At 41.4% G+C, this 144179-nt stretch overlaps 1 protein-coding gene across 2 annotated transcripts; it reads left to right on the forward strand.

The window, feature by feature from the left end:
* The first annotated feature begins 28680 nt into the window (after window positions 1-28680).
* LOC307139820 (ethanolamine kinase 1-like) lies at window positions 28681-109432 on the forward strand. 2 transcript variants are annotated; one of them, XR_013818176.1, is made up of 9 exons: window positions 28681-29010; window positions 35192-35454; window positions 35645-35788; window positions 104750-104898; window positions 105499-105582; window positions 105664-105827; window positions 108037-108110; window positions 108610-109142; window positions 109299-109432. XR_013818176.1 is itself a non-coding variant. In XM_079838930.1 (8 exons), the coding sequence occupies exons 1-8, from the start codon at window positions 28864-28866 to the stop codon at window positions 108677-108679; spliced, it is 1095 nt and encodes a 364-aa protein (XP_079695056.1). In that variant the 5' UTR covers window positions 28681-28863; the 3' UTR covers window positions 108680-109432. The 2 variants fall into 2 exon arrangements, 1 of the variants encoding a protein (XP_079695056.1); XM_079838930.1 differs by having other exon boundaries at window positions 108610-109432.
* Window positions 109433-144179: the final 34747 nt, after the last annotated feature.

Below are 144179 nucleotides of genomic sequence, written 5' to 3' on the forward strand. Positions count from 1 at the left end.
GAGAGGCTGGTTCCCTTAGCAGATTATCTCGGCGCATGGTTATGCCTCCGAATATATCAGCTTGGGGCCTGCGACTGTAGGAAGGGGCATACAGACTGCAGTCCGGTTACCTTCCCCTGAAGTTCAGTGGGGTGGTCTGGACGGCAGTGGTCCCTGGGCAGGTTCGGGTAATGGAACAGGAAGTTCACTCCCTGTTGGTAAGGAGGCCACAGAATGTGCTCCTCCGCCAGACAGGGAGTCCGGGTTCTACAGCCAGTACTTCATAGTTCCTAAGAGGGATGGCGAGTTGCATCCAACTTTAGACCGGAGGTACTTGAATCGTTCTCTGAGGAGATTCAGATTCAAGATGCTTAGCATTTCCTCCATTGTGATTCAGATCCAGTCTGAGGACTGGTCTGTCACGATGGGTCTGAAGAGGACGCATACTTCCCTGTATCCATCCTTCTGTGTCACAGGAAGTTCCTGAGGTTCGCTTTTTGGGGCAAAGCGTACCAATATCGGGTTCTTCCAGGCGGCCTGGTCTCTAAAATGAAGCTAGGCCACAGCATCACTGTGAAGCAGTTTAAGGCTGCTGGGGCTCATTGCGGCTGCGTCCAACAGAATATCTCTTGGCCTGCTGCATGAGACCCTTACAGTGGTATCAAGGGGTTTTCCTCGGGGGGGAAAACCATTCTGTATGATCAGGGTAACGCGCAGATGCCTTCGTTCCCTAGTCATATGGAAGAAACCTTGGTTTCTGTCCCAGGGGCCAGTGTTGGGAGCGTTCTGTTGCCGGTAATCCGTTTCAACAGGCGCCTCCCTCACTGGCTGGGACGTGGTTATGGGAAGTAAACCAGGTGGCTTTCCTTGAGGGGAAATCCATTCTGTATGATCAGGGTAACGCGCAGATGCCTTCGTCCCCTAGTCATATGGAAGAAACCTTGGTTTCTGTCCCAAGGGCCAGTGTTGGGAGCGTTCTGTTGCCGGGAATCCGTTTCAACAGATGCCTCCCTCACTGGCTGTGACATGGTCATGGCGGCCGCTTTGCGAGAGGTCTGTGGGAGACCAGGCATTTCTCCTGGCACATCTACTGCCTGGAAATGCTGGCGGTCTACAAAGCTCTGAGGAGCTTTTTCCCGGACCTCCGCGGCCACCATGTACTGATACGGAGGTAAACCAGGTGGCTTTCCTTGAGGGGAAATCCATTCTGTATGATCAGGGTAACGCGCAGTGGCCTTCGTTCCCTAGTCATATGGAAGAAACCTTGGTTTCTGTCCCAAGGGCCAGTGTTGGGAGCGTCCTGTTGCCGGAAATCCGTTTCAACAGACGCCTCCCTCACTGGTTGGGGCACGGCAGGGGGGTTTGAGGTTGCGCCCTCTTTGCAGACTGGCGCATCACATCCTCCTGTGGTCCCAAGGGAAACTGTTGTCCATCAGGGCAATGTATGTCCCGGGGGTCCAAAATCAGGGAGCAGACATCCTGTCGAGGCAGGGGCTGAGGCCCGGGGAGTGGCGACTCCACCCAGAGGTGGTGGAGGCCATATGCAAGAGGTTCGGCCCAGTGGAAGTGGATCTGTTTGCGTCTCGAGAGACGTCCCACTGTCCACTGTGGTTTTCCCTCACGCATCCAGCTCCGCTGGGGCTGGATGCCATGGTGCAGACGTGGCCGAGGCTGCGTCTGTACGCATTTCCCCCGATTGCTCTGCTCCCGGGAGTCCTGGAAAGGGTCCGTCGACAGGGGGTCAGTCTACTTCTGGTAGCACCCCGTTGGCCGACTCGAGTTTGGTTCTCGGATATCATAGCTCTGCTAGCAGGTCAGCCGTGGGAGATTCCTCTGAGGAGGGATCTCCTATCTCAGGCGGCGGGTACGATATTTTACCCCCGCCCGGAGATTTGGAACCTGTGGGTCTGGCCCCTGAGGGGACCAGGTTCATAGAGGCTGGCCTATCGGCAGACGTGATAGAGACCTTACTCAGCTCCAGGGCTCCGTCTACGAGGAGACTGTACAGCTTCAAGTGGAATGTATTTTCCACTTGGTGCAGAGAACGTGAGGTGGACCCAGTTAACTGCCCAGTGGCTTCAGTGCTGGAGTTCCTCCAAGATCGTTTCTATGCAGGGCTTACCCCGTCCACACTCAAGGTGTACGTGGCTGCCATTGCGGCTTTCCACACTCCTTTGGGTGATGGGCCTCTGGGTAGGCACCAGCTGGTTGTACAATTCCTCCGTGGGGCTCGGAGGATGAGGCCTGCGGCTCGGTCCAGAGTTCCAACCTGGGACCTGGCAGTGGTTCTCGAAGGATTGGCTGAGGCCCCCTTCGAACCATTGGAGTCGGCTGGACCAAAGGATCTGACCCTTAAGGTGGCTTTTCTCCTTGCCATTACCTCTCTCAGGAGAGTGGGAGATCTCCAGGCCTTGGCGGTAACGCCGACCTGCCTGGAGTTTGCCCCGGGAGGAGTAAAAGCCATCTTACACCCTAGGCCGGGCTACGTGCCTAAGGTGCCATCAAGGGTGGTCAGGTCATTGGTCCTGCAGGCATTTCATCCTCCGCCTCATGTGACGGCGGAAGAGGGGAGACTTCACCTACTCTGCCCGGTTAGGGCGCTCAGAGTTTATTTGGCGAAGTCTGCACAGTGGAGGAGATCACAACAACTGTTGGTGTGTTTTGGCTCACCTAAGAAGGGATTGCCTGCGTCTACTCAGACAATCAGTAATTGGATTGTCCAGGCGATTACCATGGCCTATCAGGTGCGCAGTTTGCCTTCACCTGTGGCCGTGAGGGCTCATTCCACCAGAGGCATGGCCTCTTCGGTGGCCCTTCTTTCTGGGGTCCCCTTGCAGGATATCTGCGAGGCGGCCGGGTGGGCTACCCCACACACTTTTATCAGGTTTTATAGCCTGGATCTCCCTACGACGCCTGGTGCTAGGGTGCTCCAGTCCTAGCTGTGCCCGGTTTCCGGCTTCACACTAGGGCAGGCGCTACCCTTCGGTGTGGCCTAGTGGGTACTCGTTCCCCAAAGCGTCGTCCCGATGCAGTGCGAGTTCCCTCGAAAGGGAACTGCTCGGGTTATGTATATAACCCTTGTTCCCTGAGAAGGGGAACGAGCACTGCATCCCGACGCCACACCTCGGCGCGCCTGGAGCGCATGCTTCAGAGCAATTACTACCGCCATTACGTTCCAGCTCCCCTTTTATACTTCCGGGTATGCCGTCACAATGACGTCATCACGCACGCCAATCGGATTGGCCTAGTTGGCATTCTGGTTTCAGATTCGCTGATGCTAAGGGAGCATCCCCAAAGCGTCGTCCCGATGCAGTGCTCGTTCCCCTTCTCAGGGAACAAGGGTTATATACATAACCCGAGCAGTTTCCTTGCCACTGTTGCTTCTGGCTTGGCGTGCTCAGTTGGGGACACTAAATTTTTCAACTAAACATCGAAATAAATAAATCGAATTAATAAACTATATTAATCATCTAATTATTGATCTAAAGCCCACACTGTCACTGTATGATAATTGAAATGAACTGATGACATCAGCGTTTTCTCCAGAATGACTATACAGCTGAATAAATTATGCTGCATTATTTTCCTGTTTAACACTGTAAAGCTGCTTTGAAACAATCTACATTGTTAAAAGCGCTATATAAATAAAATTGACTTGACTTGAAACACCAGGCTCCCGAAATCTTTTAAAACTTACTGAAGAGTTAAAAGACTAACCTGGGCATCATTGAGCATGCAAAATTACTATGAGACGGAAATCTGTTAGTGTTGTGCAAAAGCAGAAAACAGTGTGACAAGGCTTTAGGATTAAAATCATGGGGAAGATGGGAGGAGAGAAAGAGGGTGAAAGGAGTGATATATGGGAGTACCAGTAGAAATGTCTGAAGTAGGGAGAAAGAATAACATTATGGGTGTAAAAGGGATTCAAGTTAAGCGATTGCCATTTGTTAGAAACAGGGTGAAAAGGGATAGCCTATCGGTACTATTGCATTTTCAAGAAGACATTTTACCGTCTAGAGTAAAGGTTGGGTTTTTGAGCTATATTGTAAGAGAATATGTAGCACCATCTATCAGATGTTATAAATGTCAACGGTATGGACACGTAGCAGCGATCTGTAAAGGAAAACAAAGATGTGGGAAATGCGCAGGTGAACATCAGTATGGAGAATGATAAACTGAAATGCTGTATAGCCCCGGGTATACTTCACTTTCCACGCCCGGACGCGTCACGCGTGCAGCCCTGTCGGCGCGTCTTTCAAAGTATACTACACCACGGATGCGCGCGGATGATCGCGTTTGACACATGCGCAGTACTTTTTTTTTCTTCTATGCTCTACCAGACATCGGAGGGCAGCACTGAGTCCTCTCATCAACAGGACCTTCGCTGGGCATGATCGGCGAAGAACTGTAATTTATCCACCATTGCAACATAGTTTGGAAGAAACACTGAAGAATCAAAAATGATGGAGAAGGATATGCTTCTAAGTTTACTCGTCTTGGAAGAAGAAATTAAGAAGAAGAAGAGAAGACGATGGTGTGTGCGGCCGCTGAACCAGAAGAGACTTGTGGATGGGGAATTTAGCACTTTGGTGCAAGAGATGCAGAGGATGGACACCGAAAAGCATTTTCAGTATTTTCAAATGTCGGCTTTCATGTTTGACGATTTGTTACATCGAATCGCTCCCAATCTTCAACACATTGAGCTCCAGTTGGTGCAGTGGAAAGGTTAGCAGTGACATTGCGTTTCTTGGCTACAGGGTCCTCACTTCATAGCATAGCAGCAAGCTACACACTGGGCAGCCGGACTGTCTAAAATCATTCCTGAGGTGTGCCAGGCTATTTGGAAGTGTCTCCAGCCAGAGTATGTTGCGGTCCCATCGCAGGAACAGTGGGTGGACATTGCACAGGACTTCTGGTGAATTTGGAACTTTCCTTTTTGTGTTGGTGCCGTGGATGGTAAGCATGTTCAAATCAGAGCCCCTCCAAACGCTGGTAGTGACTTTTTCAATTAAAAAGGCACATATTCAGTTGTATTAATGGCGGACACTACCGTTTTACAATGGTAGACATTGGAGCATATGGCCGTGAAAGCGATGGTGGCATCTTCAAAGAGAGCGAGTTTGGATCGAAAGTCCTTGATGGAACCCTGGGCTTGCCACCTCCAGCTGCTCTGGCACAGACATTTTGAGCCCCTACGCCTCTCCCACTACACGTGAATCTGATGCGACCTTATCCTGGTAAGTTTTGGTAAAACAAACATTTTGAAATATGAACATAATGACATGTATGTGATGTTTTAAATGAAAAACTCAGTTTTTATTGTTATCCAGCCTCACCCTGGAATAGCAGGTGTACAATTACCGCCATTGCTGAGCAAGAAGAATAATTGAGAATGCTTTTGGCATATTGCCGTCTCGGTGGAGGGTCCAATAGATTGCAGTGTAACGAACACTGTGCACATTGTGAAGGCCTGTGTGGCTTTGCACAATTTCTTGGCACACAAAGATGCTGCAAATCCCTGCAACTCCAGGTACATTCCCCTAAACAACACAGACAGCACCAACACAAACAGAGATGTAATTCTGGGGGAGTGGAGACGGATCATGGATGGCGACAACAACCTTCAAGATTCAAGGCACCTCTCTGCTGCTCGAGCAACACGAGCCGCACTTCTGACGAGGAAGAACCTGGCAACCTTCTTTCAGACACCCCAAGGCTCTCTGCCATGGCAGGACAGAGTCGTCAGAAGAGGACAGCTCAATGTTGAAGGACAGTAATCAAACAGAACGAAATGCCAAACACATTACAAAATGAGTCAAGAAATAAATAGCACAATGCGGACTGCTCAGTGACTAAAATGTTGTCTTAAGATAAAATCTGCACAGCATCGTACAAATATAAAGTATGCATATATTTATACAGTAGTCAACAACATATTCAAAGCACATTACAACATGAGACCAGAAGTAAATTTGCTAAATGTTGACTGCTCGGTGCCTAAAATATTGTCTTTACTATCTTTAATGTTCTTTTATATACATACACAATTGCCATCCTTCTGTACATATGAACACCCTGTAACAAATGAGACAAAAGCAGTTCTTTGTGTAAGTGTGCTTGTATTATTGTATAAATATTAAATCTGCAAAATATTTTACAAATAATTTAAAGTATCCAAATAATTATACACTAAATAAAAACTTTTTATAAAACTACGTACATAAACCAGAGCTTTCTGTAGTGCAAATGTTACGTGCAAACATGGCGATTCAGAACAGATATACATGTGTATCCATGCAAACAGTCATGTCACCTTTAAGCAAATTGGTTACATAAAACTATGTAATCATACAGTCTTTGCTTAAGGTGTGATATGTGCATATGTTGTGCATAGTAGAAACGTTAGTGCACAAGTAAAAAAACCAAACAGGTACAGTGTATTTTTATCAAGAGTCACAGTCCTCCTTCTGCCACTTAAACAAGACGTGCAAAATTTCCAAACACGCGTGGGCCATGCTTCTTGTGGACAGTTTGCTCAGCCTCTTCCCCACCATCTTGCCAAAGCACATATCTTCATCCTCAAGTTCCTTGCCCTCGTCGTACTTCTGCAATCTCGCCATTATGGCTTCTTGGACTGGAGTTAACTGCTCTCTTTTCATCTTCTTCGAGCCAAGAGGGGACGACTTAAATACGCATTATATATTTAAAACCATACATCACTACAATCTTCATGAGGTCTGGAGGATCTGCTGTGACCGTCTTTCTCCTTCTTCCTCATCTTTCTAGATCTTGAGATGGATCTAGTGATGCTCAATCTGCATTGTAAAAAGTGCTATATAAATAAAGTTGACTTGACTGCACGGGTCCGTATCGTAGAGGAGGAGTTCCCGGAGGGCTCCGGGTTAGGCAAGAAGTTGGCGAGGGAGGCAGCGGCCCGAGCGGCTCTGGAGAAGATCCAGAAAAGAGGAACACTGTCAGAGAGGGTGAGAGAAGCAATGAAACCACAGAAAGAGTGTGATGACAGCAGGGACGGATCTAGAAAATTATTTATAGGATGGCAAACGGGTGGCATGAGGTCTATGTAAGCAAGTTCACAGTACGGCTCCAGAGTGGACAGGAAGTGTTTGAGGAGGGCTCCAGGAGCAACAAGAGGGCAGCGAGGGAGTCAAGTCACTCATGTATATAGTGCTTTTTACAATATAGATTGTTTCAAGGAGAAGGAGATTCAACAAAGAGGGTGTAAATAAAAGTAGTCCGCGTCTGTGCTGTCCGCAGCGGTCCGTGTACGCATCCAAACTGGAGAATAACTGAGCCTTAAGGGGTTACTGTCACTTTAAGATCTGCACATGATGCGGAACTCATCTCATTTCCTCACAACTCTTTATGATCATTTAAGAGTTATTTAAGTAATTTAAGACTGCTCTTATGGGGATACTCGACAAACTCGATTCTGACACATTCTCTTTGTCTTGTTGCTCGAGTGGTTTAAAACCACCAGTGGCCTTTTGCAAAAATCCGGTTTAGGTTTTAACCCAGGTAAGTTTGTGGTTAGTTTGAGCAAACTCTGGTTTTTGGGGCTTATGACGGAGAATTGTTTTTTAGCAGTGTTCGTTGCCATGGTATCTTGCGCCACATGGCTAACCTGCTTGAGAGCAGGTTTTATTCTGGGTTAGAGATCACAAACCCAAACTGGACCAATCAGCAGTGAGTAAAGTGACATAAATATGACACCGTTTAATCTTTAGAGTTTGTAGCAATGGCGTCACCGTTTTCACCACATACTTCAAATTGAACTATATTGTATTTACTTATATTGTTTATTTTATGCTTATTGACAGGGATGTTTGATGGCTTGTTGGTTGGAGACAAGGGTTATGCTTGCCGGCGATTTTTAATGAGTCCAAGTCCCAAGTGCTTACAACAAGGTGACTGGTGTAGTTCAGAGTTTCAGCTCGTCCTATGATACGAGTCTCTTTCTGATTCAGTTTAATTTTCAGATGGAGCAGGAGTGACCCCTTTTTCCACTTCTGAAACTGCATAACATTACGTTTTATTTAAGCTTGAACAAAATTCTCTTCTCAACTTTATTAAAGTCAATGCATTACTTCAGTTTTAATCCAGATTTACTTCTCACCTCAAACGTCAGTGAATATTTATAGTGTGTGTGGTTTTTACAGACGTTCCTCCACAATAATTATGAGGACAGGAGGCAAACACAGAAAGTGGATCTGTGATCCAGCAGGTGTTGCACATGAGTTTTAATGTTTTAAAGAGATTTAACAACATGCGTGAATCCAGTGTGCCTGCTTCTTTCTCTATTTCTGTTCTGTTACGTGATAGAAAGTCCAAGGCTTTCTCAGGCCGTATGGCAAACCCATCTAATCTGCTGCCTGTTACTTATCAAACTAAGATTACTGTGGGGGAAAAAATTGAAATTAATACTGTTAAGTTAGCACTTTTAAACATCCGTTCACTTAAAAACAAATCATTTCTAGTCAACGACTTTATCCACAAACAACCTAGATTTTTTGCTTCTAAATGAAACGTGGCTAGAAGACAGCTACAGTCCTCAATGAAACAGCCCCTCCTAACTTTACTTTTATGAGTGTCTGCAGACCAGTCAGAAGGGGGGGGGGGGGGTCGCAGCTCTATTTAAAGATGTTTATCAATGTAAGCAAGTATCATTCGGTGATTATTTGTCTCTAGAATATCTGGGCATTGTGCTAAAAGGTGCACCACGCATCCTGCTTATCATTATTTATAGGCCTCCGAAATATTCTCCGGCCTTTATTGATGACTTTACAGAGCTGTTATCAGCAATCTCATCTGAGTATGACGGTTTTGCTATTGCTGGGGATTTTAACATTCACATTGACAATGCTGAATCCAGTACAACAAAAGATCTCATGACTGTTCTTAACACTTTTGATTTGACACAACATGTACACGGACCCACACATGATCGTGGACACACTCTAGATTTACTTATCAGTAAGGGGCTAAACATTTCATCGATAGTTATTAAGGATGTAGCACTGTCTGATCATTTCTGTATTTTCTTTGATATATCAATCTCTCCTGCCATTGAAACTAGATCTGTCTCTGTCAAAAAGAGATGCTTAAATAAGAACACTAGTGTGCTGTTTATGAAGGCTATATCTCTAACACCAAGCATATCTGCAGACTCTGTTGATTTTCTCCTTGACTCTTTTAACTCAAAAGTTAAGAGTGTAATTGATGATATTGCTCCTGTGAAAGTCAGAAAAAAGAGGGGCAAACAAAAAGCACCTTGGAGAAACTCAACAGCAGTGCAATTAATGAAAAGACAATGCAGGAAATCTGAACGCATGTGGCGAAAGACAAAACTTGTAGAAAACATTTATAAAAACTGGGTTAGTCTTCGTGCTTTCAATGTGGAACTAGGCAAAGCTAGACAGACCTTCTTTTCAAATATTATAAATAGAAACATAAACAACACACGCACTCTTTTTGCTACTGTTGAGAGACTAACAACCCCCCCGAGTCACATTCCCAGTGAAATGCTCTCAGACAGCAAATGCAGTGAGTTTGCTTTCTTCTTCTCCGAGAAAATCATTAATATCAGAAATGCGATCAGCACATCCTTGAGTTGCTCTGAGGTGAGTCAGATCAAACCACAACCTCAGAAAATTATTATGACTGATTTTGAAGCAATTGATGGTAAAATTTTAGAAGAAACGGTACAGCACCTTAAAACATCAACCTGCGCCCTTGACACACTCCCCACTTCTTTTTTCAAAAGTGTGTTTAACTGTTTAGAAGCAGATCTCCTAGAAGTGGTAAACTCCTCACTTCTTTCTGGGACTTTACCAAACTCCCTTAAAACTGCAGTAGTAAAGCCTCTCCTTAAAAAGAGAAATCTGAATAACTCCATATTGAGCAACTACAGACCAATCTCAAATCTCCCCTTCATTGGCAAGATCATTGAAAAAGTTGTTTTCAGTCAGCTGAACAAATTCTTGAACTCAAACGGATACTTTGACAATTTTCAATCTGGTTTCCGACCAAATCACAGCACAGAGACAGCGCTCATAAAGATTATAAATGATATTCGCCTCAATACAGATACAGGCAAAACGTCGATTCTGGTACTACTGGACCTCAGTGCCGCATTCGACACTGTTGACCACAACATACTTCTTGACAGGCTAGAAAATTGGGTTGGGCTTTCTGGAATGGTCCTCAAATGGTTCAGGTCATACTTAGAAGGGAGAGGTTATTATGTGAGTATAGGTGACCATAAGTCTGAGTGGACATCCATGACATGCGGAGTCCCACAAGGGTCAATTCTTGCACCACTCCTATTCAACCTGTATATGCTGCCACTCAGCCAAATAATGAAAAATAACAAAATGGCTTACCACAGCTATGCTGACGACACCCAGATCTACTTAGCCCTATCACCAAATGACTACAGCCCCATTGACTCTCTATGTAAATGCATTGATGAAGTTAACAGTTGGATGTGCCAAAACTTTCTTCAGTTAAACAAAGACAAAACTGAAATCACTACATTAGGAACCAAAGATGAAACTCTCAAGGTGAATGCATATATTGAGGCTAAAGGTCTAAAATCAAAAAATCAAGTCAGGAATCTTGGTGTGATTTTGGAGTTAGACCTGAGTTTCAGTAGTCATGTCAAAGCAATAACTAAATCAGCTTACTATCATCTGAAAAATATATCAAGAATTACAAGCTTTATTTCCAGGCAAGACTTAGAGAAACTCGTTCATGCTTTTATTACCAGCAGGGTGGATTATTGTAATGGTCTTCTCACTGGCCTTCCCAAAAAGACCATTAGAAAGCTGCAGCTCATACAGAACGCTGCTGCCAGGATACTGACCAGAACCAGAAAATATGACCATATCACACCAGTCCTCAGGTCTTTACACTGGCTTCCAGTTACATTTAGGATCGATTTTAAAGTACTATTACTTGTATATAAATCACTAAATGACCTAGGACCTCAATACATTGCAGATATGCTGATTAAATACAAACCCAACAGATCACTCAGATCATCAGGATCAAGTCAATTAGAAATACCAAGGGTTCACTCAAAGCAAGGAGAGTCTACGTTTAGCTATTATGCCAGCCGTAGCTGGAACCAGCTTCCTGAACAGATCAGATGTGCTCCAACAGTAGCCACTTTCAAATCCAGACTCAAAACACATCTGTTCAGCTGTGCATTTACTGAATGAGCACTGTGCCACTGTACGTCAGACTGATTGCACCTTATCTTATGCATTTACTCAATGAGCTCTGTGCTTTGTCCGAACTGCTTGCACTTTAATTATGTTTCATTTTAACCCTGTTTTATTTTTATTTTTTAATTATACTTTATCTTTATTTTTATTTCCTTTTAATTCCTATTATAACTATTATACTATATATATTTTTATTTTATTCACTTATAACTATTTTAACTTAATTTCTGTGTAAAGCACTTTGAATTGCCACGGTGTATGAAATGTGCTCTACAAATAAACTTGCCTTGCCTTGCCTAATGAGAACTACAGAGTAGAACAGGAGTTTATTTCAGTGTCATTGAAGACATGTTAATGTGAATGTTACTTGTGTCTCTTAAAGGCTGTTGAAGAGCTCAGAGTCAGATGGAAGCGTGTTCAGGATGGGATGGATCACATATAACCTGTATAAGGGCCACTACAATAATGATTCACATGAGCTAAACCTGTTGGCAAAGGCAAGCTTTTGTGTGTGTTACATGTATTATAATAAACATTCATTTTGATGGCCTAAAACATTTCATTTGTCTTCACATTTCTTCACTGAGCACAAAGATGTGTTTGCCCTTCAGAAAGCCATTGTGTGTGTAACCCTTGCATGTCACAGCCTGTTCTGTAAATGGGTATCTGATCAAATGATGTGCGTTTCTTTTACTGATTTGCAGTGGGATGAAATGGACAGACACCTGGGATCCAAACAATCATTCTTCCCAGAATAAGGATCATGTCCCTGTCCGTGTGTCTGTTTATTCTGATTTCATGAATGAATTGTGCTGCTTTTTCAGAAAACCTTTGCTTGGTCAAAAGTTGATGCTCCTGCTCTTGCTCAAGTTACTGTGTTTGTTCTGGTTTCTTAATTAAATCTACTTTTACTGCCTGGAACTGTTTCTTGGCTGATGTCTCAAACATCGAATATGACTTTTGACTTTAATAATATATAGTATATGAATAGTAATCCCAACAGGCAGAAATGTGAGGAGAGCTGCTCAATGATCTGGGATCAGTGTTGATCACAGTCACGCTGGAGTCTCTTATATTGGAAAACGTGTGTGATGAAAGTCTGAACTTCATCAAAACATCAAGATACACAGCTCTACTGAATCCACAAAAGAAACTAAGGAGAGCCCTCAAAATAATAGCATCTTTCAGACGCTTTTCTTTCATTCATCTTCTCTTTTTTCAAACACACATTGACTCTCATTCCTCCATCACACTCTCAGACTCTTTTCTTTTCCAGTCAGAAACAAGTGGAGCTTTTCTAACGTCTCTCACTGATGTCAAACACCTGCCCGCACTGATTAAGGACTGTTCCTCAGGTGCATGTGCCAAAATACATTTTTCTTTTTGTTTTAGTCTGAGGCCAAACTTTTCTTCATGTAGATTGTTAGCTCGACAAAAACTCACGAGCTAAAGGGTAAGAGACTCAAAATGGTTGTGTCAAAGGTTTCCCCCATAATGAGCCCAACATAGAGACCCAAACTGATAAAAACCCAACCCAACAAACAGCCCAGAAGAGACTGGAGCTGAAAGGAGGAAACATTATATTACCATACCGCAGGGAGGAAAATGAGAGAGAGATAGAGATCTGAGCAAGCGTCAGACAGACACTGACTCACCACAAGAGCTTTTCAAAGCTTCTGTACTCCAGTTCAGCTGTGATCAATGAGTCTTCCAGCATTCTGATTGGAGGAGGAGGATGAGTGGGAGGAGCAGAGAGTAATCAGGCCTTCAGTGAGGGATCAGCTCCTTTACTAACCCTCTCTCTCTCTCTCTCTCTCTCTCTCTCTCTCTCTCTCTCTCTCTCTCTCTCTCTCTCTCTCTCTCTCTCTCTCTCTCTCTCTCTCTCTCTCTCTCTCTCTCTCTCTCTCTCTCTCTCTCTCTCTCTCTCTCTCTCTCTCTCTCTCTCTCTCTCTCTCTCTCTCTCTCTGAACCCAATAAATCAATCAGTAAAAAATATATGAAAACATTTTATAATCAAGAAAATAATTAAGTAAATTAAATAAATACGAGATCAGAATATTTCTGACTTTAGTTTTGTCCACTGGCTGTTTACAACAACCTTGTCTGACTCCTCGTTTTTGGTAGAAAAATTATCTCTCTCTCTCTGAATTTCAGTTTTCAGGTTAAAGTCGATGAAACTGTGAATTTTCGTAGGCTGTGTTCAGACTGCTAGCTAAAGACTGGACAGTGAAAAACACAACATCAGTTGTATTTAACATATGGTTGAAGTGTGTTTGAAAGAGCAGCGCTTCAAACCCTTCAGGGGCTTAAAAACTATCCGTTCAACAGTCTCCTTCACCATAGCCGTTTGGCTTTTGGGTGAATATACACCACCGTGACCATCATTTGAGGGAATTCACCAGGCAAATAAGAAAGCAGTTCAATATTGTGGCCACACAAGTTCTCCCTTCAATGACTGAACTGCAGCTCTTGTTATTAATGTAGACACAAACGTCACCTCCTTGACTTTCACCTGGAATAATTCAAGTCAAAAGAGGAATAAACGTCCATGTTAAAGGATTAGTTCACTTTTAAATAAACTTTTGCTGATAATTTACTCACCCCCATGTCATCCAATATGTCCATGTCTTTCTTTCTGCAGTCGAAAAGAAATTACGTTTTTTTAATGAAAACTTTCCAGGAATTTTCTCCATATAATGGACTTCAATGGGCTCCAAACGGTTCAAGGTCCAAATGACAGTTTCAGTGCAGCTTCAAGGGCTTTAAACGATACCAGACGATGATTAACCCTCTGGAGTCTGAGCTGTTTTGGGGCCCTTTAGAAGTTTTGACATGCTCTGAAATTTGTGCATTTTTCAGTTGCTTATAAACACATTAATGGCAAAAGTGTAATTACACTGTATTCAGCACAAACTGGGCTACCAGAATATGTGAGCAACATGTATATACATGCTTGTATTTTTGAGAGAATAATGTTTATGCATAATTTTTGAAAAAAATAAAAAAATTAGTTTTAAAATGTAAGGCTTCAAAACACACAATAGATATGTGTTCACAAGCCCTTTGATTATTTGGTGAGTTTTTGCTTCAAAATGATGTGAGAATCATTGAGCCTACTCATTCATATAAAACAATATATTCATTTACATTTTGTAAAACACTTTTTCTTTACTCAGGCCTTATGCGAGTAGGCGTGAACGGCCCATGAATAATAATGTGATCACTCCTGAGAAACAAATACCTGCATAATAATGAGCTGCATAATTATGAGCTTTAGGTAGGCTTACTAGATTTTGGTTTACTAGATAAGTACAGTAACAGTACAAAAAAGTTTTCTGGGGGAAAAATCTAAATGTTTTTTACTTAAAGTTTTTACTTAAAGCAAGCTAAATTACCTGCCAAAAAAAGAAACAAGATTTCATTCAGAAATGTTTTTGAAAGAAGAGCTAAAAAAATATCATCAAATATCGTTTCGAGCTTCAGTCAGAAACACGTGAAATGCATGAGCCAGCGCTAAGGCTATTGTCTGCTATATTGGTATCAAATATACCAATATATTTATTATACCAGTCTGTTATATTATATCAAATAAATTAAAAACATTGATTAAAATTAAGATACAATTTATACAAAACGAAATTCAGTTTAAAGAAAGCAATTAACTTTCTAAAAAAACACAAAAAACTCAGACTTGAATTTACTCACTCAGTATTGGCTGAAGCCACTACTTTTAAACAAGAAAAATCCCTTGTGATTGGTTGGCAGATCACTGCAAACCAATCATTATTGGTCCCCCTGGCTCATTATAAATGTAAACCCCAATAATAATAATAATAAATATATAATTTATGTTGTAATAATTTATGTTTTATATTAATGTTATTGTGCTATGAACTACACTATTCATACCATCAAGGAATATATGGGAAAATTTGCCCGGACCGTGCCGTTTATTCAAAGAAAGAGCTTCATTTATAAACACACAACTATGTACAGTGCAGCAGTAATGTCTCTTATGTTGCCCTCCAAAAACGTCAAAAAGAAGTGCCCAACACATTCGGGAAACACAGGCGTATATGGTGAGTTGCCCTGTATTTCGGTATCGCCTCTAATCTGGATTGCAAAGTGGCACAGAGTTCGGCGAGCTCGGTGATCGCACAATCCATCCAGAAACCGCGTCAACAATGCCGTCTTCCTCATCAGATATGAGTTCAATGGTCGCGCACTTCCAGTCCATCTCATCCTCAGCCAGCACACTTCGTCTCGCTTCCAGCAACTGTAATACAATCCATAAAGACAATAAGCAACCTGAAAAATACTCACATTGACAAAAAACGGATCTAATATAATAAATCTTACCCTTTTTCTTCTTGATCGACTCCGAGCTAAACTCCTCGCAGTTTCCGCCTGCGATGTAAGTTCAGGTTGTTTGTATCTGAAGCTGCGGGGTGTCGATTCATAATACGTCTTACAGGCAGCTGGAAAACAATTACATGAGACTGGTATTAATAAAAACAGTCACAGTAAAATTAAACAAGGAATGAGAAAAACATTAGAAGTTATACTTACACACAATGTCGTCGTGATCAGCGGTTAAATCTGGACCTGCGGAAATCGCTCCAAGCAGATAAGAGCTCACGGCTTCGTTATGAGGTGAGGATAGTCTGTGTAAACAATGTGCAGTTTTAAGCTCGGATCTATTAACGCATCCATTTCCTTATACAGCTGAATAAAAGCATATTCTTTCAATCGTAACGTTACATTACCCATGCTCTGGTTCATAGCGCCTGCAGTTTGCCTCAGAGTTGTGAAGACGCCGGACAGCTGAAAATTAGTCGAAAAAGTTAGCTGCGTCCATGCAGAGGAGTTGAAGGGGAGCTGAAGGCGAGACGGCGTCCTGTCATTGTTGATCACGAAAAAGCAAAGCAGCAAAAACACAGGAAATGTATAAAAAGTGTAAAAAAAGTCCAAAACACGTCTGTTTAAAGCTCGTCTTCACGTTTTGTACGCGTCATGGCCATGACCTCGCACGTGATTGGAGGAGGGCGAGAAGCTCGTCGGGCTCCTCCAATCACATGCAAGGTCATTGTTATAAGGATGTTTTCCAGAATTAATGAAAACTCTGTATTCATAAATTTTCCTGGACAGAATGGAAAATGTATTACGGACCACATGCATTTACAGACTACAGTTCTCGCTCACAAATTTGATGGGATTAGGATTGATTGTCTTGATATTGTCAGTTTATGACAGTTTACAAAGAAGGGAGTCTAACAACAAACTGATTTTAAGAAATGTATTAAATTAACAAGAAAATGAAAGTGTGTGTGTGTGTGTGAGTGTGAGTGCGTGTGATTGTGTGTGTGTGTGTGTGTGAGAGAGAGAGAGATAGAGAATCACAAGAGTCCGGAAATCAGTCCACAGAGGGGCTTAATTTATCCTTATATTCTTCAACCTCATTGAGGTTTCTGACCACCAGCTCCAGAAAAACCTATTATATTTATTTTCACTTTATTTAAGTTAATGGGTGTGGCAAAAGTGCTTCAATTACATATAGGCATAACACCGTAACTTTTTAATTTGTGTGTATTTTTTTTTACACAACATTGGTTATTGCTAATGACATACAGAGTAATTAATCTACTCTGTTAGCCCGGACAAGTTGAATCTACTTTAAAAATTGGAGCAAACTGGTTGCCCTAAAAATTTAGTAATGTGAACTAAAACGAGTACATTTAACTTAAAATGTTTTAGTTAAAAAAATTCAGAACCCAGAAAAAACTCCCCCTGCTGCTATACTCTGATTTGCATTTGTGTAGCTCACAGCATGTTCATTTACATGTTAAAGCCTTCCCTAGAATTAAGGGGAGGGGGGTCATGGGGGGACAACTGGCAAGCAAGGCCTACGTCAATTTCCGTCAATTTACGGCAGTTTTCGGTGTTGCCTGCAAATTGCCGTGCACAGTCGTAAACCTGAAGTTTCACGGCAATCTACAGTGCCACATACTGACGAAAATCCCACTTTTCATGCAGTGACACATTAAGTGTTCAACACGGAGGAACCGGGCTTTAACAACAGCACAGACTGTGTGCATTGCCCAGAGATTTTTTGCGAGAGGCACTTTCCTTTACACTATTGGATATGCAGTGAACATGCTGTCTGAAAAAGTGCTGTCTGTGGTGCCATTCGCAAAGTTTACCTGGCGCTCAAGCTGTTTTTAGGGGGTTTTGTGGTATTTCCAAGCCACTTAAGACCCGAGGTTGTAAAGCAGAATTTATTTGCTATTGCAGGTACATTTATAATTGTTAATGACATGCAATCATGACCATGCCAATAAGTATGACTAACAGTATGTGTCCTTCAGGCTTCCCTAACGTGATTGGTGCCATAGACTGCACACACGTCCCCATCAAGGCCCCACCAGGCCCCAAAGAGGGGAATTTTGTGAACCGAAAGGGGGTTCACAGTGCAAATGTGCAGGTAAGTTACTATTACAATTTATAATATTATAATATTATTAATATATATTACTTTTTAAAAAAAAGGAATGGAATCAAAAAGCATGCAGTTGACTGACTAAAATCTCTTAGATGGTGTGGGACTCTATGTGCCATGTCACAAATGTGGAAGCAAAATGGCCAGGATCAGTGCATGACTCAAGACTTTTCAGAGAGTCACATTTATGCACATTATTTGAACGTGGTAAAAGAACATATACATTTCAAGCTCACAGTATTACACACACTTATGCTGAGCCTAACAGAACTGCATTGATCCATTATACAGGGGATTTTGATGGGATCCTGCTTGGAGACAGGGGCTATGCCTGCAGGCAGTATTTTATGATGCCCTTCCCTGAGCCAAACCCTGGACCACAAACCCGTTACAATGCAGCTCTAGCCAGGACAAGGGCACGCATTGAAATGACCTTTGGGCAACTAAAGGGAAAATTTCAGTGTCTGAAAAGTCTGAGCATGTGTTGCATGTGCCATATTGCATAACATTTCCACTATCAGCTGTGGTGGGGGTGCAGTCTGATGACCTCCAGCCAGTGCACTTGGACCAACCTAGTGGCAGAGCTGCACGGGACAGAATTGTGGAACACCATTTTTGAATGTAATAAAAGACAAGACAAATATGCTTAGTTCCTTGAGTTTTATTTAAATGATTCTTTATAAAGAAAAGCCAGCAAGTCATCTTTTGCCTGCAATAAGAGATAGTTATGTAAAGTCAGCAGTACTACTATGTGTGAAATAGTGTATTAGTACTTACTCTGAAGGTACTTTTTAAGCAAGTCTATCTCTAGTGCAATTTTTCTCTTTTTCAAGTTGTCGAGTTCAATTTCTCCTCTTAATTTCTCCTTTTTCAGCTCAAAATACTCAATTGTTTGTTTAAAATGCTGCTTATATAGGGAACGACTGTCACCCTGTGTAATTTTGTGAAAAAAAGGTCAAAACATGCCTTTATGCAACAAAAGTCAAAAGTAAAAGTACAACACTGTCCACCTCTGTATCAGTTCTTTGTGCAGACTGTTCTGTAGACCTTTCTCTAGGTGTGGACTCCTGCAACTCATTGCAGACAGAAATAATAGGTACACAAGTATATATACAAATTAGGGTAAAGTTGTTTATGCACTTACAGGTTCTTCCTCCAAAGGACAGTCCTCTGAGAGGGTTTCTTCACTGTCCTGTGCAATGGAAATAAATGGGTAATGCATAGTGTTGCACTTTCTTTCCTTTTGATGTAAAAGTTAGAAAAAGTACACAACTTACTACATATGCTTCAGCTCCACTTGCTTAGGAACAGGTAAAAGAGTAGTGTATTATCCAAAACTGCACAAAAGAGGGAAAAAATATAAATGATCAATAATTCATGGCAACATATTTTATATTAACTAAAAGTTTAGAAGTGTTCACTTTCACAAATGTTTGAAATGACTGTACCAGCCATTTGGATTATACTTCATGTAATGCAGCAACAAATCATTTTACAGTGTACTAAGAAAAATTAGCCTACCAGTAATGAAGGTGTTGCTGCTACTGGTACCTGGCTTTGGGTCTAAGGAAGAGCTGCCCCCAGGGATGCCCTCCACAATGGGTTGGTTTGAATTCAATCCAAGGGCCAGCTCTTGTGCTGGGGTATATTGTGGGGGTGCAGGACCACCACCGTTTTTTTTTCAGCCTTTTTCTTGGTGGCTGTTATAAACAGACAAGCACATCATTTAACAGTGGCTTTTAAAAAGAGGAAAAAGTGGCGTTTATTTATTTATTTTTTTATTGCAGTTTTAGGCATTACAGGGATTTTCAAAACATAAATAGAAAAGAACAAAGGGAAGGACACATGCAAGCAAAACATGAAACCTCCATCTGAATCCCTTATTTGTTTTCCTTGGAAGTCTGTTCATATGCATATCAATAAAAATAAATAATAATAAATAAATAAAATAAAATAAAATAAATAAATAAAAATGATAATAATGAATTAGTAATAGAATAGCAGCCAACCCAAAATTACCTCTACTCCTTCCAAGCTAAATTTTGAATTCCCAAGGATAGCATATGTTCCGCATCTACACCTAAGTATTTTAGAAAGGGGCCCCAGATCCTGTAGAATTTAAAGGGTTTTCCTCTTAGTGCAGTGGAAAAGGCTTCATTAGGAATAAAGCCCTTAACAATATTTATCCACTGAGCCACTGATGGGGTTATGTCAGTTATCCATTGTAACAAAATACTTTTGCGGGCACAAAATAATAATATTTGCAAGAGATGATCACCCTTAAAACCATGAGGGAGTTCCTCTGTAAGTCCCAGTAAACAGATCTTAGGCCCTAATTGAAAAGAACAGGAAAATATTTTACCCACTTCTAGACAAACCCCCGCCCAGAATTGCTGAACCTTAAAACATCCCCAGAAGCAGTGCATAAGGGTTCCCTCTGCGATCTTGCATTTATTGCATAGGCTGGATAAATTGGGATTCATTTTGTGTCTGCGAACCGGAGTGATATGTAATCTGTGCAGTATTTTAAACTGCATTTCCCAGGATGCATTGTCTGCTAAGTAATGTGTTACACATACCATTCCCCAGTCCGCTTTGTGTATTTCTACCCCAAGATCAGTTTCCCATAGTCTCCTGACTTTATCTGAATTATCCTTGTTTGAACTTGAGAGAATATTATAAAAGCGGCCAAGTACTGATCGAGAAGATGTGAGTTTATTAAGCTGTTCTTCTATTGTAGACAGACCAAGGCCACCTGGATGGTCCTTTAGCTTTTTTGATACAAAGCTTTGTATTTGGTTATATGTAAAGAAGTGCTTCCTATCGATATTATACTTTAAAACAATCTGATCAAAGGTCATCAACTTATTGTTTTCCAGTACATCACCTATAACACAAATCCCTTGTTTTTTCCAGAGTGCTAGCCCATCACTCAACCCAGGTGGGAAATCTGGATTATTGTGTATAGGTGTGTATGGTGAGAGGTGTGTAGCATATCCCTCTGTTTTGCGAGCCATCAGCCACACTTTAATCATGTTATTAAGAATAATGTTGCCTTTGATTAAAATAGACAATTTTGTAGATGACATGTATAATAAATTGCGAAGAGGGATAGAACCAATACCTGCCGCTTCTGCACTGACCCAGGTCGAGTTTGGGTCGTCTAGATGCCATTCTAGTATATATTTTAATTGAGCAGATAATTGATATAATTCAAATGAGGGAGCTGCCAACCCTCCAGATATACTAGGGAGAGAGAGAAAGCTATACCTGAGTCTAGGCCTTTTTTTCCGCCAAATAAAAGATATAATTGAACCGCGTAGCTGTCTTAGAGCTTTACCAGGAAGCAGAATGGGGAGCATCTGGAAGAGGTATAACATACGTGGTACTATGTTCATTTTGACAAGGTGGATACGCCCTATTAATGATAATGGTAAACTGCACCATCTATCCAGATCATTAATAATAGATTTAATAGTCGGGGTAAAATTTAATTTGTAAAGGCAGTCCAAATTAGGTGAAATCTTTATACCTAGATATGTCAGCCCAGAGGGAGACCACTTAAACGGCAAGGAGGTTTCCAAACTCAAAGAGTGAGTTTTGTTTAACGGCATAGCCTCCGATTTTGCAAAATGTATCCTATATCCAGAGAAGGCACCAAATTCAGAGATCCAATCAATTAATTTAGTAACAGATTTCTGTGGTGAGTCTAGATAAATTAAGACATCGTCTGCATAAAGTGAGATTTTATGGATCTTTTTCCCTAAAGCGATGCCTTTAATATCAGCGTCTTCTCTGATGGCAATCGCTAATGGCTCAATAGCCATTACAAATAATAATGGTGACAACGGACACCCCTGCCTAGTGCCTCGAGATAAGACAAATTTAGATGATCGGACACCGTTTGTGACAATAGAGGAAGTTGGGAGTGTATATAAAATCTTGACCCATTTAGCAAAAGTATCCCCCAAGCCAAAACGATCTAACACCGAAAATATATATGGCCACTCGACCCTATCGAATGCCTTCTCGGCATCTAATGAAATGACTACACCCCCCTTTGCGCAGAAATTTGAGTGGTTAATAATATTAAGTAACCGTCTAACATTATGGGATGACGATCTCCCCTTAACAAAGCCCGTCTGATCTATATTAATAATAGTCGGAAGCACCAGCTCGAGTCGAGTAGCTAATTTTTGCTAGAATTTTAAAATCTACATTAAGTAAAGAGATAGGGCGATAGGATCCACATTCTTCAGGTGGTTTGCCTTTCTTTAAATATCCGGTCTGTAAATATCCGTACCTTGTTTCCACAGAAAGTCAAACTTGCTTAGGAGCAAAACCTTTAGATCCCTTTTGAAAACTGTGGCGAGCAGCGAGGCCGAGGGACCGTGAGGGCGGGACGAGGCGGCGCTCATCAGAGAGGATGAGCGCCAGCTGCGAGCCGCAGCGATCTCGGCCCTTGCGGAGGAGTGAGGGAGTATAAAGGAGGAGCGACGACAGTGAGGGACGAGAGAGGACCAGGCCTGGACGTTTTTGTTATGTGCACGCTGCAGTCGTCCGCGAGGGGCTGCAGCCTTTTTGTTTTCGTTTTGTGTTTGTGTGTGTGTAGGCGGCAGTCGACCGTGAGGGGCTGTCGCCGCCATTTTATTTTGTGTTTATGTTTTATTAAATACTTTGATTGTTCGCCGGTTCCCGCCTCCTTCTTCCCGTACAAACAACGTTTTACTACAGTGGTGCCGAAGCCCGGGAGGAAGGAGGGACATGCTGTCGAGGAGCCCTCGCAGCTGAGGGGGATCGCGGTGCCGCGGAGTTCGGGCAGCGCGGAGGAGAGAAGTCCGCGAGCGGCTGCCCGAAGCGGTGGTGCTGGAGCGGATGAAGATCGGTGGGACGGAGAGCTCGCTGCCGCGCCCCTGGGTCGAGGTGGGGTGGCTGCCGTCCGCGAGGGGGCGAAGGAGTCCCCAGCGCTTGCCTGGAGCCGGAGCCTGCTGTCGTCCGCCGCATAGGGGAGGAGCAGGGAGCGCGGGATGGGGACTCGCTTCCGGCCGTCCTCAGAAGGAGGAGCCACCGCCGGCCGCCAGGGGGCGGAGGAGTCTCGGGTCGTCCACCGAGCGTCCAGTGCCACCGCATGGCACCGCGAAGAAGAGCCTCTCGGCTCGCTGAGGACCGAGCGGCAGTGTGTCTGGGAACCGGACCAGAATTTTTTTTTTTCTTTTCTCCTCTCTCCACTCTCTCGTCTCTGTCGCTCCTCATGCTCCCCGCTCCGTTCTCTCACCTCGCTGTTCTAACCCCCAGGTCCCGCGGCCGCCGTGATCGGCCCCCCCGGGGAGGGGGGGGGGGAGTAGAGCGCAGACTCGGGAGTGCCCCCCGGCCTGCGAAGGGCGTTGGGGGTATGTGGCGAGCAGCGAGGCCGAGGGACCGTGAGGGCGGGACGAGGCGGCGCTCATCAGAGAGGATGAGCGCCAGCTGCGAGCCGCAGCGATCTCGGCCCTTGCGGAGGAGTGAGGGAGTATAAAGGAGGAGCGACGACAGTGAGGGACGAGAGAGGACCATGCCTGGACGTTTTTGTTATGTGCACGCTGCAGTCGTCCGCGAGGGGCTGCAGCCTTTTTGTTTTCGTTTTGTGTTTGTGTGTGTGTAGGCGGCAGTCGACCGTGAGGGGCTGTCGCCGCCATTTTATTTTGTGTTTATGTTTTATTAAATACTTTGATTGTTCGCCGGTTCCCGCCTCCTTCTTCCCGTACAAACAACGTTTTACTACAAAAACGTTGATCCGGTTTTAAAGTCATTCAACAGCTTCGGGACGGGATGCGTCAGGTCGGTGGACAGGAGTAGAGGCAGGCAGATTAGACAGGAAATCCTCCACTTCACTCGGTTGTTTGAAAAACTTGGCGCCATCATACTGCACTCTAAGGACCGCCGGGTAAATCATCCCAAAGCCCACTCCCTTCTCGCGGAGACGTTTTTTAACTGCGCCGAATGCCTGTCTTTTCCTGATGATTGCAGCCGAAAAATCCTCGTAGATGGATATGGTATGTTGCTTGTACAGCAGCTTTCCGGCAGCTCGAGCAGCCTGTAGGATTCGGACTTTATCCTGAAAGTTGTGGAGCTTCAGGATCATGGCGCGGGGTCTCTCTCCTGAGATAGGTTGGCGCATAGAAATCCGGTGCGCGCGTTCTATTTTAATCTGGCCATGCTTAACGTCGATATTCAGCAAATTGGGTAGCCATGATTTGAGAAACAGAACGGGGTTGGTGCCTTCCTCGCCCTCGGGTAGGCCGATTATTCGGATGTTGCACCTCCTGCTTCTGTTTTCAAGTCATCTATTTTGTCAAGAGCTGCTTCAAGGGACGCCTTCATCTTGACCAGATCTGCGTTGTCTCTGGCAACGGTGTCTTCCATCGTTGATATGCGTGCTTCAGCTCCAGCGACGTGATCTTCAACCTCAGTAACATGCGCCGTCACCATGGAGAGCTTCTCCATCAATGGTCCAATTTTGTTTTCGAGGGGTGTTTGTCCACCCCCGCGAGTACTTCCGAAGTGATACGCTTAACTAGCGTGTCCATTTCGCCAACGTTTAGTGATACGTCCGCCATTTCAGGTGTATGCGCGGGAGTCGGTATTTTCGATTGTTTTCGTCTTCTGAGCGTATAATTTAGATTCAATCTTTTCTCTGACATCCCTTGCGTCAGCAACGCCTAGAATACCACTGACTGAGGAAGGCTTATAAGGCTGAAAAGGTTACAATTAAAGGGCTTCACAGCACCTCGGCAGAAACACAACTACTCCGCCATCTTGCGTCACGTGACTCTCAAAAGTGGCGTTTTAAAGTAAGGACAGTATAAGAAGTAAAGGCTACCATTTTGTAGAATATTCTTGTACTTCACTTTTACTTGTTCCCATGTTCTAGTGGGTCCCGTGGTGGCTCTGACATAAAAGAACAAAGTAAATATGAAATTATTGAAATGCAAAAATACATACTGTAGAAAGTGATAGAAACGTCTAACATGGACACCACTTACGCATTTAATTTGTCTGCTACTTTTTGCCAGCCCTCTCTCCTGACTTTTGCAGACTTTGACGTGTTCCCTGACGTTTTAATTAAACTTTCAAATTCGGTATAACCTTCCATTAAAAGCTCTTGTTCTGCTTTGGAGAAAAACTGGGTGCGTTCTTTAGCCATGCTGAACAGCCAATAACAGTGTTGCTGATCATTGTTTCTATTATCGATACATATCCCCTTTTAAACCAACGCATTAACGCGCAATTATCTCAAATAACTCAATCCAGCGATACTAATCATAAACAACAGGTGTGTTCAAAGAACCCAATTAGCCGGATCACTTGATGGCTGCTCTGTCCAGTCCTCTGGTCAGTGAGGAACCTGGGTGTGCTCTTTGATACCAATCTTTCGTTTGAAAGCCACGTTTCTAGCATCTGTAAAACTACATTCTACCATCTTAAAAATATATCTAAATTATGGCACATGCTCTCAATGCAAAATGCTGAACAGTTAGTTCATGCGTTCATGACCTCAAGGCTAGATTATTGTAATGCTCTACTGGGTGGTTGCCCTGTTCGCTTAATAAATAAACTCCAGCTGGTCCAAAACGCAGCAGCTTGAGTTCTTACTAGAACCAGGAAGTATGACCATATTAGCCCAGTTCTGTCAACACTGCACTGGCTGCCTGTAGACTTAAAAATTAAGCTTTTCCCCCGTGGTTTAATTCACAGGACCGGACACCAGTTATTTTGCCAAGAGATTTCTTTTTTATTATCTTAAGTGAGACATAGGAGAGGAAGACAATTTTCTGAGAGACGGTCTTCATTCCAGCTTCCTCTGTCTTCCTGGACACCCAGTTGGATTTTATAGGTTGCTTAAACAGTGAAATAATTGTTTACCAGAAAAACAGGTTGTTTACGCTATACCTCGTGCTTTCACGTGGCACAATATACCCTTGAACATATGCATAGAGCTTAAAGAGAACTTGTGACATGTCATATGCATTGGTAGGAAAACAACAACAATACTTCCTTACAGAAAACTTCAGTCACATGTGCATAATTGGAAAACTTATGCTACATATTCCTGTGTTCAAAATTATCTCCTCTCCATGTCTCTCACACTTCATGTGCTCAGACTTACTCTGACAAAATAATAACGCAATACAAATAATAATGAATAAAAATAATAATGAATGATACAATACAAATGATAATACATATTAGTAAAGAATAATACAGAAACTTATATTAAATAATAAAATCTTAGTCTTCACTGCCTATTAAACATCGCATACATTTTAAAATCTTGCTTATTAATTACAAAGCACTAAATGGTTTAGCTGCAGTACTTGAGCGAGCTCTTAACATATTATACTCCATCACGTCTACTGCGCTCTCTAAACTCTGGCCAGTTGATAATACCTAGAATATCGAAATCAACTGCAGGCGGTCGATCCTTTTCCTATTTAGCTCCGAAACTCTGGAACAGTCTTCCTAACATTGTTCGGGAAGCAGACACACTCTGTCAGTTTAAATCTAGACTAAAAACACATCTCTTTACTGTGGCATACACATAAAACACTTTTTCAATGAAATGATTGTTAGGCTGCATTAACTAGGTCAGCCGCAACCGGGAACACTTCCCATAACACCTGATGTACTCGTGACATCATCAGAAGAATGGCATCTACGCAAATGACATTCTCTCTGTTTATCCCGAGGTTTACTGCAGTCAGCCGGATCCGGGCCGTATTCAGTTCAGATGGTGGACCTGCGCCCAGACATGACCAACGCATGACCCTGAAGTGTCTGCAGAGACCATGTCAATTAGACTCCTCCTGAAATTGCCTCATCGACACGGCATCCTCAGTAAACCCGTCTCCGGCGTGCTGCCTCCGATCTTTCGAATATTCCGATCTATTATGACCTCTGACCTGTAAAGTTGCCAGAATAATAATCATACGCTGTTTGTTAATTGGCCAGAGGAGAACTGCCCCCCCCGACTGAGCCTGGTTTCTCCCAAGGTTTATTTTCCTCCATTCTGCTCCTGATGGGGTTTTGGTTTCCTTGCCACTGTTGCCTCTGGCTTGGCTTGCTCAGTTGGGGACACTAAATTTTCGATTAAATGTCCAAATAAATCTAATTATTAAACTAAATTAAATACATAAACTAAATTACTAATCTAATGCCCACATTGTCACTGTATGATAATTGAAATAATAATAATAATGATTGATATTGAAAGGTAAAAGTACTATCTAGCAAGGTCGATTTATTATAACAATTCATAATTGGATGTTAAGCAAGGAACACACCAAGCCGACACTGACCAACTAGTGGCGACGAAAGTAGACTGTGGAGTCGGCTCACATTGACCTGACACACCAAGCAGATGCTCAACATCCGACGGCCAAATAGCACATCCGTTCTGCGCCTGCGTAAGAGGAAATGCCTTTCCGTACCAACTGGTGGCAGTAGTCGGTTTTCGTTATTCAAAGCGGGAAACCGGAAGGGATATAAACAAAGCAGCTCAGAATCTTGCTCACCACAGACGGTCACTTCTGGGGTTTTTTCTTGTGCACTGGTTCGCTAGCAGAACAGCCAATCAGAACGATTAAATGGCCCGACGAACGACGACGCCGATACAAAATGTTGAATCAGCCAAAAAATTGCCGACGAGGACCAACTTCAGCCGACGGTGTGGAACACACAGCGAAAACTTAGCTGGATGACACATGAAAACTGCCTGTTCCGGGTTTTAGATTATAGATGTATATTAGATTAGAAATTATAGATAGGGAATAATGAACTATCGTGTTTTCATCTCTTATCTGCTTAATAGCACATTATTCTGAAGTGTTTAATAAAACTTTTATATTACTCCAAAACTGTTTAGGATTTTTAAAGTTATTAGATAAACAGTCTTTATAATAATTAGATTTAGCATTACGAATCATAGTTTTTAGGATCCTATAATATTCCGAGTCTTGGTTTATTCTAGTCTTGCAGAATTTAGCCCATGCAGGCATTGTGTCTGTCTAAAAGAATCGATAAGTTGACCTTTGATGTTTTCCATGGAGCCTGTTTATCTAGTAAACCTAGTAAATCCCAAGAATCCTGAACATTGGGTATCTATCCCAATCTATGGAAATAAAATCATTAATAAATAACTCTGAATTCCTCTTGTGTTGTCTGATTTTTATTATTCTAGGAGGTGATTTCAGAATTTAGATTTTCCATGTACAATAAATAATAGAGTGCTCACTAAAGCAGTCAGACAGGATAGCAGCTTTAACAGATCTATCAGGGCAATGTCTATCATAGATTGACTCATTGAGGTAACTCTAGTAGGTTCTTTAATTGCTCAATTCAAATTTTAAAATTATTTTTATCTTTAAACTTATCTAGCCAATTTTTATTAAAATCACCTATAATGCTAATTTCTTCAATAGTAGAAAACAACCCGTTAAATGATTCAACAGGTACAGAGGGTGGTCTATTTATACTTCCAATAGTGAAATATTTGTTCTGATGAAATATTATCTTAAGAAAAAGACCTTCAAAATATCTAGGTTCAGTTCATTCAGATATCAGATTAGAGGAGACCTACGTATATCGCTACACCACCCGTAGAGTTCCTGTCCGCTCCATAAAGAACATCGTTTACAAGTTTAAAATCGAACTACTCAACCCGTCTCTGACAAAGTCAGAATATTCTGATCTCTGGTCTACCCAAGTACGTATAAATGTTCACATTGGTAACACTTTACTGACATAATGTTTAATATCTGCTTACATGTTACATAGTGTAACGATTGCTACAAAACATGTAAAAAACAAACATGTACTTATAGTCAGAAGACTATCTATAGGGGGACCATCAAAATAAAAAGTTACCGGGTTAATAAGTAAACTCTTCACTAACTAAGCAATGAAGATGCCCAAAAGAACGTTGTACTTTGATAAACCAACAGATTTGCTGAGTCACTGAACACATAGAGGGTCCTGCAAGCCTGGCCGTGTCTCGATAAACGACTGAGATAAGATTATTACACTGACAAGCCTGAAAACAACGCTTCCTTAGCCTTCAATTGAACTGATTTGGGTTATCTGAGCTGTGAAGCTATTTCAAAAACAATGGAAATGACAAGGGATCCAAATGATGGGCGTCACGAGAGATTCCATGTGGACGTCTGCATTGATGGCTGCTCCCCTTGGCATGGGATAGCAGAACTCATCAAGAAACTGCGGCCAGAATGGAAACCAGAAGATGTTCAGATCAAGGTAAGTTCATTATCAAAGTTAAATAGACTGCATTTCACCTAAATTGACTGCTCAGTGTGAAGGGCCGTGCACTGGTACATGATTTCATTGGATATATATGTTCCCCTGTTTGAGCTAAGGGAAGACTCTTTTAGAGAGCACTATGACCCTGACTGAGCCCGTTTTCTTCTTCTTCTGTCATCTCATGGAGTTTTGACTTTGATGATTGGGTAATTAGTTCCCTAATGAGGTCAGGTGTGAGGGTTCACACTGATTTAAATTGTACCTTTCTGTGCTTGTTGTTTGACCTTTGACCCTTTGGATCCCTGGGAGCAGCAGTGTGCAGATTCTCGTTTACTTTGAGTTAAACGCTTCATTTGATCCAGCACCTGCAGAAAGTGTTTTGGATATGCACATAATTCCTCCTTGACCTCATGGGATCTTGCCATGGTCACCTTTGGCTTGCTCAGTTGGGGTTTAAATATTCAGCAAAACATAAAAACATGTTGAATGCAAGTAAAGTGTCTACTTTAATATTTCAAATAACCTGGTCAAGATAAGATGTCAAATATGGGGAAATAATGTTCCAAAGTATAAACTTATCATTCAGCATACTGTAATGGTCCGGACCTTTATTTTGGCCAAAATTAGCATTTTCAAACAAGTGTTGGCTGTGTTATATTAAAAGGACTAGGTCTTATATTTTTTATGTATTTTTTAAAGTATTTAAATAACCAGGGGACTTTTGTCCTGAAAATGCAGTTCGTAAGAGATCATTCAGTGTAACCACATCAAGAAGCCCTTCTGAAATCATATAAAACAGATCTGTGACATCATCAAAAGTCATTCCACAGTCTGTGACATCATCAAAAGTCATTCCACAGTCTGTGACATCATCAAAAGTCATTCCACAGTCTGTGACATCATCAAAAGGCACCCTGAAGACCATGTGGTGCTGCAGAAAAGTGAGTTTCTTTGCTCTTAAATATTTGATAATTCCACCTTTTCATGGTGTGGTGGCCTAAATTACAACACCACACATCATTCTATGAAATGCCAAAAAACACTTATATTGTTGTGAAAAATAGGTAGACGTTGTGAATAATTGTGATGAGCTCACTGATGTAGGTGACCAGCTGATGGCCTGCAATATAAGCTGAAGTAGAAGTTTCGTCATTCAGGGTCGTTTTCGCATCTTATTTATATTACAGATAAATAAGAATGTTAGCACAGACAAATATGTGCTAAACCTAATAAATATTAATATTTTAATGCATTTTTGTACTGTTTAATTTGTGTTATTGGTTTATTTTAGATGCCCACGAACAGAGGGAGTTGAAAGGCAGACCCGGGGTGGCACTCTTAAAGCCCATTCACACCAAGAACAATAACTATTATGATCATTATAATGCTAACTATATCAGCGTCCACATGATATCACGGTTCATTGTAAGCATGTACTGTAGTTTTGTCATCTGATACTTTAAATGCTGGAGCTCTTTAAAGTGGAATGGATTCTCAAAGTGATTTCACGATATTGTTTCTCTGTACTTTTATCGTTATAGTTGTGGTGTGGACTCTCCTAATCTTTTATACTTTGATTTGTTTTGAACCATATCTTTATCTTTATAGTTATCATCCTTGGTGTGAACAGACCTTTAGCGAGGAAAGGGAAAGGTATCCAGGATTGTGATTGTCAGGATAATAGCGCACCAGTGTTTCTGAACAGAGTTCCCCTTCACTACGGTCACAAGTTCAAAAGAGACCATTAAGAGGATCCTCCACCCAAAATACCCATCCTGAGAACGTCATTTATGTTGACAGACAAAAAGTATTCATAAATATAGCTGCAAGGAGTCACTTTTGGAGCAGAGCAAGTCGGAAACAGTGACAAGCTCAGCAAGTATGGCAGAGAGCATCAGAACAGTAGAATAACAAACTTATTATTTTTCAACATCTTCTTCTGCCGTCATTTACTCAGGAATATTATTAACTAATTGAATGATACAGACTCATACTAAAAACATTGCAATTATGGAACAATGGCAACATTATTTCCCTTTTTGGCAATGTCATTCAGAGTAACAAACCATGGTCATTCAGCGTAATGCAGATATTTATGTCAAAATGAAAATATTATTAGGAGGAATCGGCTTGGTCATCTGTAGCTCAACAAGCTCTGACGAACAGCGCCAATTTTGACTCATAAGTCCGGAGCATATTGCTCCAGAATGAAGGTCCTGATGTGGTGTTGGAGGAACGTTTTGATTGTGGAGGCATGTGCCCTGCTGTCCATGTTAAACAGCACAACATTAATGTCACCTGAGCACAAGATCATCATATGTGAGGGATTTCTGAAAGAAAGAAATTAAATTTTTAAATAGATTCAACGTTTTAATTTGTAATATTTCACAAAATTACAGTTTTTACTGTATTTTTAATTAAATGCATCCTTGGTGAGCAGAAGATACTTCTTTCCAAACAGTAGTAATTGTAATGTTTCCAAACGTTTTGCAGGTTCTGTATATCCTTAAATAAACAAAAAATAATCAGAGAGAATGTACATTAATGATTAATGGATGCATATTCTTAGCTTGGCTTTATATTTTCATTGCCTTTTATCACAGTTTAATTGCATTGTGTTCACTACAGTTTACAAATGTGTAACTCCCTCTCTAAAAAAAGATTAAGTAATAATATTCAAAAGTATGTATTGCATCAGTCAGAGGGTTAGAACAAAAGTTAAAATATAGCCATGCACTCCGGTCACAGGGTCTAAACAGATCACAGTCCAAACTGACCAGTGTTTGCCAGAGGTTCGAGTGTGTTAGTTCCTGTGTGTGGATCTCATGCGCACTAAAGACATTTTATTGGTTGGAACTGAATGCATGCCGACTGAAAACTACAAATGAAATAACATTACTTTGAGTGAAGCAGCTGATAAAATACACATGGAAAGGGGTTAAATGTTTCATGTTCCCAAACAGATGGAAGATTTGCCAACTGGTCAATTTACAATATATATATATATATATATATATATATATATATATATATATATATATATATATATATATATATATATATATATATATATAAATAAATGTTCTGCTGAGATCCGCTGCACTTCCTCGTTGGTTGGGATTACCGGGACCCCATGATTAAAGTGAATTAATAGTACTTAAATAATATATATCTTACTATTTATCCTAATGTCATGCTGTACAGTAGAAAGACTCGCTGGAAGCAGGACTTTAAATCCACTGAAGTTTTCACAAACAGAAGACTAGGGAAGCGCTGGAGAAAACATTATCATTTTGTGTCAATATGCTGAATTTTGGGGTAAAATCATACATATTGTATTGACAACTCAATTAAATATTTACCATCTTATATTCTGCCTAATTGGATTTTTTTAAATAAACACCAGCAGAAACTATAGAGCTGGGCGATATGAAACTATAACATTGATATAAGTCATCACCCGGATTTCGACCTTCCTATATTATATATTTATATAAAGCGTTCATTGGTAAATCTGCTTTATGTATTTCCCCGATGTTGAATCAGGCTCATATAAACGTCAGGAAACACGATTCCTGGCTGCACATCAGTATCCATGGATCCATGGATCTTTGCTAAGTTTTGTAAGGAACACTATCGAGTCCAACCTTTAATATAAAATGATATTCCTTCGTTTTACTCATGTTTTCACAGTTTCCCCTATTAAATCCATGTTCCGGCAGGAAAGTGACGTCAGTGCATCCCCTCTATGCACATGGAAAACAAGGGAGATAATCAGAACTAATTAACAACTAGAAGATTAACAAACTCAGTCATGAATAGAACAGAAAAACAGGTTGAAAAACTCAAAACGTCACACTAAAACGATTAAACTGATAAAATAATATAAATAACTGTATCATAAACCACTCCATTTTCTATATTGTAGGTGTGCACATTTCAGAAATAACCAAACTAATTATTTACACAAAATAATGAGAATATATTGTACATTCTTTCACTATTAACTATGACTTTTGCCTCAATAAACTCCTAATTACTGCTTATTAATATTTAAGGTATTTGTTAAATTTAGGTATTGGGATGGATTAGGGGATGAAGAATAATATCATGAAGAATAAAGCATTAATACGAGCTTTATGAGTATTAATAAACAGCCAAGATCCTAGTAACCCAACCCTCCTGTACTTCACGCACAGATGAGTGTTAGCCTGTCTAAGTAAACTCCTTTGTCCATGAGCGCAGAAAGATGCATTCTGCGCATGCACACTGTCTAGGGGACTTTGTTTTCAAGCACTCAAGCCATTCGCACATGCTCTCTTCTTCTTATCTTTCACCTGTTGTGGCGGTTAGCAAACCCCTTCTGGATTGGAGTGTGTATCGCCTGTGATGAATGTACTCTGAGTGTGAGCACGGACCGGGACGTACTGTTGACAAACTGCAAGACATTCAGTTAAGAGGAAGAAAAAAAACTATTCTCACATAAATTACGACATTTCTTCAGGAAGAACAACTTGGTCTGTGCACTTATTTTGGAAAAACAGAAGAAAACAGGAAAAAGGAGAATATTCCTTGACAGACATTGTACAACTTGAGCAACCTTTCTCTGTTAATACCATCTGCGCTGTGATTGGCTGGATTAGTTCCACCTTCTCATTGCATCAGGTGGTGATAATATCAACTGGTTTGAATATCTCACCTTGTTTGTGACTGCTCGAAATCGGTTGGGATCACGTCGCTGACCTGCTCATACTTAATGTGATCTGCGGCCGCACCAAGCACTGATTTGGCTGCGATCCGGGGGGTTTGTCGCAGACCTTGGAAATATGCCTGTGAAAGCAAGATCCAGCCAAAAGTCATGTAGTGTGAAAAAATATATATAGAACAGGGTCAAGTGTTGCCAAAAAACATCTTCAGCCGCTTATTGAAAATGGTATAAGACTCAGGTCATTCCACCAGCAGGGACAGTCCAGGTGAAGCTCATTCCACCAGCAGGGACAGTCCAGGTGAAGCTCATTCCACCAGCAGGGACAGTCCAGGTGAAGCTCATTCCACCAGCAGGGACAGTCCAGGTGAAGCTCATTCCACCAGCAGGGACAGTCCAGGTGAAGGTCCTTGAGAGTGAGTTTGAGCCTCTTTGAGATGCCACCACAAGGCTCCTTCACTTCCAGAACACAAGCTTCTGGAGGATACATCGTTCTGAAGTAATGAGTTCAGGGGTAGGGTGCAGAGCCAGTGGTGGTTCTGAAGGCAAACATCTGTGCCTTGAGTTAATGAGGAGAGGTGTGACGTGCGCTCTCCCACTCTATCTGCAGCATCTGGATCAGTCTCAGAGTCTGACTGATGCTGGAAGGAGAGAGCATTACAACAGTCCAGTCTGGATAGATCAAGAGCTTAGACGAGGAGTTGTGCAGCTCCGATAGGAAGGGCCTGATCCTCCTAATGTTCCATAAGGCAGATCTCCCTGTGGTCTGTGAAGGTTTCTGGCTGTCCTGGATGGAGTTATGGTTGATGAATCTAGCTGAATGGGAAAGTTGTGATGGAGTGTTCGGTTGGCCGGGACCACAAGCAGTTCTGTGGTGGTCCTTCATCCAGCAAGGCAGGCTGAGATGCCGTCAGATCATATGGTTGGAGTTGTGTCATCAGCATAGCAGATAGGAAAAACATGTTTCTTCTTAAGCGGTTGTTTCCTTAGTCGCATTTACACTGCAGTTCTTGATGCACAATTCCGATTTGGTGACCCGCTTACATCATCTTTTAAAAGCGACCCGTATCTGATATTTGCATTTACTCTATACACTGGCGAAACAGCCAGACAAGAGAGAGAAAAATCTGAATTGGGTCGCTTGAACCATGCAGTGTAAATGGGGCCTAAAGCCGCCTCTTTTCCCAGACTTCCTTTTCCTACTCGAATGATCTCCAGTTGATGTAATCCCAGCTGGAAGAATCCTATTGGCCTGTTGAGGGGTTTTCCAGCATCCGATCTGTAATGTTTTTAGCGGGTTTTGGTCGTGCTTTTGTTTGATTACCTTTGACTATATATGTCAAAACACAAGATACATTAAATTATACTATCAATTTCCAAAAAGCTCCAAAAGCGAATTAATTCATGTGATTGCTTTAATCACAAACAGACTGGAATTTAATTAGTATTTCTGTTCTTTTTTTATGAACCTAGGCTTTCACTGAGGGCATCACCAACCAGTTACTGGGCTGCTATGTGGGCTCCATGTCAGAAGATCCTGTTTTACTTGTGAGGGTTTATGGGCAGATGACGGAGCTTTTCATGGACCGAGATAAAGAGCTGGAGATGTTCCAGGTGCTACACAAACATGGCTGTGGCCCAGAACTGTACTGCAGCTTCACCAATGGCATCTGCTATGAGTTTATCAGAGGAGTTGTGCTGGACGACACACTGCTGAGACAGCCTTCGGTTTACAGGTCTGCAGACACTCACGGCTATGAGCTTGAGCATCATTGACCTCCACACACTGGAACTCTTAGAATAGATTTGAATTGTGTCCTTGCTAAAGTTACAAGCTGTTATGAGTTACCTAAAGTACCTTAGCTAGATTAAAGCTAATGTTTTCTCAATGTGATCAACTGAAATTACACTTTTCATTAACTTTAGATTGATTGCAACGGAAATGGGAAAAATCCATTCCATAAAGTCAGGAGAAATTGGGAAAAGTTCCCCTGTGACACCAGTCTTGTGGTCTAGATTGTCCAAGTTCCTGAACCTGGTCCAGAGTTCTGATGTTCCCAAACAGCAAAGGTAAGATGATATCAGTGTTATAAAACACACATACTGTATATAGCTGGACTGGTGATGTTAACAGAGACCCTAAAGCTCTGAAGAGTGTGTCCAAAAAATTTAAAGATTTTAAGTGAAGCTTTGTATCGATGCTTGATTCGTTCTATCAAAATCCCATGACCAATGACGTCCGAAGCTTGGTTTCACACACACCCACGTGACTGCTTCATACTCTGATTCTAAAAGCGCAACACGGGTTGTTAGAACGGTTGTATTGCGCTAGTTTATTGTTGCGAGACTTTGTCATGGTTCTGAAATGTGGAAACACTTTCATTTGAGTTCGCCCAATAAGGTTGATAATATATTTGGCTTTTGTTCTGCAGCCTTTATATACAGTATATAGCCTAAGACTTACTACATTAGAGACAATAGGCCTATCCTTAATTGTCATTTTTCTTTTTTAGATGAAGTGTTTGATTTGCTCCCAGCAGCTGGCCTATAATAATAATAATACATCATCCATGGCGAGGCATTTTCGTGCAAACCGTGACAGATCCTCTGTCCAAGTTATGGCGAACAAGCAGGGTGAAATATAGATATATATATAATTTATTTATTTTTTTAATCATTATATATATATTTGAGTGAAAGCCAGCCTTTTTTCCCCAACTTTGTTCATTTTCAAGTATTGGAAACATTAAGTGGTTAAAAATATTGTTATTGGCAATTATGTGAACCTATTAAATCTCTCTCTCTCTCTCTCTCTCTCTCTCTCTCTCTCTCTCTCTCTCACGTGGTGCATGTTGGGAGTTTGTGGGTGAGAGTGGTGCTGGGTGAGACCTAAGCTGTGTTTTTTTTCTACATAGTCTTTATTACGGGGATTTTGTTTTCTCTTATTTTCTGCATGGTTTAAAATTTAGTTTTTTGACTTAGTTTTTGCGGGTATTGCGCAGGGAGAGATGGCGTCTCATGAGGAGGTGCTGTCTTTGTCCTTGCGCAATGGCTTCAGGTGTGTGCCCGAGGATGGCGTCACAGTGGAAGACGTGCTTATTTCGGCTGGAGGGGAAGTGGGACACGAGAATATAGTGTCTGCTTCTCGTATGAATAAAGCAGTAGTAGTGTTTTTGAAAGAACACAATTTTGTCAATCGTTTAATCGAGAATGGTCTCGTTATAAATGAAAACTTTGTTCAGGTTACCCCGCTATACGCTCCGACAGTTAAAATCACGGTATCGAATGTTCCACCTTTCATTCCGGATGAAGCGTTGGAACGGGAATTAGTACGTTTTGGCAAATTTGCCAGTGGTTTTAAAACAATCACGTTAGGCTGTAAACACCCGTCTTTGAAACACGTCACATCTTTTAGAAGACAGGTGTTTATGTTTTTAGACTCCCCCGAAAACACGCTGGACGTTTCATTCCGAGTACGACACGAAGGCAAAACTTATATGGTGTACGCAAGCACTGGCAGTTTAAGGTGCTTTGATTGCGGCGATTTAGGGCATAAAAAGTTCGCATGCCCTCACAGAGAGCGCGCACCAGAGGATAGGCAAAGGCCCACTGTCTCAGGAGAGGGAGATGCGGTGGAGCTGAAGCGCGCTGCTCAAGAAGAACACGCAGGTCCGGCAGAGGTGAGCGTTTCTGGTGCGGCGCCGTCCGCTATTGAACTACATGATAATGCTGTGACAGATACTAATGTGCATGAAGGTCAGCAAAATGAAAATACTGCAAATACTGTTCGAAATATCAATGCTGAGGAGCAGCAAGATGATGGTGTGGAAATTGCAGGGCCAAGCAGGTGTGAGTCTGTTAGGTCGGCTATAAGGAAGAGAGAGTTGTGTTTGAGTAATAATGGTAGTGCAGTAGATGACGATGCGTCTGACGAAAATGTTTCTCTTCTTGATTATGAATGTGACTATGTGGATGTGAGGGCGATTCTCAAGATATGTCCATCAAAGATCCCTCTTTGTATACTTTAGATGAAATTAATGGGTTTCTTGATGAAACATTTGGGAAACAAGTCAACATTAAATAATTTTTTCCTGATGTTGGAAAATTTGAGAGGTCAGTGGCGGTTCTTCAAAAGACTGTAAATCTTGATCAGCTGAGTGAAAAGAAACGTTTTCGTCTAAAAAAACACGTTACAGTTATTAGAAAATGTAAAATGGTGGATAAAAAGAAGAGGCTAAAAGCATTTTTGTAAACGATTAGCCATGCATCACGCGGTGTTCTTCTCTTTTTTTCTTCTGGTTTCTTCTGCCGTTGTTTTTTTTCTTTCCTCCCTAAACTTATACATGGATCTTTTGAGGGTGGGTTCATTAAATATTAATGGAGGGAGGGATAGTCATAAACGAGGTTTGGTGTCTGAAATCATGAAAAATAAAAAGTTACATGTCATTTTATTGCAAGAAACACATAGTGATATGGATAACGAAATAGAGTGGGGAATGTGGTGGAAAGGTCAACATGTACTTAGCCATGGTACAAATCTGAGCGCTGGAGTTGCTCTTCTTTTTTTCTCCAAATATAAAAGCTAGCATTGAAAAAACTGAGGAATTTGTAAAAGGTCGCCTGGTTCTTGTCAAAACTATTATTGAAGGGATGACCATTTATTTTATAAATGTTTATGCACCAAATGTGGGAAATGAGCGATTACAGTTGTTTAGAATGCTATCTAATGTCCTAAAACAAGATTTTAGTGATGGAGACATCATCATTGGTGGGGACTGGAATTGTACAGAATGTTTTAATGTTGACCGTAATAATGTAGAGCCTCACATGCTTTCATCCAACTATTTGTCAAGATTGGTGAAAGAGGCCGAACTTTTAGACATGTGGAGAATCAAGCATCCGGTAGATAAACAATATACATGGATTAAAATTTCTGACAATAGAGTAAGTGCTGCTCGCTTAGACAGAATTTATGTTTCAAAAAATTTTAATAACAGGATTATTGATTGTTTTATTACTCCTGTAGGTTTTTCTGATCACCATCTGGTATATATTTCAGTAAACATGGCACAATTTCCAAGAAAATCTTCTTATTGGCATTTTAATGCTAAACTGTTACAGGATGCTTTATTTTCCGAACATTTTGTGGTTTTTTGGAATCATTGGAAGGGGAAGAAAAATGATTTTGAAAATTTAAAACAATGGTGGGAGGTTGGAAAAACTCAGATAAAACTATCCTGTCAACAGTACACTGCATATTGTACGACTATTCAACGAGAAACAGTGCAAGCTCTGGAAAGAGATATAGAGTCTATAGAGTCAGAAATGATAAGAAGACATGACCCAGTTTTTATTAACACCTTACAACAGAAAAAGAAAAAGCTAAGTTTTCATTTGAATGAGAGGGTGAAAGCAGCTTTGGTGAGGTCACGGTTTACATCAGTTACTGAGATGGATGCCCCAAGTGCCTATTTTTTTAATTTAGAGCGTTCAGTGGCACAGTCTAAGCAGATGACATGTTTACGTCTTCCAGATGGGAAGATTACAAATGACATTATAGAAATGCGTCGTCATGCTGTTGGTTTTTATTCTTCTCTATACAAAGCTGATCATTGTAACTCTAGTTGTGAAGCCCAACTTATGCATGAACTTCCTCAAATAGACTCTGTTTCTAAGACTGCTTTGGACACACAAATTACTTTTCAAGAGCTCACTATTGCTGTTGGACAGTTGAAATCCGGACGCTCTCCTGGAATTGATGGGTTGACTTCTGATTTTTATAAACATTTTTGGAAGTATATTGGAATGGACCTTTATGAAGTTTTCTGTGAAAGTTATAAAGATGGCACTTTACCTGCTTCATGTCAACGTGCTGTAGTGTCCCTATTACCTAAAAAGGGAGACTTGACTCTGTTAAAGAACTGGAGACCTGTTGCTTTATTAACAACAGAGTATAAAATCTTGTCTAAATGTTTGTCAAATAGGCTTAAGAAGTTTATACATTTGATAATTCATCAAGACCAAACCTATTGCATTCCGAAAAGATCTATAATGGATAATCTTTTTTTAGTGAGGGATACCTTGGATATCTGTAAAATGTTCAATGCAGAGGTTGGATTGATTGCTTTAGATCAAGAAAAGGCGTTTGATCGCGTTGATCATAACTATCTTTTTAATCTACTTGCTGCTTTTGGGTTTGGTCAGGATTTTATCAAATGGATACGTTTGTTGTACACTGGAGCTTCTTGTATGGTCAAGGTGGGGGGTGGCCTAAGTCGGCCTATTGTGGTTTCTAGGGGAATCAGACAAGGTTGTCCTCTATCAGGACAATTGTATAGCATTGCTATTGAGCCCTTACTTTCCAACATAAGAAAAACTCTAAATGGTTTGTTAATACCTACAATGCCTCAACATTTAAGAACTACTATTACTGCCTACGCTGATGATGTTACAGTGTTTGTCAATGACAATAATGATATAAAAGCTTTGTCTAGAGCACTTGAGCTGTATGAAGGGGCATCATCGGCTAAAGTAAACTGGGATAAGACTGAAGCTTTTTGGTCAGGTCAAAGAAATCTAGAAAATCTCCCACAACTACCAGGCAGTTTAAACTGGAATAGAGAAGGGCTGAAATTACTTGGTGTGTTTTTGGGATCAGAAGAGTTTCAGAAGAAAAAATGGGTGGGAGTTTTGGAGAGAGTGTGCACCCGATTGTCTAGATGGAACTGGTTGCTACCCCAGCTATCCTATAGGGGGAGAGTTCTAGTTGCCAATAACTTGATCGCTTCTGCGCTGTGGCATAAATTTATTGTGTTACAGCCTCCTGTTGGACTAGTTCAAGACATTCAAAGGATGCTGGTGAATTTTTTTTTGGTCAGGACAGCATTGGGTTCGATCAGCTGTTCTTTTTCTACCAGTTCAAGAAGGGGGGCAAGGTCTTGTGGACATCAGATCAAGAATCATGGCCTTTCGTCTGCAAGCTTCTCAGAGACTGCTGTATAATGGTGGCATTGCTTGGTCCAACACTGCAGTTGCACTCTTAAGGAAAGCAGGCAACATGGGACTTGACAAATATCTCTTTTTATTGAACTTTGTTAGAATAATGATGAAATTGATCCTTTTATTCCCAACATATATACAGGAATAAGGACTGATGTGAGGAGGTGTTACTCCCAATGTGTAACCAAGAATAATGCCAAATGTATAGAGGCCTATGTTAACCACACAATATGTTATGCATGGTTTTATGATGTAAGAAATGTATAGAAAAGAAAGATATAGAGGAGGTTTTATAAGGAACCTTTATGTTAGACTTTATAAGAGTCACAAGAAGAATAGAAATGGCAAAGTGAAGTGAAGAGTTGTTTATATGGCCGAGAAACTTTTATAAGAAGTTTTTATTTTTCACAACTTTTATGTATAAGCTGTTTATGAGGCCGAAAAGCCTGAAGGAGGTTTTTCTTATACAACTTTTATAAATGACTTTGTAAGCATGGAAAAACATGATAACATGATATTGTAAAAATGTCTTACTTTGGTTCATGGCAAGGATACAGACACATGGTTTTGTAAAAATGTTTTTATTTTGGTTTTATAGCAAAGACACGGAAGCAAAGACTTTTTGTGAAAATGTTTTTATTTTGGTTTTATAGTAAAGACATGGAAGTAAAGACTTTTTTGTGAGAATGTTTTTATTTTATTTTGTGATGAAGACACGAAAGCAAAGATGTTTTGTAAAAATGTTTTATCTTCATAATAGAGACACAAAGACAAAAACTTTGTAGAAAATGTTTTATTGGTTGATTGAAATGAACACACTGAACCATTGGTATAAAAGTTATTTATATACGTAAAAGACAAGCAAGCGAAGTGTAAACTGTATTAGCATGCAAGTATGTAATAAAGCATTTAAACAAAGGAGTAGGATTTTACCATAGGATGATGTCTTACAGACGAGACGCAGGAGGAGATGGAGGATCCAAGCCAAGAAACGGAGAATGAGGGAACACGAGGCATTATATACTGATATGTTGAAACAACTGAGGGAGTTAACAGTGGTCCAAAATCTTGGATTGGATGAGCTATGCCTATGTGACTGAATATGTAATGAAGAGGTGTGATGATGAAATGATATATTGATATATGATATTGAATATATGATATTGCCAGCAGCCATATCACCCTGTAGCCCAAGACTGGTTTCCCACTGAAGCTAAGCAGGGCTGAGCCTGGTCAGTACCTGGATGGGAGACCAACTGGGAAAACTAGGTTGCTGCTGGTAGAGGTGTTAGTGAGGCCAGCAGGGGGTGCTCACCCTGTGGTCTGTGTGGGTCCTAACACCCCAGTATAGTGATGGGGACACTATACTGTAACAAGCACCGTCCTTCGGATGAGACGTTAAACCGAGGTCCTGACTCTCTGTGGTCATTAAAAATCCCAGGATGCCCATCGATAAAGAGTAGGGGTGTAACCCCGGCATCCTGGCCAAATTTGCCCATTGGCCCCTGTCCATCATGGCCTCCTAATCATCCCCATATATATATACGATTGGCATCATCCCTCAGTCTCCTCTCCACCAATCAGCTGGTGTGTGGTGGGCTTACTGGCGCAAAATGGCTGCCGTCGCATCATCCAGGTGGATGCTGCACATTGGTGGTGGTTTGAGGAGATTCCCCCCTTCCATGTAAAGCGCTTTGAGTACCTTGAAAAGCGCTATAAAAATGTAATGAATTATTATTATTATTATATTAATTATATATAAGGTATCGTTTGCCATATGGAATCCAGAAGCTGAGACGACATGCTGCTTCTCCATTGCTTGATGATCCGAGCCTGACATCTGCTGGTGACTTTTGTGAACTGCCGCTTTTTGTTACTTAGGACTTTTTCTTTTTATAAACTTTTATTTGATTGTATGTAAAACCTTTTGTTAATAGAAAAATAAATCTACTTATAATTGATTTATAAAAGAAATCATTTGCCACGTCTCTGCTTTCTAAACGAGTTGATTTGAACCTGACACGGAGGGGGTCTGTTCTTCTAGAAAGTGAGTATAAATTTATATTTATGATCTAGTTAAGGATTCGACCTGCTTTACCTAGCCTGAGGTTGTAAACTAAAAATAGGTAGAAGGTGTGTGGGATCTAAATAGATTGTACACCGAATAACAACTTGAATGAATCAACTCTCACGGATTTGACTCCCTTCTACAGATCTGTGATGGAAGCATGGAAAGTTTTCTCTGTCTCAAGACCTGCTGGAATACATGCGGGTTTTTGGCTGATGGAAGAGCCATTGTTCCAGAACCCCTTCTTACCTTCTAGACACCTGTGTTCTGTTAATTTGTCATCACGGCTGATAGCTGTTGGATGTGTAAAACTTGGACACATTTTAAGCATCAGTTTGGAGATCTTGAGTGAGAGAACAGGCATAAAATCTGTTCGTTTTTTGAAACAAGTTATTGATGAAGTACTTGGAGAACTGAACTATGATCAGATACTTTTTATCAACAACTCTAACCATATCAAAGAGTGGATGGCTGGACGTGACTATGATTTTCCATCCTTGATGATAGCTGCTGACGTAAGGGGATGGCATGAGGAGGAAAATCTCATATTGTCTTTCAAAACTCCTCAGCTGGAAACTTTTGAGTCTGTGGGGAAAAAAGCTCTGTATGTGACTTGTGTGAAAGTGACCAATACACATCTTCTCTCCGGAGTAAAGTCATCTAAGTGGACTGATTTCTTTGGAGTAGATATCTCCCCCAAAGGTAGCTGGCGGTCACTGTATAAAAGTCCCATTGATAAACGGACTGGTGATTTACAATGGAGGATTGTACACAGTGCAATAGCTACGAACAGACATGTGGTGCACCTCAATCCGAATGTAGAGGTGGGTTGTGTATTTTGTTCTGATAACGAAACTATTTTTCATCTATTTGTGCAATGTGTACGGTTGGGTAATTTATTCTCCTTTTTATCTCAGTGGGTATCATCTTTAGGTGAAGATTTATCTCCTCAATTGTTTATTTTTGGGCCAAAGTATTTCGTCAGTCGTAAACATGTTTTGGTTTTGCTAAATTTTGTGTTTGGAACTGCCAAACTCACTATTTGGAAAACAAGGAAAAATAAGATGCTTGGGAAAGATACTTTAGATCCTTTGATGATGTTTAAGGGTTTGGTAGCATCAAGGCTTAGGATAGAATATGCATACTATAAATTGGTTGGGTGCTTACCAGTGTTTGTGAATACTTGGGCTATAAATGGAGTGTTATGCACAGTTAATGAAAATGATGATTTAATGTTGACTTTTTAAGTCATTTTTTTTTTTTTTTTTTTGTGTTTTTTCCATTTATTTATTTATTTTATTTTTGTGTTTTTTCGTAATTGAGACTTTGTAATGCAGATTGTTACTGGTAACACAGACTGGGTTTTACCTATGTTGTAAATAAAGGTGATTTTCAATCTCTCTCTCTCTCTCTCTCTCTCTCTCTCTCTCTCTCTCTCTCTCTCTCTCTCTCTCTCTCTCGGTGCATGCTGGGAGTTTAGGGAATGTGAGTGTCTCATGGGTGAGAGGAGCGTTTCTGGGGGTAGTTTTCGTTACTATTCTCGGTTTCTTTTTGTACACAAACACTTTTTCTTCTTCTTTAATTATAGGTTAGTTAAATTATATAGATTTTGGGGAAATCATTTTTGTCAGGTAAAAGTTTGTTGCCTCGGCGGAGGGCTGAGATGGAGGTTCCATCCATGTCGCTCCGCCATGGAGTCAGGTGCGTGCCTGACGCTAGTGTGACAGTCGAGGACGTGCTCGTGGCGATTGGAGAACAAACAGGGTTCGACAATATTGTGTCCGCTTCCAGAATGAATAAGGCCGTGGTGGTGTTTCTAAAGGATCAAAGTTTTGTGAGTAAAATCATCGTGAGCGGCGTTTGGGTAAGTGGAGCATTTGTTATTGTTTCACCTTTAGTATCGCAATCGACAAGAGTGAACATTTCAAATTGTCCACCGTATATACCTAATGCATGCATTGAAAATGAACTGCAGAGGTACGGGAAAATAGTAAGCGGAAGTACATTAATTCCACTCGGATGTAAAACGGAGGCTTTAAAACATGTGCTGTCTTTTAGGCGGCAGCTGTTTATGGTCTTAGAATCGCCGGTGCTAGACATCTCGTTTCGAGTTAAACACGAAGATAAATCGTATATGATCTATGCAAACACAAATCATTTGAAATGCTTCAAGTGTGGTAATATTGGCCATAAAAAAATGGAATGCCCTCATAAAACACAAGTTGAAGACGATATCAACAAAACAAATGAAAGTGAACAGGCGGCCGCTAGTGAAGCAGAGAATGCAGGTAAAAGTAAAGAAACAGAGTCGGATAATGAAATCGGCAAAGAACAGAGTGAATCGAGTAACTTTACTCATGAACAAAATGAATCTACTGAAGGCATAGGCCAAAAGGAATCGGGTGAAAAAAAATCTGGGAAAAAAAGGGGAAAAAATTATAATTGTGATGGGGGGAAAAAAAGAGAGCAATTGTGAAGAGGCAGGGACAAGTGATGCCAAAAAAACTAATCTTGAACGGTTGGATGATATCGTTGTAGACACTGTTGAGAATCGAGTCTATAGTATACCTCTGTCTCAGCTCTCTGAAAGCACTGATGTGACTGAAGAGATGGTTGATGATGATTGTCTTTCTGAAATGTCAGATATTCCTTCCAATTTTGACGAGGACCAGTTATATTCTGTCAAAGAGATTAACGATTTCCTTGATGAAACCTTTGGAAAAAAAGCAGAAGTAAAGGATTTTTTTCCTGATGTGAAAAAGTTTTTGGCTTCAGTGATCAGGAGACAAAAGACTGTCGGTTATGAAGAGTTAAGTAGAAGAAAAAGATTCAGATTGAAAAAATTGGTAACAAACCTGAGAAAAGAAAAAGTTCCTGAAAATTCTTTATAGGTTATTTATGAAGAAAGCACAAGTGGTGAATTATCTGTCTTTTTTTGTAATGTCCTCTATTTTTTTCCTTTTTCTGTCCTCTTTTTCTTTCATGGAGAGCCTTAGAATAGGATCAATTAATATTAACGGGGGAAGAGATGGCAAGAAAAGAGCATGTTTAAATGAATATATACAAAATAAGAACATTGATGTAATATTTGTACAAGAGACGCATAGCGATGTGAAGAATGAAGTGGATTGGGAAATGGAGTGGAGAAGTGATTTATATATGAGTCATGGTACAAATGTTAGTGGAGGAGTTGCTATATTATTTTCAAAGACGATTAATATAACCAATGTGTCTATTAATGAAATAGAAAGAGGGAGAATTTTGGCTGTTCAAGCAAATATAAATGGTTTTTGTTTTGTTTTTATTAATATTTATGCATCAAATACTGGAGCAGAGAGGATACGAATATTTAAAAAGTTATATGATGAATTTTTACAACAAAATTGTGATGAAGATTTTACTTTGGACAGAAATGGAGAAGAACCTCATCCCTCTTCTGCAAAATGTTTAAGAGATGTTCTCAGTAATTCTAATTTAGTTGATGTATGGAGACAGCAACACCCTACAGTTAAACAGTATACGTGGGTAAAGATTTCGCATGATCAAATTAGTACTGCCAGATTAGACCGTTTTTATGTTAATAAAAGTAAAAGTAACAGAATTTTAAAATCTACAATTTGTCCAAATGGGTTCTCTGATCACCATTTATGTTTAATTGAAATAAATGTAAGGAAGTCACAAAGTCATAGCTATTATTGGCATTTTAATATAAAATTGTTACAAGATGTGCTTTTTTGTGAAAAGTTTAATGTGTTTTGGTTGGAGTGGAAAAAACAAAGAAATAATTATGATGATATTGTCCAGTGGTGGGAAATAGGAAAAGCACAAATTAGAATATTCTGTCAAAATTACATATATAATACAAATGGTAAGATAAAAAAAACTGTTTTTGAATTAGAAAAAGAGATCAAACAGATTGAAAGTGAACTAATTGTTGGAGATGTTGTGACAGTTGGAAAGCTGGAAGAAAAAAAAAGCTTTAGCCTCTTTATTCCATGAGAAAGCAAAGGGGGCTTTAATTAGAGCTCGCTTTGCATTTTTGAGAGAAATGGATGCACCAAGCTCCTTCTTTTTTAATTTAGAGAAGAAAGAAAGAGAGAAAAAAATGATGTTACATTTGAAGGATGAAAATGGGAATGTGATTTCAGATCCAAATGAAATGAGAAAAATTGCTTTGGGTTTTTATAAGGACTTATTTGGAGAAGGACAATGTGATATCGGATGCATTGAGGAGTTACATAAAGACTTATTGAAACTTTCTGATGGACAAAGTAAACAACTTGACTCTGGCCTTCAATTAAAAGAACTGTCTGAAGCTGTTCAAAGACTTTCACCTGGAAAAACACCTGGTCTAGATGGACTTCCGGCAGAGTTCTATAAACATTTCTGGAACCTACTGAAAGACGATTTTTATGAAGTTTTTAATTATTGTTATCAACAACATGAATTGCCCACTAGTTGTAAGAGAGCTGTTTTATCTCTATTACCCAAAAAAGGTGATTTTGGTATGCTGAAAAATTGGAGACCTGTGGCTGTTTTATGTACAGATTACAAAATATTGGCAAAGTGTCTTTCTAATAGATTGAAACCTTTTTTAGAAAGTATGGTCAATGAATATCAAACATATTGCATCCCTAATAGAACAATAATGGACAATCTGTTTCTTGTAAGAGACATAATAGACATTGCAAATTTGAATGGTGAAAATGTTGGCATTTTTGCAATCGACCAAGAAAAAGCGTTTGATAGAGTTAGCCATTTTTATTTATTTAAAACGCTTGAAGCTTTTGGGGTTGGTCAGAGTTTCATTTCATGGATTAAGATGTTATACAATGATGCATCTGTAATGTTGAAAGTAGGGGGTGGGCTTAGTCGGCCTGTTCCAGTGTTGAGAGGAATTAGGCAAGGATGCCCGCTATCAGGGATGTTGTATTCATTGGCTATTGAACCCCTTCTTTGTAAGTTAAGGAAAACATTACAAGGGATTTCAGTTGAAAGGCCTATTAAGTTTGTTGCATATGCTGATGATGTTACAATTTTTATTAAGAATGAGAGAGATGTGTCTGGTTTAATAGAAACATTGGAAATGTATGAAAATGCATCAACAGCTAGAGTGAACTGGCAAAAGTGTGAAGGTTTTTATTGTGGACAAAGCAAAAATCCACCAGTGCTCCCAGGTGGTGTTAAGTGGAGTAAAGAAGGGTTCAAATGTTAGGGGTTTATTTTGGGACTGAAACATTTAAGAAGAAGAATTGGGAAGGAATGGTGGTGAAGATGTATAGCCGGTTGTCTAAGTGGTCATGGGTGCTACCACAGCTATCCTATAGGGGAAGCGTTTTGGTGACAAATAATCTAGCAGCTTCGGCACTGTGGTATAAAATTAATGTCTTGGACCCGCCAGATGACATCATTAATGAATTGCAAAAAAGATTAGTGGCTTTTTTTTGGACTGGACAACATTGGACTAAAGCTGCCATTCTTTTCTTACCAGTAAATGAAGGTGGACAAGGATTAATAGACATTAAAAGCAGAATTAAGACCTTCAGGCTGCAAGCAGCACAGAAGTTGCTATATTCGAATAGGTGCTGGACTGATACCGCAAAAGCCCTGTTACGCAAAGTCGATGTTTTTAAATATGATCTGCACTTGTTTTTAATTAATCCAACAGAAATGGACTTAAAAGACACTTCTACTTTTTATAAAACAATGCTGAAAACATGGACTTCAAACTTTCAAGTGAAAAGGAACTGGTCTGATTCTGAATTCTGGATAAACGAGGAGCCTCTTTTTAATAGTCCCTTACTTCAAGCTAAAGTGCTTCATTCAAAAAGCCTTCAGAAAACAATGGCAAGAGCTGGATGCACAAGGATAAAGGACTTAAAACATCATGACGAGAGGAAAAGTCCAGAGGAAATGGGTAATCTGACAGGAATCAAGTCCGTCAGATTTATGAAACATGTAATGGAGGAGATCTTATCATCTATCCCGTCTGTTTATCTTAAGAATTCAAGTGAAGAGAATTTGATCGAAGAGGAGGAAGAGAAAAAGAAGAAGTTTCCTGATCTTACTGTTTCAGCTTTGGTGGAAGAGGAACCACAAGAGGAATCAATCCTCACTTTTAAGACTCCGGAGTTGCATGTTTTCAAAGATGCTTCAAAGAGGAGTTTGTATTTGACCTGTGTAAAAGTCACTCACCAATCAGTTCTGAAAGACTGTAGAGAAACAAAGTGGACAGATGTGCTAGGGCCAAACTCTTCTCCTAGAAGATGCTGGAGGTCATTGTATAAGTCTCCCATTGAAAAACGAACTGCAGATCTACAATGGAGAATTATACATTGGGCAGTAGCTACGAACAGACACGTGGCACATATTGATCCCACTGTAGAAAAGAAATGTCCTTTTTGTAGTGTAGACGAATCAATTGATCATCTGTTTTTATATTGTTCTAGACTGAGAGGTGTTTTTCAGACATTAGAAAACTGGGTTGAAAAACTAGGTGAAGAGTTTAATGACCATGGGTTTATTTATGGACCGAATTATAAAGCTTCTGAAAAGAGAAGAATTAGCATAATTCATTTTTTAATAGCAGAAACCAAAATGGCAATTTGGGTAACAAGGAAAAAAATGATAAAAGAAGAAGTTTTTGTCGATCCAGAGAGAATGTTAAGAGGTTTTGTGTCTTCAAGGATCAGAGCAGAGTTTGTTTATTTTAAATTGACAAAAAATCTGGAAAGGTTTAAGGAAACATGGGGTTTAAGTGAAGTCTTGTGTACGATGGATCATGAGGAAAACCTAATTTTGAATTTTTAAATGGTGGTAGGTAATGGTTTTAAATATGTTGTGTTGTGTTTGTATGAGAAAGGTTTAATAATGTTATTAATTATTTATTTACTTATTTTTTTATTTTTCTTCTCTCTCGAGTGTCTTGAATATGTGATGTGATATATGTAAGTTGTTTGTGTTCAATTGTAAAAAAAAAAAAAAAAAAAAAAACCTTAAAGAGGAAGACATGGGAGAAAAACAAAAACAAGAGTTTATTTTGTTTTTGTATAAATAAAGAGATTCAAACGTCAAACGTCTCTCTCTCTCTCTCTCTCTCTCTCTCTCTCTCTCTCTCTCTCTCTCTCTCTCTGTGTGCATGTGCGGGCGTTTGTTGAGCTGAGTGAGTGAAGTGAGTGCGTGGTTTCATACTGTTTCTGTTTGAAAGTTTTTTGGAGTATATCTTTTCTAAGTTTGAGATTGTATAAAATAGGTTAGGTAGAGTCTTTTTTGGGTGAACGGAGAGCCGCTGTTATCCAGCGTTTGCTGGGTGGCAATGGCATCTTCAGAGCGCGTGGGTTTGGACCGGTTGTCGCTTAGACACGGTATCAAGCTCGCGCCTGTGTTTAATGTTTCGGTAGAACAATGTGCTTTGGCTGTAGGAGAAGTTGTCGGTTTTGACAGTATATTATCAGCGTCGCGAATGAACAGTGCTGTTGTTGTTTCTCTGGACACTATTGAAAAAGTAAACAGTGTTGTGCAGAATGGCGTTGTTATACAGGATACTTTCATTCCTGTAATGCCGCTGCTTCAACCGGCAAAAAAAGTTATTCTGTCCAACGTTCCCCCGTTCATTAAAGATGAACTCTTGCTTGCAGAGCTTTCAAGGCATGGCAAAGTAGTGTCCCAAATGAAAAAGATCCCGCTTGGCTGTAAATCACCGCTACTAAAGCATGTCGTTTGTTTTAGACGTCAGGTTTATATGGTTTTGAAGAACGATGCAGAGGAATTGAGTGTGGTTTTCAAATTTAGAATTGATGGACATGATTATGTGGTTTTTGCCACCTCTGATATTTTGAAATGTTTTCGATGTGGAAAAGAGGGCCACGTTAGGAATACTTGTACTGCGAATGTTAATGATGAAGAAATGATGGATAATGAAAGGATGGAGGATGGGAGTGCTGGAGCTGGGACAAGTGCTGCTTCTGGTAGGGAAGTTGAGCGTGTGGAGGATGGGAGAAGTGCTGAGAATGAGGAAACTTCGGGGATAGGTGCAAGAAATGTAGAAAATGAAACTGATGTGTCTCAGGAGGATGTATCTGCTGTAGCAGAAGCTATTGAGGCTGAAGACAGTTTGGATATGGTGAGGGAGGAAGCACTTTTTAAAACTCCCTCTATTAAAAGAAAAAGACCAAAGAAAAGCCCAAAGAAAATGGGCGCTGGTCAGGTGACAGTAGACTCAGAAAATAAAAATGATGACACTGAATGTAGCACACTTGAGGACTCTGATGGTGAGGCAACAGTTAGCATGAGTACACCAGAATGCCAAGGTGGTTACACTTTTGGAAAAATAAGATTATTCCTACAAAAAACGAAGAATATGAAAAATGTCCAGGTGGAGGAATATTTTCCTGACCGCAAAATGTTCATAGACTCTGTTGTAACAATGATGAGGGGTGATAGTGAGGATCATTTCACTTCTCAGGAAGTGTTCAGGTTGAAGAAATTTGTTTCTAAATTGAAACTGAAACAAAAAAATGAGGATGGTTTTGAAACTACATAAGATCTTTTGCTCGTTTAAGATAATGGTTGCCGCATATCTTTTTATATACATTCTAATGAGTGCGATAAGAATGGGCACTCTGAATCTGAATGGTGCAAGAGATATAAAGAAAAGGGCATTACTTTTTGAATTAATTCAACAGATAAGCTTGGATGTTATATTTGTTCAAGAAACTCACAGTGACAGTATAAATGAAACTGATTGGAAAAAGGAGTGGGATGGGGAAGTTGTGCTTACTCATATGAGTTCAGTAAGCGGAGGGGTGGCTGTTCTTTTTGCAAAACAATTCTTGCCTGTTTCATATGAATTGAAGCAGGTAATACCAGGTAGACTAATGCTTTTAAAAGCAAAATTTGAAAGATTTAATTTTGTTTTTCTGAATATATATGCTCCAACGAATGGGGCTGAAAGAGTTCTTTTTTTTAACAGTGTTAATAGTATCTTGCAGAACTGTGATTGTGATGATTATTTGTTTTTTGGGGGAGATTTTAATTGCACGGAGAATTATGTATTGGATCGGAATCATGTAGAGCCACATGCTGCTTCAGCTCGTGTGATATGTGAGCTGGTTGAGACTCATGGTTTATGTGATATTTGGCGGGGTCTTAATAATGATGTCAGACAGTACACATGGGCACATGCAAGAGGAAGTCTTATATCCCTAGCCCGAATCGATAGATTTTATTGTTATAAGCACCACTTTAATATAATGAAAAAATGTGTAATTGCTCCAGTAGGTTTTTCGGATCATTGCTTAGTTACATGTCAAGTTTTTATAGCGAATATAAAGGCTAGAAGTGCCTATTGGCATTTCAACATATCTTTGTTAAATGATAAACATTTTAGGGATGTTTTTTGTTTTTTTGGGATAATTTTAAAATAAGAAAACAGGAATTTGTAAATCTGCGGCAGTGGTGGGATGTTGGTAAGGTTAAAATAATGATGTTTTGTAAACAATACACTTTCAATGTTACCAGGGACATGACACGATCTATGAAAAAGTTAGAAAGTGAAATAGTTGAATTACAGGATTTGGCTGATGTTACCAAAGATCAGAGACATTTGGAGACTCTTAAATCCAAAAAATCTATTCTCATAGATCTATTAGGAATCAGGGCACAAGGAGCATTGGTTCGATCTCGGTTTTTAAATCTTTCACAAATGAATGCCCCATCTAAGTTCTTTTTCAGTCTTGAGCGAAAGAATGGTCAGAGTCGTTGCATTCACTGCTTATACTCCGAAAATGGGCAGGAGCTAACAGAACCCTCTGAGATAAGAGGGAGAGCAGTACGGTTCTATGCTGGACTGTACAGCAGCGAATATGCTGAGAATGATGGTCTGTCAGCTCAATTCTGCGAAGGTCTACCCAGTGTTTCAGAGAGCTCAAAAGCGGATCTGAAGAGGCCGCTGAGTGAGCAGGAGCTGTTCAATGCTCTGAAAGAAATGGAGGGGGGCAAAGCCCCTGGCATGGATGGACTCCCTGTGGAGTTTTACAGGGAGTTCTGGCCGGTTATGGGTAATGACCTGTTGGGTGTTCTCAATGAGAGCCTAACTGAGGGGCTGTTGCCCTTAAGCTGCAGAAGAGCAGTGATTACCTTACTGCCAAAAAAAGGAAATCTACAAGAAATAAAGAACTGGAGACCAGTGAGCTTGCTATGCTCTGACCTGAAAATATTTTCAAAAACTTTGGCTAATAGGCTGAAAAAGGTGATGGGGGAAGTCATTCATGTGGATCAAACATATTGTGTTCCAGAAAGGTCTATTTTAGATAATGTTTGCCTTATACGGGATATTTTAAATATTTGTAATCTTTCTAATACTGATTTGGGTCTTGTTGCTATTGATCAAGAGAAAGCATTTGACAGAGTCGAGCACAGATATCTCTGGAAAATTTTAGATGCTTTTGATTTTGGATTAGATTTTATTAAAATGATCAAAGTTATGTACCAGAACGTTGAAAGTGTTTTGAAAATCAATGGTGGTTTGAGTGCCCCTTTTAAGGTTTTTAGGGGTATTAGACAGGGTTGTGCACTATCGGGAATGTTATATTCTCTGGCTATTGAGCCTCTGTTGAATAAAGTGCGTTCAAAAATTGAAGGTTTTTCTTTTGGCAATGTACACCATCAGGTCTCAGCATATGCTGATGATATTGTAATTATGGTTAAAGGACAGCGAGATATTAGCCAAATGGCGGCTATTTTAAAAGATTTTGGAACCATCTCAGCTGCGAAAGTCAATTGGGATAAGAGTGAGGCATTGGTTTTAGGAAAATGGGATCAGGGTCTCCCAATTTTACCTGATAAATTAACTTGGAAAAGGGGAGGTTTTAAGTATCTGGGAGTGTATCTTGGGGATACAGTTATGCAGCAAAGAAACTGGGATGGAATGGTAGAGCAAATGGTGGGTAGATTGGCTAAATGGAAGTGGATTCATTCACAACTATCCTTTAGGGGAAGAGTGTTGATAGTGAATAATTTGGTAGCCTCAACACTCTGGCATAAGTTGTTTTGTGTAGATCCCCCCATAGGGCTATTATCTCGGCTGCAAAGAATTTTTGTGGATTTTTTTTGGGATCGCTTGCACTGGATTCCACAAGGTGTATGTTTTTTATCTAAAGATGAAGGTGGACAAGGTTTGGTGCATCTACCAAGCAGAATGGCAGCATTTCGTTTACAATTCATCCAGAGATTTTTAACAGGACCTGATGACTTGGTGTGGAGGAATGTGACCAAGGTTATTTTACAAAGAGTGGAGGGACTTGGACTTGATGTAGGACTCTTCTTTGTGGATTACAGGAAGCTGCACCTGAATGGCATATCTCCTTTTTACTGTGGACTTTTTAAAGCATGGGGACTCTTTACTTTTGAAAAAAAGGACAGTTTGGAATCGCTTTTTTGGCTTTTGGAGGAGCCTCTTGTCAAGGGGGCTCGTCTGGACTTGGCGGATGAAGTGCCGGGTCTCACTCAGACATTGTGTGCCTCTGGAACTGTGAAGCTGAGGCAAATTGTCAGGGTAGCTGGCCCTGACTTAAGTGACATTACAGCAGTAGCCCTTTTGCTGGGGTACAGGTCGGTTCGCCAGGCAGGAAAAGTAGTAGAGATGTGGAAGAAGAGGCTTACAGATGGGGAAATCGCACTGCTTTTGGACTGTGATGGAGGCTTTGAGGTTCCTGCTACAAAAGATCTTGTTCCAAACATCAGGATTACTCCAGACTTGAAGGGCATGTCAGGTCCATTGTTGGACCTTCACGAGTTACAAGATTTGGATTTGGATAAAGTGAAGGGGAAGGTTTTATATCAATGTTGTGTTAAAGTTTTTAATAGAGTTGTTTTAAATGGGAGAGTTGATACAGTCTGGAAGGAAAAATTGGGGATGGGTGAAAAAGCAAAACCATTTTGGAGAGTGTTTTATAAACCACCATTGATTGTTTTATGAACCACCAGAAAGAAGCATCGAACATCAGGGAAAACAGCTAGTGTGTGAGTTCTGTTTACATTTTCCTCATTTGATCTGTAGTTCAGCTGTTCTTTAGAACGCTGTCTGTTTGCTGTAGTTGGCTGTTTGTTGTAGTCTGGTTTGTTATTGTTTGACCTCGTGCGAACTAACGCGTTTCACTGGGCGTGGCCATAAGCCAGCGTGCTATATAGAGCGTTCATTGTTTACTTTGAGTCAGAGAGAAGCATCGAACATCAGGGAAAACAGCTAGTGTGTGAGTTCTGTTTACATTTTCCTCATTTGATCTGTAGTTCAGCTGTTCTTTAGAACGCTGTCTGTTTGCTGTAGTTGGCTGTTTGTTGTAGTCTGGTTTGTTATTGTTTGACCACGTGCGAACTAACGCGTTTCACTGGGCGTGGCCATAAGCCAGCGTCTTATATAGAGCGTTCATTGTTTACTTTGAGTCAGAGAGAAGCATCGAACATCAGGGAAAACAGCTAGTGTGTGAGTTCTGTTTACATTTTCCTCATTTGATCTGTAGTTCAGCTGTTCTTTAGAACGCTGTCTGTTTGCTGTAGTTGGCTGTTTGTTGTAGTCTGGTTTGTTATTGTTTGACCTCGTGCGAACTAACGCGTTTCACTGGGCGTGGCCATAAGCCAGCGTGCTATATAGAGCGTTCATTGTTTACTTTGAGTCAGAGAGAAGCATCGAACATCAGGGAAAACAGCTAGTGTGTGAGTTCTGTTTACATTTTCCTCATTTGATCTGTAGTTCAGCTGTTCTTTAGAACGCTGTCTGTTTGCTGTAGTTGGCTGTTTGTTGTAGTCTGGTTTGTTATTGTTTGACCTCGTGCGAACTAACGCGTTTCACTGGGAGTAGCCAGCTGTATTCAATAACGACATTTAATGCGAGTATAAATAGAGTAGTACTCCGCGACAGCGGAAGCGGCAGCCCTCGTGTGAAGCCCTCCTCGTGTGAAGACCGAAGAGTGTAAAGACCATTCGACTCTACTCTGCGCGACTCCACTCGAGCAAGGACACGACAAGGCACTTGAGTATAGCTATATATATATATACTTTGTCCACTTTTGTGTTTTTGCTTGCTTTCATCTGCTAATTTCTCTGACCCGTATTCACAATGTGCTTCCAAATCTCTACTATTATCACACACACCCGTAAATCACGCTCTGTACATTCTAGACGCCGTAATCCTACTAATCTGCGTAGTGTACCCATTTCCTCTGCTACATTAATGTCCATTCCAATTGGTCTCTGGAATTGCCAGTCTGCTGTAAACAAAGCAGACTTTATTTCATCTATTTCCACTCATTCACATCTCAGTCTCATGGCTCTGACTGAAACCTGGATCAAACCAGAAGACACTGCCACTCCTGCGGCCCTCTCAAATAATTTCTCTTTTTCACACACCTCTCGCCAGATTGGGAGGGGCGGAGGTACTGGTCTGCTCATCTCAAAGGATTGGAAATTTGAGCCCATCCCTTCTCTATCTGGCAACTGCTCATTTGAATCGCACTCAATCACTGTCACTCACCCTGCTAAAATCCATGTTGTAGTTATTTATCGTCCTCCAGGTCAACTGGGTAACTTCCTGGAGGAATTGGATATGTTACTCTCTCACTTCCCTGAGGATGGCACTCCTCTGGTACTGCTCGGTGACTTCAACATTCACCTTGATAAACCCCAGGCTGCAGACTTCACCACTCTTTTGACCTCATTTGATCTTAAGCGAGTATCTACTACAGCTACTCATAAATCAGGTAACCATCTTGATCTTATCAACACACGCTACTGCTCCACAGACGTCACTTTAGTTACTCCTTTACACACCTCAGATCACTTTCTCATCACTCTTAACCTCCTACTAACTCCTAACACAACACACACTCCTCCGCTGATTACCTTTCGGCGTAATCTACGCTCACTCTCTCCCTCCCGTCTATCCACTATGGTTTCCTCCTCACTCCCTCCACCTGCTCAGTTCTCAGCACTGGACACTAACAGTGCTACTGACACTCTTTGCTCCACTCTAACATCTTGCTTAGACAACTTCTGTCCCGTTTCATCCAGGCCAGCCCGCACCACCCCCTCTGCCCCCTGGCTGTCTGATGTTCTCCGCGAACATCGCTCTGGGCTCCGGGCGGCAGAGAGGAAGTGGCGCAAAACTAAAAACACTACTGACCTGACCCTGTATCAGTCTCTTCTCGCTTCTTTCTCTAGTAACGTCTCCACTGCTAAAACTACATACTATCACAACAAAATACACAACTGCTCTGACTCTCGTGCACTCTTCAGAACGTTCTCTTCGCTCCTCTGTCCTCCCCCACCCCCTCCTTCATCAACTCTTACAGCTGATGACTTTGCATCATTTTTCACACAAAAAACCTCCTCCATCAGCAGCCAATTCTCCGCACCACAAACCGACACGCACATCTCAACAACCATAACACATACACTCCCCTCTTTTTCTCTGCTCTCTGAAGCTGAAGTCTCCAAACTCATCCTTTCCAACCACCCCACTACCTGTCCGCTTGATCCTATCCCCACTCACCTCCATCAGGCCATTTCTTCTTCTGTTACTCCTGCACTCACTCACATTGTCAACACCTCTCTTCACACCGGGACCTTCCCCACAGCATTTAAGCAGGCTCGGGTAACCCCACTGCTTAAGAAACACTCTATGAACCCAGCACTTTTAGAAAACTACAGACCGGTATCCCTTCTGCCTTTCATTGCAAAGACACTCGAGCGAGTTGTTTTTAACCAGCTCTCTACGTTTCTTGAACAGAACAACCTCCTGGATATCAACCAATCAGGCTTCAAAAGCGGCCACTCAACTGAGACTGCCCTGCTCTCGGTTACGGAGGCACTGAGGCAGGCAAGAGCGGCCTCCAGATCCACAGTACTTATCTTACTGGATTTGTCTGCTGCTTTTGACACAGTTAACCACCAGATCCTCCTGTCAACTCTCATGAAGATGGGCATCTCAGGAACTGCTCTCCAGTGGCTCAAGTCTTACCTCTCAGGTAGGTCCTTCAGGGTGTCATGGAGAGGTGAAGTGTCTAAGTCACATCATCTAGCCACTGGAGTTCCACAGGGCTCAGTGCTTGGACCACTTCTCTTCTCCATCTACATGTCATCACTGGGATCGGTCATTCAGAAACATGGCTTTTCCTATCACTGCTATGCAGACGACACTCAACTCTACTTCTCATTTCAACCAGATGATCCCACGGTTGGTGTTCGTATTGCTGCCTGCCTAACAGACATTTCTGCCTGGATGAAGGAGCATCACCTGCAACTCAACCTTGCAAAGACTGAACTGCTTGTGGTCTCAGCCAACCCAGCACTTCATCACAATCTCTCCATTCAGCTAGGATCATCAACCATAACTCCGTCCAGGGCAGCCAGGAATCTTGGAGTTGTGATCGATGATCAGCTAAAATTCACTGACCACATTACTGCAACAACCCGGTCCTGCAGATTTGCATTATACAACATTAGGAAGATTAGAGCCTTCCTTTCTGAGCAGACCACACAACTACTGGTCCAAGCTCTTGTTCTCTCCAGACTGGACTACTGTAATGCTCTTCTAGCAGGCCTTCCGGCATGCACTATCAAACCCTTGCAACTGATCCAGAATGCTGCGGCGAGGGTGATCTTTAACGAGCCGAAGAGAGCGCACGTCACGCCTCTCTTCATCAGGCTCCACTGGCTACCAATAGCCGCTCGCATCAAATTCAAGGCACTGGTACTCGCCTTCAAAGCAACCACTGGCTCTGCACCAATTTACCTTAACTCGCTTGTTCAGACATACACACCCTCCAGGAGTTTGCGTTCTACCAGTGAACGACGCCTTGTGGTGCCATACCAAAGAGGCATGAAATCACTGTCACGGACCTTTTCCTGGACTGCCCCCACCTGGTGGAATGACCTGCCTATCTCAATTCGAGCAGCCGAGTCTGTAGCCATTTTCAAAAAACATCTAAAGACGCATCTCTTCCAGCAGCACCTGACCAATCGAGAATAGCACTTAACATTCTATTCATTTTTCTGTCTGTCTAATTTATTTAAAAAAAATAAAAAATAAAAAAAAAATCCTGTGTGTTCTGTGTTAGATTAACTGAGACTTGTTACAGCACTTGCATACTGTAGCCTCTGACTGTTGTAGTTGCTTCTATTGCTCTCATTTGTAAGTCGCTTTGGATAAAAGCGTCTGCTAAATGACTAAATGTAAATGTAAATGTAAATGATTAAGAAATCTGGAGATTTACAATGGCGAATCTTACACGGTGCTGTGGCAGTTAATGCTTTTATTTCTGTTATTAATCCGAGTGTCAGTGATCAGTGTGTGTTTTGTGGTTTAAGGGAAACAGTTTTTCATTGTTTTTTAGAATGCGAAAGACTGAAATCAATTTTTGATGTATTGAGTCAAGTGTTTTTAAAATTTGAAGAAAAATTCACACATGATGCTTTTATTTTTGGGGCAGGGTATAGCCAAAAGCAAAGAATAAAATGGCAGCTGATCAACTTTGTGGTTGGTCAAGCAAAACTTGCAATTTATGTGAGCAGGAAAAATAGAATAGAAAACAGGCCTGGTCAAGACATTATGTGTCTTTTTAAAGCTTATGTGAAGTCTAGAATTGCTGTTGATTTAAAGTATTATAATTTAATGAATGATATGACATCTTTTGAAATGCAGTGGTGCTATAAGAATATTTTCTGTGCTGTCATGGAGGGGGATTTATCTTTTTCTTTATTCTTGCATTGAGGTGTATAGTTTAAGATTCAATGTTAATGAATTTGTATAATTGATTGTGTGGAATAAAGTTTTAAAAAAAAAAATCAAAAAATCTCTCTCTCTCTCTCTCTCTCTCTCTCTCTCTCTCTCTGTGCGCATGTGCTGGGTGAGTGGGCGGAGCTTTGAGTGAGAGCGTGTGGCTGCTGCATGAGGTACGAGTGGTCTTTACTTATCTATCTTTTCTGTCTTTTTTGCTTATTTGTTTATTTTTATAGTTTGTTGGAGTTAGTTTAGTTTATTTAGTGTGTTCTTGTGGGATATAGAGGAGTGAGTATCGTGTTTAGCTGGGGCACACGCTCCCAGTTTTGGGGAGCATGGCTGCCTCAAGCAGCGGGAGTTTTAATTCATTGACAAGGCGTCATGGTGTGAAAGTAGATTCAACTGCTAGTGTAGAAGATTGTAGCCTAGCAGCGGGGGAAGAGATTGGACATGAGAATATACTGTCAGCATCCCGCATGAATGGCGCTGTTGTTGTTTTTGCGAAAACAGTTGATTTAGCAAACCAATTAGTACAAAATGGGATTGTAATTAAAGATATTTTTACACCAGTGCTTCCTTTGTCCACACCTTTCAAAAAAGTGACACTGTCGAATGTACCGCCCTTTATTCCTAATGAAGTACTGACTAGATTGCTTGCGCGTTATGGTAAGATAGTTTCGCCTATCAAAATGATCCCGATTGGCACCAAGTCTCCTCTCCTGAAGCATGTTGTGTCTTTCAGGCGTTACGTTTATATGATTTTGCAGGAGCATCTTGATGAACTTGATTTGTCTCTAAATTTTCGGCATGAGGATTTTAATTATGTAATTTTAGCTACAACAAACAATATGAAGTGTTTTAGCTGTGGTGAAATAGGACATTTAGTCCGTGCGTGCCCTAATAGAGTGGATAAATCAAATGAGTCTTTGCTAGTTGTGAGTAATGTGGATAATGCGAACGCTCAGGAGAATCAGAACGCTGTGGTGCCAATCACGGATGGTGAGGTACCTGGTCCAAGTTCGGTTTTGGTCGAGAAAGCAGTGGCTGTAGAGCCGGTGGATCGATTTGTGGATAACGAGATGATTGTTACTGTAATTGAAGTGAATGAAGCGGAGAATGAATTAGATAGCGCGGACGCTGCGGGTGAACAGTTTGTTCATCGAGAAAGTGTGACGTTATCTGAGTTGGATGACTGTACTTTTAAAACACCTCAGAAACGAGGGCTAGAGCAATGCCCTTCTGATGAACAAGCAAAGAGAAGATTTGGTGGCGAAATGAGTCAAACTGACACGGAAAGCGAAAGCGATTTCTCCGAATGTAGTATAACATACAGTTTGCCGCAAAGTGGATTCTCTAGTAGGAGCTATAGTGCGAGTGACATTAAGTCTTTTTTAAAAGAAACCAAGAATACAAGAAAAGTTCGTGTTGAGCAATTTTTTCCTGATGTGATACAGTTCATTGATAAAGTGAAAATATATAGGACTGAAGGGTGTTTTAGTAATCAAGAGGTGTATCGCCTTAAGAAAATACTTGCTAAACTGAATGCTCAACCGGAATCTAATGTCAGTAATGAAAAGTAATCAGCAAACATATGCGAGTTTTTGTATATTGAGCCTAATTTGCCTTTGGCTTTCCTCATTTATGGGAGAAATAAATATTGCTTCTCTGAATATAAATGGGGCTAGGGAAGGAAAAAAGAGGTTTCACCTTTTTGAAGTAGTCAAACAAAAGAAAATTGACGTTTTATTTGTTCAAGAGACTCACAGCGATGAGTTGAATGCGTGTGACTGGGCCAGAGAGTTCGATGGCATGTCTACACAGCAAAATCAGCAGTGCTAATTCAACACCTACAGAGTTAAATTCAACACTTTAAAAGTGTCTATATTGGTCCACACTAGATCGAGTTAAAACTACACTTTTCAAAGTGTTAAATATTTAACACTATGACAGAGTTGCATAAACTCTCTAAATAGTTAATATTTAACACTAGTCAACACTGGTCAGTGTTGAATTTACCTAACACCAGTGCGTAGTGTCAAAATTTAACACCAAATGTGTGTTTTTCTTTCAACACTACCGGGTTGTTTAACACTACATAGGATGTAAAGTTTAACATAAAATGCAGCCCTTGTAGAATTGATCTGTATTGATTTGTAATACTATTGGGTATAAATTACTAACTAATTTAAAAAAAAGACAAAAACAGGGAAATTGTTAAAGTGAAACTGTATTAAATAAAGCACACCATCCACAACAAAGCATTGGCTTTACATTAACAATGGACAACAAATCCTAGCACAGGTCACACAAAATGACAATGTGGCACTACATATGTTTTTTCATCCATCTCATTAGAAAACTGTTTGTCATACGGTCTGTAATAAATCAACTCATCAATAGAAATAACAGAAAAGGAATCAGCTCTCTCCTCAATACAATATGCATTAAAGTGGTCATCAAAATAAAGTGTGTCAACTCTGCATGTCAAAATAAAAGCTTGATCTTCATTAATAATGATATTTGTGATCATTCTGAACACAGGAATTTCCATATCTATTGTAATACAAACAAACATACCAATTTGATACTCAGTTCCAAAGTTTTTCACCCAATTAGTAGTTGACACATCAGAAAATGCATTCACATGAAACTTAGCACTTAAATTCTCACCACCCTCCAAGCTATTGATCATTTCTTTCCTCACTGGACCAAACTCAAACCTCTGAAAATTAAAATTCTCCCAGTGATAAGCTAACTGTCTCTGGTGTTGTCTTACCAAGGTTTTTGTGATATTTTTGAAATTTTTAACAGATCGTTTAAAAAAATTATGTTTGGCCTCAAACCTCATGCACCATATATGAAGAAGTGGACCTATTTTACGAATGCACCTTGGATAATGTATCATAAAATGATGCTTTGGAATTAATCTTCTGTCAGGAAACAAGGATCTGAACAGCTTGTGGTGATCATTAATCAAATGCTTCAAATAATACGTCAAACCATTAGTAACAACTGGTGAAAACACTATATTCACTATCTGAATCAAGAGGAGGAGCAAGTTCCAGTACCTGTTATTTCTTTCAATTACATCACCAAAAATCAGGGGAGCATTTCGCACAAGACACCACGACTGAATTGCATTCAATCCAAGATCTTTACTACCCTCATCCATTTTCAACCCACTTGGCCTGTTTTTTCGCTCAATATAACCGTAGTTGAAACTTTGGATCCTCTGTGACAATGTTTCCAAAGACAGATTCTTGTTATTGACCAGGTATTGAAATACTAGTTTCAATTCGTACTGGACTACACCTTCAAGCAAATCGTGCATGATGTCAACTGCATAGTTATCAGAGATGTGGTAAAAACATAGTGTATTGAGCAAGCATGTCTTCTTGACACCAAATGTTGATCCCAACATAGGATTTTCCAGTAGAGCTGCACAATGTTCTGCGTGGATTTCTTTTGTACGGAAAATCAAGCAAGGGTTATCTTCAGTGAAGACAGATTGTAACTCTTCCTTTGTAGTTAAACAAAATCTACAACAATATGTTGCACTGAAGGATTCAACCAAACCAAACAACCCGTGCAAACCTAGATTATCACCTGTTACTTGAATAACAGTCCCTCGCAATGGTGAGTCTGAGAAAGGTACCTCTATTCCTTCCATTTCTAGTGTTTTAACATCATCAATGAGAGGCTTTAGTATTTCATCAAATCCATATTTCTTCAGGTCTTGTGAATGAAAAAGTGCCACAACATGAATATTCATCAGAACAGAATTACATTTTGGGGGCAGGTTCCTCAATATAAAGTAAATGCAACCAAGCTTGTGTATGCCTTTCTTTGAACCCAAGGGATTTGCTGTCTCGAAATCATCATAATAAAGCTGAATCTGTAGAGCATGTTTTTGCTGGGAAAACAAATCATTACTTTTGAAGTATGAACCATCACATATATCTTTATAAACACCTTCTTTATGTTGCTTGACCTGCAGGAAACTTTCACATAATTCACTATTCTTAAACATAGATTTCAGGGTTCCCAAGATGGGTACATACACAAATTTATCTGTTACAGGGATCTGATTGTAAACTCCTGTTGTCCGATCTCTACGCAAATCAAAACGCACCCCAAGAACATACTCTACAGGTTCAACTATTTCCCACTTTTCCTCAAAAAACTTCTGTCGTTTGGCTGCTGTATTTAAGACTGAGAAAGGATTTTCTAATTGATCAAAACAATTTTCCAACTTTTTTTCCAAATCAGTTGCTTGAATCTCTGAAGTACAGCTGAGAACAGCTTCTCTTGTTTGCTCATGAATGTCACTTACAAGCTCTTCCATTGACCCTACCATTGCTTGGACAGTGCTCTCAGCAACACCTGATGCTTGCAATTGTGCTACAACAGATCCACACAGGTTTAACAAATGATGCTTGTCAACAGAGGTCCGGCTAGTTACTGGAATGTCTGTACAGACTGCCTGAGAACTTGAATGCTCATGAGTGTCAGTACAGACTGCCTGAGAACTTGAATGCTCATGAGTGTCAGTACAGACTGCCTGAGAACTTGAAGGCTCATCACCTTCACTTTGAGTGTCCACATTGTCAATAGTATTAGTATTTTGTGAACAAGTGGCCTTGTGCAAACGAACGAGGTGTTTTTTTAACCCTGAATACGTACAAAATAATAAAGAACATCCAGGTTGTCCACATTTCAAACGTAATGTCTTTCCTGGATATAATCCATGGTGAAGTCTCAAATGCTGACAAAGCAATGCAGAACTTTTCTGGTGTGCCTTACAAATAAAACATATCAGCATACTTGCAAACAAGGATGTGTATCACCTCAAGTATTAGTGTGCAACAGCCTTGCTCTGAGTTCCTTTACTCTGGGACTTTCCTTGGCACTTCCCACGTCGATGTTAAACACTGTGGTTTGGATGAATGTGTAGAAGCTGTTGAGGGATTCATGGTAGTTAACACTGAAGATGAAGTGTGCCTTGAAAAGCTCATCGAAAGCTGCCAGGGATGTTTGCGCCTTGCAAGGGATGGCCTTCTGGTCAATGATGACATAGAACCTCTGAATGTTGTTCTTCTGTTCACCAACACAGAGGAGGAAGGGCTGTCCTGGTTCCAAGCTCCCTAGGAAGACCTCAACACTGGCTCCAATCTGTGACAAACACAGAGACAGAAAATATTAATTTAAGTTATGCAACACAAGCAACAGCAGTATGAGAACAAGTGGATGAAAAACATTAAACACGGAATACCTTGAGATATCTCACCACATGGTTGACAGCTTGATATGAGCTAATTTTAGCACTCTTCTTGTGGCCTTTTGAAGTAGGGGGAAGCAGGTGAACCAGCAGTAGAATGCTTGACAGGTCACTGTCCCAGCCTAGGAGCAAAGTAGAATTAAGTGCAAGATGTTCAGAAACATTTCTATCTTAAAATATTATTAAAAAAAATTACAGATTATGCCAAAGACAATACTTAAGGTAAGAAGATAAAAATCTGTTGTGTAAAGGTTTTAAAGGCAGAAGGAGGCACACTTACCAGACTCATTTGAGTTTTGCTGCGCAGACAAGAGTTCTTCAACATGCTCATTAGAAGTCCGATTCTTGCAGTCTGCCAGGAGCCTGGGTTTGAAGTACGTCGGCCATTTTGCCAAAAATCTGCCGGAAACCTCTTCTCCAAACATCATGGTGAAATCTTGGTCAATCTACAGAAGAAACACTTTAAGTCCTTGATACCGAAAGTATATTGAGTCATAATTGTTCACTTCAAAAATAAGCTAATCAAACAAAGGTATGTCTTTCTTACCAAGCCGGGGATGTCGAGAAACCGCAGGAACACATCCAAGACTGTTGCAGAGTTTTGCTGGTCCTGAACTAGCGTCTGGCGGTATTGAAATGTTGCCTTCATCTTATCTTTGACAACTGACACGTCAGTTGAATGTTTCAATAAGGATATTGCCTCACGGCATTCCTCGCCGAACAGTTGCTTGTCAGCCAGGAGATAATCCCTCTTGCTCTTTGGACCATACGTAGTGCTGGTGGAGCATCTCCGGGATTGAACTGCAGTGTTGCGCTGGACGGTCTTTATCCTCCAAGCCAAGTAGCCAGACCCACTCTCTGCATCACAGTAGTGTTCCTGTAAAACCCAAAAAAGAACAAAAGTATGCAACACAGGGGTCACATCATCACATGGCAACATTAGAATAAATAAAGAACATACACATTCTTTTCATATATTGCAATATAAGCAAATATAATGTATTTTAAAAAAAACTTACATATCCGTTTACAGAGTATGGATCGCTAAGGTTGGGAAATAGAGTGGTGATGCCAACAGCATATTTTGTTCGCACATGGGTTGGTGGTATTCTCCTTTAAAAGTAGAAAATATATTATTGTTCAAGCTTTTTCCCCCTCCAAGATGGATAAAATATGGACTTAATGTAAAGCTAACACTTTACTTGAAGGGGTGTGTATAAGACTGACATGACACCTTTATAATCATGATATGACACGTCATGAATATGAAGGAGGTTTATGTATGTTTATAACAACTGTCATTAAGTGTCATTTGCTCAATTATGACATTTTAATGAAAATATGACATTGTTTGAGATGTCTTTGTTATGGCAACTTGACATAAACCAATACAACATAAATTGTCATAAATATGTCATAAACATGACATAGCAAATTAATTATCAAACTTAAGAAACCACTTGGCTTTATGGGTTAACATTAAATTAAACTGTCATGTGATTGGTTTTGACATTGCCTGTCATGAGGCCATTATAACTGTGTCATGAATGTTTTTCTTGACCTCAACTACAGTGGTACAAATTGAATTTGTCATTAAAATATCATTAAGTGTTAATATTCATCATTACATGGCTTGGTTGAATTCGAATGTAGAATGCGGTCTGTTATTTCTTGATAACAGCCGCTGCTTAGTATAACAGACCGCTGCCATGAAAAACAGTGCGTTGCTATGGACGCAGCAGGATTCTAACCGTAGAGACGGAGCGGACTATTTTCTTTAGAGGAAGCAATACAAATCGTTTTTAAATAATTTAACTCCCTTTTAAATCAATATGTTGATTCAAGATTCAAGATTCAAGAGTTTTATTTGTCACATACACAGTTATATACACAATATACAACTGGCAGTGAAATGTAAACAGGTCCGCTCCATGGACAGTGCAAATAACAGTTACAAGAAATTAAATAGAAATAGAATAAAATTAGAATAAAAAGTATTAACATAAGTAGAATTATAAATAAATCAAGTAAAAGATAAAAATAGGAAATAAGATAAAAATAAAAATATAAAAAATATGTGGATATGATAAGTGAGATAAACTGTAGACTTAAAAATAAGTGGTTAACATAAAATATATAATATGTATATATAAAGAAGTATAATGTGCAAGGTTTATTACAGGTTGTTACGCAGTAACAATAGGGACGTAAAGTGCAGTGCAATTGCAGTATGTGGATGTTAATGTTAAAAGACTGTATGTTTATGTGTGTGCGGGGGTGAAGTGAGTCACGTGACTGAGTTCAGGAGTCTGATGGCCTGGGGGAAGAAACTCCTCCTGAGTCTTTCAGTCTTTGCCATCAGGCTACGGAAGCGCTTACCAGATGGCAGCAGGGTGAAGTGAGAGTTTGCAGGGTGATTAATGTCTCTGATGATTTTAGTAGCTCTACCTCTGCAGCGTTTGGTGTAGATGTCCTGCAGAGACGGGAGAGCTGAGCCTGAGATGCGCTCGGATAAGCGCACCACTCTTTGCAGGGCTTTGCAGTCGTGACTGGTGCTGTTCCCGTACCACGCTGTGATGCACTGAGTCAGGACACTTTCTATCGCCCCTCGATAGAAAGTTTTCAGGATGGCTGGTGAAACCCTGAATTTCCTCAGCTGGCGCAGGTGGTACAGTCTTTGCCTGGCTTTTTTCACCTGTGTCTGGATGTGTGTAGTCCAGGTCAGATCCTCGGAGATGTTCACACCCAGGTATTTGAAGCTGCTCACTCTCTCTACCGGTGTCCCGCTGATCATGAGAGGGGAGTATGACCGATGCTGTCTCTTCCTGAAGTCCACAATCAGTTCTTTGGTCTTGTTAACATTCAGAGAGAGACAGTTGTCCTGGCACCATGATGTCAGTTGCTCCACTTCGTCCAAGTATGCCGTCTCATTGTTGTTGGAGATGAGACCCAGGACAACAGTATCATCAGCAAACTTGATGATCGAGGTGGAGCTGTGTGTGGACAAACAGTCATGGGTGTAGAGAGAGTAGAGCAGGGGACTCAGCACACAGCCCTGTGGAGCTCCAACACTCAGGGTGATGGAGGTGGAGGTGAACTGGCCTACTCTCACCGCCTGGGGTCTGCCAGTGAGGAAATCTTCAATCCAGAGGCAGAGAGAAGAATTCAGGCCTAGATCCAGGAGTTTGTGTGTTAGCTTAATGGGAACTATGGTGTTAAAGGCTGAGCTATAGTCAATAAATAGCAGCCTGACATAGTTCCCACTTTTGCTGTCGATGTGAGTGAGGCAGGAGTGAAGGACGTGAGAAATGGCATCTTCAGTCGATCTATTGGGACGATAGGCAAACTGAAGAGGGTCCAAAGTGTCAGGAATGGAGGAGCAAATGTTGTTTTTAATGAGTCTCTCAAAGACCTTCATGACTAAAGATGTGAGAGCCACTGGACGATAGTCATTTAGGCAAGAGGGTTTACTGATCTTAGGTACAGGGATGATGGAGGATCGTTTGAAGGAGGTGGGGACAACAGATGTAGCAAGGGACTCGTTGAATATGGATGTAAAGAGCCCTGCGAGCTGATCAGCACAGGACCGCAGAACACGACCTGAAATACCATCCGGCCCAGCAGCTTTCCTGACATCCACACGTTTGAGTGCCCTCCGAACCTCGTCCTCCGAGACAGAGATCACGTGACTGTTGCTGCTCTGAGGGACTCTCTCTGACGCGTCACTCGCCGGAGTCGCGCTGCAGCGATTACCATCAAAGCGAGCGTAGAAAGAGTTTAACTCGTTCACCAGCAACGGATCAGCTCTCACCTCTGCAGAGGATTTAGTTCCAAAAGCACAGATGGTTCTCAGTCCCTGCCACATCCGCCGGGAGTCGTTGAGTTGGAAATGAGATTCCACTCGGTCTTTATAGCGGAGTTTTGCGGCTTTAACGGCGCGCCGGAGGGCGTAACAAGAAGCTTTGTACTCCCTCATATCCCCCGTTAGGAGACCGGCATTGTAAGCGGTGGTGCGCGAGTTTACTGCAGTGCGAATTGAACTGTCCACCCACGGTTTCTGATTAGGGAAGGACGTTATAGTTATTGTTTGTGTGGCTTGCTCTGTCAGTGTGTTGATAAAGCAGAGCGCCACTTCTGTGAACTCGCTGACGTCTTCAGAACTCGCGCGGAACATGTCCCAGTCGACGTCATCAAGAGCTGCCTGTAGCGTGATCTCTGAATGGGATGACCAGCGTTTGACTTCCCTCCTCACCGGGGGCTCTTGAACGAGCCTTTGTTTATATTCCGGTGTGAGGAAAATGGCGGCATGGTCCGATTTGCCAAAAGCTGGCTGTGAACGAGCTTTGTAGGCGTTCTTAAACGGAGAGTAGCAATGATCCAGTGTGTTTGCTCCTCGTGTGGGACAGGAGACATGCTGGTGAAAGTTTGGCAATACTTTCTTTAGGTTTGCTTTGTTAAAATCACCCGCGACAATGAAAGCAGCGTCGGGGTGTTTGTTTATGAAGCCGCTGGTCACATCATGTTGTGTCAAATTATTGATTTATTTGGTAGGTAGCCATGTAATAAGCGGGATAATGTATAGCGAGGCGGTTGTTATAGCGAATACAACCTCTTCAGGCTGATTTAAGATCCCTCCGCTTCGGGTCGGGCTCCTAAACAGCCTGTCGGGGTTAATACAAATTATTTTATAACAGTGTCATGTATACTTTTCTTGACCTCAAATTGAATTTGTCATTAAAGTGACATTTTAATGACAAATTCAATTTGTACCACTGTAGTTGAGGACAAGACTATTTATGTTGTCATTTTTGATGTATTGGTTTATGTCAAGTTATCATAACAAAGACATCTCAAACAATGTCATATTTGCATTAAAATTTCATAATTAAGCGAATGATACTTAATGACAGTTGTCATAAACATGCATAAAACCTCCTTCATATTCATGACATGTCATGATTATGAAGGTGTCATGTCAGTCTTATGCACACCCCTTCAAGTAAAGTGTTACCAACATGGTATACTTACCCATGTACTTCCATCATGTCTGCAACCAGGAGGTTTACCATCTGTCGCCGTGTAGCATCCGTCAATGTCTTTGTTATTTCATATTCATGCAAGATTTTTTCTCCCCCCAGCATAGACTGGAGAACGTTTCTCGCCATCTAAAAGATGAAGAAGAATCACAAAGGTAGTCATCATGTTAGACATTCCTGTAATAAAACCACAGTTCTTCTACAGAATCTTTCTGTTTGAGGATTAATAGCCTAACTAATTTCATTTATTACTGAAATTACCCAATACCTCATTTGCTGATTCCCGCTCAATGTGGGTTCTTTTCTGTGCATTGCTTCTATCAAGAATGACTCTAGAATCTGATGAATCAGACGCCACAGAGGATGACATGTCACAATGCGACTCTGACGAAGAATGATTAAGCACAACTGCAAGACATTTAAAAGAAACATACACATTTTAAATACTTTTGTTTGCTCATGAACCTCTTCTTTTAGGCTTGACAACCAAACTGTCTAGCATATTAGGGCACAACAGGCTAGTCCAGCTTTAATTGAAACACTCTAACGGAGCAAAGTCTCACCTGTCGACTTTTCTGTGGACACATGGATGGTAAGGTTCCCTGCTTGTAAAAGCTCCTCGAACACATCCGCATCCACTTCTGTCCCAGATTCATCTGTGACATGCAGCTCGGTCTGCAATGGAAGACCTAACTTTTCTATGGCTGAGAGAGAATATTAGATTTAGGAAAATAAAGAAAAACACAGTACATTTCCCATTATTATTAGTATTAAAAAATGTTAACAATTTGAGCATTCTGAGCAGTGTGCATTGTTTTTCTTTTTCTGCATTTTAGATTCTATATTTGGACTGCTTGACAAGAAATTATTACTACCAACACAATAAACACAACTTGGTGGGTGGGGCAATATAACCAGATTACAGTCCCATTGTAAATGGAAAATACATTTTAAATGATGACTTCAATGTAATGAAGTAATGCCAACCTTTCTGAAGAAATGTATTGAAGTCTTCATAGCCCTCTTCAGTGTGGGCAACTTTAACGTACTTTTGAGTTTCACCAAACCTCACTTTGACCAACATGATATGCTGTAAAGAAAAAAAAAATACATTCAGAAACGTAATGAATGAGAAAATGTGCACGTTACCGTGACAAGCACCAACACAAAGAGGAATAACATTTAAATAACGTTTACATTAACATTTCATAATATTTCCCTCGTAAATGTGACTAACGTTAACCGAAAAAATAAACCGTAGGCCTACACTTTTTTACACGATTTCGTTAGAAAATAATGACGCAATATCAACAATCATAAAGGTTCACATGGAACATGATAAAGGAAGCCTAAACGGTCTCCTTAAAAGATGAAGGTGGATGCTTTTATCCACACAAAATTCTTCCAAATTGCACGCAACATATTGCTATACAGCAAGCGTTCACACTTTTTAAACTTGTGCAGTAAGCACAGAGAAACTGTCCATGGAAAAGAACCAAGCGAGCGAACCTTCGTGACTGCGTTCACACGTTCAATAGCGTCAAATTCTAGTCTAGTTATAGGCTACGCTTTAACACTTTGAATCCATTAGTAAAAAAACAAGTCTGAAGCTAAATTTACGCGCGTCATAGGCGAAATCCGTTGGTGGCCATCTTTTTACAAGATATTTATGTATTAGCGGGAAAATAGTTGTAAAATGGCAGCACGGCAGCTTTCTAGCTGGTTAGTAGGTCAATAACGTGACTCAAAAGTGAAATTTGTACATCTTACTTACTATCTAGGTTGTACAATCTCCTCACGGACTCTTCCGAGGTCCTTTTTGTTCATGTCTCGACGTGAGAATGACGGCGGCGCTCCCGCGCTCTCTACTGTATGAAGATTTTTTTCAAGAATGTTTTACGCGCGTGACGCTCTATTCTCGTCTGGTAACGCACCACCATTACTGTTAAATCAATAAACATCCATCAAATAAGATGATGTTATACCACTGCATCCAACATCCAATTTTAAGCCAAGACGTTCATATAATAATAACAAAAGTACATTTACCCACCCAAAGCCAGTAAATTTGCACACTTCCAAACATGTGCGCCTGGTTTAGTTGGTTAAGCTAACGTTAAACCCTCACAAAAAAACGTGATACTATATCGAACGTCGTCCAGCTGTAGAAATTATTAACTTAAGGTACGTGCAAATACATACACACACCAAGCACGTTAAGCATGTTAATTTATATTTGAAATAGGCCTAGGCCTACAACACGAAGTATACAAACATACAGCTAATGTACCATAAATATCTCCCCTGAAAAGAAAATGCTATCGTTTGGTCTAATTTGACTTTCTGTTAAGTTAATGGACCACTTTAACGTTACTGGTTGTTCTGATTCTCAATAAGAAAATTCTCACTGTATTTGTTCCATAAGCTACATTGAGCGTGTTAATAACTGATGAACTGGTTAGCTAGCACTATCAAACCAACTAGGATATTAAGCATTAGCTAACTTAATGTTACCTGTCTAAAAAAATAGGCCCAACACTACAAATATAATTAAATTAATAGACCTAAGTACTGGTTTAAATGTACTTACATGTCAATGCTCCCATCCAGTCGAATGTCCAGTCCGATCCAGTCGAGCGAGAAAAAAAAGCTGTCTGGTTTCCCGCCTCACTAACGGAAATGATACTTCGAAGGTGTAACACTAGGTTTTGAGTTAAAATCAACACTGTAGAGTTAAACCATCAATATGACATTTAACTCCCAGTGACAACACCAACTCTTTTTGAGGAATAACTCTTTTGTAGTTAAATTAGATTTAAAAAGAGTTGAAATGACTCTACATTTTTACTCTCAACACTAACACTGAAAATTTAACACTTTTGATTTTGCTGTGTATATTAAGTCATTTGAGCTCCAGTAGTGGAGGTGTTGCAATTTTATTTTCTAGAGGATCTATTCCCTGCACATATCAAGTAGAGGAAATTATAAAAGGCAGACTTTTAAAAATCAGAGCTCAGTTTGAGAATTGTTTTTTTGTTTTTATTTCTGTTTATGTTCCCACAAGAGCAGTTGAAAGGATGGGTTTTTTAGACACTTTGAGTGATGTTTTGGCTAATTGTAGTACAGAGGATGTTTTGGTTTTAGGTGGGGATTTTAACTGTGCTGAACAGCCATCAGATAGAAATCATGTAGAACCCCATATGCCATCTCGTAGGAAATTAATACAATTAATGATTTCTAATGAGATTGTTGATGTCTGGAGAAATTTTCATCACTTACAGAGACAATATACTTGGGCGCATGCTCATGATAATTTATTATCACTAGCTAGATTAGATAGATTTTATGGGTATAAACATCAATCTAATTTGTTCAGAGAGTGTTCAATTTTTCCTGTTGGTTTTTCAGATCACAGCTTAGTTAAATGTGTTGTAACCATTGGTTCTTTAAAGATAAAGAGTGCTTATTTGCATTTAAATACCAATTTGTTATGTGATATGTTGTTTCAAGAGTGTTTTAAAGAGTTTTGGATTGGTTTCAGATCCCAAAAATCATCCTTTCAATCATTGCAGCAGTGGTGGGACTATGCAAAAATACAAGTTAGACAATTATGTCAGCAATTCACGTTTAATGTCACAAGGGATAGAACAAGTACAGTTGAATCATTAGAAAAATAATTAAAAGATATGCAGGAATGCACAGATGCCTCAAGAGATCAAAATTTTACAAAGAGTTTTAAAGATAAAAAGATTTTTTTAAATAAGTTATTGGACTTGACTACACAAGGAGCTTTGGTCAGGTCAAGATTTCAAAATATTGAATTGATGGATGCACCTTCAAAATTTTTCTTTAATTTAGAAAAAAAGAATGGGCAAAAGAGGTTCATACACAATTTACGTTCAGAGACTGGGGTTTTGTTGTCAGACCCTTCTGAAATCAGAAAAAGGGCAGTTGGTTTCTATCAGAAACTGTATGAGAGTGAGTTAAATCTTGATGAATTAGACATGGGGAGTTTTTTTGAAAATTTACCTCAAGTACCACAAGACCTTAATCTTGAACTTAGTAAGGTTGTTACCTTAGAAGAATTACAAAGGGCACTTCAGAGCATGGAATGCAATAAAGTGCCCGGTATTGATGGGCTTCCAATTGAATTTTATAAGACTTTTTGGGCAGAGGTGAGCACGGATTTGTTGCAAGTGCTTAATGAAAGCTTGACAAATAAGCAATTACCTCTAAGTTGCAGGAGGGCGGTGCTTACATTATTGCCCAAGAAAGGTGATTTGAATGATATCAAGAACTGGGGCCCGTTCTTCGTACCTCGCTTAATACATCTAAGATGATTTGACAGATCCCAGATCTTTTAATCGTGATAACTGATCTCTGGCTAATTTGGTTCTTCAAACGAATTTGCGGATTGGATTAAAATATCTGGATTAAATGATCTAAGATTACTGAGCGTTCTTGTGTTCCCTGAAGAGGGCAGATGCATCGATACTCGAAACCACGATCAGCAATGCAGCGATTGGCTGGCGTCAAGACAGCAACGTAATGACATCATATAATTAAAAAGCCACCTGGCAAAAAAACTTGACAAATAACACAAAAAAAACCCACGAATTTCTGAACGTTTATAAGGAAACAGCCAAACGACCAAACCAACATAAAAGTTATAATAGATAAATGATAAATGTGTTTTTTTTTTAAACATGATTACATATTATTATTTATATTCACGATTTTATACAGTATTTGTACACCCTTTACATTTTTATTTCAATGTTGTAATTTAATTTTTAATTCAATTTGAAGCAGATTTGTAACGTGACAGTATTCAAGTTTCTTATGGGTCAAGATCAAATTATCAAATTATCCTCTCTTAGGCTGCAACGCTGCATCAAGCCACTCCCATAATATCCGTGATCACTTAATGCACGGCTCAGATTAACTGTACAACATGTGTGTAAACCAATAAAAATAAAATTATATAAAATAATTATTCCATCACAAATAAATCGCTCAATCAAGTGGCTGTCTATAGTATTATACACAACATTATACATTCTCATATCCATATACATATACAATATAACATTTTTATATAATTATTTAAAATTATTATTATTGCCCCTGGTTCAGTAATGCAGTCTTGTAATAAAGTAGCAGTGGCTGGGACAGATTTTAAGTATCACCTCAAGATGCGATCTAATCCTGTTTACATGAAATAAGCCTGCTCCCGAGCAGGTTTAAGTTTACGGACCTGTTACTATGACAACAAGTTCAGGATGAGCTTCGAAGAACCAAACAATCCGAGATCATGTCAAATCGTCAACAATCAAATCCAGCTAACTGAGTTAGCGAGGTACGAAGAACGGGCCCCTGGAGGCCAGTCAGTTTGTTGTGTACTGATTATAAATTACTGTCCAAAGTTCTGGCTAATAGGTTGAGTGAAGCCATCAGTCATGTCATTCATCCTGACCAAACTTATTGTGTTCCAGGGAGGCAAATATTTGATAATATCTCTTTTATCAGAGATATTTTAGATATTGGTAAAGATCTTAATTTGAATTTTGGCCTTGTGTCTATCGATCAAGACAAAGCTTTTGACAGGGTCGAACATATTTACTTGTGGAACACATTAACAGCTTTTGGTTTTAACAATGATTTTGTGTCCATGTTAAAAGTTTTGTATAATAATGTTGAAAGTGTTTTAAAAGTGAATGGGGAATTGTGTGGCCCTTTTAAGGTCTCAAGAGGTATCAGGCAAGATTGTGCCTTATCTGGCATGTTATATACTTTGGCTATAGAACCACTCTTAGCCAGAATAAGAACAAAGCTATGTGGTCTGTCTGTTCCAAATTGTGAAAATGTATTCAAACTCTCTGCGTATGCTGATGATATTGTTGTTTTAATTAATGAACAGAGAGATGTAAACATTTTGTTGGACATTTTGAATGATTTTAGGAACCTTTCTGCCACAAAAGTAAATTGGTCCAAGAGTGAAGCAGTTTTGGTTGGACATTGGCTCAATGGAGAGCCGAAGCTCCCAGAAGGGCTATCTTGGACTAAGGAGGGTTTTAAATATTTGGGAGTGTTCTTGGGGGATGAAATGTACATGCAAAAAATTTTTGAAGACATTGTTGAAAAAGTTAAAGGCCGCCTTGCTAAATGGAAATTTTTGCTCCCGAAAATGTCCTATAAAGGGCGAGTGCTGATTATCAATAACCTTATTGCATCTGCCCTTTGGCATCGATTAATATGTGTGGATCCTCTTCGAGATCTGCTTCCAAGATTACAATCAATTTTAACTGACTTTTTTTGGGGACAAAATGCATTGGGTACAGAAGTCTATTCTGTACCTACCCAAGGAAGAAGGAGGACATGGTCTAATGCATGTACAGAGCAGAATAGCAGCCTTCAGGATCCAGTTTATTCAAAGATTGTTGACTGGTCCAGTAGATTCAACCTGGAAGTTTGCTGCTTGTGCCATTCTGCAAGGACTCGGAGGCCTAGACTTTGGGAGGTCCTTATTTTTATTGAATTCACGGATGATGGACTTGTCTAAATTACCCAATTTTTATCGGAATCTCTTCAAAGTTTGGTCTCTGTTTAAAGTGCAGAGACATAACACTACAACCTCCTTACATTGGTTGCTCCAAGAACCTCTGATTTATGGATCACGAATGGACCTATCAAATGAGAATTTGCTCCCTTCTATCAACCTGATACTTCTTAACGTTGGAGTTTTAACATTTGGGCACCTGTTTAAACTGACTGGACTGGCTTTCGAGGATGTTGATGCTGTCACCAGTTGTTTGGGGGTAAAGTCGAAACGTGTAGTGGGCAAATTGCTTAAAAAAATGGAAGTCTGCTCTCGTACCTGAAGAAGTTAAATTGTTAAAAGAATACTCTGAAGGACTAATTACCCCAAATTGTAATGATCCATTCCCTGATTTGTGTTTGTTGACTGATTTTAATGAGTGTGATGGTGTTTTTTTACAAAATAGTATTTTGTTTCTAAAGGGGCCCAATTCTGCGTCTGGGAAAAGTGTGTATAAAAATTGTGTTAAGATTTTAAATAAGGCTTTTTTATGTAATAGGGTTGATACTCCTTGGCGTGCTGTCCTCCGTTTAGGAGAGAATGTTAAACCGGAATGGAGAGCCCTGTATAAGTCACCTTTGTCAAAGAAAGTAGGAGACTTACAATGGAGGATTCTTCATGGCGCTATTGCTGTGAACGCTTTTGTTTCAATTATAAACCCAGGTATCAGTGATGAATGCCCTTTTTGCCTCCAGAGGGAAACTATTTATCATGCCTTTGTTTTTTGTAATAGGCTTAATGCACTCTTTCAAGTCCTAAGGGGCTTGTTTAATCGGTTTGATGAGGTCTTTTCATTAGAAGTGTTTATTTGTGGTTTTAAATATACTCGGAAGCATCGATTTTGTTGCCAATTGTTAAATTTCCTTCTAGGCCAAGCAAAAATGGCAATTTATGACACTAGGAAAATTAAGATTGAACAGAATTTAAATGGTAACCTACAAACTGTGTTTTTTAACTTAGTAAAGTCTAGAATTCTGGTTGACTTTCAGTACTATAAAACTATGGGAGATCTTATGCAGTTCGAAATAATTTGGTGCCACAAAAGGGCTTTGTGTGAAATTAGTGATGGAGAGTTAGAGTTTACTTTTTAGTTTTGTGTATATGCAATAATTGATTGTGTTATGTTGTTGAAAATTGTAATAAAGGTGTGTTGAAATTCAATTCTCTCTCTCTCTCTCTCTCTCTCTCTCTCTCTCTCTCTCTCTCTCTCTCTCTGGTGCATGCTGGGAGTGTGTGAGTGCGTGTGAGGGTGAACACGGTGAGAGTGTTTTTTTTTTTTTTTTTTTTTTTTTTTCTTTATATTTTCTTTTTACTTTGAGGTTATAATGGATTAGGTTATTGATTAAGTCAGGAAAGGTAAGTTATAGTTTGGTGTAGGGTGTGGCGGAGTCGGGATGGCGTCCCTCCCTGAGAGTGGAGCGGCGTCTCTCTCGCTCCGGCATGCCGTCAGGTGTGTGGTTGAACCTGGCATTACAGTGGAGGATGTGTTACTGGCGGCGGGCGAGCAGATCGGGTACGAGAACATCTGCTCGGCCTCCCGTATGAACAAGGCAGTAGTGATCTTTGTGAAGGAGGAAGTCTTGGTCAGTCGGCTGATAAGCAGCGGTGTTGTGGTAAGTGGCGCTTTTATTACCGTTTCACCGCTGGTTACACCGACGACGAGAGTTACAATTTCAAATGTTCCGCCTTTCATTAAAAACAGCGAGATTGAGCGATCTCTGGCGAGCTACGGGAAGTTCGCTAGCCCGATCAAAATGATTTCACTTGGGTGTAAAAATGCGGCTTTAAAGCATGTTTTATCATTCAGGCGACAAGTTTTTATGTTTCTGAGTGAACCGGATTTGAATGTTTCTTTTAGACTGTGGCATGAAGGGAAATCTTATCAGGTGTATGCGAGTAGTGGAAACATGAAATGCTTTGTATGTGGAGACGTTGGGCATAAGAGGGTGGTGTGTCCACACAAAGGTCAGGACAGGGAGAATACACAGCAGGGTGCGGATGCTGCAGGTGAGGGATCAAAGGAAGGGGAAGAACAGCCTCAGGTGGAGAGTGAGGTGCATGAGGATGATGATGATGGTGGTGATGGTGATGGTGGTGGTGCTGCTGGTGTTGTAGGTGAGGTGAGGTCTATTGTTACTATGGATAAAAATAAAAATACTGAGGGAAGGGGGATGACAGATGAAGGTGAGGTTACGGTGGGAGGAAGTGGAGAAATAGTGATTGGTGAGGATTTGGTGATGGCAGATGAAGGTGAGGTTATGGTGGGAGGAAGTGGAAAAACAGTGATTGGTGAGGATTTGGTGATGGCAGATGAAGGTGAGGTTATGGCAGGAGTAAGCGGAGAAGTGGTGATTGTTGAGGATGGTGGAAATGGAATTGAGACTCAATTAGAAACATCACAGGGGTCTATAATGAGTAATGATAACGATGATGCTCTTTCAGATGTTTCTGAAGTTGGTTCCCAGGTTGTGGAAAATGTTTACACACTGCAAGAAATAAATGATTTTTTGGATGTTACTTTTGGGAAAGTGGTGGAAGTCAGTGATTTTTTCCCGGATGTGGATAGATTTATTGCTTCAGCCACTTTGTTGCAAAGAACAGTAAGCTTTGATGAGCTAAGCAAGAAAAAGAGATTTCGTTTAAAGAAAATTTTAACGAAGTTACGTCAAGGCAGGTCTAGTGCTTCGAATAATAATAAAAAAAAAAAATGGATAAGTTACAGAGAGTGTCTTTTTCACTATGGGTTCTTCTGTTTCTGTCCCTTTTTTCTCTCTTTCTCTTCTCTATGGAGTGTCTGAAGGTTGGCTCCTTAAATATAAACGGGGGTAGAGATAGGAAGAAATTAGCAGTAGTTTCAGAATTTTTAAAGATAAAACAAATTAATGTTGCTTTCCTACAGGAAACACACACTGACGTTAATAATGAGGTGGAGTGGGGTATGTGGTGGGGGGGGAAGCTGGTTTTAAGTCATGGCTCAAGCAATAGTGCTGGGGTTGCTATTTTATTCTCAAAGAACATGAATTTTAACATTTTAGCTGTGGAGGAAATTGAGAAAGGGAGGATTTTATTAACAAAGATAGAGTTTTGTGGTTTTTTGTTTGCTTTTGTTAATGTTTATGCCCCAAATAACGGGTCGGAAAGGGTGAAGTTTTTTATAAAACTAAATGAGACGTTAAAGAAGATTAATGATGGTGTGTGTGTTGTTCTGGGGGGAGACTGGAACTGTACAACGGATTTTACTGTTGATAGGAATGGGGTGGAACCACATCACCAATCCAGCTTAGCACTTTCTAAAATAATAGGAAAAAATGGTTTGATGGATGTATGGAGAATGAGGAATAAGAAGGAAAGGCAGTACACATGGGTTAAAGTGACTGACAATGTGATTTGTGGGGCTCGATTGGACCGTTTTTATCTTAAAAAAACATGGAATAATAGAGTAGCAAATGTTTTTCATTCGCCCAATGGCTTTTCAGACCATCATATGGTTAGTCTAGTTTTAAATCTGAAAGAACTGTCAAGAACAACTTATTATTGGCATCTTAACACCAAACTTTTACAAGATGCTTTGTTTACTGAAAGATTTAGATTGTTTTGGGATGAATGGCGAGTGAAGAAGAGTTCTTTTGAGAGTCTGAGCCAGTGGTGGGACGTGGGTAAAGCTCAAATACGAGTCTTTTGTCAGAACTATACCCTGCATTGTTCATCACGTATTAAAACAATAATAAAAGGACTGGAGGAAGACATTATGAAATTAGAAAAAAGCCTTATGGATGATACTGGAGCAGTGCAGAAGGACTTTCTGAAAAAGAAAAGAATGGAGCTTGGATCGTTTTTACAGGAACAGACGAAGGGGGCGCTGATCAGAGCAAGATACTGCTCCATCAAAGACATGGATGCTCCCACTTCCTATTTTTTTAATTTAGAGAAGAAAAATGTACAACAAAAACACATGTTTCACTTGCGACGTACTGATGGATCCATAACGACTGACCCAGTGGAAATAAAAAGAATGGCAGTTGACTTTTATGGGAAGCTATACAGCAAAGAACCTTGTGACTCTAACAGTGCTGCGGAATTACTCCAAGACTTGCCAAAGTTACCTGATGAACAGAAGGAATGGCTGGACAATGAGATCAGTTTTAAGGAGCTAACGGAGGCGGTGCAGCAGCTGTCCTCGGGGCGCTCTCCGGGAATAGATGGACTGCCTGTGGAGTTTTATAAACACTTTTGGAATATTATAGGAGAGGATTTACATGAAGTATTTTTAAGTTGTTTTAAAGAAAAGTTACTACCTGTAAGCTGTCGCCGTGCAGTTTTATCTTTGCTCCCAAAAAAAGGGGATTTATGCTGCCTGAAGAACTGGAGACCGGTGTCTCTTTTATGCTTGGACTATAAGATTTTATCCAAATGTCTTTCTAATAGAATCAAACATTGTTTACAGTTTTTAATTGAGAAAGAGCAAACGTACTGTGTCCCAGAGAGGTCAATTTTAGATAATATTTATTTGTTAAGAGATTTAGTTGATTTTAGCCATCTTAATAATATTAATCTGGGTATTTTATCATTAGATCAGGAAAAGGCCTTTGATAGGGTTGATCATGGGTATCTTTTTAATGTTTTAAAAAACTTTGGGTTTGGTGAAATTATGTTATCATATGTAAAGTTGTTATATTCTGATGTATTTATTATGGTTAAGGCTGGTGGGGGTCTAAGCGCTCCCGTTCCTATTGGTCGAGGGATTCGACAGGGCTGTCCGTTATCTGGTCAGTTATACAGTCTGATGATTGAACCGTTGTTACACAGACTGAAAAAAGACCTAAAAGGTCTAGAGATTCAGAATGGGGGTGAAAGTGCGAATTTTGTGTTATCAGCTTATGCAGACGACATCACTGTTTTTATTACAAGGCAGGAAGACATTAGAAGACTAAACAAAAACATTAATTTATATGAAAAGGCATCTACAGCAAAAGTGAACTGGGAGAAAAGTGTGGGGTATATTATAGGCAGGTGGGAAGAGACGGGATGTCCAACACTTCCAGGTGGCTTAAGGTGGGGAAGAGAAGGGTTAAAGGTTTTAGGGGTTTTTATTGGTAGTGCGCAGTATCAGGTGAAGAATTGGGAGGGTTTGCTGGAGAAGGTGTCTAGCCGGTTGTCTAAGTGGGAATGGCTATTACCACAGTTGTCCTACAGAGGTCGAGTTTTGGTTGCTAACAACCTGGCAGCTTCTGTCCTGTGGCACAGGTGTGCCGTCCTGGATCCACCGGAAGAAGTCATATGTGAAATACAAAGAAAGCTGGTGAACTTCTTCTGGAGTGGTGAGCACTGGATCCGGGCATCGGGGATCTACTTGCCAGTCTGTGAAGGAGGACATGGACTGGTGGATGTCAAGAGCAGGATCAATGCTTTTAGACTGCAAGCAGCAAAGAGACTCTTGTATGACAAAGATTTGTTGTGGACTTTGTTGTGGAAAGATTTTTTTTTTTTTTTTTTTTTTTTTTTTTAAATGGTAAAATGTTTTTTTTTTTTTTTTTTTTTTTTTTTTTTAATGGTAAAATGGGCTGCAAAACTTTTCCTTTTTCTTTTTTTCTTTTCTTTTTCTTTTTCTTTTCTTTTATATAATATCTTTTTCTTTTTTCTCACCTTTTCTTTTTCTTTTGCATGTTTTTGACAGTTTTAGTAAACGTTTGAGCGCAACAAAGTTGTGCGATAGGATGGCGTCTCAAGAGACGCCATCTCTATCCTTACAGCATGGTGTGCGGTGTGTACCTGACGATGGAGTTAACGTGGAGGAGGTTCTTGTGGCAGTGGGAGATGAGGTAGGGTTTGAAAGTATTATTTCTGCCTCTCGAATGAATAAAGCGGTTGTTGTGTTCGTTAAGGAGAAAAATACTGCTAGCAGGTTGATCGAAAATGGCATTGTCATACGTGAGAATCTCGTGCAAGTTACACCGCTTTACGCACCTTCCAGTAAAATCATAATTTCAAATGTTCCGCCTTTCATTTCTAGTGAGGCGTTGGAACGTGAATTATTGAGATTCGGCAAGTTTGCTAGTGAGTTTAGAACGATCTCCTTAGGTTGCAGACACCCGTCTTTAAAACATGTTCAGTCTTTTAGAAGACAAGTATATATGTTTTTGGATTCCCCAGAAAATTCCTTGGATGTTTCTTTTCGTGTTAAGCATGAAGGACGATCATATATGGTTTATGCGACTACTGGTAATTTGCGATGTTTTGATTGTGGTGACATCGGCCATAAGCGCATTGCTTGTCCACATAAGGAGCAAGGAGCAGCGAAACATGTTGTTTCAGAGGGGGAGGTTGATGCTAGGATCAACTCAGAAAATGTTGTTGATAATGAAATCGCAGGTCATTCTGGTTTTCAAATAGATACTGGAACGGTAACGCGCGTCATCTCTGAAGCGGTGCCTGAAGTGCCGGTGCAGTCAGCTGAGTGCAGCGTTAGTGACGGCTCGCGCAGCGGTAATGATGAGAAGGCCACAGCTGGAAATACTGTTAATGTAGCGGAGAACAGTAACGTTAAGCAAAGTGACTATAATGTTGAGGAATCTGGTGAAATTCATCTGAGTGGGTCATTAAGCTGTACAAACAATGACACTATTGATGCCATGTCTGATGAAACAGATTCTATTGATATTGATAGTTTACAGGGAGATTTTCAAAAGGAAATGTCCTTATATCCTCTTGAGGAAATAAATCTTTTTTTGGATGATACTTTTGGGAAACAGGTGAATGTCAAAGATTTTTTTCCGGATATTGAGAAGTTTGTTAGGTCTGTTACAGTCCTTCAGAAAGCAGTTGGTTTTGATCTTTTGAGTGAAAAGAAGCGTTTTCGGTTAAAGAAGCATCTTACAATGATAAGAAAGGGTAGGAAAGGAGGAAAAAAAGGTTTTTGAATAACTGATTAGAAATGCATCACATGGTGTTTCTTACTTTTCCCCCCTTTCTGTTATGTCTGTCGTTCTTCCTCTTAAATACATATATGGATAATTTAAGGGTGGGCTCCATTAATGTTAATGGTGGGAGGGATAGACATAAACGAGATTTGTTATTGGAAAGTATACAGCTAAAAAGATTAAATGTTGTATTGCTTCAAGAAACTCATAGTGATGCAGAAAATGAAATTGATTGGAAAATGTGCTGGAAGGGTCAACAGATACTTAGTCATGGGACAAATTATAGTGCAGGTGTGGCCATTCTTTTTTCTCCAGAAACTAGAGCTAATATTTTAAGCTCTGAAGAAGTTATAAAAGGTTGTCTTGTCTTAGTGAAGGCTGAAATTGAAGGTTTTCTTTTTTGTTTTATAAATGTCTATGTACCAAATGTAGGGCATGAGAGGATGACCTTTTTTAGGATTTTAAGTGGAATATTGAAACAGTGTCACAATAATGACAATGTGATAATCGGGGGAGATTGGAATTGCACAGAAAATTTTACCATTGATCGAACTTCTGAGGAACCTCATATGCAATCCTCTAGTTACTTGTCCAATTTAGTAAAAGAAACGGCACTTTTAGATATGTGGAGGATAAAAAACAATACTGCTAGACAATACACTTGGGTAAAAGTATCTGAAAATAGAGTGAGTGCTGCCCGGTTGGACAGAATTTATATATCTAAATGTCTTAGTAATCGTGTCATTGAGTGCTCAATTTTACCAGTGGGGTTTTCAGATCATCATATGGTCTTTATGTCATTAGTTTTGTCACAGTGTTCAAGGAAATCTTCACACTGGCATTTTAATGGAAAGTTATTACAAGATGTCAATTTCTGTAAACATTTTGTGGTTTTCTGGGAATGTTGGAAAAAAACTAAACATACTTTTGAAAATTTAAGACAATGCTGGGAAATTGGGAAAACACAAATACAAATGTTTTGTCAACAATATACTGTCAATTCCACAAATATGACAAAAAAAGCTATTCAAATTCTTGAAAGATCTATTGATTCAATTGAAAAAGATTTGTTGGAGAGACATGATCCTGGTTTGTCTCATTGTTTACAACAAAAAAAGATTGAATTGGGGTCCTTTTTAAATGAAAGGGTGAAAGGAGCCTTGGTGAGGTCTCGTTTTGTCTCAGTAAATGAGATGGATGCCCCAAGTGCATATTTTTTTAACTTGGAACGTTCAGTAGCACAGCACAAACAAATGGCTTGCCTCCGTCTGCCTGATGGAAGGGTTACCACAAACATTTCAGAAATGCGTCGTCATGCAGTGGATTTTTATTCCCGTTTATATACTGCAGAACATTGTGACTTGGACTGTGCTGAACAGTTATTTCAAGGTCTTCCTAAACTGGACTCTGATTCAAAGACTGCTTTGGACTCTTTTTTATCTTTTGAGGAGCTTACATCTGCTGCAACACAGCTCAGCTCGGGGCGTTCCCCTGGTATTGATGGGTTGACATCAGAGTTTTATAAACACTTTTGGAACCTTATTGGTCTTGATCTCTATGAGGTATTTTGTGAATGTTACAAAGATGGATTTTTGCCTGTTACATGTCGTCGTGCTGTTCTTTCTTTGCTTCCTAAAAAAGGTGATTTGTCTTTGTTAAAGAACTGGAGGCCTGTTTCTTTATTGACCACAGAATATAAGATCTTGTCAAAATGTCTTGCTAACAGGTTAAAGAAATATGTACATACAATAGTGCATAAAGATCAGACATATTGCATACCAAATAGGTCAATAATGGATAATTTGTTTTTAGTACGAGACATACTAGACATTTGTAAAGTTTTTAATTTAGGAGTTGGATTAATTGCCCTTGATCAGGAAAAAGCTTTTGATCGGGTAGATCACAGTTACTTATTTAATTTACTTAAAGTTTTTGATTTTGGAGAAGGTTTTTTAAATTGGATAAAACTTCTTTATGCCGGTACTTCATGTATGGTAAAAGTTGGGGGAGATTTGAGTAAACCAATTTCTGTCCAAAGGGGAATACGGCAAGGTTGTCCATTGTCTGGGTTGCTGTATAGTATTGCCATCGAACCCTTACTTTCCATTTTAAGACTATATGTGGGTTTTCAATACCAAATATGACTTTAAATGTAAATGTATCTCTTACTGCTTATGCTGATGATGTGACTGTGTTGGTTGGCAATGGGAAGGATATTAATGCTCTGTCCGAAGCCCTCCAGTTATATGAGAAGGCTTCATCAGCAAAAGTTAATTGGGATAAAAGTGACGCTTTTTGGGCAGGTCAAGATACTTTATGTTGTGTACCATTACTGCCAGGGAAGCTTAAGTGGGGCAAAGAAGGGTTAAAAATCTTGGGAGTTCATTTTGGTTCAAATGAGTTTCAGAAGTTAAATTGGGAGGGTGTAATGGAGAAAGTTTGCACCCGATTGTCTCGCTGGACTTGGTTGCTACCCAAACTATCCTATAGGGGGAGAGTCTTGATTGTAAATAATCTGGTTGCTTCCACCTTGTGGCACAGATTTAATGTGCTACAACCACCTGCTGGACTGGTGCAAGAAGTACAAAGAAAGTTGGTGACCTTTTTCTGGTCCGGACAACATTGGGTGCGTTCTTCTGTACTGTTTCTCCCGATACAAGAAGGAGGCCACAGTTTGGTGGATATCAGGTCCAGATTAATGACTTTCCGTTTACAAGCTGCCCAGAGACTGTTATATAACAACGAGAGTGTTTGGTTTGACACTGCAGTGGTACTTTTGAGAAGAGCTGGTGGAATGGGACTTGATAAGCATTTGTTTCTGATGAAGCTAGAAGAGACTGAGCTTACAGATCTTACTGCTTTCTACAAATCTGTCCTGGAAGCCTGGAAGGTTTTTGCTTTTTCAAGATCACCTGCAGTACCTGCTGGGATGTGGCTGTTGGAGGAACCTTTGTTTCTTAACCCTTTTCTGCCTTCGAGACTCTTATCCTCAGCTTTTTTGCGTACACGTTTACTGTCTGCTGGGTGCACAAAGCTGGGTCATATACTACACACCAGTTTGGAATCATTGGGCAGGAAAGCTGGGATTAAGTCAACACGAATATTACAAAAACTCACCACAGAGGTGGTTGGAGAACTGGACTTTATCTATCGTTCTTTCTTGGATAACCCAGCTATAATAGATGGATGGAGAAGTGGATTTGAGTATGGTTTTCCCTGTCTGACTGTAAAAGCTGCTGTGGGGGACTGGCAGGAAGAGAAGAAAGGTCTACTGTCTTTTAAAACCCCACAAATGGATGAATTTGAGACAGTGGGAAAGAAAGCCCTGTATGTCACCTGTGTTAAGGTGTCTAATTTACGCTCTTTGACTGGGGTCCTCTCAACGAAATGGACAGATATTTTTGGGACTGATTCTTCCCCTAAAGGTAGTTGGTGTATCCTGTACAAACGTCCGATTGACAAGCGGACGGGTGACCTCCAGTGGAGGATTGTACACGGATCTATAGCTACAAACAGACATGTGGTGCATCTTGATCCTAATGTTAGTGTGGGTTGTCCTTTTTGTGCAGAGATTGAATCTGTTTGTCATTTGTTTATGCAGTGTACAAGGTTGATGGATCTTTTTTCCTTGTTAACAGAGTGGGTTACATCTTTGGGAGAAAAGTTTTCTTTTCAGTTGTTTATCTTTGGTCCAAAGTATACTGTTGAGCAAAAGAATGTTTTGGTTTTGCTTAATTTCTTATTTGGTAATGCAAAATTAGCAATCTGGAAAACCAGGAAAAACAAGATATTAGGGCAAGGTGCAGTAAATCCAATTTTTATGTTTTTGGGCCTAGTGGGTTCTCGTCTAAGAGTGGAATACGCATATTACAAGTTGGTTGGGCGTCTACCCCTTTTTATGGAAATGTGGGGGATAAATCATGTTTTATGTACTTTCTATGAAAATGAATTGGTGTTGAATTTTTAGGTTTTGTTTATTTATTTATTTATTTATTTTTTGGTTTCGTTTTTTGTGGTGGATGATCATTTTATCATCATATTGTGGTGAATGAATATGTTTGTTTATAATTGGTTTTAAAATAAAGGTGTGTTTAAACCTCTCTCTCTCTCTCTCTCTCTCTCTCTCATGTGTGTTGCATGTTCGGGGATGCGTGAGTGTTTCAAGGGTGAGAAAAGCAACTGATATTCCTCTTTTCTTGGGAAGTTGTTAATTTTTATTATTATCTTTAAATGTATTTATTCAAATGTTGTTATTTTTGTTCGTTTTTTCTTTTTTTCTTGTTTGACCTCGTGGCGGGGTGTGAGAATGGAGAATGGACTCCTCTCTGTCGCTCCGGCATGGAGTCAGGTGCGTGCCTGTGGCCGAAGCATCTGTACTTATGGATGTACTTATCGCGTGGGAGAACATCGGATTAGAAATATAGTTTGCGCCTCGCGAATGAACAAGGCCGTTGTGATCTTCCTAAAGGAGCAGAGTTTGGTTGGTCGGTTGATTGAGAGCGGAGTGTGGGTAAGTGGTGTTTTCTGTGTTATTTCACCGCTGGTTTCGCTCTCAACGAAAGCTACTATTTCCAATGTGCCACCGTTCATACCTAACTGTAAAATTGAACGAGAGTTACTCAGGTTTGGAAAACTTGTGGAATAAAAATTATTCTGTTAGGTTGTAAGAATCAATGCTCTCCTTTAGACGCCAAGTGTTTATGTTTTTGGAATCGCCGACATTGGACATTTTCTTTTGCGTTCAGCATGAAGGGAAGTCCCATAGGATTTATGCGAGTACTGGCAGCCTCAAATGTTTTTAGTGTGGAGATATTGGACATAGGAAAAATGCTTGCCCACACAAAAAACTGATTGAAAGAAAGGAAAACACAAATGGAATTGAAGTTGTTTTACCAGTAGCAGAAGAGCAGAGAATGGAAGTAAAAAAAGATCAACTTAATTCTGAAAAAAGTGAAAGTGCAAATGGTGAGGCTGTAAAAGACAGTGAAGAAAGTAGGCCTACAGTAAGTGAAGTAGTAGTTGAGGAAGTTAGTGGGAGAAGTGTTGAAGTTGAACGACCTGAAGTCACTTGTACTTTTGAAACAGATAGTATGGGTGAAAAAGGTGGAGATCACTCATTTGTTTCACAGTTGGAGGAGTGATACGATAGATGAGATAGACTGGAGAATGTGGTGGGAGGGAAACATTTTCTTTAGTCATGGCTCAAATTTAAGTGGGGGTATTGCTATTCTTTTTGGAAAAAATATAACTATGACTGTTGTTTCTGTTTCTACTTGTGAGTTAGAAAAAGGTAGAGGTTTGGCTGTTCAGGTCGAAATAATGGGCTCATTGTTTGTATGTTTTAATGTATATGCCCCAAATAATGGAGCAGAGAGAGTTAGTAATGGATTAAAAGCTTTTGATAAGAATGTACATCTGATTTAGGTGGTGATTGGTACTTGGATAGAAATGGAGAGGAACCTTGTCCTCCTTCAACTAATGTTTTAAGTAATATTATTAGGGATCATGATTTATTTGATTTTTTGGAGAGAGAGAACAGCATCCAGTGGCAAGACAGTACACATGGGTAAAAGCTTCCAGTGATCATATTAGTTCAGCAAGGCTAGATAGGTTTTATATTAGTAGAACTAATAATAATAGAGTTCAAAAAGCTGTTATTTCCCCAAATGGTTTTACGGACCATCATTTGTGCTCATTTGAAATAAGTTTTAAAAAATCTAAAAGTTTCAATTTGGCATTAACCCTCTATGGCATAGTGTTGCCCTCAGGCAACAAACTACCTTTTTGGACCTCATACCGCCCCTTTAGCCGTCTTTCGGAAGCGATCTCTTCAGTCGGTGTTGGTGTGACGGCACAGCAGCGGTCGCGTGGTTTTCGGATCATCTCTCTGTGTTGTTTGTTTAGAGCAATCACAAAGGCTGTTCTCACAGCTGGTTCGGTGCGCTAGGTGGAGAGCGCTGAAAAGCCGTTCTTACGGCTGGTAAGAGAGCGCCTTCGTGTGAGAGAGCGCGCACGTCAGGCTTCACCCACCCCCTGATTGTGTCGCCGCGACCCCGCCCCCTGCGTGCTTCAGCACCAAGGAGAGCGTCCTTCTGAAAGAGCAAACACAGATAGAGCTTGCGTCTTTTTCAAGATGATATTCTATCTGTGTGTTTCTGGATGCGGTGGTTACCTGTCACCAAGGGATGGTCACCAGCGCTGTATCTCGTGTTTGGGCGTTCAGCACGCTGAGGCAGCGTTGGTGGATGACTCATGTTCTCACTGCGGGAACATGACCATCTCGGAGTTGCGGTCTAGACTCCATCTCGCAAGGGGTGGAGTCCCCGTGCCTCTGCCTCGATCTAACCCTCCACAGAGGGTTACTTCAGGCAGTAGCACGGGTGATTTGAGGGTTACGGTGAGTGCGCTTCCCCCAGGGAACCAACCCCCGGGGAACCCTCATCCCTCACGCACTCCGCAGCCAGTAGAGCTGCCGTCGGAACGTGGTGGGCCGTCCTCGAGATGTGCACCATCCGTATCCTTCGGGGCTCCCCCTGATGATCAGATGTCCATCGCTGCATCGGAGGGAGGGTCAGACTTCTCTGGAGATGACGTGTAGGCGCAGGGGGCTCCTTCGGGAAGATCCGCTGTGCCCGATACGGATCCGGAGATGATGGCCATGCTTTCCCGGGCCGCCGAGAAGATCGGGCTCGTGTGGAACCCTCCACCGTGTCCCGAACCTTCAAGGTTGGATGATTGGTTTCTCGGGGTGGCCCGTGCTGGTTCTCAGCGCCCCATCCCGGTTCCTTTCTTCCCGGAGGTGCACGAGGAGCTCACTAGGTCGTGGACGGCACCTTTTACTGCCCGAAACCGGCCCAGTGGATCCTCCTCCCTCACCACCCTCGATGGCGGACCTGCAAAGGGTTACACGCAGGTTCCTCCCGTGGAACGGGCCGTTGCTATGCAACTGTGCCCTAACTCCACATCCAGGGGGAACCCGTGTCTCCCCTCCCGAGCCTGTAGGTACTCGTCCGATCTGATCGGAAAGGCCTACCAGGCTTGTGGAGAGGCAGGCTCTGCCTTACACGCTATGGCGTTGTTGCAGGTTCATCAGGCCCAGGCACTGAAGAACCTGCACGAGGGTGGTCACGATCCCGCAGTTCTCCAAGAACTGAGAACCGCAACGGACCTCGCGCTTCGTGCGACGAAGGTTACGGCGCGGGCCATGGGTCGTGCGATGTCCACTATGGTGGTCCAGGAACGCCATCTCTGGCTGTGTCTGGCAGACATGAGGGAGACCGACAAGATCAGGTTCCTTAACTCCCCCGTCTCCCAGACCGGCCTCTTCGGCGACGGGGTCCAGAACTTCGCCCAGCAGTTCTCGGCCGCACAGAAGCAGACTGAGGCCATCAGTCACATCCTGCCACGGCGGTCAGCTGCTGTCTCCACCCCGCCGCCGGCAGCACCTCAGTCTGCTCGTCGCCGAGGGCGGCCGCCTGCATCTGCCTCCGCTCCCGCGTCGCAGCAGCAGCCTCCACCCAAGCGACGTCGTGGAGCCGGGCGCAAGCAGGCCGCCCAGCCCGTCCAGGCTCCTGCCAAGAGAGGTGGCAAAGGCATGGGCAAGGGCAAGCGGCCCTGAGACGGGCGACCCGGAGATGGGGAGGACTGCTCTTCTGGAGACGGTGACCGCACCGCTCCATCCCCCGGAGGAGGGCCGGGAGGAGAATTTTGTGTTCCGTTTTGTTTCTGTTCCGCCGCTGGGCTCAGCCCCAGCGGTACCCAAATTTTCAATAAAAGAGCAGTTTCCTCCATCTCTGGGTCCTCAGGGGGCTCGGAGAGTTGTGGCCGGTCAAACGCCGGACCACACTCATCCTCCCCCTTCGCCAGCGGGCAGCAGTGGACGACCTCCTCACGTTCCTCCTGCCCACCTGTGGAATCAGGTAAGTGTTGCACAGCACACTCTCACCTCGCTGCGGGCCACCTCCACGAGACAGCCGCCCCAGCCCGGTACCTGCATTCCACCTCGCTGCCCCACCGTGGGTACGCCGGTGGTCCCTATGGTCCCGCTTGCACGGTCTCTGCGAGCCTGGCTAGAGCTCCCCAGTCCGTCTCGCTGGCTCATTCGGACCATCAGGCTCGGCTATGCGATTCAGTTCGCCCGGCGCCCCCCCAGGTTCAAGGGCGTCCGCTTCACCTCGGTGAATGCTGCAGATGCCCATGTCCTGCGTGCGGAAATCGCTGTCCTACTGGCGAAGGACGCGATAGAGCCGGTCCCTCCAGCCGATATGAAGACCGGCTTCTACAGCCCGTACTTCATTGTACCCAAGAAAACCGGTGGGTTACGGCCAATCTTGGACCTGCGAGTCCTGAATCGGAGCCTCCACAAGCTACCGTTCAAGATGCTCACGCAGAAACGCATTTTCGAATGCATCCGTCCCCAAGATTGGTTTGCAGCGATCGACCTGAAGGACGCGTACTTTCATGTCTCGATTCTTCCTCGACACAGGCCGTTTCTGCGCTTTGCGTTCGAGGGTCGAGCATATCAGTACAGAGTCCTGCCCTTCGGGCTGTCCCTGTCCCCCCGTGTCTTCACGAAAGTCCCGGAGGGGGCCCTTGTGCCCATGAGAGAACAGGGCGTTCGCATCCTCAACTATCTCGACGACTGGCTCATTCTAGCACAGTCCAAGGATCAGTTGTACGAACACAGGGACCTGGTGCTCAGACACCTCAGCCAGTTGGGTCTTCGGGTCAACTGGGAAAAGAGCAAACTCGCCCCCGTGCAGAGGATCTCTTTTCTCGGTATGGAGTTGGATTCGGTCGAACAGACAGCGCGCCTCACGGAGGAGCGTGTCCAGTCGATGCTGAGCTGCCTGAACACGTTTTAAGGCAGGATGGCGGTTCCACTGAAACAGTTTCAGAGGCTCCTGGGGCATATGGCGGCCGCTGCGGCAGTAACACCGCTCGGCCTGCTTCATATGAGACCGCTTCAGCATTGGCTACACGGCCGAGTCCCGAGATGGGCGTGGCAACGCGGCACTCACCGAGTGAGCATCACACCGGCCTGCCGCCAGTCTTTCAGTCCATGGTCAGACCCCTCGTTCCTTCGGGCCGGAGTGCCCCTGGAACAGGTGTCCAGGCACGCTGTGGTTTTCACGGATGCCTCTGCCATGGGCTGGGGAGCTGTGTACAACGGGCATGCAGTGTCAGGGGTTTGGACGGGCCCGCACCTGCATTGGCATATCAATTGCCTCGAGTTGCTAGCAGTGCATCTTGCTCTGAGCCGCCTCAAAGCGCGGTTACGGGGCAAAGATGTACTGGTCCGCACGGACAACACTGCGACGGTTGCGTATATCAACCGACAAGGTGGTCTGCGCTCCCGTCGCATGTCGCAACTCGCCCGCCATCTCCTCCTCTGGAGTCAGAAGTGTCTGAGGTCGCTTCGGGCCATTCATGTCCCTGGTGTGCACAACCGTGTGTCCGACGAGCTTTCACGAGCTGCGCTCCCAGGCGAGTGGCGACTCCACCCCCAGGTGGTTCAGCTGATTTGGAGACAGTTCGGGGTGGCACAGGTCGACCTGTTTGCCTCCCCAGAAACGTCCCACTGCCAGTGGTTCTATTCGCTGACCGAGGGTACACTCGGCACGGATGCCCTGGCGCACAGCTGGCCCCAGGGGCTGCGCAAATATGCGTTTCCCCCAGTGAGCCTACTTGCACAGACTCTGTGCAAGGTCAGGGAGGACGAGGAGCAGGTCCTGCTGGTGGCGCCGTACTGGCCCAACCGGACCTGGTTTCCAGAACTTATGCTCCTCGCGACAGCCCCTCCTTGGCCGATTCCTCTGAGGAAGGACCTTCTGACTCAGAGACGGGGCACCCTTTGGCACCCGCGTCCAGACCTGTGGAAGCTTCATGTCTGGCCCCTGGACGGGACGCGGAGGTTCTAGGTGACTTACCCCAAGAGGTAGTTAACACCATCACTTCGGCACGAGCACCGTCTACAAGACGGGCTTACGCCTTGAAGTGGAACCTGTTCGTCGAGTGGTGTTCTTCTCGCCGAGAAGACCCCCGAAGATGTTCGATTCCGTCTGTGCTTTCCTTCCTGCAACAGGGGTTGGAGCGTAGGCTGTCGCCCTCCACCCTCAAGGTTTATGTTGCTGCAATATCCGCCTATCACGACCATGTAGAAGGTTAGACGGTTGGGAAGCACGACCTGGTCGTCAGGTTCCTTAGGGGGGCGAGACGGTTAAATCCTCCTCGCCCCCCCTCCATACCCTCTTGGGATCTTGCTCTGGTGCTCCGAGCACTTCAGAATGCCCCATTTGAGCCTTTGCAGTCAGCAGAGCTAAAGATTCTGTCAATGAAGACTTTGCTGTTGGCTGCATTGGCCTCCATCAAGAGGGTAGGGGACCTGCAGGCTTTTTCGGTCGACGAATCGTGCCTAGAGTTCGGGCCGGGTGATACCCACGTGGTGTTGAGACCCTGGCCTGGCTATGTGCCCAAGGTTCCTACCACTCCCTTCAGGGACCAGGTGGTGAACCTGCAAGCGCTACCCCCGGAGGAGGCAGACCCAGCCCTAGCTTTGCTCTGTCCCATCCGCGCTCTGCGGGTTTACGTGGATAGAACTCAAAGCTTCAGAACCTCAGTTCAGCTCTTTGTCTGTCACGGAGGCCAGCAGAAGGGAAAGGCTGTCTCCAAGCAGAGGATGGCCCACTGGATAGTGGATGCCATCACCTTGGCTTAGCAAGCACAAGGTGTGCCCTGTCCGCTCAGGGTGCGAGCACACTCTACTAGAAGTGTTGCATCCTCCTGGGCGCTGGCACGTGGCGCCTCGCTGTCAGACATCTGTAGAGCTGCGGGCTGGGCGACACCCAACACGTTCGCTAGATTCTATAGCCTACGTGTAGAGCCGGTCTCCTCCTGTGTTCTCACCTCAAACGGGTAGAAGCACTGAGAGGCCCCGGCTCTTGTCGGCTTGCTGCGCTACGGCGCTTATATTCTCCAGAAGCAAACTCTGTGAGTCCTCCACCGCCCTCGGTGCCGGATGTGGCGGAACGTCTGGCATCAGGCCCCTTGCCGCTGAATCCTTGAGAACCGGTATTGGGCTTGGGCCATATGAGTGACCCTGCGGGGATCCCATATTTTCTTCCACGGTCGCTCCTACGGGAAGCCCGTGTCTTTCCCTTGGGAGAGCCTTCCCTGCAGTGGGACTGAGCCCCCTTCTCCTGGCGGGCTACGGCTCAGCATTGTACTCCACATAACTCCTTAGGGGTACGATGTGGGCTCCGCAGCATTCCCTTCTCTAGGGCACGCTTTCCCAGTGTTATCCAATAATCACTGAGCGGGTCATGCGGAACAGCGGTGATGGACTTCCCGGTGTGAGCCCCGTCTCATCAGGTAAGAGAGCTCAGGTGGCTCACACAGGGCACTGGATGGGGGCAGAAGCCATGGCGCTTTGGTAGGGATTCCTATTCGTCGGTACTCCGACGTGGCGTCGAGAGTGACCGACTGAATGGGAACGTCTCGGTTACGGATGTAACCCTCGTTCCCTGAAGGAGGGAACGGAGACGCCACGTCCCGTCGCCATGTCCTCTGTACCCTGCTGGGGTGCCTGTCTACCTACCCGGCTCCTCAGCAAAAGGCTGATTTGATGCAATCACCTGTGTCTCATTTATACCCGCATGGCGTGGCATGAGCACCTGGTGCAATCATTGCATGCCAATGTGCATTGGCTCGTTTAGTTACACTCGAAGTAGATTGGCTCTCGCGAGCGAGATTCCTATTCGTCGGTACTCCGACGTGGCGTCTCCGTTCCCTCCTTCAGGGAACGAGGGTTACATACGTAACCGAGACGTTCTTTTGTTTGTTGCCTCAGGGCAACACTGTGCAGTTAGACCACTTTTGTTCAGGCAATATCATAGTGTTAGGACCATATGGTGCATTCAAGTCTTCCTGGGAAGTTTGTTTTTACACGTTCAGAAAACTCAAAAAATGTGCATTATGAGTATCATTTATGTTTTTTATTATTATTATTATTAACACCGATCAGGCATAACATTATGACCTAATATTGTGTCATAATATTGTGTTGGTCCCCTTTTTGCTGCCAAAACAGCCCTGAGCCATCGAGGCATGGACTCCACTAGACCCCTGAAGGTGTGCTGTGGTATCTGGCACCAAGATGTTAGCAGCAGATCCTTTAAGTCCTGTAAGTTGTGAGGTGGGGCCTCCATGGATCGGACTTGTTTGTTCAGCACATCCCACAGATGCTCAATTGGATTGAGATCTGGGGAATTGGGAGGCCAAGTCAACGCCTCAAACTTGTTGTTCTGCTCCTCAAACCATTCCTGAAGCATTTGTGCTTTGTGGAAGTGTGAAAGAGTTAAAGAGGCCACAGCCACCAGGGAACACTGTTTCCATGAAAGGGTGTACATGTACTGCAACAATGCTTAGGTAGGTGGTACATGTCAAAGTCACATCCACATGGATGGAGGACCCAAGGTTTCCCAGCAAAACATTGCCCAAAGCATCACTGCCTCCGCCGCCACACCTTCTTCCCATAGTGCACCTGGTGCCATGTGTTCCCCAGGTTAGCCACGCACATGCACCCGGCCATCCACGTGATGTAGAAGAACACGTGATCATCAGACCAGGCCACCTTCTTCCATTGCTCCGTGGTCCAGCTCTGATGCTCACGTGCCACTGTTGGTGCTTTTGGCGGTGGACAGGGGTCAGCATGGGCACCCTGACGGATCTCAATGAGCCTTAGCCGCCCATGACCCTGTCGCTGGTTCACCACTGTTCCTTCCTTGGAGCACTTTTGATAGAGACTGACCACTGCAGACTGGGAAACCCCCACAAGAGCTGCAGTTTTGGAGATGCTCTAACCCAGTCGTCTAGCCTTCACATTTTGGCCCTTGTCAAACTCGCTCAAATCCTTACGCTTGCCCATTTTTCCTGCTTCTAACACATCAACTTTGAGGACAAAATGTTCACTTGCTGCCCAATATATCCCACCCACTAACAGGAGCCGTGATGAAGAGATCATCAGTGTTATTCACTTCACCTGTCAGTGGTCATAATGTTATGCCTGTTTGGTGTATGAATATAATACATGAGGTGTTAGTTGTAATTAGTAGTAGTGTTTTTGTATTGTTTGATGTTTTTCAAAATATAATTTTATCTAATGCACATATTGCTTGTTTTCCCTATTGAAAATCTATGTAGAAAACCTTGGAGTTTTAGTACCCTTATGGCACAGTGTTGCCCTGAGGCAACAAACCCATATCTGGTTCAGGGGTGGGGGGGCGACACTTTTTATGATGGATATATTATCAGGGACCCCCAAGCTCCCAAAAAATGGGGTGAAATATTTTTTTCCCAAAAAAATAAAAAGTCATGCCATAGAGGGTAAATATTAAATTATAGCATGATGTGATTTTCTGTGAGAAATTTGTAGAAATTTGAGGAATAACTGGAAAAAAGGAGGAACGATTATGATAATATTGTACAATGGTGGGAAGTGGGAAAAACCCAAATAAGAATGTTTTGTCAAAATTATACTGCCCACAATAACAGTTTGATTAAAAAAACTATCAGGGAACTTGAGAAAGATATTGAACAACTTGAAATAAATGCAGTCAATAATAATTTAACGGATGTAAGTGTGTTGGCGAAAAGAAAGAAAGCTTTGGGAACTCTTCTCCATGAAAATGCAAAAGGAGCTTTGATTAGAGCTCGCTTTTCTTCATTGAAAGATATGGATGCTCCTAGTGTAACAATGACAGGCTCAGGATGCAAGTGCAAAAACGCTCTTTATTAATGACAAGGTACGCGGTCAAAACCGGCAGTCCACACACACACAGGTGGGTCAGACAGACACAAGCTGGATGGTATGGTGACGCAGGGACCTCGGTGGACAGACGGCGATCATGCTCAATCCAGGTGTGGTGAATCCTCGTGAAGGTGCCCGTGATCCCAGTGCTGAGTGGAGAATCCAGAACGAACACGATGAAGAACAAGGAATCCAGGAACCAGACGACAGCGCGGGACAACCAGGGCAGGAACACACACCGGGGAAAACCACAACGATCTGACAACATGAGACACCAGTCACTGCACATATAAAGACAGAAACAATTGGAACCAGCTGGCGCTGCTGATCAGCAGTGATCAGTGACCACGCCCACAGACACAACACGAGACGAGAGAGAGAGACAGCAGATTCATGAACCGTGACACCTAGGTCTTTCTTTTTTAATCTGGAAAGAAAAGAAATGGAAAGGAAACAACCTGAGGAGGATTCGGTGGTAGTGTGGCTGGGGGAAAATGGCGGCGGAAGGAAGGAAAACGAGGGGAGAAATATCAGATAGTGATAATGAACAAGAAATGGATTTTCAAGAAGTAAGATTTAAAAGGAAGAAAAAGAATAGCATGGGTGATGGATCTGATTGTGAACAAACAAGTAATAAAACAAAGCAAACAAGAGGTGTATATGATAAAGAGGAAGAAAGACAAATCAAGGTACTAATTACTTTTGCTAAGCAGTCAGAACAACAAATTCATCCTGCTAAGCTATCGAAGGCAATTGAGAAAGAGATCGGAGTAGTAAAAGCTGTAGAGTATCTAAACAATGGAAGAATAATGATTAAATGTAAGGATGAAAAACAAAAACAAAATTTTTTGAAACAGAAATCACTGGCAGGAGGAAAATTATCATCCACAGAAATAGGTAATGGAATCAGAGGAGTTATCTCAGGAGTGCCTCTAAATGTAAGTGATGGTGATATCAAAGAAAATCTAAGTGGAGGAACAGTTGTATCTACTAGAAGATTGCAGATGTGGAAAGACAACCAAAAATGTGAGAGTATGAGTGTAATGATTCAGTTTGAAGGGAATAATCTACCTACAAGAGTGAAGCTGGGATTTGTTAGCTTCTTGGTACGAGAGTTCATACTTCCACCTTTGAGATGCTTCAAGTGCCAACGGATGGGACATACTGCACATTTTTGTAAAGGGAAAATGAGGTGTGCAAAATGTGGAGGGGAACACGAATGTGGCAAGTGTGAGGATGGTGTAGGGATTAAATGCTGTAATTGTGGCGGTGGACATAGCGCAGCATACGCAGGATGTCCTGCACAACAAGAAGCCCGCGAAGCTCAAAAAATTTAAACTGTGCAAAATTTAACATATGCAGAAGCTGTGCGGAAGATAAAAGACAAAGGTAAAACTGAACCGGAGGTAAATGTGCGAGGAAATAGGATAGAATCCTGTTCCCAGAGAGAAGTAAATAAAGAGAGGAGTAAATCAGAACTGCATATCTCAGTAAACAAAATTGACTTTGTGGCCTTTATTTGTGCAGTGGTGAATGGCACCTCACAAGTGGAAAAGAAATCTGACAAGTTAAGGATTATTGTAGAATGTGCTAATAAATTTCTCAAGTTAACAGGAGTTTCAGCAGAGGAGGTGCATGGCATTCTGAAAGCGGAGGAAGGAAATGCTGCCATGGATATGACTCAGAGTAATTGTACTTAGCTGTACGATGTCTTTCCTACTACTACATTGGAATGCTAGGAGTTTAATAGCAAATGGTCAAGAATTTAAAAAACATATCTCAGAAATGGAAAAGACACCAGACATCATGTGCATTCAAGAGACGTGGCTAAATAATTTGTTGGACTTTAAGATCAATGGGTATGTAGTAGAAAGGAAAGACAGAGTAAATAGAGGGGGCGGGTGTGCAACATTTATTAAAGAAGGTATAGGGTATAAGAGAATAAATATAAATAATTCATTAGAATGTGTATGTATAGAAGTAATGGTAAAGGTATGAAGAAATTAGAATTTCAAACTTTTATAATCCATGTAAAGAAATAAATAATAGTATTCTAGAGGATGTGTTAGGTAACTCACAGGGTAAAGTTATTATATGTGGGGATTTTAATGCACATAATGGTCTATGGGGTAGTAAGAATACAGACAATAATGGGTTAATTGTAGAAGAATTTATGGAAGAACACTCATTAGTATGTTTGAATGATGGAACAGCAACAAGAATGGATATAGGTAAAGGCAGCTTCTCGTGTTTGGATCTCACAATAACATCAGCTGCATTAGCAGGTAACTGCAATTGGTGCGTTCAAGAGGAAAATTGGGGTAGCGATCACTGGCCTGTAGTATGTGAGATTCAGAGTGCGATACAAAAACAAAGCTACAGTCAGTGTGCAAGGTGGGGATTTAAACAGGCAAGATGGGAAGAGTTTTGTATGTTGTGTGAAGAAAATTTCAAAAACATAAAGCTAGAAGGGAATATTGATGAGAGATATAAAAGAGTAGTACATGAAATCATTCTAGCAGCGAATCTATCTATACCATTAATAAGAGGTAATGGAAAAAGAAAGACAAATGTTCCATGGTGGTCTGAAGAATGCACAATAGCGATTAAAGAAAGGAATAAGGCATTCCGGGTTTTAAAAAGGATAATAACTCAAGATACAGTAATAGATTATCAGATAAAAAGGGCAGCTGCAAGAAGAGTAATTAAAAGTGCAAAGAGGAAAGCGTGGCAGGAGTTTTGCAACACAATTGGGAGAGAGACTGGAATGCATGTAGTGTGGAGAATGATAAGGAAAATGAATGGTATTAATATACACAAACAAGTCCCTGTAATTGAGGAAGATGGAAAGGTGGCCAGAACAGATAAAGAAAAAGCAGAAATATTGGCCAAAACATTTGCTAAAGTCCACAGTATAAACAATTTGAGTGATGAGTTTTTAAAGAGAAGGCAAGAGTTAAATAAAATGTATGAGAATGTGTGTATGAAAAAACAAGATGACTATAGTAATATGAATGATGATTTTAATATTTTTGAGCTTAAAATTGCGATTAGCACATCAAAGGATACAACACCAGGGAGAGATAGTATAAGTTATAGTATGTTAAAGAATTTACCGGACGTAGCTCTTAAAGTAATAATGGATGTATATAATCAGATATGGAGTGAAGGAACATTACCAAAAGAGTGGAAAAATGCAATAGTGATACCAGTAACAAAACCAGGTAAAGATGCAACAAAATCAATTAATTAGTTACATTTATATAGCGCTTTTCTAGGCACTCAAAGCGCTTTACATATAGAAGGGGGAATCTCCTCAACCACCACCAATGTGCAGCATCCACCTGGATGATGCGACGGCAGCCATATTGCGCCAGAACGCCCACCACACACCAGCTGATTGGTGGAGAGGAGACAGAGTGATGAAGCCAATCTGTATATGGGGATGATTAGGAGGCCATGATGGAGATGGGCCAATGGGCAAATTTGGCCAGGATGCCGGGGTTACACCCCTACTCTTTATCGAAGGACATCCTGGGATTTTTAATGACCACAGAGAGTCAGGACCTCGGTTTAACGTCTCATCCGAAGGACGGGAATCAAGTAGTTATAGGCCAATTGCTCTTACATCTACATTATGTAAAGTGATGGAAAAAATGATAGTTAGAAGATTAAATTATTTTCTTGAGAAAAATGAGATTTTAACATCAGCTCAAAGTGGATTCAGGAGGAAAAGATCTACAATGGATGCCTTGATATTATTTGAAAATGAGGTTAAAAAAGCTTTATTAATGAAAGAATATCTTGTTACTGTTTTCTTTGATATTGAAAAGGCATACGACACTTTATGGAGGGAGGGACTATTAATTAAGCTAGATACAATCGGAGTGGGGGGGAGAATGTATAACTGGATATTGGATTTCTTGTTTAAATGGACATTTCAGGTAAGAATAGGGGAAGAAATGTCAACATTGCAAGATATTCTGAATGGGACTCCACAAGGGAGTGTAATCAGTCCCATATTGTTTAATATAATGATTAACGATATTTTTGAAAGAGTGAAACCAAGTATAGGGAAAGCACTATATGCAGATGATGGTGCAGTTTGGAAAAGAGGTAGGAACTTAAGGTATGTAGTCAAAGGAATACAAGAATCAATAAACGAAGTTGAAAGGTGGTCAGTGGAGTGGGGACTAAAGTTTTCAGTATTAAAAACCCACTATTTGATTTTTACAAGGAAAAGGAAAGTGGAACAAGTGAAATTGAAATTATATGATCAGATATTAGAGAGAGTGACAGAATTTAAATACCTTGGGTTAATATTTGATGACAAATTAACATGGAATAAACATATTAGGAAAGTTGAGAACAAATGTAAAGGAATCATAAATTGCATGCGAGCTATAGCCAAATATGAATGGGGAGCAAGGAAAAGTGCACTATTAAATGTGTATCAAGCCTTAATACGGTCTAGTTTAGATTATGGGTGTTCAGTATATGGTGATGCAGCAAAGTCAGAGCTAAAGAGGTTGGACAGTGTACAAGCTAGGGCACTTAGAATTTGCTGTGGAGCAATAAGATCAACACCTTTAGATGCCATCAGGGTTGAAATGGGGGAGATGCCACTAGACTTAAGAAGGAAAAAGCTTACAATGATGTACTGGGTTAATTTACAGGGTTGTACAAAGAGTCATCGTACACGAGAAATTTTAAATGATTGTTGGGAATATAAAAAGGATAACGGAAATAGTTTTGGGTGGAAGCATAAACAATGGGTTAAGGAATGCGGTATGGAAAATATAGATATTTGTCCTAATATGCCATTAAAAGGGGTAGCGGTTTGGAATATTCCCGAACCTAATGTTGAGATGAGATTGCTGGAGGATCGAGAGAAGGCAGAAGGAAAATATTGTAACAGATATGAAATTAATGTTTTTATTAGAGAACGTTTTTTCTCTTGTATACAGATCTATACTGATGGTTCTAAAGATCCAGGAGAACAAAAAGTAGGAGTAGGAGTGTATTTTCCAAAATTTGAGACAAAAATAAGTTTGAGATTGAGTGACAAATTATCTGTATATTCAGCAGAATTAACTGCTATAATAATAGGATTGCAGTGGCTAGAGCAAACTAAGCCAAACCTGGTGCCGACTGTAATTTGCTCAGACTCTGCATCAGCACTTAAAAGTATAATTTCAACAAAAACCGATAGAGATGACCTGCTACTAGAAATGTATACATTATTATATAGGCTGAATATTGAGGGTATAATTGTATACTTTTGTTGGGTGCCGGCACATATTGGGATTGTAGGAAACGAAATAGCGGATAAATTAGCAAAAGAAGCGTTAAAAAAAGACTTGATAGAAGTAAAGATACTTTTAGGAAGAAATGAAGTTAGATCAATAATTAATAGAGAAATAATAGGAAAGTGGCAACAAAGATGGGAAAGTAGCAGTACAGGTAGGTGGTACTATAGTATTGTAAAATCTGTAGCGGAAAAAGAATTGTATTATGGAAGGCATAGAAAGGAAGAGGTAATGATTTCTAGACTAAGGATGGGTCATACAGGATTAAATTCAACTCTGGCATTAATGGGAAAGCATGGGAATGGTATGTGTGATGAATGTGGTGTTGTTGAAACCGTAGAACATGTGTTTTTAAAATGTAGTAAATATGAAGAACAGCGTAGAGACCTTTTTATTAATATAAAGAACAGACCAGTGGGCATTATGGATATATTGGGAAAGGCTTTGAGTAATAGTCAGAGGATTAAGGAAGTAATAACTTTTTTAGAGGTTACAGGACTAGATCACCGGATTTAGACTATAAGAGGAGAAAGTATAGATCTGATCATCTTGGAGGTGAAGAGCTTAATGTGTAAGCTGGAGGAGCTGAACACGCAGCGCCAGCTGAAAGTGGGCTCTGATCCTAAGGGATGTGTGTTTTTTTTTTTTTTTTTTTTTTCTCGCAAATCAGATCCATCAACCATATGTACTAAGTAAACAGTAGGTGGCGGTAATACTCCTAAGGAGTCAACGGCCATGGAACAAAAAGAAGAAGAAGAAGAGGAGGATTCAATTCTTCATTTCAGAACTCCACAATTAATAACGTTTGAAGAATCTTCTAAGGCGGTAATCTAATCTATGTAACGTGTAAAAGTGACTCACTACTCCTCTCTGAAGAGAGTAAAGGAATCAAAATGGACAGCTATAAAATGGAGAGTTGATCATTGGGCGATAGCCACGAATAAACACGTGGCACATTTTGATCCCACCGTGGTAAAGGAGTGTGTTTTTTGCAGTGCTGAGGAGTCAGTAGATCATGTTTTTATACTGTTTTAGATTAAGAAGAATATTTCAGACCTTGGAAAATTGGTCTGAAAAATTAGGAGAAGTGTTTAGCATGCTGAATTTTATATTTGGTCTTAAATATGTTGCTTCAAAGAGGAAGAAGTTGTCCTTGATCAATTTTATAGTATGTGAAGCAAAACTGGCAATATGGTTGACAAGAAAGTAAATTAAAAGGTGACGTTTCAGTGGACCCAGATTTGACTTTGAGAGGCCTTATAATTGCAAGAATTATTATAAAATGACAAATAATTTAATGGTTTTTAATGAAATTTGGGGAATTTGGAATATTTTGTGTACAGTTGATGAAGAGGAACATTTAATTATTCTCTTGTAATTTTTTTTTCTTTCCCTCCTTTTAATTAATTAAATTTTTTCGTTATTTTTTTTGGAGGAAAATTTGTAAATTAATTATAGTTTTTAAAAAGGTTTGGAATTGTATATATATATATATATGTGTGTGTGTGTGTGTGTGTGTTTCTTTGTGTGCATGCACCTGCATTTAGTCTACTTCCTTTATTAATGAGTTGTATTTGTTCACAAACAGGAAAAATGTCCACATTCACTATAAAAATGTTATCTTTATTGGTTTCAGTTACTAGGAGTTTGCAATGGAACCAATTGTTGTCATGTATTTAATATATTGATTGATTGATTCATTCATTCATTCATCTATCCGTTAATTCATTTTTGCTTCTAAGATAATGGTTGCAACACATTTAGCGACACAGCGCTTTCCCTCACTTTCACCAGCAGAGGTCCTCGTCGAGCTCGGATTTGAAAAGCTTCGAGTAATGAACCTTTTTCTGATACAATTGTGCTGAAAGCTTCACTTTGCCATCACTAAGCTGGACATAAGGACATCATCTCAAATACACTTAACAGAACAAGCAGTTTGCAAAATGGGTGGATGGTTAATCTTAATTTGGATGTGTTGCACCATTGCGATTGTCTCACATTATTAGCTCTTTTAGCCCCAGCCCTGCTCAGACTCACCGGCCTGTAGACATTGGTCAGCTGGTTCAGGTGTGTTTGATCAGGGCTGGAGCTAAACGAGTCAGACAGTGGCCCTCCAGGACTCCTAATCATCCATTAGTGTGGGAGAACCAATCAGAACTCATAAGATCAGGAGACATTGAGAAGAAACATGTATCAGAATAGAGCGGCATTGAAATATTCAAATGTTCCCCCTTGTGTCCTTCAGGTCCAGTGCCCCTGTGGAAGCTCCTGACCTGGAGATCATCATCACAGAGATGGAGGAGCTGAAGACTCATCTTACCCACATCAACTCGCCAGTAGTGCTGTGCCATAATGACCTCCTGACCAAAAACGTCATTTATAACCAAGAACAAGGTCACCTAACATCATTATTAGCTTGAGTTTGAGGTGCTTGAGATATGATCACAGAAATCCGTTCAGATTAAACCGTGTCCGCCGCTGACCTGAAGCCTGTGCATCTTCCATTTCACTCACTCACACACACACACACACACACACACACACACACACACACACACACACACACACACACACACACACACACACACACACACACACACACACACACACACACACACACACACACACACACACACACACACACACACTTACATCACGTCTCAGAGATACAGGAGCATTAAAGATGTGTGTTATGAGAGGTTATTGTTTGAAAGATTATCATGTTTGACTATATAGAGCTTCAATTTTCATTTGTGCATGATGTACTGTAGGCAAATCATATTTATAGCAGATATTTACTGTAGTGATCTAATGTGAATGCATTATATACTGTATAATTATGACACTCATTAGCATACTGCATCTAATTATGACACTCATTAGCAAACTGCATCTAATTATGACACTCATTAGCACACTGCATCTAATTAAGCTGCCTCTGGTATTGTTTTCCATAAACTCATAATAACGCACCTGTGTTTTGTCTGATTGTAGGCACAGTAAAGTTCATTGATTATGAATATGCTGATTTTAATTACCAAGCGTATGATATTGGAAACCATTTCAATGAATTTGCAGGTACAAATAATACTAACAATCATAAAGATAAGGTAAAGTAAAGCTGTGTCCTGCTGTCTAACCCTCTGCTGTTCTCTTGAGGGATCACGGACGTGGACTCCAGCCTGTACCCGAGCCGCCAGCTTCAGTTCGACTGGCTCACCGCTTACCTGGAGAGCTTCAAGTCCTGCCCGGGTCAGGGGTCAGCCACGGTGAGCCGGAACGAGGTCCTGCGGCTCTACGGCCACGTCTGCCAGTTCTCCCTGGTGAGTGTGTGTGGGCGGACTGAGGAGTTAGGGTTAGGGTTAGGGTTAGGTAAGGTTATCTGCTCAGGACACACTGGAGGCACATTGCCAAAGCAAAACCCATGACTGTGTGTTCTGGAGAAGATGAGGAGGAGGAGGAGGAGGAAGAGGAGGAGGAGGAGGAGGAGGAGGAGGAGGATGAGGAGGAAGAGGAGGAAGAGGAGGAGGAGGAAGAGGAAGGTGAGCTGGACAGAGGGAAGTGGAAGTGTTTAAGGTGAGCTGGACAGAGGGAAGTGGAAGTGTTTAAGGTGAACTGGGACAGAGGGAAGTGGAAGTGTTTAAGGTGAGCTGGACAGAGGGAAGTGGAAGTGTTTAAGGTGAACTGGACAGAGGGAAGTGGAAGTGTTTAAGGTGAACTGGACAGAGGGAAGTGGAAGTGTTTAAGGTGAACTGGACAGAGGGAAGTGGAAGTGTTTAAGGTGAGCTTGACAGAGGGAAGTGGAAGTGTTTAAGGTGAGCTGGACAGAGGGAAGTGGAAGTGTTTAAGGTGAGCTGGACAGAGGGAAGTGGAAGTGTTTAAGGTGAGCTGGACAGAGGGAAGTGGAAGTGTTTAAGGTGAACTGGACAGAGGGAAGTGGAAGTGTTTAAGGTGAGCTGGACAGAGGGAAGTGGAAGTGTTTAAGGTGAGCTGGACAGAGGGAAGTGGAAGTGTTTAAGGTGAGCTGGACAGAGGGAAGTGGAAGTGTTTAAGGTGAACTGGACAGAGGGAAGTGGAAGTGTTTAAGTGGAAGTGTTTAAGGTGAGCTGGACAGAGGGAAGTGGAAGTGTTTAAGGTGAGCTGGACAGAGGGAAGTGGAAGTGTTTAAGGTGAGCTGGACAGAGGGAAGTGGAAGTGTTTAAGGTGAGCTGGACAGAGGGAAGTGGAAGTGTTTAAGGTGAGCTGGACAGAGGGAAGTGGAAGTGTTTAAGGTGAGCTGGACAGAGGGAAGTGGAAGTGTTTAAGGTGAACTGGACAGAGGGAAGTGGAAGTGTTTAAGGTGAGCTGGACAGAGGGAAGTGGAAGTGTTTAAGGTGAGCTGGACAGAGGGAAGTGGAAGTGTCTAAGATGAGCTGGACAGAGGGAAGTGGAAGTGTTTAAGGTGAGCTGGACAGAGGGAAGTGGAAGTGTTTAAGGTGAACTGGACAGAGAGAAGTGGAAGTGTTTAAGGTGAACTGGACAGAGCGAAGTGGAAGTGTTTAAGGTGAACTGGACATAGGGAAGTGAAAGTGTTTAAGGTGAGCTGGACAGAGGGAAGTGGAAGTGTTTAAGGTGAACTGGACAGAGAGAAGTGGAAGTGTTTAAGGTGAACTGGACAGAGGGAAGTGGAAGTGTTTAAGGTGAACTGGACAGAGAGAAGTGGAAGTGTTTAAGGTGAACGGGACAGAGGGAAGTGGAAGTGTTTAAGGTGAACGGGACAGAGGGAAGTGGAAGTGTTTAAGGTGAACTGAACATAGGGAAGTGAAAGTGTTTAAGGTGAACTGAACATAGGGAAGTGGAAGTGTTTAAGGTGAGCTGGACATAGGGAAGTGGAAGTGTTTAAGGTGAGCTGGACAGAGGGAAGTGGAAGTGTTTAAGGTGAGCTGGACAGAGGGAAGTGGAAGTGTTTAAGGTGAACTGGACAGAGGGAAGTGGAAGTGTTTAAGGTGAGCTGGACAGAGGGAAGTGGAAGTGTTTAAGGCGGACTGGACAGAGGGAAGTGGAAGTGTTTAAGGTGGACTGGACAGAGGGAAGTGGAAGTGTTTAAGGCGGACTGGACAGAGGGAAGTGGAAGTGTTTAAGGTGACCCCCTTCCCGAAGCACTGCAGTCAAACAAGGCTTTGAATGAAACCAGTGACGTTATTTCACTAGAACAGTACAAGCCTCGATGTGGATCTCGACACAAGCTTCCTCTGTATCAGGCGTAACATCATTATTTTACTCCTTAATTCTGGAATTGATTTGATGGCGTGTCTCTTATTTTGTATTGTGTATCTGAATGCATTTCACATTTATGAATGCACTATATAAAATAAAGTTTATTATTATTATTTGAAATAATTCTCCAAGCTATAGTTTTCCAGTTAGATTGCATTGAGATGAACAAAACCTGAAATATTAAGAGTTGTGTGGTTTGACGAGCATGTATGCGAGCGGGATGTGCTATACATGATCAGGGTCATCTGATGTGAGACTCCTTCATGCTGTCCTCAGGTGGCTCATTTGTTCTGGTGTCTGTGGGCTCTGCTGCAGGCCAAACACTCCACCATTGACTTCGACTTCAACAGGTACGTCCCCACCTGTGCAGCAGAACATCTGGAAACATCTGTTACTGTAGAAGGCTCTTTATGACACTGTTCTGAATCAAGCATTTCTAATGATCATCAATGGCTTGCAAAATGATGGACAACATCTCAACTTTGACAAAAAGTAGTAAATATACATTACCAAAATCAAACACATTAATTCTGTGTGATTGAAATGTGTCCAGCAGCTAGTGAACACACAGGGCTGTGCCGCCATCTAGTGCTAACACTATAGCATTACAGTCATTAGTGCTGTAAAATCCTCTTATCGAGCCAGTGTATCTGTCTGACTGGATCTTTATCTCCTCTGAGTCATCCCTTTACAAATCCAGCAGAGATAAAGTAACAATTACAATACCATAACAGACATGTTTGAAGATGTAACTAGTAGCATTATTAGTAATCTTGACTGACTTGTGTTGTCCACTAGAGGTTTTCCTCTACAGAAGCTGTGTTTATGTGTCCTTTTCCCCTCTTTAAGGTACGCCATGGCTCGATTCAACTACTACTTTGAGAAAAAGCAAGAGTTCTTTGGGATGAGGCTTCCATAATCCGTCCATCCGCTGCTGTCCCACAGATGTGTAGGACTGCCGGATAACACACACATTCGTTTGCTTTGAGGCGCTGAGGAGCTAATCCTAATAACCCATAGATCAGCGGTTCCCAAACCTGTTCCCGGAGTCCCTCCCAACACGGGGGGAAACTGCCAAAGGTCCAGAATTTAAGTCTAATAATTCTAATCCGGACCTCTGTATTTTTCCGATGTGTAGGCTATAAATGTTGTGATATAATTGCCTATAGTATTACTTTAATGCAGCAGATATTGCACAGCACCAGATTTCTCATCTGAACTGCCTGCGGTCTGTCAGCGTTCGTCAAACATTAAAGAGGACCAATCAAAACAAAGAAGGCGGGCTTTATGTTCACTGAAGGTGCTGAGCGCAAATTCCAGCGCAACGTTTCAGTAAACGCTCATAAAGTGAGAGATAAGATGTAAGTCGCTCAACTAAACATGTCATATCTGACAGCTGTTTTAGGAATGAAATGTTAAACTACCGATAAAAATACTCAGGCAAACTAATAAACCTTTGTCTAGTTTGTCCATTTTTAATTTAAAATAGGTGTACAAATACGTATATAATTTACGTGATTTAATGTAATAATCAGCAGCTGTCAATGTGAGAGGACAAGAAACATTAACCAATCCGTTTTCTTCATAGGATGCATACGATTCATTATGAATGTGTACATATTGTGAATGAATTAAAAAAAAATCTTAGAAAGTGATAAATAAAAAATATTCTAAATATAAATTGCCCCTATGTTTTGTTGACTGCTTTAGGAGGGGAAGAGAGGGCAAGATCAGGAGAATGAGAGAAAAATAGAGAGTGATGGAGAGAACAGCAATTGACAGATAATCCACTGTCCACTGACTTAGTTTTAAAGCTATTTGTCATAATTTTTGGGCCTTCAAACGTCTTAAAATGCACAGATGTAGATCAGAGAAATCAACATTTTCTCGGGGGAGCAAACCCCCCTAACTATCTAGAGTGTGTGTGTGTGTGTGTGTGTGTGTGTGTGTGTGTGTGTGTGTGTGTGTGTGTGTGTGTGTGTGTGTGTGTGTGTGTGTGTGTGTGTGTGTGTGTGCAGCACAGTATAGGCCAAGTAATTAAAGCACCTTTGTTTTCTGACCAATTATACGTTAGTGACTTGTTCAAAACTGCATGTCTCACAATACAACAGGAAACAAACACGTTAGCTTCTAGTTCTGTCAGTGAATTTGTGATTTAAACTTTGTTATTTGGCACGGATAATCAAAACTTCTCCACAGTGTGTGTTTGGACTGGAAAAGGTGGTACATGATCTTGGTTAGTAATTTGACAACATTGTAGTAAATATGATGTGAAAAAGGTCCACTTTTTGGGGAAAAAGACCCCCCCTTCTCTAGGCTGGCTACGGGCCTACACTATCATTACTACAGACAGCACTATAGTCAGCTCTACTCGAGAGAGTGTGTGATCAGGTCTTCAGAACTCTTGCACTTCAGCTCATTTCTCTGGAGCGTCTCTGACACATCCTGAGCTCTGATTGGACTAAAGCTGAGCAACAATCATGTGATGAGACGATATGTGGGAGAGGCCTGAGTATGACAGACATGAGGTCAGACGAGCCTTCAGAGCTCAGGACACACACACACACACACACACGCACACACTCTCACACACACACACACACACACACACACACTAGAGTTGGGGTACTCGGACTCGAGTCCAATTTTGAATGAACTCGGACTTGTCACGCACTCGGGTGAATTTGTACTCGGACTTGACACGGACTTGGACATTTTGGACTGAAAATATCCCGAGTGCAGTCGAGTCCGCGTCATGTGTAACAACAAAACCGCCATAAAACTAAGATAAGAAATTAATGAACGTCTCCCCGCTTGTGATTTTACTGCACCACACCGGCAGGCAGCAGTAGCATCATCTTATGCTTGCAGACAAAATACACATCACACACTGGATCGCAATGCGTGGCTAGGACAATGTCTTCAAAGTCAGCAATAATTTGTTTTGCTTTTGAAAATCATAAAGAATTTATTTGCAAGAAATCCATTAAAAAGAAGCACTCTGCGGATTGCAAATCAACTGATTGTGTCTGGCATGACTTTCTACCGACACGTTCAAAGAAAACCTCGAGAAATATAAGTTGCTTATTATAACTTTTAATACCAACTTAAATCCAAATAACTTAGGGCTGGGTGATATGAAGATATATATCGGATTCTTGTGTGTATACTATGGATGTCACAATTCTTAATATAATATTGAATCGTTCGGTACAGCATTCAACTTTATTTATTTATATAGCGCTTTTAACAATGTAGATTGTTTCAAAGCAGCTTTACAGTGTTAAACAGGAAAATAATGCAGCATAATTTTAATCAGCTGTATAGCCATTCTGGAAACATTTCAAGTATCATACAGTGACAGTGTGGGCGTTAGATCAATAATTCGATCAGTAATTTAGTTTAAATGGTTAATTTAGTTTAAATTTTTCAACTAAACATCGAAATTAATCTAAATAATAATGTCCCCATTCACGGTTGAATATCTTGAATACACGCTTGGCGATTTTTTTGCATTTAATTAATTATTTTTTATTTTTCTCCGTTTTAAATATTTCTCTCAGTTTATTTTGGCTCTGTTTGAGTGTGCCTGTGAGTCTACGCGCTGATATGAGCAAATATCCAATCACATGCACTAAAGTTAGGTGTGTTTAGCCACGCTTGCAATGCTGGTGTCAGAGAGTTATACTCACGGAACACTATAGCTATTCACAATCACGAAAGTTCATTATTTGCATGCATTTTAAAGCCTTGCTGGTTAAACGTTTCATTTGCGTGCTTGTGCATGGTGTTAACATGCGCTGAGCGCGCGCACTAAAAGCCTGTCAAACACACGTGATTACTGGACTAAGTAGTCTTACTGCACTAATACTGTCAAATACACACATGGTTAACATAAACACAGTCAGTTATGTCTAAAGTGAAAGTAAAATTGCATGTGTCTGTATATTAGATGTGTAGAGGTCTTAAATTGACAGCAGCACAGCCTATCGTGAACACGCTGCCGCTTGTCCTTAAAGGGACAGTTCACCTCTAAAATGATGTCATTATTTACTCCCTCTAATTTTGTTCCAAACCTGTATTCATTTCTTCTGTTGAACACAAACAGTTGAATGGTAGCCATTGACATCCATATTATTGTTTCCTACAATGGGAACAACTGGTTGGTTTCCGACATTCTCCAAAATATATTTTATGTCCAACAGAAGAAAGAACTTTATTCAGGTGTAAAACAACTTGAGTGCGAGTAATCAATGACATAATTTTCATTTTTGAGTGAACTATTCCTTTAATGTTAATAAAACAACAAAAGACAAAGAGAAAATCACTCACTCACTCACTCACTCACTCACTCACTCTTGACTAACTCTAGTAAATTTAATAAGAATCACTGTACATGTAATACAGTGAAGTTTGTTTTATTTTACATTTAATTGTTTTATTCAATTTCTATAGTATTTATTCTTACTTGAATAATCCTACTTGAGAAAATATATCATTATCGTGAAATAAGATTTTAGTATCGGCCACCCCTAAACATTAGCATTTGGTGATACCAGAGGCATTAAATAATTGAAATACAATAAAACAGGTTAATTTGTTTTTCTTGCTGAGTAATAATAAAAGTTCTACTATGTCCATTCTATTGTTTGAAACCGTTTTTGATTGGAAACTAGTTGATCTGTTAACAAAATAAAAATGTTAAATGGCAATGGCAATGGCTAGATGTAATAGTGGTATTTTTTTGTTAAATTTTATATTGCCATTGGTTTAATTGGTTGAAAGGTTAAAATATTGATAGAAGATAAAAATGTACAATAGGAATTTCTAATCTTTTTTCAATTTAAGTACACTCTGGACTCGGGCGGACTCGACTCGGACTCGTTCGATAAGAACTCGGACTTGAGCCCAACTCGGCCCCTTTTGGACTCGGACTTGGACTCGGACTTGATTGTTTAAGACTTGGACTTGACTCGACAAAGGTGGACTCGGACCCAACACTAACACACACACACACACACACACACACACACACACACACACACACACACACACACACACACACACACACACACACACACACACACACACACACACACACACACACACACACACACACACACACACACACACACACACACACACACACACACAGATCTGCTGCAGTGATGGTTCACAAGAGCGCAGTTTTTCTTGATTGGAAGAGTTTCGCAACATAACCTCGGATGTGTGTTCATCTGTCTCTCTGGGCTTCTAACTTGATGATGTCCATTCCACCTGTAATGTGTAAAATAATAAAAATGACAAACACATGCTTGTCCTTTAATCATTTCTGAAAAATCATAATCACACTTTGTAGTGTTTGTAGACACTGTTGCTAAAGTAGAGAATCTCAATCAAGAGAGACTTTAGAAGTACAATCATTATCTGCAGAGATTTAAACAGCTAAACACGACTCAGATTTACTAACAGCTAACTCCAGCGCAGACTCACACACACACACACACACACAAACACACACACACACACACACACACACACACACACACACACACACACACACACACACACACACACACACACACACACACACACACACACACACACACACACACACACACACACACACACACACACACACACACACACACACACACACACACACACACACACACACACACACACACACACGTTTGTTTTTGTGAAATGTGAGGACATTCCATAGGCGTAATGGTTTTTATACCATACAAACCGTATTTTCTATCCCCTTACACTGCCCCTGTCCCTAAACCTAGCCCTCACAGGAGACTGTGCAGTTCACTTTCTGTGAAAAAAAAACTTGTTCTGTGTGATTTATAAGCATTTTGAAAAGTGAGGACATGGGGAACGTCCTCATATTTCACCCTCTTTTTGTAATACCTATGTCATACCCATGTCATTATACACATTTGTGTCCTGATATTTCACAAAAACATGCCCACACACACACACACACACACACACACACACACACACTCCAGCGCAGACTCACACACACACACACACACACACACACACACACACACACACACACACACACACACACACACACACACACACACACACTCCAGTGCAGACTCACACACACACACACACACACTCCAGCGCAGACTCACACACACACACACACACACACACACACACACACTCCAGCACACACACACACACACACACACACACACACACACACACACACACACACACACACACACACACACACACACACACACTCCAGCGCAGACTCACACACACACACAGCGCTGTGAGGCATTAGACAAGTTACAACTAGCCTAGTGTTGACGTAAATGGCCACTACTGCTGCCTTCACATGCTCTCAGAATTATCTTAAATATGAGTTTCCTAGGTAAAAATTTCACATGAACGCCCTCACATTTTGAAACTTGAATGCGATGAGCTCGTAATCACGACTTCAGAAGTCAGAATGATCAAATTTCCGATAGCACGTGAAGGCAGCATAAGTTACAATTTATGCACTCCTAAATATTTTTGCGTTGCACCAGTAAACTTAGTTGAAACCTTCCTTTTTTAGAAAGAAATGGTATCTGTGAGGATTTCCAGTCAGGATTTAGAGCGTATCATAGCACTGAGACTGCTCTCATCAGAGTTACACATGATTTACTCTCATCATCCGATCGTGGCTGTATCTCTCTATTAGTGTTACTCGATCTTAGCGCTGCATTCGATACTATTGACCACAACATTCTTTTGAATAGACTCGAAAATGATGTAGGTATTAGTGGAAATGCTTTGTCTTGGTTTAAATCACACCTATGTGACCGTTATCAGTTTGTAGCAGTAAATGAAGAGATGTCGCAGCGATCGCAAGTTCAGCATGGAGTACCACAGGGCTCAGTGCTAGGACCGCTGCTCTTCACCCTGTACATGCTACCACTCATTAGGAAGCATGACGTTAGTTTTCATTGTTATGCTGACGATACTCAGCTCTATATTTCTTCATGCCTTGAAGAAACTCACCAATTCACAAGATTAACGGAATGCATAGCTGATATAAAACATTGGATGACCAGTAATTTCCTGCAACTCAATTCAGAAAAAAATTAATTTTTAATTATTGGACAAAAAAGCTCCACAAGTAGTAACCTAGAATACTGTCTAACACTTGATGGCTGCTCTGTCAAGTCCTCGTCGTCAGTGAGGAACCTGGGTGTGCTCTTTGATACCAATCTTTCGTTTGAAAGCCACATTTCTAGCATCTGTAAAACTGCATTCTACCATCTTAAAAATATATATAAATTACGGCACATGCTCTCAATGCAAAATGCTGAACAGTTAGTTCATGCGTTCATGACCTCAAGGTTAGATTATTGTAATGCTCTACTGGGTGGTTGCCCTGCTCTGCTAATAAACAAACTCCAGCTGGACCAAAACGCAGCAGCTCGAGTTCTTACTAGAACCAGGAAGTGTGACCATATTAGCCGGTTCTGTCAACAAAGAACTGGCTCCCTATTAAACATTGCATACATTTTAAAATCTTGCTTATTACTTACAAAGCACTAAATGGTTTATCTCCAGTACTTGAGCGAGCTCTTAACATATTATACTCCATCACCTCTACTGCGCTCTCTAAACTCTGGCCAGTTGATCATACCGAGAATATCCAAATCAACTGCAGGCGGTCGATCCTTTTCCTATTTAGCACCTAAACTCTGGAACAGTCTTCCTAACATTGTACGGGAAGCAGACACACTCTGTCAGTTTAAATCTAGACTAAAAACACATCTCTTTACTGTGGCATACACATAAAACACTTTTTCAATGAAATGATTGTTAGGCTGCATTAACTAGGTCAGCCGGAACCGGGAACACTTCCCATAACACCTGATGTACTCGTGACATCATCAGAAGAATGGCATCTACGCTAATGATAGTCTCTCTGTTTATCCCGAGGTTTACTGCAGTCAGCCGGATCCGGGCCGGATCCAGATCAGATGGTGGACCTGCGCCCAGACATGACTAACGCAGGACCCCAAAGTGTCTGCAGAGACCGTGATTAGACTCCCCCTGAAACTGCCTCATCGACACGGCATCTCAATAAACCCGTCTCCGGCGTGATGACTCCGATTGTTCGAATATTAAAATTAAATAATACTTTAAAGGGGTGGTAAACCACGATTTCACTATTCTAACTTTAGCTAGCGTGTAATGTTGCTGCTTGAGCATAAACAACATCTGCAAAGTAACAACGTTCAAAGTTTAAAGCAAAGGGAGATATTTGCTTTTAAAGAAATCAATTTCTAAGGACTACAGCAAACGGCCGCTAGGAACTACAGACATTCCTCCAAGGTCTGTGACATCACCAGCCCCAATATTTACATAAACCCCTCCTCCGAGAATATTAAATAGGGGGGGGGGCATTTTGTATCGCTGCGTTGTTGTGGTATAGTTGGGCTGGAGTGGTGTTGCTGCAATGCCGACGAAACGCTGTTATTTTCATCCGGATTGCAGGTCTGGGGTACTTGCTTTGTTCAGCCTTCCTAGGGACGGGGACGGGGACGGGGGGGGGGGGCGTTGCAGAGCGTTTAACATACAGCATGTTATATACATGTGTGTATGAGACAGAGGGGAACAGGTCGCAGATATATGCCTGCCCATCATAAATCACGAAACAGACAGGGGTCGGAGGAGAAGACTGGAAAATGTGACATAATGGACAATATTCGTCTGTATTGGCAATTCACGAGCCGTGGTTCATGCACGACGGGCTCGCGGCTCCTGCTGCACTTTTCACGGAGGAAAACATCCACAATCTTCGCGAGTTATATGCAGGATTTGCACAACGGCTTGTCCTGAAAGATGGATTTAAAAACAGAAGCTGTTTACGGGCCACAACCTGTAATTGTGATTTATTTTTAGTCGATGTAATAGTTCGTATTGTTATTTGTACGTTGTAGCAAGGAAGTACACAGATGACAACACTGTTCTGCAAACCAGTTTGTTAAATGCTCATTCATACTAAACGTTATCCGACGAACACCTAACATTACAAACACTAACGTTAAAATCTCAACAGCGAACTTGGCATTAGTGTAAATGATTCTTTGATTAGAGCTTTTATGTATTGTTTATCTACAGGCATGCTAAACATGGTTCTGTGTGTGATTTGGCTACTATAGTAAAGCCAATGTTTAGTGTTCGTTTTGGGTTAATCGTTCTTGCGACAGATATTTGGCTATAATCGTTCTAAAAATACAAAAGTAACAGTGCCATTCAGTAGCGATCACTATAGATCTGCATTCTTTACTCTTGAGGAATGAACAGGTTGAACAGGTTCTGCTCGATCATCTTCACTAAAATGTTCTGGGTCTGATTCGGGCTCAGATTGGTATGGTTTTATTGACGCCATTGTTTCTAATACTGACCAAAGCACAGTCTACCGGTAAAGGGAAGGGGCGTGACGTTTCTGACAAACGTGCACGAGGCGGTTAGCGAATCACAACACACTGGGCCAGCTAACCAATCAGAGCCCATTGCGTATTTTTGAGGGACTGGCTTCACACAACCCGGAAACCATCAGACCGTTTTACAAGGAGCGACAGAGCAGTGTAGAATAAAGGTCAAATATATGAAAAATAATGCCATTTTTTTTTAAACGAAGCATGAACACATGTTACAGTGCAGCCCACAAACACAATCAAGCCTTCGAGAGAATGTGTTTTGCCACCCCTTTAAATCGATATGTCATCCTCAATAAACCCGTCTCCGGTGTGTTACCTCCGATCCTTTGAATATTCCGATCTATTATGACCTCTGACCTGTAAAGTTTCCAGAATAATAATCATACGCTGTTTGTTAATTGGCCAGAGGAGAACTGCCCCCCCGACTGAGCCTGGTTTCTCCAAGGTTTATTTTCCTCCATTCTGCTCCTGATGGGGTTTGGGTTTCCTTGCCACTGTTGCCTCTGGCTTGGCTTGCTCAGTTGGGGACACTACATGTTCAACTAAACATCGAAATAAATCTAATTAATAAACTAAATTAACCATATAAACTAAATTACTGATCTAATTATTGATTTAAAGCCCACACTGTCACTGTATGATAATTGAAATGAACTGATGACATCACCGTTTTCTCCAGAATGGCTAGACGGCTGAATACAATTATGCTGCATTATTTTCTTGTTTAACACTGTAAAGCTGCTTTGAAACAATCTGCATTGTTAAAAGCGCTATATAAATAAAGTTGACTTGACTTGACTTGACTTGAAGCCTAAATCTATGTGTAAATATTTCCGGAAGCTCTGATCAGGAGTAACATTAACTGATAGAATCGCAGGCCGACTGAACTCATCACGCTCTTGCTTTACATGACAGACTTCGGGTGCGTCTCAATCAGCTCTAGTTCAGAGGTCAGGCACTGATCAGGGGTCAGCTCATTGAGTTATGTCCTGATCAGTGCCTGACCTCTGAACCAGAGCTGATTGAGACGCACTCTTCAGTTCTCCACACGTGCTGACATACACACGCTTACATTTAAAGAGAGAGAACATGAGAATGGATTAGCGCTATATGCGGTTAACACGAGCGGCCGCTGTGCGTCTGTCCCATCAGCCCTTGCTGTGCATGTCAAATAAAGTCAGTCATAATCAATAAACGTAATTCCTTATTTTTGTTTCAGTATTTATTTATTGATCCTTAATTTAGTTTTAAATAGCCTTTCTTGATGTTATTTATATATAAAAGCACTTCTGTTATTCACGATTAAGTATCGTAAAAAGCACTTCTGTTATTCACGATTAAGTATCGTATTTAATGGGAACTTATTTTATCATTAGTTAGGAGAGGCTCAAGCAGTTCAGAATGAAGAATAAACTGAAACGTCCACAACTTACTGTGATAAAATTATTTCTCCTTTGCGTTCCCCCGCCTGTTCTGGAATCACATCAGCTGTCCATCATGTTGAGATAGTGAGGTTAGAACAGTCCGGTTTTAAATTATTTTATAGATACCAATGCAACAGCCGCTCTAGCGCCCCCTGGCTGCCAAAATGGCAGAGTTTAGGCTGCGTGACGTCCACCTCCAGGGGCCTGTTTCAGAAAGGAGGTTCAACCAACTCTGAGTTTAAACCTGAACTCTGAGTTGAATTACTCTGAGATGGGAAACTCTGAGTTTTGGGTTTCAGAACTGCTGAATTGAGGTAGTTCAATCAACTCTGAGTAACTGACTCTGAGTTAAGCTCATGCACTCCAACTATGAAAAGCCATGATCAATGGAGCTCCGAAATTACGATTCACCATGGCAACAGCACTAAACAAAAAGACGTTTGCATACTTCCGGGTCAATACACAAGTTTAATTCTTCATTATTTTAATTAAGTTTAATTTTCATGGTATCCAAAAGGCAAACAAAGAATGTGGCAGCAGCTAAAAAAACTATGAAAAAAACATAATTCAATCAGGAAAAGCTTTAAGCATAAAATGTTCATGGGTGTAGGTTTAATGACTTTACAAACATTTGACATATTAAATATCATTCAGTGTCCAATGTGCAGCAGCTTTTCCCACATAGACCCTTTTCACAGTGATGACGTGTTTTAATAGTCATCAATATCGTAAATCCTGCAACGTTTTTTTGTATTTTTTTTTATGTATGTACATTTATAACACTAATACTTTGTATTATATTACTTTTGCATCAAATTACAAAAATCAAGTTACCGCTGCTGTGAGAGTGTTTCTAATACAGCGTCTGTGGGAGTGATGGTGAAAATCAACATCTTTCTCTCTTTTCACTGCAGTTATCAATCTTATTTTAATTTTTCCATCTTTTTGAAAGTTGTGAAATCACTATTGTGGAGTTTTTCTTTTGCTATTTGAGCAAATGGATACACAAAAATATATATTTAATGTATTCTCTCATTCACCGCTATAAGAGTTAACCCAACTATGACGACTTCAGCTTCAGAAACCCAGAAATGTGAAAAGGGTCTATGCTCTTTTCACATTATGAAATATTCTCTGATCCCACCTGTTACATTTATTAATCAGGGTAATGACATTAACATTTGACTTCTACTCAGGCCAGCCAAACTCCAGCACCACTGACAGATGAAGAGGAGATGGAGGAAGAATATTAACACCCAACAGGAAAAAGAATAAAGTATTTGTAGGAAATAAAGATGACTATAAAAAATGTAAATAAATGTATTTAACAGCTGTGGTGGTAGTTATGCCATATATCTCGTACTACCATCTGGCAGCATCCTTCCATTCCATACAATAATCAGTTTTCAGAAAGTGTAAAGATGGGTATATGAGTGTCATAAATGCGTCCAACCACTGGAAATCCTAAAGGAAATTCTAATTATCAGGTTACTTCTAGAGGTTTATCAAGTGAACGTCAGGATCCTGTATAAAAGGACATGCCATTTTTGTCACTTTGACAGTGTCCTCATGATGAAAATATGAGCAATGAATGTTCCTGCAAAGAATGCTTTTCTTACTTTGTATTTTTGTCAAGTGGAAGATAATTTAATTTGTTTTAAGTAAACTTTGCTTACTTTAGATTTAGATTAAATTCATAATTTTTTTTATATTTATACTTGAAATACGACCAAAATACTCATAAGAAAAGCATTTGTGGCGTTTGAATGAATGAATAAAGTATTTAAACACTGCTGGTGCTTTAAAAAGGGGGAGGAGAACAAAAGAAACTCTGGGTTTACCAAAGAAAACCTGCTTCTGACCAGGTTAGGTTCACAGAGTAAGTTACCCTGGTAACTGACTCTGAGTATAAGTTACCTCTCTTTCAGAAATGGGCTTGGCTTACCCTGCTTTCTCGGGTTTGACATACCTCCCATTCTGAAACAGAAAACCCAGAGTTTCCCTTATTTCAGGGTTAACCTACTCAGAGTTTTCACTTAACCTCCTTTCTGAAATGGGCCCCAGAACTCTATAGCCATAATGAAACAGAAGAATTGAGAATGATTTGATGGTCAGTGTTTGTAAGTCAAACAAACAGATCTCAAGTAGCTTGAGATGCCACAATAGCATCTCATGTTCAAATCCTGAAACAACTTTTAAGACCTGTTTTGTTAAACATACTTTTGCCGTTACAACTTATGAAATCACTTATATTTACTTTTACAATGATACCAGCATCTCGTAATGAGAACGTTTAATATTAATGGACATTTTGAACTTTGTGCTTTTGTAAAATAAAGAAAACAAACAAATCAGTCTGTCAACCTCTTTCTAAAAGCGAACTGTAAAAAATGAACTGTAACTCAGCGAATACTTGCCACACACACATGAGAGATATGTCTTTAGAAAGCTTGTCTGTTTTTAACCTCTTAAGTTCTGGGACCATTTTTGGGATTTCAGCCTGGATTTGTCCAACCCAAATGTAAAAGCTTTCCATACACACATACAGTGGGCCTCATTCATGAAACACGAGCAGAACGAATTTGTGTGTAAATCGTTCATAAAGCCGCTCTGACGGAAATTTTCGGATTCACAAAAATGTTCGTATTTTCAAAATGTTAGTTGGTACGAAAGAAATGTCCACCTGCTCCCTACCACGAGTAAATGGTGTGTAAAACATTTAAACGTTCTGTTTTCTAATTTAGGCAAACTGACGACATTGCATTTTGATGCACTATGTACCATAATAATATTTCAAGAGTTGCTTTGCCCCACGTTTTTTTTTTTTTTTTTTTACTGTTCAGCGTTGGGTAATAGCCAAGCCATCCAATCACAGTGGAGGAGGGGCGGGACAAAAACTACACCAACCAATCATCCCACTTGTACACCGACTGAACAACAATAATGGAGAAGTTAATACTGCTTTTTACTGCATTTTTTATATTCAGTAATATTCTTCAAAATGAGATTACTACCATGGATATTCTGTATCATATTCATAGCACTTAAAGTATCTCAGATGGAAAAACGCTGCCCTTGCAAAGTGCTTTCAACGCCACCAGCTGGCCGTTTTCAGAAGAGCACCAGGTGTTTTTTAGCTGGCTAAAATGCTTTGATGGACACACAATAATTCAATATTTATTGCTAGGCATATGGCCATTTAGTCTCTTTAGCATTTATGCAAAATACTGGAGCCAAACCTGAGAAAGAAGACCAGCAGATTCCACAGCCTTCCTGCACACGTCAGTTGTAACTCATGGGTGGGATTATGCAAATGATGAATGAGCGTGCACACGAATTAATCTGAGGAGAGTTTTCGTAAATGTCAATTTTACGCGCAAATTACTCAAAATTTGCTCATATATTTACGAAAGTTTCATGAATGAGGCCCAGTGTCTCTAAACACACAATACTGCTGTCATTTTACAGGAAACCCTCTGAAGTTTCATAAACCACTGCTAAAAGTGATAAACATGTATGTTGCCTGAGCTGATACTCTTTTTGATTGTTTGGTTATAAATTGATTGTTGAAAGTGTGTAACTCAGGCCCTGTGAGCTAGGGCTGTAACTGTCAGGGAAGAATACGGATTCAGATGCAGGAAACAGAAAAGTTTATTTATGAGCTCAGGAATGGACAGGGAAAAATATCAAGAACAAAAAACTGAAAAATCCAAATCAAATGTCCACAGGTCCGGTGAGCTCCCTTAAACAGGGACAATTCCCAACGTCATCAACGACGCAATACAGGAGTGCTACAGAGTCCTCCGATGAGCGCGGTGGGCGCAGTGAGCGTGCAGAGTGTAATTCCCCGGATAGAGTGGTGAGCGCGCTGAGGAAATGGAGAGAAGAATCCGAGTCTCCACAGAGAGAGGATCACCTGGGCTGGTAGCAAAGGAACAAAGGTCTGGCGGATGAGAGGGAATGGAACAAAAATATATAAATAAAAAACGAGAAAACAAACAGCACTTAGGAGACTGGGAAAGCAGGACACGGCAAGACTTGACAAATAACAAGAGACGGTCACGAGCAAAGGCGTTGCGCAACATACAACAACGGTCGGACAAACAAGTGAGAAAGAGAGGATCCTATATAGGTGAGAATAATGAGGGGAAATTAGCAACAGGTGTAAACGGTGAACACAAATGAGAATAGGGATAACGAGTGGGAGGGGAAACACCACAAAGTCAGCGAAACACCTGACAAACTTGTCAACCCAGACCATGTGCACAAGAAAACAAAGCACGCAAGACACGGAGACACAAAAGACAAAACAAGATCAGACCAAAGTCATTACAGTACCCCCCCCCCCCCCCCCCCAGAAACGCCACCTGGCGCATCTGAGAGGGGCTCACCTCGTCGCCGACGGAAGTCCCTAATCAGAGTCTGGTCCAGAATATCCCGAGCCGGGATCCAACACCTCTCCTCCGGACCGTAACCCTCCCAGTCCACCAAATACTGGAAACCCCGACCACGGCGTCTAACGTCCAAAAGCTTTCTCACAGTGTACACTGGAGAACCATCCACTAGACGAGGAGGGGGGGGTGGTGGGGAAGAAACAGGATTAAGAGGGGACCAAAACACAGGTTTAACCCTGGACACATGAAAAACAGGGTGAACCCGACCAAGAGTGTGAGGAAGCTTGAGCCGCACTGCCACCGGACTCAGGACCTTGATGATGCGATATGGCCCAATGAACTTGGGAGCCAGCTTACGAGAAGACCCCCGGAGAGACAAGTCCTTGGTGGATAGCCATACCTTCTGACCGCAAACATACTGGGGAGCCGGAGTCCGGTGACGGTCGGCTGCCGCTTTGGTCCGTCTGGAAGCCCGGGCCAAGGCCTCCTTAGCCCTTCTCCAGGTGCGACGACACCGACGAACAAAGGCTAAGGCAGACGGAACCGCGGCTTCGGGTTCCTGTGCAGGGAAAAGAGGTGGTTGATAACCCACTGAACATAGAAAGGGAGACATACCCGTAGACGCTACCGGCAGGGAGTTGTGGGAATATTCAACCCACGGTAGCTGCTGACTCCAGGAGCTCGGATTACTTGAGGTCAGGCAGCGGAGAGCTCGCTCGAGATCCTGGTTGGCTCGCTCGGCCTGCCCGTTGGTCTGGGGGTGAAAACCTGAAGACAGACTCGTTGAGGCCCCGATCTGTCTACAGAACTCTTTCCAAAACCGAGAGACAAATTGGGGTCCTCTGTCGGAGACCACATCCACCGGAAGACCATGGATCCGGAAGACGTGGTCCACCACCACCTGCGCTGTCTCTTTGGCAGAAGGGAGCTTGGGTAAGGGGATAAAATGGGCCGCCTTGGAGAAGCGATCCACCACCGTCAGGATCACGGTGTTACCTCTCGATGGGGGGAGACCGGTGACAAAATCAAGGGCCAGGTGTGACCAAGGACGAGAAGGAATGGGCAAAGGCTGTAACAGACCAACAGGAGGATGGTTAGACGTCTTATTACGAGCGCATACCGAGCAAGCCAACACAAACTGCCTGACATCTTGGACCATGGACGGCCACCAAAATCGCTGACGGATGGTAGCCAGCGACCTCCGAACCCCCGGATGACAGGCGACTCTGGACTCATGCCCCCACCGGAGGACCTCAGGACGCAGCGCAACCGGCACAAACAACCGACCCCCTGGACACCCCCCTGGGACCTCATCCCCCCGCACGGCCTCCCTCACCCGTCGCTCGACATCCCAGGAAAGGGACCCTACCACCACCTCCTTGGAGAGAATGGTTTCGGGTGTCAACTCTCCCCCAGGACCCTCGAAGAGACGAGAGAGGGCATCAGGCTTAACGTTCTTGGAGCCTGGCCGATACGAGAGGGAAAAGTTAAATCGCCCAAAGAAGAGTGCCCAGCGAGCCTGGCGAGCATTCAACCTCCTGGCCGAACGGACATACTCTAAATTCTTGTGATCCGTCCAGACCAAGAAGGGCTCCGCTGCTCCCTCCAACCAGTGGCGCCACTCCCCCAGAGCCAGCCTGACCGCCAGCAGCTCCCTGTTACCTATGTCATAATTTCGCTCAGCAGGACTCAAACGGTGAGAGTAGAAGGCACAAGGGTGCACCTTCCCATCTCTGGAAAACCGCTGAGACAGGACCGCGCCTACCCCGACATCAGAGGCATCCACCTCAACAATGAATTGCCGTTCAGGATCTGGAAGACAGAGAACAGGAGCAGAGATGAAACGGGACTTAAGAACATCAAAGGCCCCCTGGGCCTGGGAATTCCATCTGAACGGTACCTTAGGTGAGGTGAGTGCAGTTAAGGGTGCAGCGACCAGGCTAAAGTTCCGGATGAATCGCCTATAAAAGTTGGCAAACCCCAGGAACCGCTGCAGAGCCTTCCGAGAGTCAGGGGTTGGCCACTCGGCCACGGCCCTTACCTTAGCGGGATCGGCCTTAATTCCCTCCGTTGAAATTATATGCCCCAAGAACGAAACAGACTTAACATGGAACACGCACTTCTCCGCCTTGACATAGAGCTGGTTCTCTAGTAGCCGTTGTAACACCTGACGAACGTGTTGAGTGTGTACCTGCAAGGAGGGAGAGAAGATAAGAATATCATCAAGGTACACAAAGACAAATCGATTTACCATGTCCCTCAACACGTCGTTCACCAGGGCCTGGAAGACAGCTGGGGCGTTGGTGAGCCCAAAAGGTAGAACCCGGTATTCAAAGTGTCCCGTTGGAGTGTTGAAGGCTGTCTTCCACTCATCCCCCTCGCGGATACGGATCAAATGGTAGGCATTACGGAGGTCTAGTTTGGTAAAGACCTTAGCTCCCTGCAACAACTCAAAAGCTGATGACATCAAAGGCAGAGGATACCTGTTTCTTATGGTGATGTCATTGAGACCCCTGTAGTCGATACAGGGTCGCAGGGAGCCATCCTTCTTCTTAACGAAGAAGAACCCAGCCCCAGCGGGTGAGGAAGAGGGACGGATGAGGCCGGCATTTAAGGACTCCTGAATATACTTGTCCATGGCCTCTCTCTCAGGACCAGACAGCGAGTACAGACGGCCCTTGGGCGGAGAAGTGCCTGGGAGAAGATCAATGGCACAGTCATACGGCCGATGAGGAGGTAAGGATGTGGCTCGGGACTTACTGAAGACCCGACAAAGATCACGGTACTCCGCCGGGACCCCGGAGAGATCTGCCTCCTCGACCTGAAAAACAGAAGACACAGAACCAGGAGACAAGGCAGCACCCAAACATGACGCAAGACAAGACTGACTCCAAGATAACACAGAATTCCCTGACCAATCCACGTGAGGGTTGTGCTGCACCAGCCACGGGTGCCCTAAGACAATGGGGGCACTCGGGGAATTTAGGAGGTACAGTTCAATTACCTCACGGTGATTGCCTGAGACAATAACATTTATGGAAGGTGTGGAATGGGTGATGGAGGTAATGAGAAGACCATTAAGGGAACGGACAGAGATAGGAGAGGAAAGGGGAATGGCAGGAATACCCCACAACGCTGCAACAGAGACATCCAGGAAGTTGCCTTCGGCACCTGAGTCAATCAAGGCTGAACAGGAGTGGACAGTGTCCTTATATTGAACAGAGACATTCAGCAGAGTACGTGAGATGGGGGAGTTGAAACCAGGAGTAGCGCCCACCAGGATTCCCCGGATTACTGATGGGCTCTGGCTTTTAAAGGACACAGAATAGCCCGATGGCCCGGCTTCCCGCAGTACAGGCAAAGACCCCGAGCCAAACGATCCTGCTTCTCCTTCGGAGTGAGACGAAGACGCCCCACTTGCATGGGCTCAGGATCTACTGAAGGAGGAGGAAATGAAGAAACAGCACCAGACGCACCCTCATCCAGTGTCCGAAACGGTTGAGCTGTCCACCGCTGGCGTCGACGTTGGAGACGCCCCTCCACTCGAAGTGCCAGCTCTACAAGGGCGTCAAAATCGTGAGGCAGCTCGTGAGTGACGATCTCGTCCAGGATGTCACCGTCCAGTCCCTCTCGAAACCTGGCCCGTAATGCTGCCTCATTCCAATCACAGGCAGCTGCCAGAGTTCTGAAGTGGATTGAATACTCTGTAACAGAACGTCTGCCCTGACTCAACCGCACCAACTGGGAAGCCGCCTCATCGCCCTGAGCAGAGCGGTCAAACAGCTTTAACATCTCGACTCTGAAGTCCTCAAATGTGGAACAGAAAGGGGCATGAGCATCCCACACGGCTGTAGCCCAGTCACGGGCCCTTCCCTTCAGGAGGGTGATAACGAACGCTACCTGGGACTCCTCAGTCGCATAGCGGCGGGGCTGGAGAGCGAACACCAGAGAACACTGTGACAAGAAAGCCCGACACGAATTGGGGTCACCATCATAGGGCGGCGGACTATTGGCATGAGGTTCCGGCTCAGCATGAGGCAGAGAATGGCCGTACGCAGCAGCTGACCTGCCGGTCATGGCCTCCCGCTGGAGCTCTTGTAACTGGAAACTGAGATCAGCTACCTGAGCTGACAGACACTCAACATCCCGTGAAGTGGCTGTTAACTGGCTGGAATGCTGTCCCAGAAGAATGCCCTGTTGACTGACTGCAGTTCTGACCTGATCCGCACCTGCTGAATCCATCTTTGGGTCCGACCGTTCTGTCAGGGAAGAATACGGATTCAGATGCAGGAAACAGAAAAGTTTATTTATGAGCTCAGGAATGGACAGGGAAAAATATCAAGAACAAAAAACTGAAAAATCCAAATCAAATGTCCACAGGTCCGGTGAGCTCCCTTAAACAGGGACAATTCCCAACGTCATCAACGACGCAATACAGGAGTGCTACAGAGTCCTCCGATGAGCGCGGTGGGCGCAGTGAGCGTGCAGAGTGTAATTCCCCGGATAGAGTGGTGAGCGCGCTGAGGAAATGGAGAGAAGAATCCGAGTCTCCACAGAGAGAGGATCACCTGGGCTGGTAGCAAAGGAACAAAGGTCTGGCGGATGAGAGGGAATGGAACAAAAATATATAAATAAAAAACGAGAAAACAAACAGCACTTAGGAGACTGGGAAAGCAGGACACGGCAAGACTTGACAAATAACAAGAGACGGTCACGAGCAAAGGCGTTGCGCAGCATACAACAACGGTCGGACAAACAAGTGAGAAAGAGAGGATCCTATATAGGGGAGAATAATGAGGGGAAATTAGCAACAGGTGTAAACGGTGAACACAAATGAGAATAGGGATAACGAGTGGGAGGGGAAACACCACAAAGTCAGCGAAACACCTGACAAACTTGTCAACCCAGACCATGTGCACAAGAAAACAAAGCACGCAAGACACGGAGACACAAAAGACAAAACAAGATCAGACCAAAGTCATTACAGTAACGATTTGACCAAAAATAAAAACCTCGATTAATTGAACATTTGACCTCGATTACAATTAATGAATGATTATTTTGCTCTTCTTTTTTTTTTGCCCTCATAAGGTTTTTGAGTAAGTTCACTGATAAGGTTTGTACTGTAAATGTTTTCTTCTATTAAAGGTGGATTTTTTTTTTCTAATAAAAAAGTGCATTTCTTTGTGATTTTAAAATACTTGAAGGAAACGGTTCACTTTCAGCAGTTATTGTCTATGGAGCAGATTTCTGTTTGTTGTACATCAGATACAGATAAATTAACACTATAGGCCTACATTACATTTATCTAAATGCATTAATGACAGAGAGATTGTGTGTGTGAATTACTCTTACTGTCTCTATTCATTATGAAGCTGTGGTTTGTACTTACTTCAAAGGTATTAAAATGTATGCCTATAACGGTTGAGTTTCTGAGCTACTTTAGTGACTTTACTTTAGTCACAGGACAGCGTTGATCCTGCGTTTCTGCGATACTCTCTGCGCGCGATCTTCACATGATGAGCGAGCTTCTGTCTGAGTGTTCGTTTGTCACAATTTGTCTCAGGCATTAGTTCAACATAATACACATCTGATGGTCGAAACTCGCTTTAATGTTCAAACTGACAGGGCTTAAACCACATACAAATGACAAGCTTTGTGAGGACGCAGGTGAAAGAGGTCTGCCTTCAGGGCGCGCGCGTTGTCGCGTTTAAACGCATTTACTTGACAAACTTTATGAGCACGAAAGTGAAAGCGTGAAGTTTTGCTCTGTGTGTGTGTGTGTGTGTGTGTGTGTGTGTCAGCGCGTAGGCTATAAGAACAGCAATTAATTGACCTGTATAAACTGTGTAAAACATGCAGTTACTATAGTGATTCTGGGCATCTATAAACACAGATAACTGCTCCTGCATCTCTGTGTGCCTTCAAACTGCACTTGATGTGACTGACGGGGCGGAGTCACGTGAAAACCGAAATAACCGACATGGGAAAAATACGTCGGTTAGAGGTTCTGAATGTCGGTTTCGGTTATTTTTCGATTAATCGTACAGCCCTACTGTGAGCTCTAGCACCCTGCAGACCGTTTGGGCCGTTTCCATTAGAGTCCAGAAAACACTGGATTTGTGTCTGGATCATGCATGCAAGATTTATTCAAATGTTCTGATTGGATTCTTTGTTTTCTACAAATATAAATTTGAAGCCCAACCAAAGAGCATCTTCTGGGATTATAAACGGAGGTCCTTCCAGCAAGCAGCGCTCCAGATGTTGTTCTTGATTATATAATGTCCTGTCATAACTGGTGCTGTATGCTTGATTCTGTAATAACATCAAATACATCTGAGTATTTTGCAGATGTTTATTGTTGTTGAGATATTACATGCCTGTCATCCTTTTGTGTAACTTTTCCTTCCAAACTCCACCATTTGAGAGATTTGAACAAGATGATGTAATACTGGACAAAAGAAAGAGCATAATTTCCCATAATGTCCATTAAAACTGTTGGTTTAGGAGACGAAGATGACCACATGTGTTTCACTCGGCTTCATTTCCTCTGATTAACTGCTGGGTGTGTTCAGTTAATGACGGATAATAGTTCTTCCCATCATCTTCCTCCACATTTACTAAGCTCAATTGTCTCAATGTTATGTTGTTGCTTTGGTGACTATTATCACTTTCAGGACATTTCTTTTTTAATTCATGCCAAATGATTTACATGAAATGGTGTAAGTACAAAACATTGAGTATAATAGAGAATAAGAGCTGTAAAAGCGATGGAGGTCAGCTCTTTCTCTGGTGTTGGAGGTGCACGCGGGCCTGATAGTTCTGTATACTTATCTATATTTCTTAATACAATTGTGCCAGCTGGAACAAATTATGAATTATTACGAGTAGATCACCGCAGGATTACAAGTGGTCAAAAGTTTTTTCAATGAGCCAGAAAGTCACTTTGGAGCAGACACAACAAATGAACAACTGATGTTAGCGTTTCAGGACAGATATATCAGCAAATAATATATAAAAAAATGGTGGTCCACCTCAAATCTTAAAAAACCCATGTAACTACATGAACTTAAATTTACTGAGCTGTTTCTACTAAAAATGAGTATTGCCAGCTTTACTTAATAAGCGTTTGTTCTGTCAACTTAACACCGCTGAGTGAAACGAACAAACGGGGCAGTGGATCTGTAGTTCCCAGCATGCTTAGCAAGGGACTGCATTAGGAGAGTGAATGTAGGGATTAAAGTGTTGTGTTTCTCAGTAAAGGTGTTTAATGTTCAGTTATGTTGGACATTTAGAGGAGTTTCTGTGATTTTGTGGTCACCATTATGCAGAAGAGTGCCTGTGTTTAGAGCTCTCTCACTGTAAAATATGATTTTATGGCTAAGTAAATAAAAAAGGAAAAATCATGCATCTTTTGCTTAGAATAATCTAGTAAAAGTGAAAACTATAGAATATTAAGTCAAATCTAATCATGTACTCGATTTTTACTTGTAAATATTAGACATCCAACAGACAAGTACATTTCACTTGTGACTCTCTGGCATATTTACACAAATTATTAAAGTACTTGAACCTATTTAAAAAAAAATCTAGTTAAATTTACGTCATGTTGAAGCAATCACGCGATCATCGGCTCGAGGGCTTCTTCAGTCTGCACTGTACTCGAGTTTCGACAGGTAAGCAATGAACTGCATTATATTGTCGATTTTTAGATTGTATTTATTCAGTAAATGTTATTGCATTCAATGGTTGTGTTGTCATCACCTGATTCTGTACATTTGAAAAGTTTTGAGTGTTCTTAATGATGACTAGCTTCGTAAAACGTTAACGTTAGCAGTATAACGTTAGTTTTTGTTAAGTTTTAACGTTTAAGTTACGTTATATACGACAAAAAAACTTGAATATGTTACTTAACTGTGATCTTTTTGTTATTTTGTGTGCATTGCTTCTTTATGGAGGGGAAACATATGTAAATGCCACACGGCCACAAATGAACAATATGTGAGCAGGTTTTCGTTCCCTCGTTTTAATTAAATGCACAATATAATTTATTCCCCCATCCCCCAATTAATGTACCAAATTGTGCATACTGTTTAATAAATAGTTCTCTTCTTTTACTCATACAGACGACATGAAGTCAATCTCAGCCCCCTTAAAGATTTCTAGGACAGATGGCCTGTCTTATTCACGTAAGCTCAGGTAAGCTGAGCCGTAATATATTATTGTATATATTAAATATGATTCTTTGGTGTTCATATAAAAAACTGTTTTGTGTGTGGATTATTTAACTCTTTACAGATAAAAGATGAATTCCAAAGAATTACTGCTTTGCCCCTGGAGCAAACCTTTATGTCCAAACTAGATGGCTACACCCCGAAGCTCGTGGAGCTGTTGCAGGAGTCAAGATAAAGACAAAACTCAGGTATGCAACAAGTAGCTGTATGAACCAGTTAAACGTTTTATGTTGATTTGTGTATTGACTGCTATAATTTTCACAAATGCTGCTCGACCACATCCATTCCTCCACACACTGTCTTCTATCTGTCCATCCATCTGTCTTTGTCTATTTTGGTTACTGAAACCATTTAAAGCAGCACTAGGTAACTTTTCAACCTTTATAATATATTTTGAAACCTCTTGTGATGATACATCGACTTACAATAGGTTGAATGACACGTCTGCCATAGCCTGACGGGGTCTGTATCATTTTTAATCGTACTTTTAAACTTCGGGTTTCGGGTAGTAACCCGAGAAAAAAAGAACTACAAAATTCGACTGCTTTATGGCATATACGTCACTTCCACCACCACCCCCACTTCCTTAAATTCGGACGTGCGAGCCAAACTATTATTTGTTTGCTGAATGTTATAGTCATGGCCGAAGCAGCACAGAAAAATAAGAAAGCAAAGGTTTTGTCGGAGGAAAGCAAAAAGAGTAAACGAGAAAGTGATCGGATTAAAGGCAGGACGAGGATCAACATTGGCCAGCGTTTGCTCGCGGGCGTGAGCTGGAGGAGGAGGGGCTACATTCTTGCAAGTAAATACATATGATAAGACGTACAAAATCATATTTTAGGATACCTAACATGTCTGTGATATTGGTTTATTTGTCTTGCCTCAAGCTATAATGCAAATCGATTTTTCACATTTGCAGATTCATCTATGGTAGCTTGATATTATAATATTGACGATTTATGGTTATTTCCTACCACTCAAACATTGAATTGAAGTATCATATAGATTCTGTAAAACTGGAAACAATAGACTAGGCTACTATAATGACGCTGGCTTGTAAACGTGAGCATCGCGATCATTTGGTCAAATAAATAAAACCCATGAAATTATAATCGTATGACATGCTGAACATATGCCACTGTACCTGGGATGAAGACATTTCACACGCGACGCAAGCAGAACACCTGCATGTGAACTCCATAGACAGGTGAACTCCTCCCGCAGTGTTCAGGGCTATCATGGTTGTCATGTCAACAAAAGGACGTGCAATGCATCCACTGATGTAGAATGACAGTTTACGACAGTAGTAGAGGACAATACTGTTTCCCAACTGTAGGGGGACCCCGAGAGCAAAAACTACCTAGTGCTGCTTTAAACATTTTTTACACACAAGATATTCAAAGTGTTAGCAAATGAAATATTCATATTTGTAGGGATAGTACACCCAAAAAATAGAGTAAATATGTACAGTTAAAACCATTGTGTGTTACATGGGGTCAGTGTGACCCCTGCCAACAGTCATCAAGACAGCCAGCCCCAGAGCAGATGCTGGTTGCCTTACCTTTTGCTTTTTAATGAACTAACTGATGGCTTCTTAAAGTGTTAGTTTATCACAAAATTAAAATGATGTCATTAATTACTCACCCTCATGTCGTTGAAACCTGTAAGACCTTTGTTCATCTTCAGAACATACATGACGATATTAATGACATCTTTTCCATTTTGTGGTGAACTAACACTTTAAGTAAAAATGCATTTCTCAATTTCCGAATTTCCCTGTCATTCTCATATTGGTGATGTCATGTGGAAAGATTTTTAAAACATTATTAACATTTTAAATTTGCTTTCCCCCCCTTTCTTCCTGGATTGCATTAGGATGGCAATCAAGAAGACTTCTTGGAAGAAGTGATGGTGATTCTTGTTCATGCGAACGGAGACAGCGAGCTAGTGATGACCATTGTGCTGGAAGGGCTTTTTGATAGTTTAAATGGCTTTCAAAGGACTTTCTGAGTTTCCTTTTTTTGGTGGGTGGGGGCTAGGTTAATGGCTTTAATTGTAACAGCGGTCTGTTAATGTTTTGATCCTAAGAAGTAACTTGACTGACTTGACATGTTTCCACTCAAAAGCAATTATTTACCTTGTTGACTCAAATGTTGAACAAATGTTTTTACATTTACAAATTTCTAAATTGGTATTTCCGGTTTTGTTTCAGTGTTAAGTTTTAAAGGCTTTCAAAATAATTTTATAGAGATTAAGTGAAGCATTGCATCTGTAAGTGCTATTATTCCTTGTTAATAAATTACTCTTAACTGCACATTGTCACAGTATTATTTTGTCACATTATAAAGGAAACATTTCATTTAAAATAATTACCTGCACTGCATAAAACAAGTAATATGCATTTAAAAGAACAAATGGTTTTACTTAATTTTATTAATTACATCAAATTTGTAAGTAAAAAAAAAAAAAAAAAGTAAAAGTTGATTCTACTTATTGTTTTTTTCAGTGTACACACACATTTATTGGATGGAATTCCTGCCCCCAATTAAATTGAGTTCGTCCAATCAGTTATTTTTGCATTTTGTTTCTAAAAATATGCTTGTTGTTATTTAATAGTTTTCCACTTACACTTGTAGAGCAAATAGTTAATTTAATAAGGTAAATCAAATCAATAAACATATTTAAAGTTCATAAATGTAACATAACATTATTAAGTAAAACGTGCATATAACTAATGTGTATTAGTGACAAATCTGAAATTTTGTCAGCTTTACTTGAATTTCTTTTGTTCATTCCACTAAATGGTTAATTGTAGAAACTACTCAACACACTTGCGTGGAACCCCTTGACACTTCTTTAGTCCAACAAAAAATTTTTTTGAGTGTATAAATGTTGCAAAATCTCTGTTATGTCAAAATCTCTCTCCTCTCTCAAAAACCCACGAGGTGAAGATGCGTTAACTTCACTTTTACACTTTGTGAGTTAGGTTGAGACAGAAGTGTGTTTGTGTGGTTTATTCCTGACCCTGTCATTAAATGCAGGTATGCCACCTGTCGACACACTTGTGAAACGGGCCAAAGCTTCATTTAGTTTAGTTTTGTGTCATCCATCCCTTCCTGGGGGTTTGTATTTCACCCAGGGTTGGACTATCTTGATCTCTGTATGTTTGGACCCTTGCCTGCTACTCTTTGGATAAAGACTGCATTTGATGTTCAGTCAAGTCTCAGGCCAGTGCTCATAACACTGCTTCAGCTCAAATAGCATTCACACAATTACCCCTCCCCAAGCTGGAAAGAAACATAGCGGCTGGACACAACATTATTCATCATATTCAATGAATAATCCAACCAGATCCCTCACCCAACAACAAAACTAGGTGCCTTGGTGACTGAACAACCCCTCAAAAGACAAACAGGTCGCAGGGTAAAGTTATTCAAATGAATTTAATCTGGATCAGAATGATCTGGATTTGGAAATAGCTAGCTATAGCTAAAAAAACAACAACAACAAGAAGAATAGTCGAAGTGAGGTCACTTTAAGTGTTTTTATTTGTAGAAACAGCACAATAAACATCCCTTTCCAGATTTAATTTCCTTTAAACCGCCAGACGTCTACAGAGCCCCTAAAGGGAGATGGTGATGGAGAATATATGACACGGGAGGAACATTTCGATGTTTTTGCGTTCTCTCAGAAAAGGTATGCGTTGCATTCACCCGAGAAACTTTGAGTTCACTTGCAAAGAACTGAAAAGTTTTGAAATCAAATGCAAAGTTCCTTGGATGAACGCGAAACACCACCATGTCCCTTTAGGGGCTCCATAGCCCCTCATCTGACCCATAACAAATAAATACAAGCAAATATGCAATAAGGGTGTAACGTGTTCTAGTTTAGCTTTCACACGGTTTGCTCTGATCCCGTTTTCCTTAGTTCCCTAGCTAGTGTCCTTGGTTGTTAATTAGTTCTATCACACCTGTTCTGTATCACACTAATTACTCCCCATGGATTTTTCCTAAGTTCTTTGTCAGTTATCGTATATATTAATGTGGTTATATTTGAACTATTATTATTATGTCAATACAACTGAAGAATTTGAGAGAACATCCCATAAGCTGACTTCATAAATTGATGTTTGAGTCACCATGATGGGGATCAGTGTTCCATTTGGATGGGCACTTGGAACGTACTGTAATTCTCTCCCTGTTGATGCAACAAGAAATCACAGTTATTTGGTTTCCAAGGGAAGTAAAAAATAGGTTGTTTTTAAAAGGTGACCTAACTTCTGACTAAATCATTAACTACTCTATCCTTCATGTCGAATAATGATCTATTGACACTTGATTGCATTTATTTGGTTGATATTTTTGTGACAATATCTTGCAATTGACAATGCTTGAGTCTCACACAGACTTGTGCAAAACACAACAATAGTAGAATGAACAATAATTCAAGAGTGAATCTAAAGTAATGATCAGGTACTCTCTACAGTTCTAGTCTTAGTCACTAGAGCTCTTGTGTAAGTGAACTACACTAACTAAGCATTTGTCAGTGCAACATACTATTGGTTTTTTAAGGCAATCGGTTTGCATGCTTTAATAGAGTACGTCTTACTAATGATATTTTACAGTGTAGAACTGAAACTGCTCTCCTCAGAGTTACACATGATTTACTCTTATCTTCCAATTGTGGTTGTATCTCTATTAGTGTTACTCAATCTTAGCACTGCATTCGAACAACACTGAAGTCACGTAAAGTGTAGTGTAAAGTGTATAAATGTGTGTGTGTGTTGTAAATGTGGCGATGGTTTGTCTAGATCAGACTCTATTCCTCGTCTGGGATTGGTCAGAGCCTCTGAAGCTCTTCCTCTGAAACTGCAGTGATTTGGACCTTCAGCCGTTGGTTCCCATTGAAGTCCATTATGAGCAGAAAAATCCTGGAGTGATCCTCAAAAAACCGAAGAAAGAAACGCAAGAACATCTGGGATGAGATGGGGAGAGGAATCATCAGGAAGTGTTCATTTTGAAGTGAACTCATGCTTTAAGAAGAGCAAATTTGACAAGATGTGACAATTGAACATGTTTCATGTAATCCTTTTCCAAAATGTAATACATTTCAAGAATTGATATTACGTAGCTGTTACAAAATATAGTTTTCCCCTTTCTCTTCACTTTTATTCCTAGACAAAAGAGATTTCATCAGTGCCATTGTTGTGCAGTTCTAATAACAACCGAACCCTAAAGCATCATGCCTGCTGTGGTTATGCTTTCCCTGCCCAAATCAATTATTCAAAAGCTTTTCTAATGCTGTTTATTTACGCTGGTGGGAATTTATGAAGTCCAATTGTTTTTCTATGATTTACTCTCTTGTCCCTGTGACCATTTCTGATGCGGGATGCAAACTGTGTTAATATGGAAAGGCTACGTACATGCTTTAAGCTTTGGCTACAGACGGCACTTCCTGTGTGTGTGTGTGTGTGTGTGTGTGTGTGTCTGCTTCTTCTTACTGTGTGAGATGAAACCGTCGCTCTTGTGGTAGCCTTTGAAACACTTACTTCCTGCCTTTTTATTAGCAAAAAAAATAAAATGAAACGAAAGCTAAAAGTGTTGGCCTGATCATTTGCGTGAAGTCTCCTGCCAGCTCAGTTATTCAGCTATTAAACACTAAAAGTGTTTTTGTCTGACATACTCACCGGTTAAACCTGCCTTTAACTTGCACCAGAAACTTTTTGTTTAGTTCAACTTTCTGTGAAATATACTCATTTGTGCAACTTTGATAACAAATTCTTATTTCCCTGATAAATATTTACACTCTTCTTTGGTAATTGGTTGAGCAGACTGGCTGGAACTTCACCTCTACTCTGTGTAAATGTGTGAGGTTTCAGAGGTGTGCACTCGTTATGCTGTAGGTGACCTGCTCAGACTCATCATGAACAGTATGAGTGCGGGAAACGCTCTGACTGAATGTAAACGCTATCAGTGGAGCTCATCGCAGTCTCGTTTCCTGAGCTGAGCGCTCCACACAAGCAGCTCGCATGTAAAGCGCAGCCACAGAGAAATTCTGTTCAGATGAAATGTCAGAGCATTAGTGTTCAGAAGAATCTCTTCCGTCTGTGACAGATCATGAGATAACGCGGCACATATCTCGGCCTAGATCTCGGGGTATTGGTGTGTTTTTCTCTAGAAGTCACTTCAGACCCACTTCAACATGTCTGATTGCCATCAGAGAGCAAACCACTAAACACACGCTTTATTTGAGAAAAACAGCACATTATGTTTGTCAGGTTTGAGATGAATAAACAGACCTGTGGGTATAGACCAATGAAGACAGAGTATTAGTGAGAGTGTGTTTGAACATCATACAGCCACGAAACACACACATCTGCTTAACCCCTGCACAAATGGGTCAGAAAAGTGAAGTTTGTGTTTGCAGGGAACACTTTTCTTTCATTTTGAAGAGTCAATCAGACGTTTTTATTGAGAATGAAACGTCCAAATAATTTTTATAGCTGATCTCATCAAAAAAACAAAAACAGTTTAACTTCCAGTAAGCACACGCATGGAAATGTGCTGGATGTCAGCTAGAAACAGGAGATGTGCTCGTGGCCTTTGCCAAACAGCGTTTCTCAGGGTTCCTCAGAATCAGGGCAGATCTCTTCTTGTTTTTTGGCTTGGCTGCTGGTCCACTGAGATAACTGGAGATGGCATGAGGGTGAGCGGTCTGGCGTAAACGCTCTGTTTGAAGGGGCGTGTCTGCTGTGATGCTTCAGTGTTAACGCCCACTGCTGTGATTGGCCGCTGTGAGACTTCAGTGTAAACGCCCACTGCTGTGATTGGCCGCTGTGAGACTTCAGTGTAAATGCCCACTGCTGTGATTGGCCGCTGTGAGACTTCAGTGTAAACGCCCACTGCTGTGATTGGCCGCTGTGAGACTTCAGTGTAAACGCCCACTGCTGTGATCGGCCACTGTGAGACTTCAGCGTAAACGCCCACTGCTGTGATTGGCCGCTGTGAGACTTCAGTATAAATGCCCACTGCTGTGATTGGCCGCTGTAAGACTTCAGTGTAAACGCCCACTGCTGCCGATTCGAGGCTTGTCGCAAACGGTGTCATTATGATTATTTTATTGCTCCTGATCGCGGCGGAGCCCACGCAATCCCAAATCATAAATATCAGACATGTTTGATTGGGCCTCCTCTGACGCAATAGCCAATGAGAGTGAGCGAGCGTCATCAACCGGAGGTTCCTCTACAGCTGAACCCTGCCGGCCACAGAAGTGGAGTATGGAGGAAGAACATCCCCCATATTCTGTAATCGGCTTCAACAGATCTCAGGGCAGGAGAACCAGCTGACCATATCGCTCATGCTCCGTCCAGAGCTCACGCTTGACCTCGCGAGTCTCCGTGAGATCCAGTCTCGCTGTGGAAACCAGCAGGTGTCCGGACCAATGTCCAGTGTGTGCGTTCAGAGGACTATAATGCTAACAAGCGCTTGAAGCTGCCCTTGTGTCTGTAGCCTCCCACAGTTAAAGCATTCGTTCTCTATATTCAATGCTCATCATGCCAGGGTGGGTCTGGGACACCGCTACACTTATAACTGTTTATCTCTTTTTGCCCTAAATCATTCATAATAGTTCACTCGGTCTTTGGCTCCCAGTCCACTTAGGGACCCACTTAGTGTCCAATAATGCCACAGCTCTGGAGTGGATAAAGTGTGTGCGGTTTGACCAATGGGAATAAACCAAACAGAATGTAGGAACAATAGCTGAAGGGATAACGGGGTGAAGCTGGCCATAGGGTCTGTGCAGAACTGATCTGGATCTCGTGGGCTTTGAGAGAGAGAGAGAGAGAGAGAGAGAGAGAAAGAGAGAGAGAGACTTTGGTAGCAGTTCCATATGAACTCATTCAGTCATGTCATTAGAAGATACTCAAGTCTCTCTGTTCTTGTCAAAACTGACCACAGGCATGTTTTATTAAATGAGCCATAGCAACCATAGAAATGTCAACAGCACATCCTGTAAACCGCACATGTACAGTAGCAAATATTGTAGTTATATTTGTGTTTTAACAGGTTTTGCTGGCTTCCTGTTGTGGAAGTGCCAAACGGGAATCAAACGCCTCGAGTCATGTGACGATGGACACCGCCCATGTTGATATAGCAGCATCATGCTAACACTAACACACATAACACCATAATGATAGATTTACCGGCTTTTATTCATATGAACACCAGTCATGATTCACCACTGACATGCTGGAGATCTTGAAGACTTCTCCGGTGGTTAAATGGGGGAATTGCTACTCGGTATAAAAACTGCCCTTGGTTTAAAACTGGAGTATTATATAATTAGGGGCACAGGACGTCCCATAGGTCCTGGGGTCAACGGCTGATTCTGCCTGGGTCATGTGATCTGTCACGTCGGGCTGGTTTAGCTCTGACTCTCCTCTTGTGTTGTCGTTGTGAGTGTGTGTTTTCGAGTCCGCGCCGGTTGTCTTGTGTGCAGAGCGTGGTGTTCGGATCCCAGCACTTCGGCCTCGGTTCTGTGTGGGGATTCAGACACTCATGCTCCGGGTCGGATAAGCTTGTGTGTTGATGTGTTCTGTGTGAGGATTCAGACACTCATGCTCTGGGTCGGATAAGCTTGTGTGTTGATGTGTTCTGTGTGAGGATTCAGACACTCATGCTCTGGGTCGGATAAGCTTGTGTGTTGATGTGTTCTGTGTGGGGATTCAGACACTCATGCTCCGGGTCGGATAAGCTTGTGTGTTGATGTGTTCTGTGTGAGGATTCAGACACTCATGCTCTGGGTCGGATAAGCTTGTGTGTTGATGTGTTCTGTGTGGGGATTCAGACACTCATGCTCCGGGTCGGATAAGCTTGTGTGTTGATGTGTTCTGTGTGGGGATTCAGACACTCATGCTCCGGGTCGGATAAGCTTGTGTGTTGATGTGTTCTGTGTGGGGATTCAGACACTCATGCTCCGGGTCGGATAAGCTTGTGTGTTGATGTGTTCTGTGTGGCTCGTGTTCCCGTGTTATGTCTTGTGTGAACACATGGCATGTGCGTGTTCTTTGTGTCGTGTTTTGTATGAGCACATGGCTCGTGACTGTTTTCGCTGGCCATGTGCTTGTGCTTTTGTTGTGTTGAGTGTGAGCACATGGCTTGTCCTGTCTGTTTCTTTGTGCCATGTGCTTGCATGTCTATTGTGTTTTGTATTGACCATTTTACAGTTCTTCATCATATGAAATACAGCGAGAGTTAACAGTTCATGCTAACCGGCACAGACCGTGAAATATAGCAATGCCAGTAAGTTTGGTGGTTATTTAATCATTAGTTATTATTTGAAAGAAAGAAATGAAAGAGAAGAAAGCAGTACCTTGGTAGACAAACAAATGAAGTAATCTGAATTAAGAACAGAATGCTTAGGAAGGTAAGAAGATCTTTTCCTTTTGATGAGGTGGTCATTATCAGAGTAAGAGGAATCCCAACAGGCGAAGCTTGCAGAAAATACAGTTCTGGGAGAATCCCCCTTCAGTCTGAAGATTGAGTTTACTGGATATAAACAACTAGTTTGGGTTAAAAATAAAATAATTACAGCCAACGAACAAAAAACAAAATAAAGGGCATTGTAGAAAGATATATTACAGATTTTTCTTGTGTAACCTGAAATATTGTAAAATATATATAATATAGTCAAATGCAATGTGCTTCAGTTCTTGATATGAGTCCTAAAACATGTGTGTATTAAGTGTGTGACTCAGATGTCTCTCCTCCAAGGAAGCAAACATAATGCAGAACAGGTCGTACAGGTTTAAAGAGTTAAAGCCTATAAAACTCTGTGTTCAGGAAGTCTTCAGACCCCTTTATTAGCATGACACTCGAGTTCTAGTTCATTTCTCTGAGATATTCTACACTCGGAGTCTACCTGGGACAAATGAAACGGATTAGACATTGTTTGGGAAAGGCACACACTTGTCTGTATAAGGTCAAACCGCTGAAAATACACATCACAGCAAAAACTACGGCTTGAGGTCAAAGGAAAGGCCTGCAGAGACACTGGAAAACTTGTAAATATACAGTAAAATACTGCCAGCCCCTTATTTACAGTCAACAACATTCATACACAATCAAACACGACCAAATACACCATCTTGCTGTAATATTTTGAGTTGTACAGTGTTGTGTTTTTCTGTTCAGCAGTTCATTGCATTTACACAGAGGGATGCTGTTATCACTGCTGTATTTAAAACTGTACTTATATTGAATTTGTTATTTAACAATGAAAAATATCATACATTTGAGTTATTACATTATTTACAAAGGAAAATATACTTTGAGTTTTAAAACACCTATTTGTTTAAGAACATGTGTTTGTTATGAACACACGAGCTGAAAGGTCAATATTTAACATGAAGTAAATGATCAATGAATGTCTCAAAAAGAGACTGAGAAATAACACACACAAACACTTTCTTTGAGAAACTAAAACCTGAATGTTAACTGAACTGAACTCCTACTGATATGTCACTAGCGTAATAATTGGGAATGCATTGTCTCAAAGCAGCTTCACAGTGTTAAACAGGAAAATAATGCAACAGAATTTGATTCGGCCGTACAGCCGCTCTGGAGAAAAGTAATCATAATAAGGAGAAAAGACGCTCCGGATCAGTAATTTAGTTTATATGGTTAATTAAGTTTAATAATCAGATTAATTTGGATATTTAGTTGAACATGTAGTGTCTCCAACTGAGCAAGCCAAGCCAGAGGCAACAGTGGCAAGGAAACCAAAACCCCATCAGGAGCAGAATGGAGGAAAATAAACCTTGGAGAAACCAGGCTCAGTCGGGGGGGCAGTTCTCCTCTGGCCAATTAACAAGCAGCGTATGATTATGTGCTTCAATAAAAGCAGCGCATTAATATAGAACAGTGATTAAACTGTCTGGATCTAAACGGTTTTAATGTACACCATTAGTTATTCTATAATTAAACTCACTCTCACTTTTCAAAACTCTTGAAGACAATTGACCCGTCTCTCTTTGTGCTGAAGGCAAGACTCAAACACCATCTGTGTGCTCTTCTACTCTTCGCAGGACTCCTTGATCGAAGTTTATTCAACTCGTGTTCAAGTCCTTAGATGCGGTCACTACATTTACTGTACGCATGCTTTAGGAGGAGCCACTGAAACTGCCAATGTTATCGAATCGGTCTGGGTATTTCTCTTGGAGTTCTTTAATGTTTTTATGTTTTGTTGGGCACTCTTTAGTGTGCCTTCCCTCATGTGCATTGTTTTCTCTTTCAGCCATGGCGTCATGCCATGCATTCTGCACTGATGATGATGGAGTAAGTGTGTAAGTGTTTTTGGTCCACTCGTTGTTGTGTTTAGTGCATTAGTGCTGGGCTCATCTTTTTGTCTGCGGTTAGGCTGGTTTTGGTATCTGCTCTTTTAACAGAGTGGCCTCAGTCACACACACAGAGCATTGTATGCAGGGCACCGCTGAAACGAGCAGATGAAGTGATCGGGCTACAACAGTAAAATGATCGGTCAGATCTTACTGTGAGAAGTCAGGAGTTTAAAAGTGTGAGACTTTAAAACAACTCCATCAAACCAAACGCAGCGCACAATAACAGAGTTTAACCAGAAGCCATGTGTGCTCTGAGTAATGTTACTGAAGGACATGCAGAGGTAAGCACACACATGTATAGTGTGTAGTGATAGTTACTTGAAGAAAAGTCTCCAAATTTCGTTTTTTTTTTCTTTCATAAATCATTACTATTGGTCACCCTTTACATCTCTCTCTTTTTGAAATATTTAACCAATCAAAAGTATTAAAAAGAGGTTGTGACTAAACCTCGTCACTCCATTGGCTGTTCAAACTGTCAGTCAAACCTCATAACTCCGCCCACAGATCTCTGCTGGTTCACAATATTAGGGTAAATGTTTGTTTGAATAAATACAGAGTTTTCTTTACTCAAAGAACACTATACAAAGGCTAATGTTGTATGTGTTTAGGAGCAGAGAAGAGCCATATCTCCCTGTAGCCCAAGACTGGTTTCCCACTGGAGCTAAGCAGGGATGAGCCAGGTCAGCACCAACTGGGAAAACTAGGGGTCTGCTGGAAGAGGTGTTAGTGAGGCCAGCAGGGGGCGCTCACCCTTACCCCTTCACCACCAGAATGAACCGGTGCTAGTTCAGAGCCAGTGCTAGTGCCTGTTCCGAGTTGGTTTGACTGACGAGTCTTCTAAGAACCGGTTTTCCTTTCCACGGCTAGAGAGCCGCCACAGAACCAGTCTTACGCCACTGTATACGTCTCATCTCTCTCAGCGGGAAACACACACACACACCAGGCTTGTTCGAGATGCATCGGGCGCTGCGCAGACGATCAGTGTATGATATCAAAACACTGCATGAGCCAATCAAAAGCACAAGGAGTCGTGTGCTCTGGCTGGACTCAATGTCATACGGCGCTCGGCCTGCACATCTCCAACAAGCCTTCAGTCAACAATGGCGAGCGTTGCGTCACTATTGATGCTCATGGCTTTAGGATCCTACATCAGCATCAAACACAGCGAATACAACGCATTCCTGCAGCTCGCCGTGATTTATATAGACGGAGATTACAATCCAGCAGCTGTTAGCACGATTAGCAGCTATTTCAGAAATGGCGGTCACAAGTGTGTGTTGGTCTTGTTGGTCGACGCAAGCGGTTCTTACTTCTAGACCAGCAGTGTTTTGGTGCTACTTAAAGGGATAGTTCACCCGAAAATGAAAATCAGCCCATAATTTACTCTCCCCCAAGTCATCCGAGGTGTGTGTGATATTCTTCTTTCAGACGAATAAAATCTGAGTTATATTACAAAAGTCCAGGCTAATCCAAGCATTAGAATTTGATTCATAGTT

This window comes from Gobio gobio (assembly GCF_949357685.1).
Source record: "Gobio gobio genome assembly, chromosome: 16".
Classification (NCBI taxonomy): domain Eukaryota; kingdom Metazoa; phylum Chordata; class Actinopteri; order Cypriniformes; family Gobionidae; genus Gobio; species Gobio gobio.

What these genes read in the sequence shown, in the direction of transcription:
- LOC307139820 (XM_079838930.1), top strand. Translation starts at nt 28,864, where the DNA reads ATGGAAATGACAAGGGATCCAAATGATGGGCGTCACGAGAGATTCCAT. An exon ending in CAGAAGATGTTCAGATCAAG is followed by an intron (nt 29,011 to 35,191) that starts GTAAGTTCATTA and finishes TTATGAACCTAG; the next exon opens with GCTTTCACTGAGGGCATCAC. An exon ending in GATGTTCCCAAACAGCAAAG is followed by an intron (nt 35,789 to 104,749) that starts GTAAGATGATAT and finishes TGTGTCCTTCAG; the next exon opens with GTCCAGTGCCCCTGTGGAAG.